Source organism: Pelecanus crispus, chromosome Z (assembly GCF_030463565.1).
Source record: "Pelecanus crispus isolate bPelCri1 chromosome Z, bPelCri1.pri, whole genome shotgun sequence".
In the NCBI taxonomy this organism is placed as follows: Eukaryota; Metazoa; Chordata; class Aves; order Pelecaniformes; family Pelecanidae; genus Pelecanus; species Pelecanus crispus.
The window spans coordinates 79,419,602-79,553,848 of record NC_134676.1 but is presented as its reverse complement, the minus strand read 5'-3'; the positions used below and the strand labels follow the sequence as shown (position 1 = coordinate 79,553,848).

Below are 134,247 nucleotides of genomic sequence, written 5' to 3'. Positions count from 1 at the left end.
GGGATATTGTACCAGGATGTGACTGTTTGCTAAGGAAAAAAGAAATAAAATCAGATGGTCTCTCCAGGCTCTAAAATCACACTGAAGAGCACTTCTTATCTGTACTCAACCCTAACCTTAAAGAAAGGTGAAGGTGCTGTTTCCAAACAGCTCTGAAATTTCTCTTTCTGTATGATAATGAGACAAAAATTACATGTATTTTGAAGTCTTATAATACCTTCAGAGTAACAGTATTATCCCCATTTTACAGATGTGAAAGCAGAACATAGCAAGCTTAGACTTCAAATATTTGGAATTAATTTCCTTTCTTCAGCAGTAATTCAGTTTGTGCATGCCCAGCTTTTAGCTCAATTGTTTTTATACTTACTGATTACTCTAAGCCAGACCACAGTTGTTAAATGCCCACAGAATTACAGTGCCTCTGTTTCTGGACTGTAGACCAAGACACTAAGGTGCATACACATCACTGCGAATACGACAGGTTGGTTCTGGGACGGGTCATTCTCAAACGATACATGGGTCACAGGTGTGGGTACCTCTTCTGCAGACCCTCTGACCTCATCAGCCTTCCCAAAATATACATCAGCTGTGCTCGTGATGGCAAAGAAGACGGCAACGCACATGAGCTGACCCCTCAAACCCTATGACCCACATGCGTTCTCCACACATTGCTCATTAACTGCAGCTTGCATTCCAAGTGTCTACACAGGACTGGGAAAGCTGAAATTGGGATACTTAATGGTGGACCAGGTGCAACGACAGTGCTCTGTAGTGTGCCCATGTGCAGTCTGGCTGCCTTCATGAACGCAGCCATGGATCGGTGACCGGTCTGGAGGGAACTCTGGGGCCCAGGCAGAAATGGGTTCTCGGTACCTGCCTTCAGCATGGGCAGCTCACTCTCCAAAGGAAGCCTGGACCAGCACTTAGCTGACATTTAGTCACACTGCACCCTTCTCCACCTAAATATCAGTCACAAACTGCTCCTGCTGACAGCTGTGTATGCACCTATGTATGTACACACATAACGCCATGTGCTTTCTTGCTCAGCACCTAACATCAGCTACCTGCTGATGTGACCACACAATAAGCCCTACTTCACTGATTAAGAGCTCCTGTCTATTGAATTCCAGACATAAGAGAGGGGGTTTAGCATTGTAACTATTAAAAAGGATTTACCATCTTAATTCATTTCTCTTTCAGTGATACAGAGAGTATTCACTAACCACTCAACAGCTTGTCCTCAGTAGTACTGCTTCTATCCAATTTAAGGAGGAATCCAGATACTTATGTGAGAATCCCAGCCTGAAAAATGAGATAAGGGAGCACAGTGATAAACAAGGACCAGGAAAAAATAATCTCTAAATTTTCTGTGAAGCACCAGCAATGTATGATGCTAAACTTGGAATAATTACACCAGTACAGAGACATGGATCAGCTGAAAATTTTAAGCAGCCCTGGAAGAAGGCAGAAGTGCCACACACCTTACTAAAAACTGTGAAGCCACTAATATCACTGGCCTGTTAAACGTTTCAGTACTCCTGACCCACAGTCCCTCCTAAATAAGCAGGGGAAAAAAGGCACAGAGAGGCTTTCTGATGGTGCCTTCAGATTTCATTCATGTGCTGCTGTCTTTTAAGTGTTCTTCATCAGCATGGGAGCAAAAGCTAAGAAATAAAAATGCTGAAATACAAACCACTATGGCACAAATGAACAAATAATGTGTCCTTTGAGGGCAGAGAAAGTGAGAGAAAGTAGTATAAACAACATGTGGCAGGCCACAGCTAAAGCCAGTACAGGCTGAATCCAAGATAATGTCCTGTAGTCCATTCTGGGACAACAGAATGTGTCTTTAATTGTACTTCCAGCCTGTGTGTTTCCATGGTGCTATCAATTTGCAGACGGAGCGTGCCTTCTTAGACTTCTTTGATTGTTTCACATAGTCAAAGAGGGGGAAAGTACACATCAACTTGCTCAGAAACCAAGGGGTTTTTGCAGACAAACAAGAAAACATGTAAGGCCAAACTGCTAACCTAGATTAAACCAGTATAAATCAGTGAAACTATACTGACTTCCTCACTATGCACTAATAGTATGGGTGCTGATAGTAATTCACTAATCAGCAGTCATCATTTGAAATAATGGTAGAAGTAAAACACATGAAGAAAGTCTTTCTTTACTTCTTGACACTTGCTAATAATAGTTAACAACAACAATAATATTAAACATTTGATACAGTTCTTAAAAATGTTGCTTTTCTTATGAGGTTCAAGCATAAACAGACTCATGTGGTATCTAAAAAGAAATGAGATCCACTGAAAGCAAGGAAGTCATCCTTAGCATTTACTTCATTCTGGTGAAAAATGATGACAAACCCACCATCTCTGCATTACTGAGTTTAAAAAGAAAACTTGAATGGAGCCTTACATGCAGTAGTCCTGACAAGGACACGATCAGATGAGTTCTTGTGATTCAGCTGACGAATTGCTGTCATACATTTGCCTGTTTTACATTGAAATCAACCAAACAAAGCTTGCTCAGCCACATGCTTCAACTACATACATTCACAGTGGATAAAGGGTGAACAGAGGATCACAGGCAAAGCCCACACACCGTTTTATGGAACAGACAAGGTCACATTCAACTCCACAAAGGCATCTGATGAACCTCCTGCAGGACAAAGTCAATGGGAAGTCAACTGTTTTGTTTATATCCTATAAGATGGGCTATGGTGGGCTAAAAGTGGCAAATATTCCAAATAAGATGATTAAACTGCTGTTTATCATCTTTTTTCCCCCTTCTGGCAATCCATTTTTGCTCATGATTACTCTTCATGCAAAACTCATCTTTTGATGATAAAGCAGCTACCACTTAGTTGTTTTTTTCAGAATCACAGAATCATAGAATCATTTAGGTTGGAAAAGACCTTTAAGATCATCCAGTCCAACCATTAACATAACACCACCAAGTCCACCACTACACCAATTAAGGGTAGAGTAATAATTTCATGTTCCCTGGCTTGGTGACTGGATTATTTTTTAATGAAAGTAAAACTAGGAATCATTAAGGTTGGAAAGGACCTTGTCGTGGTTTAGCCCCAGCCAGCAACTAAGCACCACGCAGCCGCTCGCTCACTCCCCCTACCCCGATGGGATGGGGGAGAGAATCGGAGGAGTAAGAGTGAGAAACACTCCTGGGTTGAGATAAGAACAGTTTAATAACTGAAATAAAGTAAAATAGTAATGATAATAGTAACCATATAATAGTAATAATAATATACAAAGCAAGTGATGCACAATGCAATTGCTCACCACCCGCCCACCGATACCCAGACAGTTCCCAAGCAGCGATCGCTGCCCGCCCCCCCCCAGTTTCTATACTGAGCATGACGTCATATGGTATGGAATAGTCCTTTGGGCAGTTTGGGTCAACTATTCTGGCTGTGCCCCCTCCCAGTTTCTTGTGCACCTGGCAGAGCATGGGAAGCTGAAAAAGTCCTTGACTAGCATAAGCAGTACTTAGCAATAACTAAACCATCAGAGCGTTATCAACATTCTTCTCATTCTAAATCCAAACCACAGCACTGTGCCTGCTACTAGGAAGAAAATTAACTCTATCCCAGATGAAACTAGGACAGACCTCTAAGATCATCAGTCCAATCATCAGCCCAACACCACCATGCTCACTAAACCATGTCCCAAAGTGCCATGTCTACCTGTTTTCTGAACACCTTCAGGGACGGGGACTCCACCACCTCTCTGGGCAGCCTGTTCCAATGCTTGACCACTCTTTCCATGAAGAAATTTTTCCTAATTTCCAATCTAAACCTCCCCTGGCGCAGCTTGAGCCCATTTCCTCTTGTCCTATCGCTAGCTACTTGGGACAAGAGCCCAACACCCACCTCCCTACAACCTCCTTTCAGGTAGTTGTAGAGAGCGATAAGGTCTCCCCTCAGCCTCCTCTTCTCCAGGCTAAACAACCCCAGGTCCCTCAGCCGCTCCTCATAAGGCCTGTGCTCCAGACCCTTCAACAGCTTCATTGCCCTTCTCTGGACACGGTCCAGCACCTCAATGTCTTTCTTGTCTTGAGGGGCCCAAAACTGCACACAGTATTCCAGGTGTGGCCTCACCAGCGCCGAGTACAGGGGCACAATCACCTCCCTGCTCCTGCTGGCCACACTATTGCTGACACAAGCCAGGATGCTGTTGGCCTTCTTGGCCACCTGGGCACACTGCTGGCTCATGTTCAGCCATCTGTCTACCAATACCCCCAGGTCCTTTTCGGCCAGGCAACTTTCCAGCCACTCTTCCCCAAGCCTGTAGCATTGCATGGGGTTGTTGTGACCCAAGTGCAGGACCTGGCACTTGGCCTTGTTAAACCTCATACAGTTGGCCTTGGCCCATCGATCCAGCCTGTCCAGGTCCCTCTGCAGGGCCATCCTACCCTCCAGCAGATCAACGCTCCCACCCAGCTTGGTGTCATCTGCAAACTTACTGAGGGTGCACTCAATCCCCTCATCCAGATCATTGATAAAGATATTAAACAAGGCTGGCCCCAGTACTGAGCCCTGGGGAACACCACTTGTGACTGGTCGCCAACTGGATTTAACTCCATTCACCACACCTCTCTGGGCTTGGCCACCCAGCCGGTTTTTTACCCAGTGAAGAGTACACCTGCCCAGGCCATGAGCTCCCAGCTTCCCAAGGAGAATGCTGTGGGAGATGGTGTTACTTAGTATCATGGCAGTTCAGACATTTCCACTGCCAGGGAGGAGGCACAGCAGGAAATCTTACTGTACTTTAAACATTGCTCTTTTTTTGGATCTACCTCACAGAAAAGATAGTTAAGAAAGCACCTGGCAATTATATTCAGCGTAAGGACTCACAGTTTTGTGAGGTTTGTGAAGCAAACAATCAGAGACTGATAGGTTAGACAGTCGATACTGCTGGCATCCCACACATCCCCAAATGTGTCACCACAGTCCAGCAGACCCACTGTCAAACAGGATGATCACATAAGTGTTGATGGAGACCCCAAGATGACAGCTGTTCTGCCTGATGCTGCAATGACTATACACACACTGAGTTTGCATGCAGTGAATGAGACTGCATACATAATTTGAAACATGGATAATTTATCTCTTTGTCTAGCATCTCTGCAGGCAGACAACAGCACAAACTATTTTCAACACAGTTTATAGTTACCTTCAGATGACATATGAGGTCACCATGAACTCAGCAACTTTGTAAAATAACACGTCTCAACCAAAGTATGAGGTATCAGCTACTGTACAAGGTACTAGCACTTCATATATCATTACTTTTTTTTACTTCAAGCCATCCATTGTTCCTCTGATTCAGATATATTCACAATGCACTGACAAAGCAACAGAAGCATGGACAGAAAATTGGCCTTAATATCCAGAAAAACGTTGTCTCCGTTCCAACAAAATCATCTCTCTGACCAACTAATTTGCCCACATGCCTTTCAGCCTTCATCTCCACAGGGATGGGAGACATCACACAGGCTGGGATGATGCAAAAATTAATCCTGCTACAACTCTCTTTCCTGCCTCCCTTCTACTCCTTGCACCCTTCCTAACAGCCCCAAAGGATGCCAACCTCTCCTGAGAAACCTCCATACAGACTCCAGGCCCTACTGCAGCTGGTCTGGATGGAGACTGGATCAAGAATGAAGCCTCCAATTCTTGGTCTACCTTCGGGGTGGGGCACAAAAACCCCCCACAAAAAAGTTCAGTCTGCATTACAGGGTAGATCTACCACCATGGAAGGAGGTCCCAACCCTCATGTATCTCCACTGCCCTGGAGAATGTAACTGTGGCAGCCAGAGGGTCTGGCTTGTTTGTTTTACACCCATCAGTGTTTTGTAAAGTACTTGCCCTTCAAGTGAGAGAAAGCCACAGACTCTGAGGTACAAGGCAAGGTAGCCAAAGCCCTAATCCTCCCTCCATTTTTCCTTCAACCTCTGTTTTGGTGTTCTCCCTGCTGGACGAGGTGCATGAGGAAGCACTGAAGGCATTTCATGCGCTCGCAGGCAGGGCTGTGCTGAGGAAACTGCAGGGGGAGCGGCCGGTGGCAGAGGCAGCAGGGCTAAACGGACCCAAAATGGCAGTGGTGCAAGTGACGACGGGAGCTCTGTTTCCTACCCACCCGGCCGCATGTGGAGCGGGGCTGACGGCGTGACAGGGGAGCGGAGGACGGTGGGGAGACGGGCATGAGGAGCAAGGGACCAGCTGCAGAGAGGCCAGTCCCTGGCCCCCTCCCAGTCGAGGCTTTCGTTTTACAGCTTTGCAGGACAATCAGATTTCACAGGGAACACTGGAGATCAGATTATACCGGGAGTTTTACGATAAATTGTGGGATTTGGGGTGGATTTATCTGCTCGGCCAACCGAAACATTTAATTTTAGAAGCGCTTATGTAACAGTGCTGGCATTCTTCAAAGAAAACCACCTGTTTCCACCCAGCTGCCAACAGTCCTCCCAGGCAGCTGCTTCCAGCAGAGTAACTAAGTGGGATATTTCACTGCAAAAACACCTAGCCAGGGAGAGGGACCCCATGAGAGCAGGGTCTTGTGGCCACCTTTGCAAGCATGCCTCTGCAGAGCCTGGCGGGGCGCCTGCAGCTGGCAGCGTCGGGGCCAGGGCCGCATCCGTGTCTGCCACATTGAGTACTGGGGTGCTGGCAGGGACCGACCTGCAGCTGCCCCATGCAAAGGAACTGCTGCTCAGGGTCGGGTTTGCTCCTCTGTCAAATGGACCTGCGGAAGCAAAGCAGCCCAACTCTGCCATCCAGCAACACGTTAGCACCCAGCTGATCCAGAACGGCAGGAAAACAATGGCCCTTGTTCCCAGCGCTGGTTGCCTGAACTTCACCAAGGTAAATAACGTGCCTCCAAACCCATTGAAGTTAACTGACCCAGTATAACCACTCAGAAATAGTAACGCTGCTCATCCTAAGCTTTGGGGAGTGCAGACCTACCGTGCTCTGCTGGTTAGTAAACACGGACTGTGAAACCATTGAGCCCCAATTTTCCAACTGGAGGCTATTTCAACAGATGCAGGGTGCAGCTACTCCACTGTACATATTCATGTAAATGTACCAAAGCAAGTCTTGGTTGTTAGCCTTACTTGACTTTATTCTTATTTGTTATTTCAGTTAAATTGTACAGTTGTCTGGTTACTGCTAAGTTCTAGGCAAATGCAAAAGATCTGGTTGCTGGTTTTGGTTGGAAGGTTCACCCTGCCGGTGACATTCATGGAGTTCAAGGTTGTCAAAGTAGCCGCTGTCTCTCTGTTGGCCTTGTACAAGGGTGAGAGAGACCAAGATCTTAAGTTCCTTTTGCGCAAGCTAGAGTACCAACATTTTAGTCTGATAGCTTTTTGTATGCCTTTCTGTGCCATAAGAAATGGTTTGTATAGACAAATATATCCTCTGCATGTTATTAAACACTGGGGACATGTCTGAGTGAACATTTTTGCAATGGATGACACTAAGTGAATCTGAGCACTTCTCTTTGGTTTTAGATCAAACAATACTAATTTTGAAGACTATGTTAAAAGAAGAAACTGTCATAACAGAATCGTCCTAAAGTCCCACCAAAGTTTAAAAAGAAACAGCAAAACCTACAGTAGCAGCATCTCAAATCACCTCTTTCCTAGATCTTAACATCTTAGTGAATATTTGTGCACCAAATGCCATAGTTTGTTTCAGCGTATTCATTTATTCATCAATTTCCTTCCCAGTCAGCTTTTAAGTATTCCTAATTTTCTTAAGATTGTAAAGCAAAGCTGTACCATTTCTACAACATAAACTTCCCTGTTCTTCAAATGACCAAAGAGTGACTGCATTCTCCACATTGGAATTGCATCTTCTAAAGAGTTGCTTTTTATAATCGTAATCTGTTTGCTCCTGAAACTGTTGCTGGGTTTTCTGTGTTTTGTTTGTTGGTTTTGATGGTGGGTTTTTTTTAATTATTTATTTAATGTTTTTTATTTATTCTATCCAGATTGAATGTAAAAACAGCCCTGCATAAACAAAGCATATATTTTCTATTCAAGCGGTAAACACAGGTTGTGTTAACAAAGATACATTTAGCTCCAATTACTGTCCCTTCACAGCAATCCCAGAAGAAGTGAATGCTCCTGACTTTTTTCTTTTAGGGAGTGGATTGCTTGAACGAGGCAGCTCTGCCTGTTCAGTTGGCACCTGCACATTGCCAGAGTTTGGCAGTATGGACTAACAGCAGCTTTCAAAGTTAATAAATGCTTGTTTCTGTGACAGGGTTTTACTCTGGTGCAGATCCACTGGAAGGCTTAGGGGCAACGCAGGAATTTAAGCCGAAAGTTGGAAGTAGGGAATCCTGGCTCGGATAGCATCGGAGCTCCTTGGTGTCTTTCCTGCTCACCCTGAACACACCGCCGGTGAGATGTCTGCCTTTGCTGGCGCTGCGAGCAGCCTGGCAGCGGCCCGCTGCACGCCCGCGGCGGGGCCGCAGGGGGCCGAGAGGCGCAGAGGGGCCGAGGGGCGCGGAGCCCCGCACGCTGCGGCAGGAGCCCGCGGCCGCCCACGCTGCGGCCCAGGCCGCCGCACCCACAGGCCGGGCGCTGCCGCCGTGCCCTGCGCGCTGCCCAGGCCGCTCCACGCCTGCTCCAAGCGCCGCAGCCCCCCTCCATTCCTCTCAAGCACGGGAGCGCTCCAAACGCCGTGATACCACGGAGGAGGGCCGCACAAGCGCCGCGTGGTGAAGGCGACCGCAACTTCAGCGTCCTTCGCACGCTGCCGCGCCGCTTCCTCAGAGAAGCTGAAGCTTCCCTTCCCCGCCTCACCTCCGGGAGGCGGCCCACGCGCTGCACTCCGTGCCTGCCCCCTCCCCACCCAGGTGGGTGGCTCCCAGAGAAACCGGATTAAACACGCCAAACCAGGGCGGACGAGGCGCCGCGGCGCCCGCTGCCCGCTGAGGGAACCGAACCCGCGGCCCCCGCGCCGGCCGGCTGCCCCCAGCCGGTGCCGGGCGGGAGTTTCAGTCAGGCGCGGCGCGGGCAGCCGCGCCGGGGTCCTCGCGGCCGCAGCTAGGCGGCGCGCAGCGGGAGGGCCTCCCTCTTTCGCGCTCGGCAGCCGCGGGGGAAGGATGGGTGAGCGCCGCGGCGGGCGGCGGGCCGTGCCGGGCCCGGTGGCCGGGGTCAGCCGGCGGGGGCACCGCGGAGGAGGGAGGCCGTAGCGCTTTCACCTCCCTGCCCCGCCAGCCTGCCGCCGGCTCGGGGCCCTCCCGGGGCCGGCGGGGTGGGCGGGAGTGGCGGAGCCGCCGCCATTACGCAGCACATCGCCGCGACTCGGGAGGGCCGCGGCCGGGCCCCGTCCCCGCACACGCAGCCGCGGGGGGTGGCGGGGTGCGGGAGCGGCCCCATCATCCTTCTCCGTCCTTGTTCCGCAGGGAAGTGCCGAGGGCTCCGCACGGCCCGCAAGCTCCGCAGCCACCGCCGCGACCAGAAGTGGCACGACAAGCAGTACAAGAAGGCCCACCTGGGCACGGCGCTGAAGGCCAACCCCTTCGGCGGCGCCTCCCACGCCAAGGGGATCGTCCTGGAGAAAGTGTGGGTAGAGCTCGGCGGAGCGCTGCGGCCGTGGTGCGGGCGGGCGGCGGGGCGAGCGCCCGCGCTGCGCTGTGCTGCGCTGGGCGGCCCCGGAGCGCGGCCTGGGGCCTCGGGCTGCGGGGAGGGCCCGCGGGAAGCGAGGCCTTTCCCGAGGGACCTCGGCAGACACGCACTGCTAAGCTATTGTGTGTTCGAAAAACCTGAGAGATTTCTACCTGTGGGGTGCCACGCTTCTCTCAGTGTCTGTGTGCTAGATGAAAAACGTGGTTTCTTTCCAAGTAGCTGTGCTGAAAGCCATTTTTTTTTCTCATACACGTGTCACTTTAAAAAGTGCTTATTGAGACGCAAAAGAATAAAAATACCATTTAACTCAGTTTAGGATTTGGGGTGGGGGGGTGGATTTTGTGTGTGTGCCTTGTGTCAGAGATGCCATCTGTTTGTCTTCTGGCCTTTTTCTGGCCTTTCATAATTCATAAGCTTCACTGGGACACTGCCAGGACTTCAAGGTGTTCCTTCCCCCGATTGTTATTTACTGAATAAGTATGTGTCTGTAGGTGCTTAGTTTTCAATTTTTCTGAAGCTCAGGAACTGGGCTTTTACATACTGAGTTGCTCTAAATAGATAACTAACAGTTTTTGGTTTTGAAGTACAGATACAACGTCCACTTAGTACAAAGTAATACAGGAATTTGTGGTGGTGTAATGAGTATCTGCTAGTTCATCAAACTGATCTTTGCTAATTTATTTCCATGTGCTTCCATTTTAGAGGAGTAGAAGCCAAACAGCCCAACTCTGCCATCAGGAAATGTGTTAGAGTCCAGCTGATTAAGAATGGTAAAAAAATAACAGCTTTTGTTCCCAATGATGGCTGCCTGAACTTCATTGAGGTAATGTTCAAGAAGTAATCTGTAGGAAGTTGTATATCAAAGTAAAGACACACATAACTGACTGATTTGGGGGATGGTTAGACAAGGGTTCGTGGCATTCTGCACCACATGTGTCTTAAAGCTGTAGTGACAGAGGCAGACAAAAAATGAGAGATGATTTTGTACTTCCCCTCTCCCTTAGCAAAGCCTGTTCTCAACTGTCTTGCTGCAAGCTAAATGACATCTCTGCTTATGTTTCCTTTCTCCAAAATGCTGAAGGGGATAAGGGTCTTACTAATGTACAATAGCCTTCAGCATTTCTGCACTTTCTTTAAATTTGAGCCACACCCTAGGCTTTCTAATGTCGCCCATTTCAGAAGTATGTATGGGTTTAATGTTTATAGCTTTGTAATTGCGTGGTCTTTCATTGCAGGAAAATGATGAAGTTCTGGTTGCTGGCTTCGGTCGGAAGGGTCACGCTGTTGGTGACATTCCTGGAGTTCGCTTCAAGGTTGTCAAAGTAGCCAATGTTTCTCTGTTGGCCTTGTACAAGGGCAAGAAGGAGAGACCAAGATCATAAATTCAGATTACTTTGTCAAGAATGTCAATAAAAATTTTGATTGGAAAAACTTATGTGCTTGTTATTTAAGGCTTATGATTTTTTTAATGTGTATCTGCAAGTGGCATACCTCAGAGACATTGGGGTGTGCCATCTTTGTTGTTGGCAGCTGGCTCTTCCTTCTGTAAGAAATGTTTTGCTGTTGAATGACAGAAGAGAGCCAGAACATCTTTATAATCAGCAGGTGAGCCTGAAAAGCACTGCATTTCCAAATTTATGTTTGTGTTGTGTGGTGCAGCACAGCTGTCTGCTGGCAAGGTTAAGAGATTTACTTCATAGAATTAAAGGGTGTTTCAGTGCTTTGTGGACCATCCCCAATTGCTAGCACCTTCATGAAGGGTTCTTCAGCTTAATAACTAGACTAGTGACTGTCCTGCTGTCAAGAGGGACCAGTAGATCTCTCTGAGGCCTTTATCCCATCATAACCCTTCTTCCCATGAAACAATTTCTGGACAGTTAACACCAGCAGTTGTGCAGAATTGTAAAGATTTTTAAACTTGGGCCCAAGTATGACATGAACACAGCTAATGGGGGCTCTGACCTAAGTAGGTTGCATGTAGGAGAAGGGAAAGGTCACCAGTGTCTGCTCTGTTGCATATGTGGAGTGCATATGTTGCATACATGGCTGGAGTGCTGTGACAGCACTGTGTTACCCTGGCACACGTGGTCTGGTACAGCTGACATGTGCTATGTGTGCAGAAAGTGAAAGTAGGCTAAATCACTTTGGTGTCACAGCCTTGATGATCCTAAGCGGGCTGTATCATCATGTGTTGGTGTATCATCAGGGATGGCTTCTGCAGTGGAAGGGGGTTGGAGGAGTAACAAGTTCACTGCCGCATCTTACAGTAAAGTTGTGTCTTCCTGTTCTCTGTCAATAAAGCTCTGGAGTGGGTATTTCTTGCTGGATGTTAGTACAGCACTTGCATATGGAATATAACTGTTGGGATGAAAAGATTTGTCAGGCAGCAAGATTAGATCTCTCTGTTAGACCTACTGTGACCTTTTGCAGACCTACTGTGACCTTTTGCTACTCAATTTTATATTTTTTTTCTTTTAAAGAGAATTCCAGTTTTACAAAATACCACTGTCCTGTACAAAGAAAGATCAATTGCTTTTCAGGAGCACAGGATAACTGTACTTTTTCTTTGGACACTAAATCATTCAACTATCGCATAACTATGTAAAGGTGCTTGGTTGGTGGTTTTCTGGGTTTTTTTTCTCCAAAGCCTGAAGTATTATATAATACTTCCTTGGTTTTGCCTATCTGTTCAGTGGCTGAGCATAGATACTGTTTGAGAGATGTTTGTATTAACTGTAATAAATACTACACAATCCAGAACTTAATTATACACTCAGTCTTTTTTAGAAGAAACAGACTGCTGTCTAGTGTAGATGGAATTTTATCTTCAGTCATCATGTCAGTCATAAAACTCTTCCCATAGGAACTGAAATGAAATTTCTTACTGGTAGGTCTGGCCAAAAAAAACCCCCAAAACCCTAATGTTTCTCTGGGACTATTAAATTAATCAGGAATCAAAACATCCCCTCAAGCAAGCTGGGAAGAGAAATTGCATGAATTTTAATGCCTGTTTTGGAAAATGGCCTTCATCAAATGGAAAATGGTCACTGTAAGTGTTGAAAATGGTTATTTATTCATGGTATTCAAATGATGACTGCAGTTCTAGTTTCTCCTGTGAAGACAGGCAATGGCACCTAACGCACAATTCATCAGGTTTAGGTCCTGAAGTGATTATTACACCATTTATCTCATTGCATCTCATCTCATCTCATCTCATCTCATCTCATCTCATCTCATCTCTGTCCCGCTCAGCCCATAGAACTTCACCCAGTTGCTTTCAAGTCAAGTGCAAATCAAGTCTAACTAGTTGGACTTGGGCAAATCTTCCTGATTTGAAGACATACATTTTTTAGTGCATTCCAGCTCTTTTCATTTAACTGCTGTGTTACTGACTTGAATGTGTCTTTGAGTAGGGCTTTTTGGCTTTCTTTGCTAGATTAAAAAAACTTCTAAATAGTTGGATTTTTTTTTTTTTTTTTTTTTAAATCTTCAAAGATGTCTGCTCCATAATTGGGCTATTTGAAAAACTGAAGCATTTCATCAGCTGGTATCTTCAATCATTTTTCTCTCTGTATTGTCCAGTTCTTCAACATCACTTCAAAATGTGGGTGCCAGAACTAATACAGAATTATAGACCAGAACATCAACCAAAGAGCCATCATGTAGCTCTGTATCAGCCTTAAATCATTGCCAGATCTTCTCTTCTGTTGATACTTGCACTCACGTATTTTATCTTGAATTTGGCCCCCTGCAAGTACATTTTGCAGAAAGCTTAGAGCAGAGCACTGTTTCATATAAGAGCTATTTTATGCAATAAAACCTCAAAATATTTATTTGGCTGAAATTAAGAGTGTAAACAATTCCCTCATTATAACAGCCATTCATCTGTGTGTTCATCCAAAAGGCTCTGCCTCCATTAGTATTCATTAACTTACATGAAAATGGAGCAAAATTTAAGAACAGATTGAGAATCTCTACTACTGGGTATTTGGTAGCTTAGTTATCTGGGAATTGGTGAGATTTGGATTCAAATCCTTGTTCAGATGCAGAAGCCATGTTGAACTTGGGTCTCCCTTATCCTTGTAAATGCAGTAGCCCCAGTCACGAAGAAAATGGCTTTTGCTGCAGCCCCTTCCCAGCTTTACGGGGGAACTTTGGAAAAGATGTTGTCTGTGATTCCAGAATTAAGACTCCCTCTGTTGGAACCTGACTTAAAATACCCTTTAAGATTTTCAGAGTGAGGCCTTAACTCCTTGACTAACCTCAGGCACAGTGTAAATGCACAGCACCTGTAGCACACTGCAGTCAACGAGCATGTTGGAGCATAAGAGAAGAGGTTGGGTGGACCATGCCATCAGCTATCCCCACGGCTCCCTGGGGTACCCAGTATCACCTTTTTTTTTTACTATGCTTTCTGTTTTCCTAGCCCTCCTGTTTTCTTGGATAGTAGAGGGTTACGTGCTTGCAAATATTTTTTTTTTTCATGCAACCATATGCGTGTTCTGGATGTGTTCTCTCTTCACCCAAAATGTTATGCGGATGGATTTTGAAGATCTTCTGCATCTGCCCAGTATTTCTTGCAGCTTCACTGAATCAAAGCTACTGTTTATGCGCAGTAACTTCAACCATGGTATTGTATGCCCAGAAATCCCAGGTATGTCCTTATCACGTCTGCTGTGGCTCTGTCTAATGCTTCTGTGAAACATGGAATACATATGCAGTAATCAGAGGTACCACATAGTAGAGATGCATACATACTCTACTACAAAGTCTCTGAAACCCAGCCTTCATTTAGGAGCAGAACAGTGTGAGTAGACAGCCAGATCTGAAAGCATTGGCTGCCATCAGTACGTCTATACTTACTAACAATACGCACCAAACCAACTGCAGGTACACGTGAGAAAAATCAGGTACACAATTACATGCACAGCAGCTAGAACATCACCAAATCTTTTTTCAGGTGATCCTTGATTACAGTAAGACTGGAAGCTACTGGATAAGTGAACCTGGACACTGAACTACGACTCACAGCTTGCAGATCTGACAAGAGCTCCTGGTGGAAGAGATGGATCCCAGTCAGCTTGTTTAATGTAGGAATCATGGTCTTAGGTATGCAAATGTTATCCTACATGACTGTTGGTGTTAGGATTCCAGCTCAATTTCTACAGGAGATACATTACTTCAACTAAGAAAATCAGCAGCTTTGGTTTTGTTATTACAGCAAACTGAGTCTGTTTGGTTTTGTTACTTTGATTTGCTTTTCCTGGGTTGCAAAAATTATTAGTAGGGCTGCCAGTGATACTCCTTTGAATAAAAGGATTTTCATGCAGCCAGCAAAGAGGACTATTGCAGTTCTTGCGGTTCAAATTCTTTTCAAATTCCGAAGTCAATCTGGCACTAGCGGAGATGAAGATTTACCTGGAGGTAAACGGAGCTAGACCAGTTTCCAAAAGTACGGCATTGTCATGAGATAATCTTGCCACTAGATGTTGCTATCAGTACAACGAGGGGAAAAGCTGAAACATAAAAGGTATAAGCCAAGAAGTTGTTTATGTGGACTTTAACAAAGGAAATCTTCAAAATGGAAAATTTAGCTTTTAACTCATTCAGTGAGTTCCTGCTACAAAAATGGGACACGTACTGCCTTGTCGCCTTTGCATACTTAAATGGTGGCTAGATGCTACATAGAAGCACAAGAGTTTATGAAGTAAATTTACCAGAAATCTTGTCAGATCACAAACATGGAAGAGAAGAACACATTTGCTTATTACTCCATCAAGCACATGTACATTTTACAGGTTTGGTTGAATTAGGGGCTTGTTCTGGTTTGGTTTTTTGTTTTCGACTTCTTGCAATAGTAGTTACCAGGAGTAGGAGAACGCACAGAACTAGGAGCAGAACAAGTAAAGCACGACATTGTTAAAGCTAGTTGCACATTTTGAGTTGCATTTTATTATTTGTTTTACAAGCATGTTTAGCATGTAACATCTAGTCAACACTTGGGCACCGGCATTCTTCTAGCAAATCTGTCTGTGGATTCTGTCAGCACCCAGGAATAACTTCTGTGCCCTGTACAGTATAGAAAGAAGTCAAAGGAAGATGAGCCAGGCCAAACCTCATCACCAGGTGATGAGGGTTTTAAGCCTAATAAAGAAGCATTGAAACTACGTGTTATACAACCCAAACCCTCCATAAGGGAAGGGAATCCACATAGATCAGTGAAGAGGTGAACTCGTGCAATAGATACAGCAGCCCATGTTTCTAATTCATTAACAAAGCATGTGCAAATATTAAAAGACTTGGCTAATCATATGAAGCTAACAATACCAAACTGCTGGATGCAGCAGAATGAACTTTACAAACCCTGGAGAAGCAGTCAATGCTTGGTGGAGCAAGGCCTGGCTGGAATCCATCAAAATTCAGTTCAGGATTTTGATTTTGAGCAGGTGCAAAGGAAAGAAGGATTAATTCATTTCCACACTTTCCCAAATCTTTTTCCACCTATGCTCAGCCCGTGTTCTCCCCTGCTGTGTGCTCTACCTGCCCCTGGAAGTGGAGTGGCATCAACTGTGGTGCTTGCTCAGCAGAAACAAAAATCACCAAGACCAGCTTCTGTGTTTTAAGGTGACGTATTCCAAAAGAGACATTGGAGATTGTTCCTCGTGATGCAGATGACTGCTGGTGAAAGTCTCCTTACTGGGATTCTTTTCTGTCTGTAGCCTAATCCTGGGCAGCAACAAAGGTGGGGAAAGGAAGCACCTGAATAGTATCTCACTCCATCTGGCCTCTGCTGTTGAGGATAATAGTGTGTGGCTGCTGAACCCAGCAGTGCACAAAGCACGCAGCCTAATCTCTTTAGACAGGACTACCTCTTCCAGTGTGCTGTACTAGCAACGTTACTGAAAAATAATACTACAGGAAAACATGTTGTTTTCTAACAGGCTTGAGGAAGAAGGTGTTCAAGGCAAGGCTCTGTAAAACCATTCTCTTTTCAAACACACCAGTAAACTCTTCTCTTGCCTTAAGTTGAAATTCATCTTCAGTAGGTGACAGTTACAACAAACTCTCAAATGTTGAAGTGAAAGCTTCCTTGTGGTGCAGTATTTTTTAAGACTCTAATGAAATCTAGGACATAAAGATAACAGGTGTGACACCTTCCTAATTCTTCCCAAGCGCTCAATACATGGTCACTCTCTTTGGAGGAAATAGTTGGAACTTCACAGTTCGGAGGAAAGAGCAGTTGTTTTTCCTTTGTGCTGGAACTGAAATACTATGCAATATAAATATAGATGTCTAAACAAACTCATTAAACCATAATCATAGCAAATGGGGGGGGGGGGAAGTTATTGAAAAAGTTTTGCTGAAATTCATAGAGTTGCAACAAGAATTTATATTGGTTACTTTACTATATTCAGCTTTAATTAACTAGCTCAACATTTACTGTTGTGAAAACAAGCATGCAGTTTGACCAAAGGAATGTTTCTTTTAGTAACCCAAACCAACCAACTATGAACCTTCTGGCAGACCAGATGGGGGTTAAATTCTAACCTGATCATGCTGACACAAATAAGGGATTATGTAGGTAGCAATTGCATTCCAAAGAAAAGCTTATTTTTGGCTTAGTTGAACACATAAAATTCATTCTTCTTGCTGATTCTTGTAACCAAGGGCAGGTATGAGTCAGTTCTCTTAAAAAGAAGTCCCTAGAAGCCCTAGAAGTCCTTAATATGTCTTCCCAGATTAGCAAGGATGAACAACTGAGCAAATTTACAAAACTGTCTAGAACTGGAAATTTTCTTTTTGGTAGGCTGCAAGATTTCAGATAATGTATGTAGCCAAAAACCAAGTTCACATCTAAGAATCTTCAATAGAGTTGCTAAATAAAATTACAAAATAGTGCTGCAATTAACTTGATTTTAAAATAAAATAGGATTTTTGTACATAAACATTCTGTATAAAATATCCTATAAGTCATTAAGGCACAGATGTAAACAGGGAAATTAGATGCCTACCTCCCACTTAAGCCATTAGAAAGTAGATATCTAAACAGGATTATATCTCTCCTTGATCCCCAAAATTTATGTCATCCTGTATTTGTTTCTCAATCTAAGCTTAGTGTATTTGTACTAACTCAGCTGAATTTTTGTCTAGTGGTATTCTGGACAAATTTCAGGGAAATGTTGACACTGACAATGACACTGCCCTATTGCTTCGTTGTTTATGGCATTAAATGGTTACGAATTGTAGCAGGGCAGGGGAACTGTCAGTTTGCTTATCCATTTCATGCTCCTCATTATTATCATCGTCTCTCAGTAACTGTGGGAACAGGGTCAAGGCACTGAAGAGGAATTTGGAGGGGCATTATCAGCAGGAAGGAAGCAAGACAGAGACAGCTTCAGAAACTGAGAACAACTTGACTGTCCAGACAAGTGAATCTATGGTTATAAGATATCTAGGAGGTAGAGCGATTGCTGGGAGAGGATGTCTAGGAGTTAGAGTGTGACCATCAGGACACTGACAAAGCAGTATCCCACTGTGTGCAGCGACCCATCAGACAAGTGCCTAGGGTTGTCTCTGACAGAGGAAATCTTAAGTCTAGTACAATGTGCGATGCCCTGTCCAAGTAATACTCAATTTTGTTTACAAATGGTAAATTAAGGTAGAAAGTAATGGGCGTTGAGAACTCCTCCACATAAAAGAAAAATATTTATTTCTTGCTCAAATACAAATTCCACTTTTCTTGTAATTCTTGAAAAAAAGAAGAGAAGACTAAGGTGCAATGGAAGGCTAATGGAGTGGAGAAACTGACTAGAGTATATTGACTGGTTTATTTCATATTTGTTTTCTTTCGTCTGTAATTACAATCTGTAAGTTACACTGTCTGATGCACAGTGTCACATGGATGAGATGCTGACATGCTGTGTAGAGCAATGACACTTCACAGACCTGCAATAAAAAGTCTTGCCTACAGTGAAGAAACCCAACAGGCCAAATGCTATTATGAATAATACTGTTGTACCGCAGTTTCTGCTTGCAAGACAGAAACAGAAGAGCTGGTCTCCAAGAAATGCCTGTGAAACTATGCTTATAAATTTTGCAGAGCAGCACCTTAGTAGGTGAATCTTCTCCAGATCTAACAACTAGTACTGAAAATACTACTCAAGAGTTGTTCCAGGCTCTTTTCTTCTCCTTTATGAACAGCTCTTGTCTAGTATATGAGAACACTAAAACAAGCATTTCAGCTGTAAGTTATTCGAAAGCCACTCTGTATTCAGGATTGCATTTTATTATTTCTATTGTTTAAAAGTGGAATTTCTTCTATATATTCAACCCCCAGTGCAGTACCAGGTAACATCTGTGATGCTTTGGGAAACTGAGCATAACTGATCCTCAGATATGCTGATGCAGCATTCAATGCTGATGGTTTATAGGGAACAACTCCATCAATCCTTTCCACTTCCCTGATCCTAAGGTCAGCAGGAGCTAATTCAGACCTTGGTTTGAATAAAGCTACCTATGGGCAATTCTAAGTTATACTGGGAATAAAGGTCCCAAGGGCTAGCCAGTGCAGCGCGAGTGTGCCAATACGCTGGACAGAGGCAGGAGAAGCTAACAGAGAACTGCTTAGCAATGCAGGGCAGCTGAGGAGGGCTGATCGCTTTTAATCCTCTGTTCCAGTGTATGACAAATGAAGATCACAGAGCAGGGATGAACATTTAACAGATCTTAAACCTGCTGTTACCTGTTTTTTTTTGTTTTTCCTCCTGTGTAAGTCTCCCTTAAATTTGAAAATGGGCTACGGATGCAATTATCAAGCATATGTTATCAAAAGTGTTAAAAAAACCAATGTAGCTACTGTCAAGGTACAGGAACGGAAAGCTGTATTTTATAAATTTTACATGGAAAAATGGCTTTTCATGTTGTTATGGTCCAAAATGGGATAAATTATGTGCTTTCATTATTAATTCCAAATGGCTGCACCAATTGAATTTTAAAGCCTGCACTGTATTTCAATCCACCAGTAACATATGATGTCAGTTAAAAATATGCAACCAATCAAAACATCTGAAAATCCGGAATCTGAAACCCAATGCATTTCACATTTCCAGCTCTGATGTGGCATACGTTGGGACTCTGGATATAAGTGACATATTGCTGAACATATAAAGTAAAATCTGTAATTCCATCTCAACTGCTCAGGACTTGTGGTCTGGTTTATACTGCAAATAAAATGTGATTGGGAGAGAATCCAAGATGACTTTTATGGAAGTTACTTCTAATCTGGTTTTCACTGATTGCACTACTATAAAATTCCTCCTTGCCCCAAATTCAGCAGCTGTCAGGGGAGGCTTGCATAAAGCCTGCAGGATAGGGACCAAACCTGTGAACAACTACTAGTACAATGAGAAATACTAATTGACTACAACAGTACCTCCCACAGGGTATGGCTAAGCTTCCTTTGGAGGCAGTGAAGCACAGAAAAGCCAGATGTTCTCATACGATAGCATGAGGCACCTTTAACTCTAGAACTGTACATGCTTAGTCAGATGTAGACTGTAAGTACTCTGTTTGTCTACAATCTGGATCCTGTCTGTTCCCTGAAGCATAACGTACACAAAATATTCTCAGCAAAGTGTTATTCAGTCCTTGGATTAGGATATTCTGTGTGTGCTGTGGAACATAAGCATGGTCCATGCATCAGGCTGTGGTGGAGAAGGTGGTCCCTAGCTGAAGTAGTCTCAGCCCATACACTGATTGCCACAAGCTTAAACCACATCCCACAAGTATTTTGGTGTACATATCCTCCCAGATGGTGCAGATTTTCTAGAGGCATGATTTTCAGTAGATAAGTTTCGTAGATCCAAACCCAGCATCTCAACTCTGTATCAAGGAACCATAGGCTTGTGCATTTGTGTGCAGTGTTACTAAGGCCATAGCCACAGTAGAACAGAGGCAGGAAATGAGTGACTTCAAGGGGTCAGTCGCGAGGAATTTCAGGTCTTGGTGCTTGAGAGTTGTTGTCACAACTGCAGCCAACTCCTAGGTCTTCCACTGTAACGAGGCAAGTTCTTGCCAGAGAAAGAGCCATGAACAGTCATCTTTCCACACTGCATTGCCTACCAGTCAGGAAGGATTCCTTTGTTTGATTTCATCCCTAGGAAAGTCTGCAGAAGCTTTACTACAGCTAACCATCATCTGTCCTTCAGCTCAGAGGTCTGAAGTGGAGACATCAAACAGAAAAAAAAAGTAGAGATGAAATTAAAATCATTGTAGCAGAGTTTATGCTAGATCACACCACCAACCATGTGCTGGGGGGACCACCATAAAATGCTTTTATACACCTGAGAAAGACCCCAGGACACCAGAGACCTTCTGACAGTCATGAAGGGTGTCAGCAATGTGCCAAGCACATCTCTCAGCACAAATTTTCATTGCAAAGTAAGGCAATAAGGCAGCCATGTAAGCAAAGTATCAAAAGGTGAGTACTAAACGAACTGAACCAAGAACCCCAAAGGAGAAGACAATGTTTTTGCCAGTTATCCATCTGATCTTTTACATTTCATAGGGGGATGGGAGAGAAGAAAGGTGATTTCATTTTATCTTACCTTTCAACTGAATCAGCATTTGTATTCTGCTCAGGTGCTAGTTTTGCATAACTCAGGGGCAGATTTAGACCCACAACTGGGCCTACAGTACTGAGCCACAATATAATGTAATTTGTGTGTCTAGGGGAAAAAAGAAAACCACAAAAAAGCACCATAAACATATTATCCCAACCTTTTCTGAATTGCAGACATACTTGGCAATCATAAAATAACTTCAGATGGGGTTATTCCTTGACTTTATATCAAATGTATTTTAACTTTCAGCCCTTAGCTGACAATCCAGAATCTTAATTCTATTTGGACCACGGAAGTTCTTTTGACCATTTCCAGTTCCCGGCTGATTTATTTTATCTGCATTGCATAAAGCTTTGCAAGGCACCATACTGTTTCTCACCTGTTCTGTTTCCGTGAACCGGTCAGTACAGAAGACATGAATTCATTAGTCCGGCAGGGGTGCAGAACAAAAAATGGCTGCCCAAGTAAGGGGTGCTCCTAAGAGAGAATATCAGTTGTTTTATTATGCAAGAAGAAAACAGAAAAGACACCATTTGCCTTTAGAAAAGACAAAGCAGGGGCTAATTAATCCTTGATGCAACTTTTCTCATTTCAGAATCTAACCCACATTGCTCTTCTACTGATAGTGATTGACAAATTGGTATCTGAGACCATATTCTCCTATCTTAAAAGGGAAATAAGATCACCAGCCAGGCTATGCCACTGTTTTAGTTAAAATGCAATGGTTTTCAAAAGTAACTCAGGTTACTGTATCAGCATTACCTAAATGCAAGTAGGCAAAGCTACTGTGTAAACAAGTATCTGATCAACTGTAATACATAAAACAAATCCACTCCATAGAAAAGCTCTTTAGGAACCTTGACCCCCTATCCTTTGCCTTCTCAAACTGGTGCTGGGAAGTAAACACAGCTTAATTTGGAGCCTGTGAGGGGGAGCAAGAAGGAAGGAAGAGCCCTCAAGGTGGCTTTAACTTCCACTAGGTAGCGTATCCTCATCTTAGGCTATTCTACAGAAAAGTGTCCTAAAACAGTTCTTCAGGAAGCCCAGTCAAAACTGTCCTGAGGAGAAAAAGAAAATAATTTAGTGACAGTTAAGTTTGCAGTCAGACACACTCTCTACAACATTATACACTCTCTGTTCCTCTACACCTTCACACTGCACAGGGTGCTGCTGAAAACTCTATCCAATGCTCCATAAAGCTTTCATTTTCATCTCCAGCCAGCTACAAACAGAATATGTGTTCTGACTTAATCAAGCTTGCACTCAATGCAAAGCCATAACAATGATCTCATGAGCTCTTACATGGGTGTTACCACGAGATCAGCATATCGGACTGTCTCATACACCATGCCCTAGGGAAGTGATTTTCCTTTAATGCTGCTGAGGTGTGCTGGTTTTGGCTGGGACAGAGTTAATTTTCTCCATAGTAGCTAGTATGGGGCTATGTTTCGGATTTGTGCTGGAAACAGTGTTGATAATACAGGGATGTTTTAGATATTGCTGAGCAGTGCTTACACAGAGTCAAAGCCTTTCCTGCTCCTCGCCCCACCCCACCAGCGAGCAGGCTGGGGGTGCACAAGGAGTTGGGAGGGGGCACAGCCGGGACAGCTGACCCCAACTGACCAAAGGGATATTCCATACCATGTGACATCATGCTCAGCATGTAAGCTGAGGGAAGAAGGAAAGGGGGGGATGTTTGGAGTGATGGCATTTGTCTTCCCAAGTAACTATTACGCATGCTGGAGCCCTGCTTTCCTGGAGATGGCTGAGCACCTGCCTGCCCATGGGAACTAGTGAATGACTTGTTTTGCTTTGCTTTGCTTGTATGCACAGCTTTTGCTTTACCTATTAAACTGTCTTTATCTCAACCCACGCGCTTTTTGCACTTTTACCCTTCTGATTCTCTCCCCCATCCCACCGGGCGGGAGTGAGTGAGTGGCTGGGTGGTGCTCAGCTGCTGGCCGGGGTTAAACCACAACATGAGGTCACTGCTACTATTTCTGCACCAAAATAAACAAATCCTACTTCATCCGCACGTGCAATAAGGGGCATAACAGCACAGCAGAGGATGGCTAGAAAGAGATTCCAGACAAGAAAGATGTCAAACATGAAACACCATGATAGCCTATTTACAGCCCAGCACAGACTGTGTGTGCTTAGATGTTGCTCAGCCCAGGACTCTGCTGGAGCTAAGAAGCACACCACACAAGGCATGAGAAGAAGGCATGGACCACAATGGAGAAAACAGGAGGATCACCACCTCTGCATGATGTTCCCCATTCAGCCGTGTGAGCATGGCCCACTGCACTATGCTACTCACCAGAGCCACGGCAGAGACTACTAGGATTAATGTGATGGGTGTTTTATGCTGGGCAGAGACCCTTTTCCTCAGATACGCTTCTTGTGGTGGCTCTGTTTCTTGATGGCAAAGAAAAAGAAATACTAAATTTATGCTCCAACACAGATTTCCCTTGTCCAAGCTGATACAGTTGTAGCCAGACTCCCCTAGTTCTATGATGGTATTTTATCTTAGCATGTAGTAAACTGCCTTCATTGAAGAGAAGATGTGCACAGAATAAGTCTTCCTGCTACACACTAAACTCTTTCTCCAACCCCTCACCTAGAAACAAAAAGTAAATCCTGACCTGTTGTCCTGGTTTCGGCTGGGATAGAGTTAATTTTCTTCCTAGCAGCAGGCATAGTGCTGTGCTTTGGATTTAGTAGGAGAAGAATGTTGATAACATGCTGATGTTTTTAGTTGTTGCTGAGTACTGCTTATGCCACTCAAGGACTTTTTCAGCTTCCCATGCTCTGCCAGGCGCACAAGAAACTGGGAGGGGGCACAGCCAGAATAGTTGATCCAAACTGACCAAAGGGCTATTCCATACCATAGGACGTCATGGTCAGTATAGAAACTGGGGGGGGGTGTTGGCCAGGGAGCAGCGATCACTGCTTGGGAACTGTCTGGGTATCGGTGGGCGGGTGGTGAGCAATTGCATTGTGCATCACTTGCTTCGTGTATCATTATTATTATTATCATTATTATACTGTTACTATTAGCATTACTATTTTACTTTATTTCAGTTACTAGACTGTTCTTATCTCAACCCAGGAGTGTTTCTCACTCTTACTCCTCCGATTCTCTCCCCCATCCCATCGGGGTAGGAGGAGTGAGCGAGCGGCTGCGTGGTGCTTAGTTGCTGGCTGGGGCTAAACCACGACACCTGTCATGTTCAGCAAACAGGACATGTTCTACAGTATTAAATATTAAACAGTGTCTCTTACAGCTGGTTGGTTCATACAACACACTTGGTTCTTATGCTGAAAATGTACTCACGAGGATCAATCATTTTGTGTCTAAGACAACTTTAAGAAACTTCCAGAATCTTCAGAACATACAAAAAATAATATTCAGAAAGCTTTGTTTTACATTGCAGTGCAAACAGATAACTTGTGCAAGAATGCTACCATCTGCTGTTGGTAAAAGTGAACTGATGCTGCTTTCCATTGAGAAAAAGTGGTAGTTTGAATTAAAAATCCATTCTAATCATTTGCTAGCTTAAATCAGCTTAGGTGTCCAAATAATTCTAGAAAATACGTAGATTGTGTCAATGGTATTCCTCAAAGATAGCAAAAGAAGATAGGTAACAATATTTACAAAACTATTAAGCAAAGAAAAAGAAATAGATTAAGCAGCAATTTCAGCCAACTCCCTTACACAAAGAAAGAGCGCAGAATCATACAATCATAGAATCGCTTAGGTTGGAAAAGACCTTTAAGATCATCCAGTCCAACCATTAACCTACACTACCAAGTCCACACTAAACCAATTAAGGGTAGCCTAGACTAAACCATGTCCCAGAGTGCCACATCTACCCGTTTTTTGAACGCCTCCAGAGATGGTGACTCCACCACCTCTCTGGGCAGCTTGTTCCAATGCCTGACCACCCTTTCTGTGAAGAAATTTTTCATAATAGCCAACCTAAACCTCCCCTGGTGCAGCTTAAAGAAGTAGCAAACACTCCCAAAAAGAACAGAGAAGATAATCTGGTCTTTAAGTGACTTAGCACTCTGAACAAGGCATAAAGATAATCCCCAAAGCTGAATACTCAGCCTGAAGTAATTCCCAACCATCCTGCCCCTGGTATTTGATTCTATCCTGTACTTCTTCCTTCAACAAACCACCAGTGACTGACAAATGGAGGCCAGACTTCATTTTTTAAAATAGCTTATTAACTTTATAGTCTACATCTTTCTTCTTTTAGTCCTTCCTCTTCTTACAACACAACAGAGTGGCACTGAAAAAATTCCCAAACTCTTACAATTAGATGTCCGTATGAAAAAGCATTGATACTTAATATTTCAAAAGGGTAACATCCTCGGTCCCACCATCTTTGGCATCAATCTGTGACTTATGAACATGTGATAGAGGTGAAATCTGTTCACACTCCAAATTCCCTGCAATCTCCCCTCCATTCTTCTTGAACAGGTGGAAAGGCTCTTTCTTCCCCTCCGGACCCAGCAGATGGAAAGGGAGAGGCTTTTGCTACAGGACTCCTATCTGGAATGATATGAAGGCTCTGAGGACACTTAGTCTTCGTTAGTCAAACCTTCTTCCTAGCTTGTCTCCTTGTTCTTTGAATTATCAAGGGTTGCTTCATACACTTCCTGAAGTAATATCTGTGCCAGCATGGTGTAAATCTCACTATAATCCACAGAATTTTGAATGGCAACAATGAAATGACCCAGGGGTTTAGTTAAATTCACTTTCTCCTTGGCCTGGCTCTGAGAAAGGTGTGTGCACTAAAGCTGCATGTCTGCACATTCAGAAAGAGTTGCTTTGGTTTCCATTTAGCAGGGTATTTTTGAAAACTGAGCATTGTCCCTTATTTGTTTACCTCTAATCCAGGAAACTGAAGTTCATTATTACACAGATCCTTCAGCACTGAAAGTCCACAGGCATGATGTCATGCAAAACAGCTGTGTCCAAAGTTGGAATTTTTCAATAAGCTTGCTGTGTATATCCTTCTTATCCTAAACAAATGGTATGAAACTGCAAGAATGCCATGCTTTTTATTCAAAACCTGAAAGATGGGAGTATGTCACACAGTGATAGGAAAAACACAAAATCACAAGAGATTAAAAGAAATCCTGAGCCAAGACCCATTAAGCAGGAGCCTCTAAACAGGGAAAAGGCTGAGGCACGGAAGAAGAGCTGTTGAGAATCAGGGAAAACGCTCTATCAGATCTGATTCAGTCAAATCCTAAATTCCAAATCCTGTATATAATGGCTTCCCCGTGAGGCTTTAATGTATACTCAAGGTTAAATCACTGACACAGCAGCTCTGAGGAGGAAGTACTGGACAGCTGCCAATAAAAATGCAAGAGTTATCAAAGTCCTGCTGATTTCAGCATTGGTAATGGGCTACAAAGCCTTTTCATTGCCAGGTCACCAGTTCAGATTTGGCCCAGGCTGGCAGTAGCTAGAACTCATTACTGTACAACAGCTGTATTTGCAATTGTCAGGTTTAACACAGTCAAAGTGCCATTAATTAGTGCCCTTGCTGGTAGTCACCGCAGAGGAGTCCAGAACTGAAGACAGTGGTTTACCTTGTCACAATAGGGGTAGTCCCTGTAGGTCAGCTCTGAAGTCAGGAAAAGCAGGAAACTCACGCTTCTGCTGCTCATGGCATGCCCCGAGAGAGGACTGTGTGTCCTGTGTCCGCAGTACAATGAATCCCAAGTCCTTCTCAAACACCATCGAAAGTGTGAGAATGAATGAAGGGTTGTGCTGCATCAGCTTCATAAGCATATTTACTACCTGCTGCAGTCATCTGGTGGAATGATGACATTCCACGTGCAGTGAAATGTATCCTGAGCAAAATATTAGGGCAGCAATACTAGCCTTCAGCCAGCCTGATCCATGAGCCAGTTACATGAGAAATAGAAGTCCTACTGGGACTATATGTAAAAAAAAAACCACCACCCCCCCCTTTAAATAGTATAAAAGAGTCTGCCCACTTTCCATTTACAATTAATCTTTTTCCAATCAGTCATGTAGCAATGCATGCTAGAGAGTAATGTGTACGAGTTTCAAGCCAATTCTCACAATTACTCGCTGGCATTGTACAGCAAGAACCCATTTGCGGGTTGCCCACAACTCTTCTGGACAGTAATACACTGACACAAGGTTTATTTGAAATCAACAGCATTATTTTCTTGTAGCTATCTATGACCTTGTATCTATCTATCTATGAGGCTGATTGATAACACTGTCTGTTCAGCACCATACACTCAAGTCCATCATGCATCTGCAAATCCCTCTGAGTCTGACCCGACTTTCATGGGGAATGAAATTTTTACAGGCCACAACTAGCTCCAGTGAATTTGAAAGCTCAAAATGTTGCTTCATCTATTTTCTATAGAAATACTTCTTTACTAGGTGACTTCAAGAAAGATTTGTAAGGATGTTCTGTACCCATTTCTGTAGCTGTTTCCTCAACTCCTCCCACACAAAACCACGCAAGAGAGATGGATGAAAGATGTGGAATATTTCATTGGGTAGTCTGAAAATGAATGTAGTTTTGTTTAGGAATGCTATGCCAGATTGAATGTGACTGAGCGCTGGCAGCACAACGGCTTGCTATTTGTTAGCTGTGCAAATATAACCATCCGTGCACAACTGCTGAGCTGCCTCGGTTGTGAAGTTAAACTGGTGAGCTTAAACCTCCTTCATTGAGGTTCATGCTAGATAGTGTGCCTGAGCCCTCGGCAACAACAACAAAAAATGAATGCTACAGGCTCCCAGAGGACTGGAAAACATTTCAGTTGAGCAGCAGCTTTTTCTATGTGGTGTAAGAAGGCCTCTTCTCATAAAGTCCATCAGGGATGTGAAGGCTTGATCAACCATCTTTCACCTGTCCTGCCATCACTTACAAATGAAACTGGACTGTCCCTCACAGGGTCATCAAGAGTTAAGATGTAAAAAACTAACTTTATCCCCTCTCCTGTGCAGTGCCTATAGCACAGTCAAATGTTAAGACATGAATGTGAACAGTGGCAAAGATTGGATAGTTCTTAAGTACAAGTATAATTAAGTCTCAAACTTCCGTCAGACTGGATTATGTCATTTTATCAAGCAGTGTGTATAGGAAATACTATCCATGTCAGATTTAAATTAAAAATAAACATTACTTCAGGTAACGGTTAATTGCCTGTAGGTATCTGTACTGTGCTCTTCTCTTCCCCAGCCAGCAGGTATTTTGTTGTCAGTACATCTCTTGTAACAGCACCATTTATTTTCTCTGTCATAACTGGAGCTCTTCCAGTAGTAATGGCTTCTGTTTTCTCCAGTGCTACATTAAACTGCCTTCGAGCATCCATCATAACATTTATGGTATCTCTATTTATGATAGTGCAAGGGATTTGTGCCTGAAACGGCCTCTTCCCTGATCCAGTTTGCATGATGTTGCTTTGCAAAAATAAATTCATGGACGGGTGTCAAAACTTTCATGCAGGATACTACCACCAAACACCACAGCCAGGATCAATTCTTTTCAGACATTTTCCCAGCAGTGTTCACAGTCCTAGTCATCGGGTCAGAAAAAGAAGGCAGGATTAATAAAACACGTCCCCCATAATTTCTTCCATTTAGGGAAATGGAAATAGTGATGCAATGAATAAAGAAGTTGCATCCTTTTCCCTTTTCACCAAGTTTTGACCACACTTACTGAAACAAATTACTGTTTTTAAGTAAAAATCCTTCACAGAAGATTATGATACTGTAAGTATTTTATGTTCTGGAATTCACAGTCTATCTTGTTTTTCATTCCTTATTTTTATATACATCAATAATAACTTACTTGTTAATAAAATCTAACTCTACTCATTCAGAAAGAAAGTAATAAAATTTTGCTCTTCAGACTGACTGTGTGTCCCTCAACCAGAACACTAACTGTCCACATGTGGAACATAAACCGTGTTGAACTTGAGGTTAAAGGGATTACTTTAAGCTTAAATTACACATCCTCAGGTTCAGGTGTAAAAGGTGAGTCATACTTTTATGAATGAGGGCTAGGGAGACTTTAAGCCTGAGCACTGAAGCCAGGTGAGTACCTGCATGTTGTTGTTTACAAGGCCCAGTAATGGTGCTTGCAAAGGCAACAGGACAGCAACAGCTGTCACAAGAATAATGTTCCAAACTTCTCTCTGTCCCCTTCTCCTCATAGAAGATTTTCCCCTAATAATGGAATTACTACAACAGAAACTCTATTACTATGGAATCACTATGTTGCAGACGCAACATTAAGGAACTGTAATTACACGGGGAACTTCTATCATCCTGATAGAAGGTATAGGTCATAGTAATAAAGCTGTTGTTAGGATACTAATTGTATAGGCCTTCTCCATCGTACTGACATAGGTCACAACATTTCTATTAATGCAGCCATTTCATAAAAATAATGTCTTAGTAATAGGATTGGTATTGGTTACAGAGAAATTATAATTAAAAAAAATTTCAGAGAGAGCAAAATGGCTGTTGCAAGAAATGTGCTTGCTGTAATAGTCATCAACTCCAAAAAAGCCTAAAAAAAAGTCATCAACTCCAAAAAATCCATTTATCCTAGTGGGCATGGGATACAGTCTATTACCTGGGACAGGTGACATATTTATAGTCACTTTGATTTCAATTTACAAGCAGAAGCCAAGTCATCCTACTGATATAACTGAGGAAAGTTTCTATAACTTTGCCGTAAAACCCAGAGAAGCACTCCCACTGCTAAGCCTGTTGAAGATGAAACAACCTACTTCTGCCTGTAACAGGTGCTGAAAAATGACTATGAAAGTGCAACTACCACTGTTCTCCTGCATTTTCTTAGACAATCAAAATAAATCTGCAATGGTACTGAGCAAGGGAAAACTTGAAGAGACCCTGATGAGACAAAGAAGTGCAAACTAGACCAAAAAAGCAAATTTCTGTCATTACTGAACCTCTTTTTGGAGGAGAAGGCTGCACAGGGATTTTGATTTATGCTCAAGTTCTTCTTTGCAGACAGGCAGTTACAACTGCCCTTATGATTTAATGTATCTGCTCCCTGTGTGTTTCGAAAGACATACCAACTAACTTCAGTGACAAGTTTTTATTAATACTTTTACTATTACTAACCCCACACAGCCAACTAAGCTGGATCCTATCCTTCTTTCATCAAATATGAAGTCCAAGCTGAAGAGGTAATTAATCAAATGGCTAAGTTTTTCTGTGGAAAATGGAGTTGCTTTGGCAGACAACACAACACAAACATATGAGGACACTTAACACAGCCAGAATTTCTGTAAGATGAACCACGCCTACCACTTTGTACCTGATGTTTCAAATCCATCATGGCCACGAAGGTGGAAATGCAGGTTCTGAAGAAACCAACACTTCATGGCACAAACTGCTCTTTTTGCAAAGGATGTCTTAAAACCCTGCTAATGTCATTAAGTGTGACTGATCACAGCCTGAATGACACCTCTTGACTACAGCTTGCAATAAAACTGTCTTTTTCTTCGGACAGAGCTCTGACCACCATGCTCCATGCACACATCACTTCTATATTGCTAACATTGCTACTTATGTTGACAGCTGCGGCTTCTGCTGAATGTGACAGCTGAATATGTCTACAGTTCGATGCCACAAAAACATCAATCTTGCTTTTCCATTTTTAAAGCTATCAGAACTATCAGGGTGCATCCAAAACACGAATAATACCTCTATCCACAGCCTATGAAGACAGCTTTACTTCTCTTGTACATTGCACACTACAAGTTAGAAAGTCACAGACAAAGCCAGTTTGCCAGAAGTAAAGTGTTTTTAAGGGTGGCAGATGGAAATGGGTTTAAATCAGAATTTCTTCTCCAGTTTACATCTTTAGGCCTTTCCTCTTTTATGTGGATTCAAAAGATAAATATATTCTCCATATAGTGATTTCTATAACTAGGACAATGATAACAACAGAGAAGACTGCCATAAGATATTATGTGCATATGCACTTTTTGTGCAGAGCTAACTTATTATTGTAATACTTAACGCTACAGAATACAAAATACAATAACTAGATGACCAAGACCTATTTCATATTTCATCCCCCAAATCAGTTTATCTGCCCGATTCTAGAATATTTACAGTTTTGAGGGTGTGGCCATCCTTTTTTACAATTTAAAATTCTATTATTTTTTAAAAAGTTATTGAATAGCTAACACAATATCCTTGAAAGGCATACCTAAGAGGTAATGCAGGACGAGCACAACATTAATCAAGAATAGCCAACACTGCTGATATTTATATATTTATATATTTGTGTATTTTTATATATAGAATAGGGTTTGAATCATTAATTTTAAGAACAAGAGGAATCAAAGCACTAGGTGACACTCAGACAAAACTATGTTTTTAAAGCTTAAACTTCTCACAGGCATGTAACTAGCATTTAGGATTCTTTAAGAAAACTTTATAGTTAAAATTGGCAGGACCATAGTTACATTGTCAAGAAATGGCATCTCAGCCATTTTCCTAAGAAAATAAACAGATGATTCTTCTTCCATGCTTGCCAAAATAAGATTAATTCAGTTGTCACCATTTCAGTTATGTAGCATATAGTCTTAATTAATTACTATTTAAAATCTGTTCTTAAGTTAAGAGATTCATCTAAGGTGCAAAACTGAAAGATACAACAAGCTGTGGAAGTATGGAAAAGACATTGGAGACAGATTTCCCACCCTGATTAAAAAATGGTAAATTAAGAAAAAAAATCCATACCGGCATTTGACAAATGTGCCCAAAAAGGGTTCATTTTATAATCCCAGGAATTCCTGGACAAAAAAATATTGGGAAGAGAGATTTCGTAAGACTTTTGAGTCTGAAATATGGTAACTGGCAAATGGGACGGCATATATTCCTACCTCCTCTTTACAATTTATCAAGAAGGTAGTATGACTGATAGCTATAACAGTCAGAAGACAGACAATTACCACAAGATAATGAATGCAAAGCAAATTTCTGCTGCAGCAGAGCAGTAGAACGCTAATCTACCTGTATCAAAAATAACGAGGCAATGATGTGTCCATAGAAATGTGCCTCAACCCTCATTTTGAGTGCAGGCCAAGGGAAGACTTTCTTTGTTCCTCATCTCTCCCTATAGTGGCAGATGTCTGTGCTCCCCTCCTCCAGTCAAAGTTGAAATAATGTTTGTTGGACCAAGCGTCGTGGTTTAGCCCCAGCCAGCAGCTAAGCACCACGCAGACGCTCACTCACTCCCTCTGCCCCAGAGGGATGGGGGAGAGAATAGGAAGAGTAAGAGTGAGAAAAACTCCTGGGTTGAAATAAGAACAGTTTAATAATTGAAATAAAGTAAAATAGTAGTTATAACAATATACTACTACTACTACTACTACTACTACTACTACTACTACTACTACTACTAAACTACTACTACTACTACTACTACTACTAATAATAATAATAATAATAATAATAATAGTAATATACAAAGCAAGTGATGCACAATGCGATTGCTCACCACCCGCTGACCAATACTCAGACAGTTCCCGAGCAGCGATCGCTGCTCCCCAGCCAACCCCCCCCAGTTTCTATACTGAGCATGACACCATACGGTATGGAATAGCCCTTTGGGCAGTTTGGGTCAACTATTATGGCTGTGCCCCCTCCCAGTTTCTTGTGCACCTGGCAGAGCATGGGAAGCTGAAAAGTCCTTGACTAGCTTAAGCAGTACTTAGCAACAACTAAACCATCAGCGTGTTACCAGCATTCTTCTTATCCTATATACGAAACAGAGCACTATGCCAGCTACTAGGCAGAAAATTAACTCTATCCCAGCAGAAACCAGGACAGTATCCACCCCTTATTCTATACCATCTACGTCATGCACAGGTCCTACCCTTTCCAATGCATTCTAATTAATCACCAATGTTTTCCCTGTCTTGATATATACACACAGATATCATTCCCTTTATCTATGACCCATCCCTCTAAAATGTCCATTGAGTTCATTTAGTCCATGACTTTGGGTTCCATCTGTCATCACAGTCTTTCAGAGCAGGAGAGGTGGTATGTGGTGTTGGATTGTTGCTTGCTGAAGCCAGTTATCATTTCAACACTGTTTCATCAAAGTTCATTTTCATTAAGCTGGGCAATTTTTACTCTAATACCATTGATGTGGCATATAGCAACCATAAAAGAGATAACATACAGTATTACATAGCAATTAACATCATACAGTTCAGTTCATTGGCTATTTTCACCCAAAATCAAATCCCCTTGAGCTACACATTGGACTTCCCCATCCTTTCACATCACCCACCAAGTGCACCCAGGTCCTTGAGCAAAAGCGATCCCATGAACAAGTTTGCCTTTGTCAGAGGGGGAAGTAACCCAGACTGTCTTCCCCAGCATATTTTTTATGTGCACCACAGGGACTTTTATCTCCTTCTACAGTACGTAAAAGTTTTGATTGGGCACAGTCAGCTCCATTGGCAGATCCCCTAGTGTTGACTAACCAGGTGGCTTTTGCTAAATGTGTATCCCAATGTTTAAACGTCCCACCACCCATTGCTCTCAGGGTGGTCTTCAACAGTCCATTGTATCGTTCGATTTTCCCGGAGGCTGGTGCATGATAGGGGATGTGATACACCCACTCAATGTCGTGCTCTTTGGCCCAGGTGTCTATGATGTTGTTTCGGAAACGAGTCCCGTTGTCTGACTCAATTCTTTCTGGGATGCCATGTCGCCACAGGACTTGCTTTTCAAGGCCCAGGATGGTGTTCCGGGCGGTGGCATGGGGCACGGGATATGTTTCCAGCCAGCCGGTGGTTGCTTCCACCATGGTGAGCACATAGCGCTTGCCTTGGTGGGTTTGTGGGAGTGTGATATAATCAATCTGCCAGGCCTCCCCATATTTATATTTCAGCCATTGCCCTCCATACCAGAGAGGTTTGAACCACTTGGCTTGCTTGATTGCAGCGCATATTGCACATTCATGAATAACCTGTGCAATACTGTCCATAGTTAAGTCCACCCCTCGGGCACGAGCCCATCTATATGTTGCATCCCTTCCTTGATGGCCTGAGGTGTCATGGGCCCACTGAGCTATAAATAATTCACCCTTATGTTGCCAGTCCAGGTCCACCTAAGCCACTTCAATCTTAGCAGCCTGATCCACCTGCTGGTTGTTTTGATGTTCTTCAGTGGCCCAACTCTTGGGTACATGAGCATCTACGTCACAAACTTTTACAACTAGGCTCTCTACCTGGGCAGCAATATCTTGCCATAATGTGGCGGCCCAGATGGGTTTGCCTCTGCGCTGCCAGTTGCTCTGCTTCCATTGCTGCAGCCACCCCCACAGGGCATTTGCCACCATCCATGAGTCAGTATGGAGCTAAAGGACTGGCCACTTTTCTCGTTCAGCAATATCTAAAGCCAGCTGGGTGGCTTTCACCTCTGCAAACTGACTCGACTCCCCTTCTCCTTCAGCAGTTTCTGTGACTTGTCGTATAGGACTCCATACAGCAGCTTTCCACCTCTGATGCTTTCCCACAAGACAACAGGACCCATCAGCGTACACGGCATGTTGCTTTTCATTTTCTGGCAATTTATTATACAGTGGGGCCTCTTCAGCATGTGTCACCTCCTCCTCTGGTGATATTCCAAAATTTTTGCCTTCTGGCCAGTCCACAATCACTTCCAAGATTCCTGGGCGACGGGGGTTTCCTATTCGAGCCCGTTGTGTGATTAGTGCAACCCACTTATTCCACGTAGCATCAGTTGCATGATGTGTAGAGGGGACCCTCCCTTTGAACATCCAGCCCAACACCGGCAGTCGGGGTGCCAGCAGGAGCTGGGCTTCAGTACCAACCACTTCCGAAGCAGCTCAAACCCCTTCATATGCTGCCAGTATCTCTTTCTCAGTTGGACTATAGCAGGCTTCGGATCCTCTGTATCCCCAACTCCAAAACCCTAGGGGTCGACCTCGAGTCTCCCCTGGTGCTTTCTGCCAGAGGCTCCAGGTAGGGCCATTCTCCCCAGCTGCAGTGTAGAGCACGTTTTTAATATCCTGCCCTGCCCGGACTGGCCCAAGGGCTACTGCATGAACTACCTCCCGTTTAATTTGTTCAAAGGCTTGTTGTTGCTCAGGGCCCCATTTGAAATCGTTCTTCTTCCGGGTCACTTGATAGAGAGGGCTTACGATCTGACTGTAATTTGGAATATGCATTCTCCAAAAACCCACAACGCCTAAGAAAGCTTGTGTTTCCTTTTTGCTAGTTGGTGGGGACATAGCTGTTATTTTGTTGATCACATCCAATGGGATCTGACGACGTCCATCTTGCCATTTTATTCCTAGAAACTGGATCTCCTGTGCAGGTCCCTTGACCTTACTTTGGTTTATGACAAAACCGGCCTTCAGAGGATTTGGACTATTTTCTTTCCCTTCTCAAAAACTTCTCCTGCTGTGTTGCCCCACACAATGATGTCATCAATGTACTACAGATGTTCTGGAGCTTCACTCTGCTCCAGTGCCGTCTGGATCAGTCCATGGCGAATGGTGGGGCTGTGCTTCCACCCGTGGGGCAGCCAATTCCAGGTGTACTGAACACCCCTCCAGGTAAAAGCAAACTGGGGCCTGCACTCTGCTGCCAAAGGGATGGAGAAAAATGCCTTAGCGATGTCAATTGTGGCATACCACGTGGCCGCCTTTGACTCCAGTTCATATTGAAGTGCTAGCATGTCTGGCACAGCAGCACTCAGTGGCAGCGTGACTTTGTTCAGGGCACGATAGTCCGCTGTTAGTCTCCACTCCCCATTAGACTTTCGCACTGGCCATGTGGGACTGTTAAAGGGTGAGCGAGTCTTGCTGATCACTCCCTGGCTCTCCAGTTGACAAATCAGGTTATGGATGGGAGTCAGGGAGTTTCAGTGCAATATTGCTGCCGGTGCACTGCTGTGGTAGCGATCGGCACCTGCTGTTCTTCGACCCTCAGCAACCCCACAACCCCCCAACTCTGAGAGACCAGGCAAGGTGGACAGCTGTTTAATTTCCTCCGTCTCCAAGGCAGCTATACCAAAAGCCCACCGGTACCCTTTTGGGTCCTTGAGACACCCTCTCCTGAGGTAGCTATGCCAAGGATGCACGGAACGTCTGGGCCAGTCACAATGGGGTGCTTCTGCCACTCATTCCCAGTTAGGCTCACTTTGGCCTCCAATACAGTGAGCTGTTGGGATCCCCCTGTCACTCCAGAAATACAGATGGGCTCTGCCCCTCTATAGTTTGATGGCATTAGGGTACACTGTGCACCAGTGTCCACTAGAGCCTTCTACTCCTGTGGGTCTGACGTTCCAGGCCATCAAATCCACACAGTCCAGTAAACCTGATTGTCCCTTTCCTCCACCTGGCTCCTCCCTCTAGTCCTGCTCATAGTATTCGTTGTTCACTTCTTGTAAATATGAATCAAAAGTCCCTTGATTAAGATCGGAAGTAAAATTAGCCCTCTTACTCTGTCTCGGGAACTGCTCACTGGAATCTGGAACTGCAATTTTCCTGGGAGAACCGCCTTTTGTAGTAGTTTTTCTTTGCAACTCACACACCCGTGCCTCTAGGGTCGAGGTGGATTTTCCACCCCACTTCGTCATGTCCTCTCTGTGGTCACGCAGGTAAAACCCCAGGGTGCCCTGTGGTGTGTATCCTCTCCATCCTCTCTCTTGAGCGTAAGGACATTGACTCCCAATGGCTGAGATACTGGTCCATACAGGTGGGGAGTAGGACAGATCCTCTCTGAGTTGTTGGAACTCTTGGCAGTTTTTCAGACAGTTTTTCCACAGCTGAGACACAGGCCCGTAGGGAGGAAGAGATACTTTCTTCATATTCCCGGAGTCAGCTAGCCACTTCATCCACCGTTGGTGCCTCGTTATCTTTCCAGGACAGTATTGCCAACGAGTTGGCATACGATGCTGCTGTGCTCTGTACCACCTTCTGCCACATGGGTCATGTGCACCTGTCTTCATCTGGATCTTTGGGTAACTGCTCATCGCTCAGGTCACTATAAATCACCTCCGGCATGCCTAATTCCCTCAGGTACTGGATACCGTTCTCTGCGGTGGTCCATTTGTCTGGGCGACATATAACATCTTCCTTGAAGGGATGCCTTTCCTTCACACTTGAAAGAAGTCGCCTGCAGAGGCTGAGCAGTTTTGCCCCTTTTCCAATTGCTTTGTCAATGCCCCCTTCCCTGGAAAGGGATCCCAGCTGCTTGGCTTCCTTACCCTCTAAATCCAGGCTACTGGCCCCATTATCCCAGCATCGGAGCAGCCAGGTGATGATATGCTCACCTGGATGACGGCTGAAATCTTTTCGCATATCTCACAGCTCACTCAGGGATAGGGATCGGGTGGTTACCATCTCATTTATGGGTTTTTCCTCCTCTGGTTCTTGTGATGGGCTGGTTCATCTTCATCCCTTACTAAACAAGCTGATTTTCTTGTGTATTTTTTCTTTGGTATAGGGCCAACTGATACTGGCATGGGTTGGTTCTCTGGTTTAGCCACGGTGCCTGTCACTGGGGTTGGAGAGGCTGCAGTGCCTGTGGTGGGGATTGGAGTGGCCGCAGTGCTCATGGCTGTGGTTGGAGTAGCTGCAGTGCCTGGGGCGGGGGTTTGAGTAGCCACAGTGCTTGTTGCTTTGTCATCAGATCCAGAGACCTCCTTCTTTTGAGGGTACTGAATAGTGTTGACCACGGCTTGGTAGGCATGGGCCAGTCCCCAGCATGTTGCAACAATTTGTGTCTCTCTGGAGTTGCCAGGGTGACAACATACTTTTTCCAAATACTTTACTAGTTCTTCAGGATTCTGCACTTGTTCAGGGGTGAAGTTCCAAAACACTGGAGGTGCCCACTGCCCTATGTACTTGCCCATATGATCCCACACACCCTGCCACTCATAACTCTCCAGCCTTGGCGTAAATCTCTGGATGATATTTTTAAATTGCTTACTAACCTTTATCAAAACCTAAACAATATTCCCAAGAAGTATCAACAGAAGTATCTTAACTGCCCAGGGATGTTCAAGGTACTGAAAAGTTACTGTAATGAAGGAGGAAACATCACAAAAGAAGGTAGCAAAGGTGCCATTCTGTATTTCCTCCACAACAAGCCTCTCAGAGGAAGAGGTATAATTGCTAACTCTCTCCATGAGGTGGTACCCGAAGTACAGTAATGACTTCTGTATGAAACCCAAATACCAAAGAATGCTCAAGTTCAGGGTTTTGATAAGGAGCCTCCCAAGTAAAATATCATGCTTCACTGCAGAGCATAGCACACTGCACAAACCAACACCAAGCTTTAACATGTACTGCAAAAAAAAGAACACAGCGCAGATCAGATGAACTGATATCGTGATGGGCAACTGTTAACAGAGTCCTTAATACACCCTGGTTAATCCGGTATTATCTCAAACCCTTCAAGTCCCTGTTCGGGTGCCAAAAAAGGACTGTCGTGGTTTAGCCCCAGCCAGCAACTAAACACCACGCAGCTGCTCACTCACTCCCCCTACCTGGGTGGGATGGGGGAGAGAATCGGAGGAGTAAGAGTGAGAAACACTCCTGGGTTGAGGTAAGAACAGTTTAAAAATTGAAATAAACTAAAATAGTAATGATAATAATAATATAATAATGATAATAATATACAAAGCAAGTGATGCACAATACAATTGCTCACCACCTGCCCACCAATACCCAGACAGTTCCTGAGCAGCGATCGCTGCTCCCTGGCCAACCCCCCCAGTTTCTATACTGAGCATGACATCATATGGTATGGAATAGCCCTTTGGGCAGTCTGGGTCAGCTGTCCTGGCTGTGCCCCCTCCCAGCTTCCTGCTGGCAGGGCATGGGAAGCTGAAAAGTCCTTGACTAGCTTAAGCAGTACTTGGCAACAACTAACACATCAGTGTGTTATCAGCATTATTTTCATAGTAAATCCAAAACACAGCACTATGCCCGCTACTAGGAAGAAAATTAACTCTATCCCAGCTGAAACCAAGACACCAAGTACTCTGAATCACTATTGAAACTGAATATCCAATGTTCTTGCACAGACACAGTAGGACTGTCAATATTCATGGTAATTCTCCTAATGATAGGCTCAGTATAATGCTACAAACTTTCTACTACCTAAAAGCCAGTTCTGTCACAACTTTGCCCAAGGTACTTATGGATCTTTACACACAGCATCATAGAGTCAGAGGTTTGAACAGGAATTAGCAATCAGCAGAACAGTGAAAGCTAGCATGACAAAGGTGGGCAACAGAAAGCACCAAAAGGACACTGGAACTGTGTCCTGCAAGGCTAAAGTGTCCGCCTCAGGACTGCAGCTAAATGCTTTGATGCAACTTGTATTCAGAGTTTAGAAAAGACTTTGATCACATCAGTGCCTCGATCAACGCAAGACTGAAACGCTGAGCTCTCTTCTGCGAGCACAGAAGGGCTACAGCTTATGGACGCTTGAACCCACAATTTCTATAGGAGCCATAGCTCCCACTCTGCAGGGGGATTTTGGGCAGTCTCTCTCCTTATTCTTGAATCAGGCTGCTATGCAGTCAGAAATACTATATACAGAAAGAGAAGCCAAAAAGGGACTCTGGTTGACTTTCAACTTCAAGGGCTGTCAGCTGGTTTTGTGAGCCTTGGAGACTGTATACAGCTTCATATACAATTCTGACTATACGGAGTAAATTCATCTCCTTGGATGAGTTCCCTTTCTTTATTGAACCCCCAACTCCCTTAAAAATCTAAGTGCCTAAGTGGATTGGACCAATGGTCCATCTAGCAATGCATTCTGTCTCCAACAGCGGCAGCTGAAACAGCTATTTTGGGAGAACACAAATCTGGCCTCTTTTTGTGGTTCACCCCCCTTCTACTGCTCCAGCATGTTTGCTGTATTAAGGATGATGGAGGACACATTCCTGCCTCATAATTTTGCATCCATTTATGGACAAGTGGTCTCATGAATTTGCCTAAATGCTTTTGAACTGCTGATATCATCTGCTTCCACAACTTGAGAGCACAGGTGCTTAGGCATAAATTGTTTTCTGTTAACATGGATACCTACCTTCCATTTAAATGGCATTTATAATGCTTTTTTTATTTAAAAAAAAAAAAAAAATCTGCCAAAGGGCTTGACCAAAAGCCCTTGCTGCAGAAAACAAAAAGGGAAATTGTTACAAAGTTTTCAACACCTTGTGATCATACCAGTTGCCACTCAAATGAAGCTGAATGTTGTCATATAGGATATCTACTTCTTTCATATTGTGCAATCAATGTTGCTGTGTATTTTAGAATTTTTCACAAAACCATTCAATAAGGGGGAATATTCAGTAACCAGCTTCATTCCAGTAGTGAATTGTTAGAGGTCACAGCAGGGGGAAGACAAAAGAGCAACCCACCTCAGCCTACAAGGAGAAATGCCAGGCCAGGGAGGGTACATACTATTACAACCTGACTTATGCAAAATCTCTGCTTGGGAATCTCTGTGGAAGCAAAGCCACTGCTAGATAAATTATCTGTAAATGCAGTGTGTAGCACTGAAAGAGTTTTTGTACAGAAGCAGAAAAGAATCAAGAGAATCAATACTATTACATTGTAATTCATTCAATTAATTACATATCTGTGTGGAAAAATACTACTGAATCTTCATTTTGGAATAACTGATCCACTCAAGTAACAATAGTACCAGGACTTGAAAGTCTATCCTGAACTATGCCCCAGAAATTGGCAAGGATCTTCCTACTGCTTTTTATCTCTACATGTAAATTATCCATTATGCCTCTATTCTACATCATTTAGTATTAGTCTACTATTTGGTCTTTTCCTACTATGAAATCAGTTGGACTAGGTTTATGTCCATAAAGTCTTACTGAGAAAAGCATGACTAAACTGTAGGGTAGCTATACATTATTAATTAATGTTTAGTTTTACAATAAAATTCACTTGCTAGCTTGTACAGTACTACCACTTGGTTTAAACCAGAGAAGTTCAATACATCACAGAAAATTCTAGTTGGAAATAAATACCCACCCAGCTTTCCCATTCTTGGATTTTTCCCTGTGAAACAGCTTTCCAATCTATACTGGTAAGACTCCCTTTCCTCAGGAAGTTTTACTAATAATTTTCAAAAAATATTAGCAGGGAATCCATAGCAACTGTTGATATGACTCAAAATGATTTAAGAGCAATCTTAGCAACCTTCTGTTAAGATATACTGTATACAGCCTCCCCCACTTAGCAAAATCCCACAATATGGCAAGAAAGATTTGTATGTCTAAGAATAGCTACCTACACACATTTTTCAAGATGACTGAGCCATAATGATTTAAATCCTCCCTACCACAGTTTCAGCAAGATGTGCCTCTACAACACTACATCAGTGTGTTCCGTTCAGAGTTTTGCATCTCTCTCCTTTTTTAAATCACACCATTAACATCCCTGACATTTTAGAAATAATGTTTATTGATTTTTCTGTTAACACTGCTATAAATTAAGTGATGTAACGGACAGAGTTATTGAAGTACAATAAAGAATATGTCTTCCAGATTCTTAACTACATATTGAAAAAGAGCAGAATCCACATTAATATAGGAATAGTGCAGTTCTGTGCTGTTATTTGGGCAGTTTAGGTTTGGTTGACTACTTTTTATATGACAGAATGGACATATAACAGAGATGATATTACAACTTACCTGCTGGGTATCAAATGACAGAAGAAAAACACCTCATTCAGATGAAATTGAGAAATAAATGTTGAGAAAAAAACAGACACAGGAGGATTCCTTATCACTTACTATTCTGAAACTTAAGATCAGTACTTTGTGGGACAGAGTTGTTAACTCATCCCTTTTTGTAGCAGAAGTGCTATTAGTAAATGGAAACAGCTTTATGCGTTTTACCTGAGGACTCAAAAAAGGCTTGAATAGTCTGCATCTGAAGATGCATGAACAATGCATAAGGAAACCAGCAGAATCAACCAGTCCTAACTTGACTAGTATTGGTATCAACAGTCCACAGCTTTTTATTTTAAGGGTATTATAAGGTGAGCCTTTAAGCTAAGACCTGAAGCACTGTGGAGGATCTTTTAATACACCACCACATAGACAACAATGATCTCCCATACTGAAGAATTTATTCAAGGTTATAGAACAGCAGGAACACACCAAAGGATAAATAAACTTTGAAGAAAGGTGTATTTGCAAAGATCGCTATTCATAAGTTAGGCCATCAGGTTTACCTTTTCTGCAGTGCCGTGAAGGAGGGGCTCATGAAAAAGAAGTTTTATGAGAAGACAGAGTGACACAGTAACACAATCAATGCGACCACAGGAAGTTTCTCATTCTTAAGAATCCTGAAGGTTTTTTCACCGTTCTGGAAGCAGAATTTCAGACTGGCAGAAGATCCATGTTAATATAATCCTGAGGCTTAAATTTGCAGTCCTCACAAACTGCCACATTTACAGTTGGTATGAGAATGCTCTGAATGTCTTTTTCTGGAGAAACAGCAAAGCACTAAACAAGCAAAATGCTGATTTATTGTTGGCACATCCAGAACCAAGGTATCACACATGAAATGTGCCCACTCCTGCGGCTGGGGGGACTACCCTGCACACACACCTCTAAGTCACATTTTGGTAATAGAAGTAACTGTGTCTGAAGAGTTTTGGTTAAAAAGGGCAGGAGGGGGAGGGATGTATGGACACATGTGCTCTGTAACTTCCATAATCCATCAGAGTCGTGACTCTCAGATTAGTTTTTTAGACTATTTCTGCAGGACCTTCAAGCCACCAAGCTTTCATTCTTGTTTTATGGGGCAGTTTTTCAACTGTTGAGCCTCCTGTAATAATGCATTTCAATTTCTATCCTTGGATGTTTGATTTTATATTCCATCATTACTAAGCATTGATTAAGCCTTACCAAATATACTTGATTGTGTTTATGGCTTTGTTTTCTCAGGGGAAGGTCAGGCTTTATGACAACCCCACACTGTTAAAAAGAAAATTTTTGGTGATACTTGGTACTGACTGTGATCAGGTTCATTCATCAGCTTTTAAAATTCTCTTGCTAGTTTGCTTCCACAAAGGGAAGAGATAACTAAGACATGGACTTGCACAAGTGACAAGAATGAAAAATGGACTTGGGCATATATGTTCACGGGCTTGTATCTAAAATTCATACAATTATTACTCAGCTTCATCATAGCCTTAGAAAGGCATGTTTCTCAGAGTGTTATCCCTCCCCACAGGAAAAAAACCCACGTTTCTGTCGCTGGGCACATGCATAAACAACTACATCTTGAAAAGGTGATCAGTTTATGGCCTAGGCCTGTACTGGGTTTGCGTGGCAAGGGTTAGGAGTGGGGGGGCTACAGGGGTGGCTTCTGTGCGAAGCTGCCAGAAGCTTCCCCCGTGTCCAGTAGAGCCAATGGCAGCCAGCTCCAAGACAGACCCACCGCTGGCCAAGGCCGAGCCCATCAGCGCAGTGGCAGCGCCTCTGGGATAACGTATTCAAGAACCGGGGAAAAAAACCTGCACAACTGCAGCTGGAGTGAGGAGTGAGAACAAGTGAGAGGCACAGCCCTGCAGACCCCAAGGTCGGTGCAGGAGGAGGGCAGGAGGTGCTCCAGGCACGGAGCAGAGATTCCCCTGCAGCCCCTGGTGCAGCCCCTGCTGAGGCAGCTGTGCCCCTGCACCCATGGAGGCCCACGGGGGAGCAGAGATCCACCTGCACCCGGGGAGGGCCCCACGCCGGAGCAGGGGGACGTGCCCCAAGGAGGCTGTGACCCCGTGGGAAGCCCACGCTGGAGCAGGCTCCTGGCAGGGCCTGTGGGCCCGTGGGGAGAGGAGCCCACGCTGGAGCGGGTTTGCTGGCAGGAGCTGTGGGCCCGTGGGGGACCCACGCTGGAGCAGTCTGCTCCTGAAGGGCTGCACCCCGTGGGAGGGACCCACGCTGGAGCAGTTCGTGAAGAACTGCAGCCCGTGGGAAGGAGCCACGCTGGAGAAGTTCATGGAGGCCTGTCTCCTGTGGGAGGGAATCCAGGCTGGAGCAGGGGAAGAGTGTGAGGAGTCCTCCCCTGAGGAGGAAGGAGCAGCAGAGACAACGTGTGAGGAACTGACCCCAACCCCCATTCCCCGTCCCCCTGCACCGCTCAGGGGGAGGAGGGAGAGAACTGGGGAGTGACGTTGAGCCTGGGAAGAAGGGAGGGGTGGGGGGAAGGTGTTTTAAGATTAAATTTTTATTTCTCATTACCCTACTCTGATTTGATTGGTAATAAATTGAACTGATTTTCCCCGAGTCGAGTCTGTTTTGGCTGTGATGGTAATCTGAGTGATCTCTCCCTGTCCTTATCTTAACCCATGAGCTTTTTGTTATATTTTCTCTCTCCTGTCCAGTTGAGAAGGGGAGTGATAGAGCAACTTTGGTGGGCACCTGGCATCCAGCCAGAGTCAACCCACCACAACGCCCTGATATGACTCCTAGAGTATGTCTGTGACAGCAATGCAGGTAGCCCATAGGCATTCATGCAGCATGCCTACTAAAGCAGGTCTTGCACAAACATATCAAGAAGAAAGATAAGAAGGCAGTTACACCTCCCCTTTACCCTACAAGCAAGTAGAGAACTGACCTGAGACACAAGAGACCTAGATTCAAATTTCTTTTCTGCTTGATTTAGAGTAAATCTCCTGACTTCCTAGGAGAGCAGTTCATCATTGACCTACATGGTATTCTGAGGTGGGAATGCTTCACTTCCCCCTGTTCAGGTTGTTCTACTTTACATACACTTTTATAAATACTCATCAGGGCAAAGAAAGGATGAAAAATTACTAGTGTCTTCACCCATTTTTTTCAATCCAATAAATATTCTATATTCTTCAATGAATTTCAAAAGGTTCCTGGGAAATAAATGGGTCTTAGTTTACATTCTAATAGGTGACTGTATACATCACCAATCCAGTACCACTCTCTGCAGAAAACGATGACTCAACTGGATGTGGAGACTACACTGCTGTCTTGGTTCTTGATGCAGGTACTTCAAGATAGGTTTGGAGCACTCAGCCACACCAGGATGAAAATTCATGTACTGCCGACACCTATCCCATACCCATTCTAACATAAAAGGGCTTCAGTCTTGAAGACTGTAATCTCAGCAACTTTTCATAGACAATCAGTTATCCTACAGCTGGAAAAATGTAAACATGGATCACTAAGACAGCCGAGCACCTCTGTTCAGTTTTTTTTAATATTTTTAAATAGTTCAATTATTATTTGAAATTTTGGCCACTAGACATACATCAACATTTTCAAAGCAGCTTTGCTGCTGTATGCAATAATGCATATACCTTACCTGGAAGTGTGTATATAGCATCTGGTGAAGTTGTTATACTCTTAAATCTTCATGATTACCAGGCCATAATTTTGAAAAGCAGGTTTCTAAAAATTAGAGGGCAAAATCTGATATTCTCAGGTACTTACGGCCTCTGTATTTCCAACTTCTCCAGCAAGTACCTAATATCACATAGGCTGAAGACAGGAGTTCTGGCTATAACCATATAGTCACCTTCTGCTGCTTCACATTTCCCATTCATCTTCAGAGAGATTTCCAAAATGATACAAAGTAAAATGTAGCCTTTAGAGATTAACTAAACTTCAGTTGTCTGTGTTTTTTAAATTCCTGGCTGTTAAATCATGCACTACCATGTGGTAAAATATGTTCACCTTTATAATCAGGAAGATTTCTCCCCCTTTGTTTCATTTCTATTCTCTACTCTCTGTTCTTTGTTTTTGAACCTTTTTCCTATTGTGGTTTTTAACTTTCAAATTGCCTCATCATTTAGCATTTGACCATGGCGCTTTTGATTGGACTGCTGCCAACTTAACTCTGCTTTTAGTGTATAATACCTGGATACTAATGTCGTGGATCTGCTGTTCAATTACACAAAAAAGGACCATTATAGAATCACAGAACCATAGAATGGTTTGGATTGGAAGGGACCTTTAGAGGTCATCTAGCCCAACCCCCCTGCACTGAGCAGAGACAGATTTAACCAGATCAGGTTGCTCACAGCCTCATCCAACCTGACCTGCAATGTTTCCAGGGATGAGGACTCCACTACCTCTCTGGGAAACCTGTTCCAGTGCTTCACCACCCTCAGTGTAAAAAATTTCTTCCTTATATCCACTCTGAATCTCTTCTTCTTTAGTTTAAAACCATTATTCCTTGTGCTGTCACAACAGGCCTTGCTAAAAAGATTCTCCCCATCCTTCCTGTAGGCCCCCTTTAAGTACTGAAAGGCCGCAATAAGGTCTCCTCGCAGCCTTCTCTTCTCTAGGCTGAACAACCCCAACTCTCTCAGCCTGGCCTCATAGGAGAGGTGCTCCAGCCCTTGCATCATTTTTGTGGCCCTCCTCTAGACCCGCTCCAACAGGTCCATGTGCTTCTTGTGCTGAGGGCTCCAGAGCTGGACGCAGCACTCCAGGTGGGGTCTCACCAGAGCAGCTTTTCATCTCACCAGCTTTTCATCCACCAGTACCCCCAAGTCCTTCTCCGCAGGGCTGCTCTCAATCCCTTCATCCCCCAGCCTGTATTGATATTGGGGGTTGCCCCAACCCAGGTGCAGGACCTTGCACTTGGCCTTGTTGAACCTCATGAGGTTCAACTCACCTCACAGGCCCACCTCTCCAGCTTGTCCAGGTCCCTTTGGATGACATCTTGTCCTTCTGGCGTGTCAGCTGCACCACTCAGCTTGATGACATCTGTAAACCTGCTGAGGTTGCACTCGCTCCCACTGTCTATGTCATTGATGAAGATGTTAAACAGCACTGGTCCCAGTACAGACCCCTGAGGGACTCCACTTGTCACCAGTCTCCATTTGGACATCGAGCCACCATTGACCACTACCCTCTGGATGCGACCATCCAACCAATTCTTTATACACCCATCAAATCCATATCCCCAATTTAGAGAGAAGGATGTTGTGGGGGACCACATCAAAGGCTTTACAGAAGTCCAAATAGATGACATCCGTTGCTTTTCCCTTGTCCACTGATGCAGTCACTCCTTCACAGAAAGCCACTAGGTTGGTCAGGCAGGACTTGCCCTCGGTGAAGCCTTGCTGGCTGTCTCGAATCACCTCCCTGTCCTCCATGTGCTTGAGCGTAGCTTCTAGGAGGATCTGCTCCATGATCTTCCCAGGCACAGAGGTGAGCCTGACAGGTCTGTAGTTCCCAGGGTCCTCCTTTCTTCCCTTTTTAAAAACGGGCACAACATTCCCCTTCTTCCAGTCCCCAGGGACTTCACCTGATTGCCATGACTTTTCAAATACTATGGAGAGTGGCTTGGCAACTACATCAGCCAATTCCCTCAGGCTCTGGGGTGCGTCTCATCAGGTCCCATAGACTCGTGTACATTGAGGTTCCTCAGGTGGTCTCGAACCTGATCTTCCCTGACAGTGGGAGGGGCTTTACTCCCCTGGTCCCCATCTTGTGGTCCATCGATTTGGGAGGGGTGAGGAGAGAGGTTGCCAGTGAAGACTGAGGCAAAGAAGTTGTTGAGTACCTCAGCCTTCTCCTCGTCTGTTGATACTAGGTCACGATTGTTGTTCATCGGGGGGGTACACTTTCTTTAACCTTCCTTTTCTTTTTATGTTTGAGCTGTTCTACATAATGCCACTATGTATTTACCTAAAACTGTACTGGACTTCTCTGCTGAGTATCAGAGTACATGTGAGAGAAATACATGTCTCTCTTGCTGCCATCCATCACCATGATGACTTACTTCATCATTCTTTCTCATGTCTAGACTTTTCTTCCCATTTACTGTAACTTTCTTTTAGCTGGATACATTTGCTTGAGTTTTTGGAGAATGTGTCCTGGTTTTGTTTACACTATTAACTGAAATCTCTCCAGGAGCCTTATTTTTACACTCATCCTATGAATGACTCTCAGTCTGACATATATGTCATCTTCTCCCCCTACCCTCTTCTAAACATCTAGATCTCTTATTTGCTCTTATGGCTGATATATAACTGGCTTAATAAGTACTTTTAAAAAGCAATGCAGTCAGGAAAAACAGCAGGGCTGGCAGCCTGACGAGCTCAGAGGGTGGCATGGGGGATGCAGGGCTGGGATTCCATCCTAAGTCAAACTGAACAGGAAAATCCAACTGAGGGACAACTCTGTCTGCAGTTCAGGAAAGGCTACAAAGACTTGGAAGGGAGCTTCTCGTAAAGGCTACATTTCTAGCATTCATTAATTCAAAAAGGTGAAGAGACAGTCTTTTGTATAGAATGTGTAGAGAGAAATAGCTAATACAGGATATCCTCAAAAGCACCCACCAAGTTACACATAAGCTGTTCAGGAGACGGGCATGAATGCCTGCAATTCCATTTCTGACTCTTTGTAAAAAGAAGCTAAAATCACAGTTGGCAATGGTTCTGAAATGCAACAGTAATCCATAAATACTCCTTAATTTTCCTGTCATTGCAGAATTAAGCTACTTCCAGCTCACAGATTTTACCAGGTGTGCTAAATTGATGTCATTATAAGCCATCAGGAAATACCCACAGAGACCTGTAGCAACATTTAGAAGTTTTGTTAAACAGCTGTGTGTTATAATTGATTTGTATTATTTAAAACAGCTAAAGCAAGTTATCACCGGATGTCGAAAAGGGATGACTGAAGACTCCAGGGAGATTTAACTCAGAAAAAAGCCAATCATAGGAACTTCATTTGAGCATTTTAAGATTATTACTAGAGGAAGTGCAATTAAATCATCACCATTTATCAATTATCATTATAAAATACTATGTAACCTTATCATGTTAATTTATGTATGGAAGGTAACTAGTTGACTTCTGCTTTTTGCAATAAAAATAATCTAGTCAGTAAAAATATCTGAAGATGCTTTCTCTGAAAATGAGCGTGACTTTCCACAATAATCAAAAGTAATTAAAAAAGTTCAAATTTTACCTAAAATTTGGTTTTGAAAATGTAATTGCCAAAAAGCTAAATTCTTTGGAGCTTAGGCAATGTCTCAGTTCCTGACCTCAGACATATTTTACCACAGAGAGTGTAAGCCAAAATACAGTTGTATTGAAAATGTGTGCAGGCATGGCACCCACATTTCATAAAATACATGGAATGTAAATCCCAAATGATTAGTGTAAGATCCTGGATCTGGGAGGAAAAAAGGCAGTATGACTTTTGTTTCTTAATCTGCCAACTATTGAATCAAAGTACAAAATCACTCTAGTTAAAAGGTAAGTAACATTATGCGTGGACAGTGGTGAGCTCAATTTTTCTTCCCAGTGGTGGATTACTTGTAGACTTTAAAATTTTTATCTGTTTTGGAACAAAATCCTAAACCGTTTCTCTGCTGTTCATGTGCACTGAGAGTTCAAGCCTGATTTGGTGAGTTTGCCCAGTGACTTGCATTATACGATCTGTGTCCCTGCAGGCAAAGCCTAACCCACATAACAAAATGGGTCAGTAGAAAAGGAGAAAGGGAAGAGAAAACTCTGTATTTCAATTCAGAACCCTGATTCATTTGAGGGGGAAAAATACTCTTTTTCCTGTAGACCTAACTCTTGGTTTGATTTGAGGCTTGCAGGCTAGTGCTTACAGTATGTTCTTATTATCTTTCATAATTCCTTTGAGAATACTCTGATTTTTATTGCTGCTTTATATTTGGACTGGCATACGCATCTCTCAGTTTACAAGGGGAAGTGTTTGTTGCACCAGTGGTTGCTGACACTGAAAATATGGTAAGTGTTCACACTGCTAATTGTACTGGTGCTTTCCTCTGCCATTCAGCTCCAGAGATGCACACTTCCACAAACCATGCATTCCTTTGTCTTCTTATCACTTGACTGAATGACCATAAGCAAATGCACCCCTACTGCCTGGTGCCTTTCTGCTTTCATCTAAAATTAAAACTGTAGACCTCTCAAAGCTGCTTTCCTGGAGGCTCTCTCTTGTAGCCATGTGGGAAAGTATATTTCCAATCCAGGAATGCAGCTGGGGCCTTTGGACCAAGTTCAATACTGATGTAAAGCAGGCTAACCTCACTGAAGTCAGTAGAATCCAAAAGCCTTGAGCCACAGGTACACAGTCTTCAGGGAGAAGGCGTACATACAAATGGTGTAGAAAAAAAAGTTAAGTCATTCCAAATTATGTAGTGGGATTGTTGGAGGATCTTAACTTCTCTGGCTTCTGCTACCTGCCAGCAGTTCCAGTACTGTCTGTCTATACACTGTCAGTACAGTCTATATTACTCTAGTATAAACAGTTTAACATAGTTTGTAATCTCCTTATTTAATGGGAAGTCGCCCTAATATTAAGTTCCAATAGTATTTTGCTGCTATAACTTTGCTAAATTCTCCAAAATGTTTTTCCTTACATCTTTGTTTGTTTGTCACTGGACTCACATTGGCTGAACCTCCTCTGGAGAGCTGTCACAGAGACAACAGGTTCAGCACTCCACACATTTTACCACCCATAAAACCTGTTTCTGCAAGCCTTGGTGTGTGTGTATCTCACACACTCTAGTTACTAGATGCAGGACAGTTTTACTTTACTGTTCCTTAAGAGGCAAAAATAATCTCTGGGTGGGAGTGACCTGGTTTTCCTTTTGGCTTCCACCACTCTGATTTTACCACATTCCAAACATACTGTTTATGCTTTATTCTCAGTAGTATGGCATTATAATTTATTACCTATATGGAGCTGTAGGTTCCTGCAGTGCTTTGCAGACAAATAGAAAAAGACTGTGCTTTCTACAGGGGAGCTTGAATGGACCTTCAGGCCACAGTGTAACGTGAACATAGAGAAGGAACACCACCTCTGGAGAGCACATAGCAGATTCTCCTGTACATTTTTGCAGGTGGGAATATAAACTATCCACAAGCCAGAACAGCTCAGCTGGGAAATACCAGAGATGTCAGCCCTGAAGGATACCTAGCATCTGACCACAGGGTTACGGGTCTCTGTCTACTAGGAATGCAAGAAGGTAGATGCAGTGAAGCCAAAGTTAATTGAATCCCCTGCCTCTCTATGCAGAAACAGTCATGATTTAGCTACAAATCTGAAACTTCAGCTACAAATCATAAAACTTCACTGAAAAATCTGAACTGCAACACTTTCTTGTGCAGAAAATCAGTTATATGCTACCGCATTACAGTATTTTATTAAAATCTAATTTTCTCATCTTTATTGTGCAGTAGACAAGTCAGGTAATTAATACTTTATGTAAAAGCGTGTATTATGAGAATCTGCAAACTCACAACTGGAATTCAGGCATGCACAGCAAATATCAAAAAAACAATGCTTGTTAGGTTCTCGGAGAGCTATTATAATATAAATAATAGCCCGTGGCTGCAAAAACCATGAACACCGCTTATATTCCTCTGATTGAGTACCATCTACAAATAGGCATCCTGTAATTAAATTTTATTAGTTGAATTGAGGAAACATCTGTAGAACTCAGTTGAGGTTACATCCCTGTTGTGCCAGCTGCTGTGGTAAGAGACCTGTGTACCTGGAAACAGCTAAAATCAAAAAGTCAAGGAAGGAAAAAGGAGGAAGAAAGGACACATTAGTGTCTTTGTCTGATGATAAATTCACCCCCAGAGAGTCTCTATTCTTTGTCCAAACTTGCACGGGGGGCCTGGAGCCAAGGGAAGAAACCAGGGCAAGCAACTCAGCTCTGAACCATCTCTCACTCTTCCTTGAACAAGTATGACTTTTCAAGAGAGCCATCATCACAAGTCTGTGAACGGTTGCTGACATGATCTGATGATTTTAAAACCACTTTAAATAAAAGTGATTTGAATGGCTCTAAAAGAAGGCAGTGATACCACAGTTTACTAATCTGCTTCCTCTTGTAAAACATGGCATTCATTAACTACTGATTCTGAAGGACATTAGTTAGCAATAACTTATTATTTGATCGAGAGACCAATTTTCTCTCCTTCAATCCTAAGGATTGCAAGTCTACTTAAAATTGAAAAATACCCACTCTTTTTTGGTAATTTGATTAATAGACAATCTGTGAAATGTTACACTAATATATTGTGCTTACATGAATAAGTCTACTTTTGTGTTTAACCAAATCCATGATTACTCAGGAATTGCCTGAAGTTTTCAGGACTGGCTTTGGAAAAGTATTTTAAATAAGATACTATCACATTAAGTTTTACATGGGGAACAACTATATATCCTTCAAAATCCAGGATTAAAGCTATTGTTGGTAACTGGCTCAGCACAATCTCAGTTAGACTTTTATATATTTTACTTGTGTCCAGGAAGGGAATAAGGCCATTGAGAATTCAGGCATATATTGCATTCATCAATTTTGTAAAGGACCAGTGGTTTCTCACCTGCTGTGTAATAGTGTCCCAGGGCCCCTCCAGCAGACAAGCCTGGTAGCATGCATGAACACTTTTCCATATTTCATCCAGAGTTAAAGGTCTTCCATCTGTAAGGGGGGGAACAACCACCCACAGTCAAAGCTCTTAAGCATGTTATATCTTTAATACAGAATAGCAAAAGTAAATCTGAAAATACTGATTATCTGGAAGCTGACGGAAAAAATAACAGCAAAACGTGACTGAGCCCCTTCTGGCCCCATAACTCCAAAACAGCGTTGCTCAAATCCTGACTGAAGGTGCATATAAAACTACCCTAAATTCCCTGTTCAGCTTTCTTCTCTGTCACCTGAGAGTAACAACTTACTGTTCTTGTTGTAAGGTGTGAAGTTAAACCAATTTTGTAAAACAATGCTCGGATAAGACAATTTTAAAACCACAAAATAATATCATGAAGGGTTATCTCACGTAAATACATGTGATTCATAGTGAAAAAGTGGAAAAAATCTAAGGAACAAAATTCTGCAGATAAAAGTTTACAGCATTTTGGTAACCTACATGCCTATAATTTTTTCTGGAGCTGCATTTGTATAGCATTGTTGCATTAGATTTTTAGTTGTGATGTTAGAATTACGCCAAGATATTAGTGTCAACCACCTAGAAAATAAGCATGTCAGTTTTTCCTGAATATTTGTTTCTGGCAAACAGCAATAGAATATTTTGATACACTTTCACTAAGTAGGTTCATCTTGGCATTTATTAGGTGTCAGAAACCATTATCCTGTGATAAATAGTTTTATTCCACTGACATTTTCGTGTCTGTAAAATGAACAAGATTTATTCATCCAATTAACATTTGAATGCCATGTTTAAATAGAAATTAAAACCAGCTGCTGACAGCCTCTGTTTTACCTTATTTTCTGCACATACTTATAAAAATGCACCAAGTTCTGAACTTACATAAGCACCATATAGCAGAAGCATGTGCCAAATAATTTGCAGGGGTAACAGCATATTAACTAGCTGTACTATGCCATCCTCATGAATGTGAGACTTGTTAGACCATCATGCCCTCTGTCTTATGATGGCAGATACCAAAGCTGTGCTGGAGATGGTCTAACATTTACTAAGAAATTTGATAAAAGAGCGTAAGTTAACTTTAGAAGGATGTATTTAAGCTTAGATCATCTGTGTGCAGGTAATACGAGATGCCATGCATACTTGCAATTTTCTGTTTTCTATTCAACCTGCAAAGACAATGCAGACTAAGTCCAAATGTAAAATCTAGAATGACACACACTATAATGTAAAATTTGATTTGCCACTCCAGATTTTGTTCTGTACACCTTTCTCTGTATCTGTGAATTTTTATACTAACACTTGAGCAAATTCACATCGTACACATGGAATGGATTACTCTGACTCTAACCGTTAATCTCACTTAAAGAAACGATCAAATATTGTTGAAGCATTAATCATATTATAGTTAAAATTGAGTTTTGTCTTTACCTCATGGATTTTATTACTTCATGTATGAGAAGCAGTGTATCTTCCATCATATTTCAGTATAGATTTATTATCATTTCACAGAAAAATACAAATACATCCAAACTGAAAGTTTCATTTCACATTGGAGTGCTATCACAGACAGTAAAATACTTAAATAGTTAATATAAAGGAATTGCAATATTTCACATAGGAACAAACAAAAAATTGATCTGGGCATTTTGATAATGCACTTATATATTAAAACATGCTTGGATTTAAATTTCCCTACATTTTGAATTTTCTGCATTATTTTAACATACTTCACTAAGCTTTAAGTGACTTTGAATTAAGTGTGGTTTTTAAATGGAGTGAGCTTTCATACATACGCCCAAATATTGTGTTCCTGTAAATTCTTATTTAGCTGACTAGCTCAGAAGATAGGAGGCCAGATGCAACAGGAAAGACTCAGTTATCAATACTTAAAATGGATGTGAGGTTCAGCTACATAGCTGGGAACTGCAAGACCCTTGCAAAAGAGGAAAGGGCAGAGGGCAGTTTCCCCATCCTTTTTTGTGGGATGAAGACCTGAAAGTCTATTGAAAGAGTTTTCTCTATATATAAAATAAAATAAAATAAAACAAAACAACGCAACTATACTAAGATCATAAAATGACTGATAGAAGGCCCCATTTCAGGTAATCTGGCTGGAGGTGTGTTCTGTATTTTAAAACTCCTCAGTTTGTGTGGTCATCTGTTTAGGATGATATAACTGAATCCATTTGATTCATGAGCTCCCAGATTTGCAAAAAACACACAGCTGTATTCTTTGGGCACTTTTAGACCCCTTTTTCCAGGGCTGCCAGCATTCACATATTCAGCAACCCTGTTACACATTCTTGCAACCCACTGAGACCTCAAATATCCAGCCGGCCTGACAGAGCAGTCTGTAATTGTTGCTGCTAGCAACAAGGGGCTACTGTGGCACCTGCTGAGCCAAGCAGCCTTTCTGCTTCTTGTCTTTCTTTCCTGTGATGGAGCTGAACTCAAAAAGTTCAGTTAGAAAAAAAAGGCAACAGCAGCATCAAGCCAAGAGAAGTGCCAGGAGAGGGAGGCAGAGGTTTCAGATTCACCCAGCAGTACATTTACTCATCATCCATCCACGATGACACAGCTGCTGAGGTGCTTGCAGCTTGTCCCAAGTTTTGTCCCAAGTCTAGCCGGGAGCAGGTGTGCAGGCAGAAGTGGAAGTTTGTGGTTACATGTGTTTTGTATAATTCAGCTCCTTAAAAAATTACAGACAGTGAAAGTAAATAGCTGCTGGTGGGTCATGCCAGATTTACCGTACCTTTTTCTGAAGCTCCATGCCTGTAATGCCACCAGTCTGGCACATGACATATCATTGGCACGTCAGTACTAACGCAGGCTCTGTGAAATACAGACTCCTATACAACTAACCTTACATCTACCCAGTAAGAAAGGCCAAAACAGCCTGGGAAGTAACCAACTAAGATTTTTGTTGCAAGAAAGGAGATAAAGGATATAAGTCAAGAGCTCCTAAGTATGGACTCTGTCTCTGCCATTAACTAACTAGGGACTCAAATCAACCAGTTCATCTGCCTTAATAGTCAGGCAAGAATAACCAGCAATTCAATTTTATTTATGTCCAAAGCCATGATAAAACCAGTTCATATGGGACATGGTCTTAAGAGGAGCTATTTTCCTGAGAAAGGACATGGTGGTTACATGCTTCTGAGTTCAGGGAGTAAGTCTATATTCTGGAAAGTGCATCAGTCAGGCCCAGTACAGTTATGAATACAGAAAGTCATGCCTTCAGGGTTGGAGGAAGTTACATCACCTTACAAGCTCCCTCTCTCTCACCACTGATTAGGAAGTTTTTTATTGGCAGGGATCTATCTGCATGTCAGAGCATTAGATGTATTTTGAGCAGGTCAACTTGAAAATCCCATTCCTGCTCTGTTTTCTGAAGGAGTTAGGCTGCAGTCTGTATTGCCTCCCATTAGTCCTGCTCTTTCTTTTCAGTGTTTAGCCAGCATTCATGATTCTTCCTCTACCTTTGTAAGGAAAATAAGAGAAGTGTGAGCCAAGCCATTATTTTCTTGACATGCAGGGTGATTCCTGAATGATGCCTGTGTCCACCTGTGATTGTCTTGCTGCTACCTCACTGTTGGTGCAAGAGGTTTTTGGATGTATGACTTCAGACGATGACAGCTCGGGAAAAGACCAAAGTTCCTTGACATCTTAAAGACTAAGAAAAGGGGAAAATACTCTGCTGATTAAAGAAAGCTTACTGGACCTAGCCCAGCCCATCTGGCTGATGCCAGCATTGAAGGGGAAGGCTAATTGCCTATACCATCTGTCTCTAAGAGGGTTAATTGCTGACATCCGATATCAGCAGGGGTTCCCACATTTCTTCAACTACCTATCTGGTAATCTCAGAAGCCAGAGAAAGAAAAAGGGCTCCCATTTCTGAAAGGCATGGCATGTATAAGACTGATTTTGGAGAAATGACACTTAGTTCTCTGATACTCTGAGGTACTGAGGACCACTGCCCTGAACTCCTGACACAGGCTGGGTTCAGTAGGTCTGAATTTAGGAATATATGCCATGAGGGAAGTATCCTGAGGTAGTGAAAAATGTTTATTACATATACATATATGTAGCCTAAAAATATATTCTTGTATCCTATAATTTTCCCAAACATCCTTCCAGACAGAGTCATCACACTTAATCATTACTTTCAGGTAAAGTATTTGTCCTTGCACAGAACAAGATCTTCCCTGTAACTCTATCCCCAGAGACTATCAAAAAGGTTAGATGTCTCTCAAAATGTTTTAGTTCTGTTGCAGTCAAAATTTCAAGCCCTTACCTTGCACTACCTTACATATCAGAATTCTCACCAAAAAAAAAGAGGTCTAAAGATGAATTCCAGAAAATAAATTATTTCATCCAATTTAGACAGCAGCAAGGATAAGGATACAATGCAACTTTTGTCCTTCTGCGGGAAGAACCAATATATAATGTTTGAGCACAATTGCTAGCAGAGAGGAGTGAAAACTGGATGTCCTCACTGACACAAGCTCCTGAAGATGACAACCGCGCTGAATATGACAGGAAAATCTCACCAACAACTCTTTTGGAAGCCTTTTTCCTAGGAGGGACTGCAAGAAACCAAGCGGTCAACAAAACCTGGACTCATATATGATGGGAGAAAGGCAGGATTTAATTGTTCTAGAAAAGTTTTTAAAGAGTCTATTTAGAGGAGCACAGATTTGGACAGGCTGGCACCAGTTTCTATTGTAACATATGAAGTGAGGAAGAGAATATTGCAAAACAAGCAAAACTACTTAGTCAGGTCAAACAGAAGAATTATTATTTCCTAGGCAGGCCTTGAGGTGTAATGGCCGCTTAACATATTGCCAGAGAGGAAGCAGAGTTTTGAATGCAAACTGTGCCCTGCTGCTGGGGAAGGCAAGATGGGGCAGGGCTGTGGAAACACTGGAAGGATTATAGCTCACCTTCACCTCCTGCAACAAGCTCTAATTAACATGAGGATCAGTACAGACAGGATTCAAGGGGAACCATGAACAGCCCACAAGAGACTTGTGAGGAACCGATTCTGTTACTTAATCTACCAATAATGGTAGGAATTTAGACTGGGAAATTGGTGTAGGCCTCAGAAGATTCTTCCCTGATTATTTCAGATGAGGAATGCAGTGAATATTACTAGTTGTCTGAAAAACAAGGTAAGGAGCCTATCACACGAAGACTATTACCTCAAAGGAAAAAAATCTCAGGGCATTACCTGGAGTCTTCCTCATACCAGGTTCAGGACAAGACAAAAGATACTTTGCTCAGATAGCTAAAGTGATTGTGAGTGACTGTCATCTGCACATTCCTGAAAACCCCACACTGGGACCTTCAGACAGCACGGCACAGGTGGGCAAATAACTTGCAGGGATGACAGAATTTTTCATTTTCAAAAGTAAGCTATCCGTAATTAAAATCAGAGAATACTAGCTGAAAAGATTATTGGAAAAGTACTTATTGCCAGCTTTTTGTATCCTTCTCTCTTCAAGAGTCAGAGAATGTTAAATGTTAAAGGAGAATGTTAAATGCTGAAGAGAACCCAGGTGACTTTAGGAATTACCTAAAGAAAGTCCCTGTTTTCCATTGTGAAAGGTTCCCAAAAAGTGTTTTAAAACATAATTGTACTTGTAGGAACAATTACAGTTTTGTACTGCAAGGGGAGCTGTTGGCACATAATACTATGATTGTGCATTAGATCATCCACTAGCTTCTGTAATATCCACTTCCAGCTATAAGGAGTCATGTTTCAACACCTCCGATTCCCTGATGCTGACAAGCTAAACAACTTGTTTTGTCTCTGGGAGCTCTTCTCTGGTGATTAACTGCTTATGGTGAATACTAATTATATGAAAGTACAGTACAGTAGAAATAGTGTCCTATTTCCTCTACCTGCAGCATCTCCATCCTCTTCTGTAGAGACAGCGCACTATTAATTCAGCTAAAACCAAGATGATGACATTTTTCAGGACCACAAATAGGTTAATCTGTCTCTTACAGCAAAACTTTATCTTCCTGTCCGCACAGCAAGTTTAAAGGCAAAACACTGCATAGTTATAAATGCCTGTAATAATTCTAGAAACAGATTTGCAGCAGGATGTGTGCAAATGAGTTCTGTTGGTGGTAAAGGCACAGCAATGTCCCCAATTCCCCATGTCCCAGTTTGAAAATTTACCCCAAATTATCCATTCCTGAAACTGCACCTCAGACTAAAATCTTTCCACCAGGGAGTCTATGAAAATTTGTTCTTCAATTTTAAATCTAAAGTGCCTTTTAAAGCGCTAACACTGCAAAATTAGAAACCATTAAACAATATAAGGCAGAGAGTGATTAAATCTACCAAACACATTCAAAGCAGCTTAAGCTACTTTTTAATTAAAAAGGAAAAGATATCACTGGCAACATTCAGACATCTTTATCTAGATAAAGTTAGGAGGTTATTCAAAACACAAAAGATGCTGATGTTACCATGCAGGAGACTGAATGAAATGACTTGAAGATTTCGGTCCCTCTGCCCTAGGTACACAGTCTTCGGGCAGAGAGGAACAGCACAGCCAGTGCTGCAGTGTGATCACTCTGTGTTTGCTGATTAAATAAATGACACCAACAGCGGCCTTGGAGGGAGGCTGTGTGTTCCTCCTTCCTTCCTGACAGGATGGTGAGTGAAATCACAGTGGCTAGAGCAATCAAGTAATGGGTAACAAGATGTACATATCAGGGAGGAAAGAAGATCAGTTAGTGTTTCAAGATCCAGTTTTCATTGATAGAAAAAGGCAATACCATATTGGTATTATTTTATCTTTTTTAAGCAGCAAATTTAAACAGAAAACAGCATATGCTTTTAAAGGTACATTCAGACCCCAGCCTTGTAGCTCAGATTCGGGCTCCAAAGAAACAGACACAGTTCTGCTGAAGCACTGTAATTCTGTCCGCTTATTTTGTAGCCAAATTCAAACCTGCAGCTTTAAGCTTTTGTATTCATTTAATGAAAAGAACAAGAAAAATGACCAGCAGTTTTAGTCAACCACAGGCAAGATGCCAGGAGCCAAAGATCAGCCTCCTTCAGGCTGAGATGATATCATCTACTCCAAGGTCCTGAAGCTGTGTCAGGAGTATTACAAAATTTACTGGTGAACAGCCTCATCTCTTACTTTCTTATTACATATGATCATTACTCCATTCCTCAATTTAATACAAAATCTGTGGTTTTAACATCTATTGCATCCAACGTATTTTTATTCTTCCCTTTGTCTAACAGCAGATTGGTCTTACCTAAAAAGCATGCCCTAAAATAAAGCACAGGTACTTGGTAGCTGCTGGAGTACAAGACATGATATTCATAGCGAATCACTTCTTCTGTTGCAGAAACTCCAGCTGCTTGAGAATCATCCAAAGACTCCTAAAACAACAAACATGAACACAGTAATACATCAACTTTTGTATTTGTATCAACGGAAAAGTAATTACTACTATTGTAATAAATTCAATAAAAATACAGAACAGAAATAATGGCAATCACCCCTTTCACAGCACTACTCATTTGAATTCCCAAAGGAATTTTTCAATACTAGCAAGAAAATCACAGAAGTCCAAAACTTACAAAGACATCTTACAGACTTACTTCCACAAACTGTGAAATATGTGTAAGCATTTGCAGAACTGAGGTCTTCTTGTAAGCAAAAGACAGAAGCTCTCTAAAATCTTCATGGCAGAGTAACTGGTACAACAAGGTGACTACAGCTGCATATCTCCTCATTACCTTTAGTAGTGGCCATTTGAAAAGTGTATCCTTAAATAATCTGGTTTTGCTTGCCAAAAGACAAATCAAATCTATCTATCAAAAACTCTCTGTTCTACTTTCTTTAAAGGCTTTTTGCCAGAGGTTGTTTTTGCTAATACTACTTCTAAAATGGGGACAGCTTTCTCCTGTTAATGTGTATTTCAGGTGTAAAGTAAGTAAAGTTTATTGAACATTTGAAATAGATCAGAAGAGATGGAACTTATTACATTGAGATATACCCCAGTTGCAGCATAAATTTCCTAACATTTCAAATTAATATTAAAACAGTGCTGAGCACCCAGTTGTTTTGACTTTCCTAAAAACTGTCAACACTCAACATCTCTGAAAATGAAACCTTTAACTTAATAATGCCATTAAGATTAAATGTTAGAACAAACTTTCCAAGAAGACACTATGGGTGTGGACTCCTTTGGTTTTCAACCCCCCAAATTTACATGCATGAACAAAGCAACCATAATGCCCCACAGGTTGGGTGTGCATTTCACAACTTGGCTATTGCCAAGCAACTGTGAATATTGGCTTACTGTCTCTGTCCGAGCAAAAAAGATTGAACTGAGTATAAGAATCAGCATCCTTTGAACACCACGCTGGTTTAACACACAAGAAATTTAAACCTATTTCGCATTTTTATCTCATATCCTTAACTCAACTCAGCCATTAATCAATCTATGGAGAGATATAAGAACTGATAAACTGCAACAGTAATGACCGCTAAAAAAAGTGATATCCCCCAGATTTAGTGTATTAGACAACCAGATGCTGCTGAAACACATGGATAGAAGATCACGAATGGAGAGCCCAGGCCTTGGGAAACCACACTCCAAGGTACTGTAAATACATTTTTGGACATTAGAGAAAATCACAGATGCTCACAGAACAGGTGGTTTCTGGGAAATTCCAGACAGCTGTAGGAATGACTGACTTTAGTTTATCAGCAAACAGATATCTAAGCACTGTAAGGGACGTTAAAGCAAGTGCTCTCTGTGTTAACCTAGTTTTACAAACTGTATGTGAAGGGATACTAAAGACAACATGCCAGAAGGAACAATCATGATTACCGTATCTCACTTCATGGGCCAGGTAAAGTTAAGTATGCTATGCCCACTTCCCATGTAAATGTGTAACAGACTAAGAAGTTCTTCTCCTCCTTACACAGGTCATACCCTCCGATCAGATGTGAAATACAGATTAAAAAAAAAGTCTCGAGGAAAACAGAAATTTCTTCTCTATAGTAAGCTGAGCTTTCTTTAAAATGGATCTGTTTTCAATGCTTTAGTGAGAATAGTAAAAGAAAGAACAGCAGCAGCATGTGGTAAAAGAAAACAAAAACCAACTACAGATTGGCTTTCAAGCTTGTAGGGGTGGTAAAGAGAAAGAGTCCATATTCAGAACTGAACCTACATTAAAATTTACAAAAGCCTTTCGGATCAACCTCCTGGAATCAAAATCATAGTGCTTTAGAGACAGTAATGTTTCATCAGATATTATGGCCTTGCCTATTGCTTAGTCACTAGCTTACCTTGCCCTAAAAAAATACTTCTCCCGGAAATGGAAAGACTACCTGTTCATGTATTAAATACTATTGCTCTAGAAAAAAGCTGTATGTATACACATAATTCTCTCTCCTGCTTTCTGTATATAAGGGTAAAATGACTGTATACCCTCACATAAATACTGATATCTAATTTGTAACGATTTTAGACTTGAGTGATAAAGAAGCCGTATTCTTATTACCTCCAAATACTTAGGAAAAGAAAGAAGTTAATAGTCACTCAAAAATGAAATACTCAAACCTGAATACCCTTGGGAAAAACATGCTTTATAAAAACCCTACTTACTATCTCAGAAAGTCATAAATTAAGCTAGGAACAACTTCATCATTATGAATTCAAGTTACTGGGTTAGCATGGATTTCAGCTGGTAAGCAACTTCTATCTTCATTTTCTGGATCTGGAAAAGGAAAGCAAAGGAGAGACTTTCTAATTTCATTGTTCCTTGAGATGGCCGCTGAGAAATCTTAAGAATTTCTGCCATTACCAGACAGATATTAGATGGTGAGGTACTTCCCAAAACATCCTATTACTTCCAGAGAAAAGTGATTTTATCCAGAAGTGGCCTTCTCAGAAGAGGTACATAGTTTGATGGCAGGAGAGGTAGCAGAGAAGGGAAGACGGCAGCTTTAATGCTTTACTCTTCTGGAGAGCAGAATATTTTTGGACACATTTAGTCTGCATTGTCCTGGATTTTTTTTGACTGATAGTTTAGGCAGTTTGTGAAATCAAGCATTCAGTTGAATGCAAAGCTCAAAGCAGCTTTCAAACGGACATTCTTCTGCTCTGTAACAAGATGGACTTCAGTCTACTACAAAGTTTCTACACTTATTCAAAATAAGTTTCTGACACTCAGATCTCTTTTTCTGCTGTTTCTAGTGACAAGTGGGTGCACTGTATTTGTGATCTGCATACAAAGGCAGATAGCTGAATCCTTCTTAGGGCTATTTCTAATCCCCTCTCCTTTCGGTAAACAGCAGTTTCAGGACTTCTTACATAAACAGATACAGCATTGATGTGTAATCCTTTACTTTACAGTCTCTGTAAGTACAACGCACAGTATTTATGCAGGGAAAGTACACTTTGGAGCCTAAAAGTTTTGATGGTATCTCGCTAGCTGAGGAGATGAACTTTGCTGATGAGATGAATAAAATAAGTACAGTCATTGTAGGTGATCTTTGGAACATCTAAAAATCTATGCATGGCTGAATAAAGCCATGGAACCTCAGAGAGCTTTATATATCAGTCCAAAAGAAGAGATTTATTTTTCACTCTTTAACCAACTACTGATAAAGCCATAAATATAAAACGCAGGTGTAACATAAAAAAAAAAAAAACACACATAATTTTGGTTTTATACATGTCATATGATAGCCTATTTACATTTTTTCTTCAAGTAATTGTTCTACTTTCCTTTTTTTATGTATACTGTTGCTCTATCTCTTTTTGAGCTAATGCTGAATTTTAGTTACTGTAATACACAATATCAAAATCAATTTTAACTTTGGAAGATTTTGCAACTGCTGCAAATCATTCATATTTGTACACACATCACAAAACAAATTCATAATTTTGCTTAGATCTTGTAAAGACAAAACAAACATACCTGTGTTAAAAAAAATTAACACATTAAGAAAAAAGTAGTTTTGACCAAATTGCAACCATTAAAAACGCTATGAACTAATTTGATTTCTCAATTTTTTGTTTCTGCTTTGCAAGTTTGCTTGCATATTTGTGATGCTTCAAGTTAAAGCTGTGAATCCAGGACTCACTGTTTCCTAAACAAATTGGGAAGTTGTCAGCAGGAAGCATCTGCTTCTCTATTGCTCTCACGTAAAATCATTCTTGTGCTGTCATAATGGACTACTGAGTAGATGTTTAAAAGCAATGTATGTATTAGAAAAAAGATAAGCCGCAACTACCTAATTAATTAGTTCCATCATAAATGAATTATCACTAAATTTAATTGATATAAAATTGTTCTGAACCCTAAGTATCCCCTAAACAAATTAAGTTGATTTATTCCTTTTAAAATGCTAAACTATTCAAATCAATAGATAAGAAATGTCATTCTGAAGGCAAAATAACATATCTGTACAAATTTTATTCCTCCTGATGAAGAAGGCAAGTTAAAACCCCCTGGTAACAAGTTAATTTGACAGCCTGAGAGAGTTAATGGCATGTTTTGATACTCTTTAGTAATAACTGTGCTCCGCAGACTGAAGAGCAGTGGGAAGGTATGGGTTAAGGCAGGTCACCTTTGGAGGGGGGCCTCCAAAGGAAAGGGAAGGGCCAGGGAAGTGACAGACAGGGTAAACTGGGAAGGTGACAGAATTACCTGATAAAAAGGGATTTTTCTCTGCTGACACCAAGTATTTCCCTCTCTCCACCTCACCCACAGAGGCTGGCTGAGCCAGCCTTCCTTGCTTAGCCCAAATTCCCTTTGAAATGCAAAAGCAGGCCTTAATGCCCTTTTTTGGGGAAAAGCTCAGAGAAGTGGTTTAAAGAACAGCAGGCACATTTCTCCTGGATCTCAAGTCACTGTTGCCTTTCTCCCAATTCCCATGTTCCTCATTTCTTTTCTTGCTGTCTTGACCTCTATTTCCTCCTGCTGCAGGCCAGCCTCCTGGGAAATTCTCCTGCAGAAGCACGGCAGGATTGGGCTGCAGGCAGGAAAGGGAGGAAGAGGTGACGCAGGCACAGTTACTGGTACTGCTAGTTTCGTTGGGGGGGAAGGAGATGCAATCCAGATTAGTAAGAAAATCTGATTTCATTGGTTGGAATACATTTACACTTAATTTCATTTCAGCCTCTGAAGTTGAAAACAAATATATCACTGTTTCTCCAGCATGGCATTTCTCTTTCTTCAGAGATGACTGTGAGCTACCGTGTGAAACGCAAGAGCTTTCAGGGAGCAGCTCCCCTCCTGGTTCAACACTTTCCCTTTGGCAAATAGGGAGATCTAAACATGAAAACTCAATGCTAGGACAGTGTTCAACAGATAGAATTAAAACAGAGCTTAATGTGGAGGGTGCGGCAGCGTGGTGAGATTGTATCTGCACTCTTTATTCTTCCTCCTGGGTGTTCTCCACATTTATTTGGACCATGTCTCACTTTTTTGCCTGCAGCCCCCACGGGTCTAGTCTCTGCAGGTCATTTCGCTGCCGGTTTTTGTCCCTGCCATGCAGTCTCTCAAGTCATCCCCCACCCTTACACAGACCTCAGAATCTCCAGATCCCATCCTCCCTTTCCCTTCCATACTGAAAAGGCAGTGTGGAGTCACAGTAACCAGCGAGGTAACCGCAGTCAGAGATGAGGAGAGTCGGACCTCCAGGCAGCAGGCCACCCCACGCCCCCAGGACCGGCTCGGATCGTCCCCGTAAGCTGGAGGATGACAGGAGACAGGAGCTTGGCTGACCGAGGGGAAGAAGAACTGCCAGTATGCCCGGTGCCTGCATTCAAGTCTCAAAACGAAGTATTACTTGAAAACTGCAAGGAAGCCTAGAAAATGAAAAAAAATCTTCTTGCAAAACTAAACATGCTGAGGAAAAAAAAAAAACCAACAAACCAATACTTGCAAGAACCTCAAAACCATCCTAGCACCTTTTTTTTTTATTTTAATATAGCAGAATTTCAGTTCACATTAAGTAATTGTCAGTATTTTCTGTTCACTATTAAATAGTCACACTACGCTAAAATTTATAGGCTCTAATCAAACTTACCCCACTGTATCACAGCCTGTAAAAATGCATTAAAATGTGGACATCTTCCTGAATAATTTAAGTGTAAGATGAATGGTGTACAAATGTCTTTGCCACCACTTACAGCATTTTTATATAAATTAATAAATTGCTTTTTTATGTGGAGTACATATGGGGAAACCAACAATCTCCATGTGTTTTCCGGTGCTGCTATCATTAGTGACAGACAAGGCAATATGAGGATAACAAAAAAGCTCTGAAGAATAACAAAGTTACCTTACCGATTTATTTTCTGGATGGAGCCACAAAATCCTCCCCACTATCTTGGATTTCTTCAAATTCATTTAGCCAAGTGAAGAACCTGGTTAAATACTGCCCCTCAATAACAGAGAAAGTGGCCCTTAAATCAGTCGGTGATGTTACTAAATGCCATGTCCAAAGAGCCTTCGTTTGGAAGACACAGCTACCTTGCAAAGCCACTACGCCACCAATGGAAAATCTCAGAGGTGAGTTAATGTAAACAGGCAATGGATTCCTACGGGCACACAGATCCCTGAAGTCCTTCATTTCCCAAAGGAAAATCTTCCAACTGCAAGTCAGCAACCTGACCGTGACACTGTTAAAGCATTCAGCCATTATTAAAATGACTATTTTCCCCAAAAAATACAGGTTACTAACAAAGAAAACCCACAGCCTTTTGTCATTTGAGGCATACCAAAAGACCAAAACAAAGACTTCCACCCCAAAAAAACGCAGCACATAAAATTGCACTAGTCCCTCATGCATTAACAATTGCTTCTAATGGTTGGAAATTAGATTTGTCTTTTGATTGTTTTAAAACTGCTATCACAAATGAAAGCAAAATCTATTCAAGCAAAAGCAGCAATGGACCATGAAAACAGAACAGTTGTGAGGTTTTTCTTCACATAAAGGTGGGGAATTCTTTCAAAATCACTCTTCACTCTTCCCAGGTTGTCACATACAAAATGCAGAATTTGGTGGTTTCTCTCCTCCTCAAGAAGAAATGTTTTCTCCTTTTTTATGTAGGAAGTACAAGACTCCATTTTGAACAGGGCTGAAGCACTGAGACACAGTGCATTAGGAAACCTCTTCTGGTGGAAACTGCAGTTAGCACCCAGCGAAGCTAGGAAACAAGGCAAGATAATCAAAGGAGTGGGAGAGACATGGCCCACCTGCTGAGAGATGATGGACTAACCCAGACTATTCAAAATTCTTAAAACAAGGGTGCACGCAAAGCCACGGACACACACCTTGCAGAAGAACAGAGCAATTTCATCTGTAAGCTGTGAGGATGCATTTACTTCTGCTACCTCCAACCAATATTCTTTCTCAATATTATTCCTTGGAATTAGGCATTTACAGTAGTCCTTCTTTCTAAGTATGGTGAGGTAAGAAACAATTAGAGATGGCAGTACCCGTATCTCCTCTTTTTTGCCTCTAGCCTTCCTGTACGAAAAGTCATGCAGGACAGGTAAGGTATGGAGACCATGCTGCGTATGTCCCTCTGCAGGGACAGAAACTCCAGCCTCTTCCTCCGAGCACTGTAAACATCAGCCCAAAGTCCTTTCCTCTGTCTCATCCAACATATACTTAATTATTCCATATGAAGCAGAACAGCTTCCACAATACCTTAACACCCAATGAGTCAGGCGCTTTCAAAGCAGCTTCCAGCCTCTCTGTCAAAGGCGAGAACCAAAATCAGGATCGCCTGTAGCCTCCCTCAAACTACAGGACAATACAGGACAACCAGCACCTCCTCTGGCCATCTGTTGCAGGGCACATTTTGGCACTTGTGTTCTCAGAGGCCTTGCCAGATCCTGTGCTGAGGGCGAGATGCGCCATGGAAGTGCGACCAACCTGGGATTGGACTCCCAGGGCCCCCAGGCACATCCCAGGTTAAGGAGCAGGTGAGAAAGGTTTCTTCTGGACCAAATTTTGGCCAGAGCTGCCAAGCGCACTCACATCCTTTGGTGGATATAACCTCTACTGATTTAGATGTCAGAATTTTCCTACTTTAGGATTACACCAAGAAAACTACGTTTAACACGAAGTTTAGGAATTCCATTCACAAGCCTTCATAAAGAATACTCGCAAAACACACCAGTCCTCAACAGTGCTAGTGTACGAGAACAAGCTACACACATAACTCAGGGGTGCAAAGAGTTTTCAAGGCTGATGAAAAGCAGATCAATTAGGTATAAATATACATTGATGCAGATAGTTTGCAATAAATAGAGTAAAAAAAATTAAAATTCACACACAAGCAAAGTTTTAGATCATTGAATTTTATCCAGACAAACATAAACCAAATTGCAGTATTTTCCCATTATTTTTGTCATTGTCTTGCATTTGTACAAATTGGGAAAAGTTACTACTTCAAGGTTAAGTACTATTTCACAAGATTATTGCTTTTTTGAACTGAAGTGCCTCCAGGATTGGGCTCTATGCTTCATAACAATATGCTTTGTAATAGGCAAAAAGAAAAAAACCCGCTATACTAGAAGACAAAGGTAGCAGTTCAGCTGTATTTTAGATCAGGTTTTTTTTTTTAGAACAAGGATTATTATTTCTGCATTGAGAATCTCAGCAGCAACCCAGTTTTGGCCACGCTTAAGTCAATGGGGAGACTGACAGCAAATGCCTACAAACCTTTACTTTATAGAAGACAAACTCAAATCCTCATTAATTTCTCAGATGGGAAACTGTATGAAAATGGTGCCAACACTGACAGACAGTGTTTAGCAGTAATTCAAGTGAAAAAGTTACAGACAGAAATGCTCAAATTGTCACAAAATCTGGCACTATAAAAGCAAGAAATTTGAAGTTAAAGGTTACAATTAAAAGCGGCTGAAAGGGAAGCAGGGATGGTGCAGTTCTGGAGTTGTTTGCTGTGCCACAGGCTTGGGTGCCTCAGTGGGGCCAGGCAAGCACTTCAGGGAGGCTTGCCTGCACTGATGCCCACCCAGGGCACCGTGAGAGAAAGGCAGTGTCACTGGGACAGTGACATAATGCAATCAGCATAATAGTTGCATGTTGCCTAGTTGAAAAAGGAAATAGTATCCAATTAAGTTAATATCTGTCGAAACAATGCAACTTAAAAGTTACCTGAGATGCCAATCTGAGCTTGGCCATATTGTATAAGACTATGTTGTATAAGCGCAAAAATTAGAAACAATAACCGTACAATAATGTAGCTTACTTACAACTGGTTTATTTGACTATGAGAGATCCAATGAAATTAACTATATGTTAAGGCTAAAGCGTATGTACTATTCTCTTATTAAGATAGCATGAAAACTAAAATATAATGATCTATTTCAAATTCAAAATAATCATAATTCAAAAATTTTAACTATCACTCAATTATTAATTTCCTTGTAAAGTCTCAAAAAAAAAATTCTGAATTTGTTGCTACACTTATATAAAACTAGCACCATATTAGGATCCAGTGATGTTTTCTTTTTGTAAACATACAGATATAATAAACATATTTTTTATGGAACAGGGCCAGACCCTACTAAGTCAAATATGTTCAGCTTTTGCTTGCTCTGAAAAACTGTTTAGTTTATTAATATACAATGTAATGCAGATGTACTTACTTTCCAGTCTCTAATCACTGCTACATAGGAAATGCAAAGCTCTGAATTGAGATTTGGGTAGGTCTAAAACCCTTTAGTTAATTTTCAAACAAAATACTCTGTAAGATTATGCTAAGTGTTAATAAATATGTTATCAAATGTCATTGATCACAACCAGACCAAATGTATGTTGGAGACATCCACAGTGCCTGGCAAGAAAGTACTGAATGACTTCTTTCATTAATGAAAACTGCCATGCTGTATTACATGATACTATTAATTTCCAGGAATGCAGTGCATAATAGATTTCAATGCAAATTTAACTGCGAGCAAGCTTTACAAAGAAGCAATTGTAGTTCAACAAAACATAGCTAAAATTCACAAAATTCAAATGAGAAGACAGAATGCAATACATTCTTGCAATTAAAAATTGCCTGTCAAGGCATTATCCTACAATAAAGACAGCTATACTATATTCCTATGGCTGAATAATATGGTTAGGAGACTTCTATGTAAAAATAAAGAAGATACAGAAGTAGAAAAGGATCTCAGCTATGGTAATATACCACCAAGAGTTTTGTACAACTCAATACAACTGCACCTTGAAGCCAGCTGTACTCCAAAACTAAGAATCTGGAATTTGCTTTACAATTCTTTAAAGCCAAGTAGAAAATTTGTATTAATTATTTACAATGTTTCTGTCTGGAATCAATCTTCTAACACTCTCCATCTTCATGCAACTCTATTTTACTTGACAAGAAAGCCCAGTAGGGAATTAGGAATACCCAAGTATTTCCACCACAGCATGTGTTGAAAAACACCTGTAATGGTCAACAATGCTACATAAACACAATGACCAGACAACACCACTGTAGCAGAAGGTTTACAAAAATCAAGAAATGGTACACACTATACATAGCTACACTTGACCAAGCTCATGTATAGTGTTACTATAGAAGTTTTACACAGATGCAAAATACACATAATGGGTGAGCTGTTAAATAAATTAATTTATCTCATTTCAGGGAATTCTTCTTGTAGTTGAATTGGTCAGTACTAGGTGTAGGGACCTGAGGAGACTGTTCTGTATACAACAGTTCAACAAGCGTTATATAAATTTTCCTTCAAGCTTTATAAATAAGCTATGTAAAATAATTCAAGCAATTAGCAAATTGTTTCAAAAAATGTTCAGTTTTTTTCAGGGGGAGCAGCAGAAAACTTGAGAAGGAAAAGGAGAGCTGGTATGTTTGCCTCCTCCCTCTCAATGCTGTGTTCACCCATTTTGCACAGTTCCTTCTCCTGTGTGGGGAAACTTGACGGCACATTTCTCCTCACTCAGAAGAGCACTTCAGACACCGAGCCACAAAGCACTTGAGGTGACGCTTCTCCTGTTCCACTTTGTACTAGTCGCCAGACGTTCTCTGGAGCAAGGAACAGAGCTGGGGTACTGCTGGGCCTCAACGAACACCGCCATGCTGTAGTCGCCTCCGCAGGTGGTTTTTGTGTCCAGAGCCCCAACTTCCTTGACCGTATCAGAAAGTGATTTGCTCAATATCCCACAGGATCAGAAACATAGGATACAAGAAGTAAGGAAAGAGCTAGTAATAATATACATGTGCAGAGAAAGAGCCAGAACATCACTTTGACTGTTTGCTACGTTTTATCTGCTCTCATTTTCCTCAAAAGCTACTCTACGGCTACTGGAGTTAATTTATTCCTTCAATTTGATTAAGGCATCTCGGGGACTATATCATATATTTGTCCCTATTTACAACTAACTGAAATCATAGCTAAGACGATGAAGTATTTAATTGGTTAAATTGCTCTTGCTTTTCAAAACTGAGATATTCCAAGTGTCCCGAAGGCATTTAATTCCAAAACAGGAAGCCAAAGAGGAGAGCACTCAGTAATTCTAATCGTGTGCAGATCTCTCGGAAAGTATTTTCCTAAACATTTGCTGAAAGAACCTTTTATTGTACTGCGTGCTGCTGCACGTAGCCCAGCTAGGGTCCCACAGAAATGTCAAGATATTTACTACTTAAATTATTTCTCGTTACGTAAATGAATCAATCTAGAATCAACTAAGAGCATGCTTTCTTAAACATTAAAGTTCAGTCATGTAAAAAACAAAGGATGTAGGGGAAGAAAAAGCAACTAAAAATACATTAAATGTATCTTTATTAAATATATTTTTACCATCCTATACAATAGCTTTATTCATAAGGCAGAGGCTATGAATGGTAGTGCTGCCCCAAAATCAAAGACACAATTTAATTGATTTTTTCCTAACTTCTGTTTATAGGTTTCTGCAACTCAAATGCAATCCCTGAAGAAATAATTTTAGAATAAAGGCCTGGTGTCCACATGATATTTCAAACAGTACTGCTGAGGTCCCTATTCCATTATGTTCCAGGTAAAGGAGAACCTCTGCAGTTTTTACTTTGCTGAGTCTGGAAGTAATATGTGAGCAGATAAAGAATTTACGGCTGTAGGAATCAGTTCCCAAGTAGCAGGATCTTTCATATGTTGAATTCTACAGAACTGTATGCAATTTACAGAAAAAAGGCACATGTTGGCTTTTTATATCAATGCGTATGTTTTCACAAATGCTTGCACACTTATGCACAGCATGAGTGTAGATATGTAGATTTTTTTTTTTTTCTTAATAGCAGACAGTAATTTTTTCCCAAAGGACTCTTCAGCTCGTTCAGCACACAGGACAGAGTCAGCAGCAGTACCATACTTTTTATTCTTGTCACTCAATAAGCAACTTCCAAGCCCCGGATGGAGACCAAGCATGGGAAACTCCACCGCATGTCCCTCATACTGAGACAAACCATAAATCCACATTTCTACAGAAATGACTCACAGGCAACTGCACCAGGCAGAGGAAAATGCTCCCAGAAAGGAAGGTCTCATGGAACTTTTGGTGGAAATCTTGCGAGTCTTCACAATTTGGCTTTTCAAAGCAAGGAAGGTGGAAGCATAATATCACAGTGTTGACTTGCAGACAACTTTCTGATTAGCTCTGGAAGGTTTGGGTATGTTTCATTGTTGGTAGACATTCACACAAAACTGACTTCTCTCAACAAAAAGACATCATTTGAGCATGAGCCTTAAGTCACATCTGTATAGTTAGCAAGTGTTTCAAAACTGGAAACTGGGAGTAAAGTGTTGTGAAAGATTTGTCTGTTATCCAAACACGAGAATAAAACCGTAAGTGAAGAAAAAGTAAAATATAAAAATTAAAAAAAAAAAAAAAAAGTGCTGGAAACATTGTTAGCGGAGAGGAAGTATGATCCTTGAAACTAGTGTTCACAGTTAGTGAAAGGGCTGTATTTGACTTATCAGGAGACAGGGAGAGGTCAAAGGGAAGCATTCACAGTGTCCGTATACCAGTTCACGAACTCTGGCAACATGGGAAGAACCAGAGACTTCTGGTGGATGGCTCATGCAAGACTTGGAGGAAAATATTATACTGCTATACTACCTTTGAGAGAATATGCTTTCAGTGCCTATATTCCAGCTGTGAATGCTGCAGAGAAATAGATGTAACACAGATGAAGATACCTCAGCCTGGGTCAAAAATCACCTGGGGGAAAAATTATAAAAATAGGGTCTCTGAGAGTACAAATAGGAACGACAGGATTTTATTTGGGTAGAAATCTCTCAAATACTGTTAGAGACATTAGTACTGCTGGGAACTGCAGGAGACGATGTTTCTAATATTGGCAAGACTCACTTTACCTTAGATGCAATAGTTGAATTACTTCTTCATCAAAAAGTCACTGAATTAACAAAAAAATACTTTAAAGTAGATTAACAAAGGTTCAAGATAATTACAGGATAGCTGCTTATGTAAAATAAATCTGACTCAAAGATTTCAGTTCCATATAAGTACAAACAAATACAGAAAGATAGGTGCATACATGATCAGAAGCTTCTTTGACTGTTGTGTCATGCTCAAACTCTCAAACACAACCAAGTGCAAGACTGCAAATCAAGTGGGAATCTCTCCACCATCAGACTGGCAGAGATACTGAAATCTTAATGCCTTGGACAGAGGATCAGAGTGAGCTCTGCTTTCTAGGATCAGCTAGGAATTTTACAAATTAAAGAAGTGGCTGTTGCTATTTTACAACAGACCTTCACTTTGTATGATGAACTGAGAAACGTGTTTTGGCCTGCAATATGCAGATGATCACAGAACAGCTATTTTACGGATCCTCCTGTACTGAGTATCTGTTGAGAGAAACTGTCCATCACAAGCCTTTCTAAATCTATGTTAAGATCTTTTAAAATATTTGAGAAATTAAGGGAGATAATGAGTTAAAGCAGCCAAATTAAAAAGGCAAAGGACTTGAATTTGGAAAAGGCTTAAATTTATTTAAATCAGAGATACAAAAACTGCCTAAAATTTACACCCTGAACCACTGAAAAAGACCTCACTGTAGGATAAAGCTGCAGACTTAACTGAGTGAATAATCACCTCAGAAAGGATACCAAGAGTATGCCAAAAAACCCGCTATGGAGAATAGACAAGAGGAATGGCTAGCAAAAAAAGCTACATCTTGAAGTCTAAGTTAGAACGAGAAAGTGAGAACTGCCAAAATTCAAGCTGGATTTACACCTACAAACAGCAAAAGGCTCACCATACATGAGTAGAAGAAAAACAAGGAAAAAAAGTGGTGCAAAAATGTAGTAAGACTAAGGTTGAAAATAAAAATAACAAAGGAACAGCCCCAAGCCTAATTTCAGATTTTGTCTCAGTGCCCAGTATGCACATTCAGAGCACTAAGGTAGAAGATGGGAACACAATATTATGGTTAATGAGGATGAGGGATGACCCCATGATAGAGGACCAAGACATATTTTGGTCACTAGTAGGAGAGCCAAGGAGGGGGATAGGAACAAGGTCAGTCTAAAAGTTTAAAAGAATGGACACATGAAGGTGCAGATCCAGCAGCAAGGTTTTTTTATACCTGAATCATGCTGGAGTGATATACCTGAATGAAAAATAACAAATGAAGCATCTGCATTTAAGAAAGGATGTGGTGGGATGACCATGGCTGGATGCCAAGTGCCCACCAAAGTTGCTCTATCACTCCCCTTCTCAACTGGACAGGAGAGAGAAAATATAACAAAAAGCTCATGGGTTAAGATAAGGACAGGGAGAGATCACTCAGATTACCATCACAGCCAAAACAGACTCGACTCGGGGAAAATCAGTTCAATTTATTACCAATCAAATCAGAGTAGGGTAATGAGAAATAAAAATTTAATCTTAAAACACCTTCCCCCCACCCCTCCCTTCTTCCCAGGCTCAACGTCACTCCCCAGTTCTCTCCCTCCTCCCCCTGAGCGGTGCAGGGGGACGGGGAATGGGGGTTGGGGTCAGTTCCTCACACGTTGTCTCTGCTGCTCCTTCCTCCTCAGGGGAGGACTCCTCACACTCTTCCCCTGCTCCTGCCACAGGAGACAGGCCTCCATGAACTTCTCCAGCGTGGTTCCTTCCCACGGGCTGCAGTTCTTCATGAACCGCTCCAGCGTGGGTCCCTCCCACGGGGTGCAGCCCTTCAGGAGCAGACTGCTCCAGCGTGGGTCCCCCACGGGCCCACAGCTCCTGCCAGCAAACCCGCTCCAGCGTGGGCTCCTCTCCCCACGGGCCCACAGGCCCTGCCAGGAGCCTGCTCCAGCGTGGGCTTCCCACGGGGTCACAGCCTCCTTGGGGCACGTCCCCCTGCTCCGGCGTGGGGCCCTCCCCGGGTGCAGGTGGATCTCTGCTCCCCCGTGGGCCTCCATGGGTGCAGGGGCACAGCTGCCTCAGCAGGGGCTGCACCAGGGGCTGCAGGGGAATCTCTGCTCCGTGCCTGGAGCACCTCCTGCCCTCCTCCTGCACTGGCCTTGGGGTCTGCAGGGCTGTGCCTCTCACTTGTTCTCACTCCTCACTCCAGCTGCAGTTGTGCAGGTTTTTTTCCCCGGTTCCTGAATACGTTATCCCAGAGGCGCTGCCACTGCGCTGATGGGCTCGGCCTTGGCCAGCGGTGGGTCTGTCTTGGAGCTGGCTGCCATTGGCTCTATTGGACACGGGGGAAGCTTCTGGCAGCTTCGCACAGAAGCCACCCCTGCTCCCAAAACCTTGCCATGCAAAAGCAATACAAAGGGGAAAACAGCTACTTAGGTAACCATTGTCTGACCTCAGTGTGTACAGGGTTTAGAACCATTTTTGAAGGAAAGAATAATTAAACATACAGAGCTATATAGAAACTGGGGAAAACATAACACTGGTTTACCAAAGAAGGAGCACACCAAACTAACCTTGATACTGTCCTCTGATGAGATAACTACATTAGTGGACAAGGAAATGGAGGAGATTCAATCTGTCTGGATTCAGTGAAACATTTGATACTGCACCAAATGTGAAATTATTATTTAAGTTGGAGAAGATGGGGATTATTTTTAAAATGTAATACATAAGAAACTGGAAAAAGAGGGAGATAATAATGGAATATGCTAAAAGCCGAGTTATTGACCAGGAGACAGTCAACTAAGCAAGCACCTCTAAAACTGGCCTGTAAAGTAATCTTAGTTAAAATTTTCCTTAACAACCTGAGCACAAAAGCAAGAGATTGTTGAGAAATTTAGCTGATACTACAAAGCTGGGAAGCATGATCAGTAAAGCAGGAGATAGAAACTGTTACAGGAAATAGAGTTTAACACAAACGTTGCCACATCAAGATTACCCACAAGCTGATCTCCGCTCGTCTCCCTCTTGTCACAAAAGTAATGACAGTATCAACAAATCAAAAGACAAATGCCCCTCATTCTCCTACTGCAACTAGGGATTCCCCCCACACTTCACAGATCTCATCTGCTCAGCTACGTTCTACACAAAGAAAAGAGAACTCGAAATGCTGAGGTCTGACCAAATACTGCAATTCCCATTCCATGAGAAATTCCATGAGTATCCTAACATTTTTTATTTTCTTTAATCAACACGGAAGTTAAATATGAACATTTTTCACACAACACACACTTTCTGGTTAGAGATGGTAAATATTAAAAAAGTCAGTATTTCCAAATTAAAGTATGCCACATAAATCTGCTGAACCAATTCACTTAGGATCAGCTGGACATTCGGTTTGATGATCCTAGTAGTGTGCATAACCTAATCCACATCTGATTCTCACCCATACAACAGGGTTTCTAGCCACCCTATCTCTACCTTGAGGCATTCAAAGGCACTTCACTAGTCTAATATAGTCACAGGAAATACTATACCACCAAAAGTTTAATGTCATTTTCCCCAGCAGAGCATTGGTGGGGAAAGATCTAAAAAATACAGTTCTGCTGGGCAATGCAGCATATTGTTGCACTGTTGCTAAAAAAACTTTCAGAAAAGTTTAATACATTGTCACACTTTCAGTAGGATTAAAGTGATCCTAGGTAAACTGCTTCATTTTCATTTGTCTAATTAGAAAAATTAATTCCTGAAGAAAATCTGAGTTTGTAGAAAATGAATTTTCCATTAAAAAAATTCTGTAACGCCTTCACCTCTGCCACAGTATCCATATGGCACTAAGCAAAAGAGAACTGCATGTTTATAGACTTGACTGCATTTATAACTCTGAAGAAAGAAAAATAAAGCTACTTGCTAGTCAAATAAAATCCATTTATTTCATATTGATACCAGGGACATTTCAAATCCTTTTATAAGGCTTTTACCACGTGAACATACTAAGCATAGTGAAAAAGCACTTCAAGAGCCAAAGCATGCATTTACATGACAGAATGTAGAACCAAAATCAACTTACTGTAGCTCACCACATGGAAGGCTACAGTTACATCAGTTCTGTTCTTTGCTTCTGAAAACAACTGACAACACACAAACCTGAATTAAAATAAAATCAAAGGTCGAACTTCAGAACAGACCAGTCCCCAAGGTCTACACCTACCACCTCTACAGATCTGCCTTATATATATATCACCTAAAACATCTAAGCTGCTGAATAATGTGAAGAAGTGAGATAGCAGCAGCCTCTAATCCGGTGCAGGAGGTGCAGTCATACAGTTTTATCGGCCAAATTTGTCTCATTTGGGGCTGGGGATGGTTCTACCTACTACCACAGCAGAAATTGTTAATGGTGGCTCTTGAACTATGCCCACACAAGCAGCACTTTGCTGGTATGGCCTGCCAGTAGACGACGCTTAGTGAAGACTTGCCATATTACTGAGACAATTCCAAATAGTTGCTTACATTTTTCTAAAAGAGCTTTCTAAAATCTCTGTATTTCAATGGAATTAGAAACAATGTTCCTGTTTTTCCCTTGAGTATAAATGTTCACACAAACCTGTTCCACCCTTCCCAGCACTTAGAACACATCCAGTAAGAAAAAAAATTGTATTTTCCTCCCACTCCCGCTAGAGATGCAGAACTCCAGCAGGAAGTTGTATTTCAAACTAAATTTGAGGGTAGAGGGGGTTAAGCTAGCCCTCTAGTCCTCCTCTAATGCCACATCTTTTTCTTCATTTTGAATTGTCCTCCAGTTGCTCAGAGATATGGGTCACGAGAGAAATGCATAACTACTTACAATACAGTATGTTAGTACTCAAATAGAAAACATGGTTGCTACTCAAGCCAAATAAACAACCTGCAGCAGGGGAATCCATAATGGTAAACATGCTCTCATTACTACAGAACATGCAGCAGGAATTCCTCACACCATACACTGTGGTTCATTTGTGCAACATAATGTTTCCCCCTCTCCTCTGCTCAGGGAAAACTGTAAAATTAAAATTGCATGACAATAAAAACAAGAAAAATGAGGTCAAATTTATCCCTTGCTTAATTCTACATGGGTTAATGTGTCACATGGAAGAAGAATGTAGACCACTGCACTAACACTGGTTATATACAGTTTTATTGTGGAATGCAGTTTGTTCTAACTTTGAAGTATAGGTTGATCATCTGTAACATAAATACCAAACAGCTCAGTCCTGAGATTTTTATCCTGACAAACAGTCTTTACTCATATGATTTTTTTTTAAGTTGCCCCATGTTTGCTTATTCTACAGTTCCAGCTTTAAAAAAAATTAGGCAAAATTTTCAGTAATAAGCACAAAAGGACCAAGATAAACAGGGAAAGGCAAGGTCCTAAATATATCTATTCCTTGTTTAAGATGGGAATAGTTGAAAGACAAGTAAACATTACAATGCAATGATGGATTAATTCAAGGTAAAGTTCTTGCCTTAGAAGTTTTATTGAATATTATAAGGAGGTTTTTCAGTACAAAGTGTCATTACAAAGTTCACTGCACATCCTGTATCAAGATTACTCTTTTACAAAGTTATTTTGTTTTGTTAACTTCTACCTCCTACAAACACAAGCTACTCTGTGAAAACTGAGACAGAGAGGTGAACTTCTTTGATCGAGCTTACATGGTAAATTCACAACAGAACTGAGAGCATAATTCAATTATTCTGATTCCTAGTGCCAAAATACTGTGTATTTCCAAACACTCAAAACAATAATTAGCTACCTTAAAACTCACTAGTTTCGCAAAATAACTTCAAAACCAGTTCTGAAGCTTCAGTAGGTAAACCATTTAACATTAGTAACCTTTAAAACAAGGGATGGCAGTAAAATACACAAGACATATTAAAGATTATTTTGTTTTCAAAACTAAACATTCCAAAATGAAGATCAAATATTATCAAGCTGTAATCATTCAGTGGCAAAATATCAACATTTTTAGAAACAACTTTTCGTAGTTGTTTAATTTTAAAATTGAAATCAGTACAAACCGTGCTTAATGGTTTAACAAAGGTCAGCACCACCTTTAATCACAGGACAACATAACCATGTCTCGGACTACCTTAAAACACATCCTGGGATCTTCACAGCTTTAGCCACTGTCAAAATTGTGCTTTGAAACAATCTAATAAATAACTTAAGAGTAATAACTCTGTACTAAATACCGAAGTTTAAGAACAAAAATACTGCCAAATTGTTCTGTGAACTACTAGACAACATGCTTTCGAAAGCTGGATGCCCCTACATCAGCAGAAATAAAATTTAGTGTTCAGCAACTTTGAAGAACAAAATGCAATTGAACCTGGTAACACCAAGATTTGTGAATTTCTTCAGCTGGTGCAAGACTATGACCAGATATAACCAAAGAAAACTGTATGACTGTGCCCGTAAAACTAATACTATCATGCTAGTAAGTAAGTTCCAGTATAAACCCAGGCACAGAACTTGATGCCAGAGAAGCAACAGTAGATACAAGATGTGTTTGTATCTTTTACTTAGAAGTATAATTTAAACACCAAGACTGTTAACTCTTTCACAAATTTGTCTTCTACTCAAATAAGGATTAATCACAGAAGTAGGTGCTGAAAGCATACTTAAAACATAGTTTAACATATTCTGATTAAAAATCCTCTTCCCACGTTTTCCCCTGTTAGCATTTCTGTTAGCTCTACAATCATAGTTTTTCATCACGGTAAAGAATCTTAATTATTTTACATAAAAGAGTAGTAGAAAATCTCAGTTCTTAACATGATCTTTGGAGGAAAGATGAAAATGGGAAAGAAAAAAGAAACATGAATTTTATAACAGCAACTAAACATACATGTATTTCCTTAAAATTATGATGGATGATGTGTGTCTAAAGTAGGGCTGGTACCAACTTTCCAAAACAGACTGACCAGCTACAGTATATCTGCTTTGTTTCATTTTGCCATGGTTCATGGTGGTTGCACATGAGCAACTTCTTGATACATGACATGGTTTTACACAATTCCATTTGATTTGGAATAAAAAGGAAAAAATGTAAAAACAAATGTAGAATACCTGAATCATGTTAGCCTGGCAGATTACATGTTGGCCTTTACTGAGGTCCAGGTTTTCCAAAATGCATAGATGTTAGACAAACTCCTGCCCACACATTAACTGAAATACCTGAAATGTTAGACGATCATGAACAAGGAACAGGATGGAGCACCAAGCCTAGTACCGGTCTTGCACAGCAATCATACACCATATATTCTCTTAGAGATGCTAGCTCCATCTCAAAACTATTAAGTCACCTTGCCCCACTCCTCCTCCTGACAGTCTTGAAATTTCATAGTGGGAAACAATCTAACTTTCAACAGGATTTCTGTAGCTTTCATCTCTTTGATATCAGGTGTGCTCTCAAAGTAACTTTTTCTGACTTATCTCTTAATCACAGTGGTATTGAAGGAACTGTTGATATTGCAGATATTAAGTAACACACATAAAACTGAGCCAAAAGATACATACCATTTGGAATGAGGAAAAAAAAAAAAAAATCAGATGCTAGATAGAAATATATAACTTTGCTAACTAAAAATAGAAAGAAAATAGTGATATTTAATTCTTTGTTACAGAGATAAGACTCAACAGGAAAAATCATATGCCACACCAGAAACTTAAAAATACTAGAGAGCTTATTTTCGTTTTAAGGTTTAAGGTTAGACACTGTTGAGAAATAGCAGTTACATAAGTTATATTACTTGCATAAACTCTAAAATCCTTGTTTCTCTTCCTAAAAGACCATGTATGTATGTACTTAACGCTGTTCTACTCTCATGTTAACAAGCCTCTCTGAGACATCACATAGAAGTGACACTCTGTTTCAAATTTCCAAAGGGTATTTACAAAATACCTGTCATTAGCTACTGCTGCAAATGTTTAGCATGGTTTAGCATGACTTTTTAAATGTCCATTCTGTTTTCTATTTACACTTGCCTATTCTTAGATAAGTCTTTGTCTCCGGTACTTTACACATTAATTTCTTCAGCCCCCATGAACTCATTCTTTAGAAAAAAGCAGAGCAATCATGTCTCTAGCTGTACAGAAAAGCAAACAATTATACTGTCTGCTCTGAGGCTTGTCATTTTGATGAAGAAACATGACTTAGTGCTCATATTATTGCTATTGATTGCCAATCACAATGGGGAACTGAGTCACTCAGACAAAATTAACCTAAAAAGAGCACATTAATATTAGATTTTCTCATATAAAACCGTAAGTCTATGATCAAGGTTAGTGGGGTTTTTTTGCAGTACAAACCTCTGCTAAGACACTGACTATATAGATGGTCTATCCTCTTCCCCATTTGTGACTGCATGGATGCACTTTAACAGCCACACCTGACCAAAGGACAGGCTTCCACAAGCCTGCATGGAACATCTACAAACCTTATATGCACTATAGCTTTGTCTCCTGGGATCCTCCTGAGGCTTCAAGGCACATAGGGGACAACACCAATATGGGCCAAGAGATCAGTGCCTACACAAACCCAGAACTACAGGCCTTAGTCCTAACATGGAGATAAAGGCTGCTGAGCAGTTGGGTATAAAAAAATGAAACAGAAGTGAAGGTAATATTTCTAGAAAAAAGCAGAATGGTCTTCTGGTTTAGGAAAAAGGAAATGAGAATTCAACATATTTGCAGATTTCTACACAGTCTTCATTTTATCATCATCCAAAAAGGATTCACCCCAAACTCTTTACTACGTATTGGCTCATTTTTCTAACATGAAAGTAAAATAACAAACTTGAACCAAGTTCATGAAGATGCGTGGGGTTGAGAGCAAGGGCAAGGGAAGTTAAGAACTATGTTAATATTCAAAATTAATCTATTTCACTAGGGCACGCTTTCAGCACAGATATGTAAAATGGCACTTTCAAAAACATTTGTTCTTTTTCCAAACAACTGCACTTTCAGCCACTAGAAGGTAAGTAATATGGACCATTTAATAGCACGTATGCTTCAAGTCATAGCATGGTTCCCAAATACCAGTCATTTGTAAAGGTTGGGTAAAAAATACTTTTCTGAAGCTGGAAGTGTGCAGAAGCGTGTTAACGATCTGGGGGATTGCCCAGGGCTCTGCTTTACTCCACCTGTATCTTGCCTGCCAGGATGTTTTCCTACCAGTCAGCAGCTGACACCAGGTGCACACGAACCTCTCCAGTTGGCAGGACTCTTGCACAACTCCAGAAAATCCCAGCCTTCTCTCAGGCTGTAGATCCCTGCTGCTTGGCAGCTTTACATGCTACTTTCCTAGGATACATCTTCTCTGGAGAAGCCTGTCCGTCAGTTCTGTTAATTTTTAACACCAGATGACTTACAAATGAAAACAAGTTTCACCTAGGAAAGCAAAAGATTAAGTTCTTGATAACAAAGTTGGAAACAAGATTACCCAATCTAAAGCTATAGATAATCTAAAATCGTGTTTCATTAAAAATAGCATTTTTAAGCACTGGAGTGTTTTTCTGCTTCAAGGCAAAGCTCAGCTACAAAGGTGAAATAAATGACTAACCTTGCAGCATCCTCCCTATTACCTATCAGAGCTCAGCTCTAAAGCTAAGTTGCAAGAGCAGGGACCAAGTTTTCACCCTCTGAGGCTGCTCAGCGCAGTGCTCTGACCACTCTCTTTCTCTGCTTTGTGTTCAGCTGTTCCCCAGCTTAATAATCACTTCCTGATTCTTTTTATCGGAAAAGAATTTAGTTGTTAGACTGATATACTATAAATGGCTACAACAACTCACATTTGCAATCCCAGAGGGGGAAAAAAAAAAAAACCAAACCATGAAAGCAACAATAATAATTAATAATTTCTTGGTCTCATCCCATCACAATTCCTAACTGTCTAATGTTCATTACAAAATGGACACAAGCTACCTGAAACCCACGGGTGCTGCTTAGCATTACTAATAATAATACTTCTGAGTAGCATTATCAGATCTGAACCACAGAAGCACAAAAGTTTCCCCTTCAGCCTCTGGGAAAAAAAAATGCAACATGTACCATCATTAAGCAAGTTTTAGCAGGGAAAACTCTTAGTCCGTATCAATGCCTGTCTGCTTATCCCAGACTTTCTCTACATGTTCCTCTTCACAGTCCAACCATAACAAACACACCTGCCCTCTTTCTCACACATATGAAGGGTGACCACGCACACAGTCTGACCCACAGATGCTCAGCCCACTTCCTCTAACTAAACCAAATTATTTCCTCATTTTCTTTCAAAAGCTTCTCCTAAGACAGGCATCCCCCATGGTACACTGGAGTCTCAATGACAAAGCAGGACTCCAAACAATAAGGGGAAAATGCTAGCTAGCACTGTGAATTGTTAAGTCTAATTCCTGATCAACTTCCTGTATTTTCTTTCCTCTGTTTCCTCTGCTGTAAAGGTAAAGTATCTCTCTGATTTGTTTTGGGCAGGACATAAAAGAAGGAGAAATTCCTAGCTAAACTTCCCATGAAAACAGAACTTGGGAGCCAGATTTTGAAAGAATAAAATCTGAAGGATTTTGAGGATCACTTTTTCTCAAAATCAGATCCCAGTCTTTTAGGACCCTTTATCTAGGGCAAAAGTAAAAAATCTCTCTCACACAGATAATGTAAAGATGAGGGTTCTGTTTCACAAGGGAAAATATGCACTCTTGTGCAATCTCTGCTCTAATTTCCTGACCCTCCAAGCAGCCTTGCAATCTGATATATATATATATATATCTCAACAAAGGCATTAACCCTAAATACTCATCTTTCACCACAGCCATGGATAACACAAAATGAACAATGATGATGTATGAAATAGGAGGGCAAGGGACCTTCTGGGTCATTAAGCTCAGCATCTCATTATCACAGGTATCAAACATCATATAATGCCTTTTACTAAAAAAAAATAACTGGCTTTAGGATACTACTGTTTCTTTTGCACAGCCATTTCAGCATTTCACTTCTCCTCTGGTTCTAGTGCAACTTTATCCAAGTTCAGTTTATAACTTTTCATTCCAGTGCCAACATTTTCATTTAGTTTAAATAGCTCTTTCATTCCCTGGCATTTCAAACCTTTTTTCCCCAATGTATTCACAGAGATAAATCATATTTCCTTTTCTAGGCTAAACAAGATGAATTCTTCTGGTCTTTTCTCATAAGACAGGCTTTTCCCAATGACCATAACAATTTTACTATTTTTTTTAATTGCGCCCCCTTTTTTTTTTTTGAGTAACTGAAATTAAACATACAGCACAACAGATGAGCCTTCAACATCCTTGTTGTATAATACCAATTTCAGCTGAGAGCAACACCCAGACAGAATCTAAAACTATCTTTATTTCATTCATGCCCATTAGCAGCTCACAGTAATCCTACAATCAACTATGACACCTATGTCTTTCTCCTCCTCAGTCATTTCCAACTAGTGAACCATGAGCTTCTGAAAGAGAATTATCTTATCCTTACTCCCCAAGTACATGATCTTACAAATTTCAACCTGTTTCTGTTACGCCAGTCCTCAAGGTCCTCTGGTTCTCTCTGTAGGAATTTGTTATCTTCTGCCATATTGACAACGCCTCCAGATATTTTGCCATCAGCAAATTTACTTAACCCTCTCCTACTTCCTGTACTACAATTACTAGTTAAAATACAAGACTTGTCTGAGGATGTATTTTTGTGGTATTACCACTCAGCTTTGTTTTCCTGTGTGCTACTAATATAAAATGTTTTACTAAACTCCAAGTAGATTAGAAGCACTTAATTTTGTTTCTCCAACAAATCATTTATTTTGTCAAATAATATGTAATGGTTTGATACACCCACTGTCTTCTCTAAACCCATTTTGCATTCCATCCTATTTCCATTTTCAACCGTTACTTATGTCTTCTTTAAGAATTTATTCAAAAACCTTGAATACCACTGATGTTAGGCTCGTAAACCTATAGGGTTTTTTGCCTTTTTAAATAGAAAAAAGTAGATTTCTTCTTTTTGCATTCCAACACTACCACCCAACAAGACAGATACCTGGCAGGAATTCGAGGGTAGAAGTTCTCTCTTACCCTCTACTTCATGATCTCCTCTCAAATTTTGCTTCCCCCTTGATCGAAGTAATTTCTGTCTACATACACCCCCATTCTCACTATCCATCCTGCCTTCTCAGAAATCATCTTTACTGAAAATGGGAATTCATTTCCATTTACCTAGTGGAGAGAGTAAAATATCAGTTTGTCTGCAATCTTTTCCCTGGGCTTGCTTCTCTTCCTTTAATCTTTCTACATGCAGGGTTGAAGAACCCTTTGACATTTGTCCTAGCATCTTTTCAGGCCTATTTTCAAGATATAATGCAGGTTCTCTTTTTGGGTATTCTTATTTTATATCTAAAATGCCTAAGCTATACCTTTGCTCCATTCCTTAAGGTTGCTTTCTTTTCCTAATGATCTTGCTACAATGGTTAGGTTTCAGACTGTTCTGCACTTTCGACTGAAAGGAAGTCAAAGCATGCTTCAGCCAAAATCATTAACTATATCCAAGAAATTGCAATTTGTCCTTCTGAAATTAAGAAACTTAAATACTTAAGTTGTCCATCTATTTATTTTAAAGAAAATCAATTCATGATACATCCATTCAAGCTTGTTTTCTAAGGCCAGCTGTTCTGTAATTCTCACTACATGCTAAAACCAAATATGAAAGAGTTTCAGGTTTTGCTCATTAAGAAACCCAATTGCTGAAAAAAAATCCATCAGCTGTTACACACAGGAGACTCTTTGCATTTTTAGAAATAACACCAGAATAATAATTAAATTTAATAATGCCATAGTTACCAACAAACCACTTGCAATAGACTAGTGGGGAAAAATAATTCTACAAGTTTGCCTTCAAATGCTATTATTGACATGGTAAAAACTTATTGTTTCGACTGTTCTTTTAACCTAAAAAGTTGAAAACCCTCCAGAACTGATTTCTAGTTCCAGAACAAATATTTTTCCTAACCTGTTTTTGGAGAGATTTGTTGAGGAAGCTTTCTGTATTCTTCCAAATACTACAGATACGATCGTTATTTATCTACCATCACTAAAAATACTCAAGAAAAACATTGTAAAGTGCAGTAAAAGGAAGGATGGAAAACAAGGAGAAAGAAAGGATTACACGTATTCCTGTTCGTTTTACAGTAAGATTCAGGGCGTAACACACTATTGAACACAAATACGGAAGGTATGGACAGATGGAAACGATTCAGTGTACGCAGTCATTCTATTACATTGTTTGGTTTCCTGACATTATCAGAATGAAACATCTGTTTCAGCAAAGGCATGTTCATAACTTCTAGAGAGATGTCTCAGGTACCAGAAAGAACATAGCCATATTAGTACGATGCTCTGCCTGGTTAACATAATATCCTACTTCTCTACAAGGTTAATTATGTCTAACAAAGCAATGCATGAGTAATAGCTACTCTGCCTCCAGAAGTAAGCATTTAGAACTCATTCAAAAACATAATAAATAGAAAGTCCCTGAAAAACAGCTTACAACCTAAGTTATTCCTTGTTATAGCCACATTTGAAACATCTGAAAAAGGTTTTCTCTTTTTCTCTCTTCTCTGTTATTTACAACATACAATACATAATTGCAAACTCTGTGAGTATAGTGGGAGAATCCATTTGCAAGAGTTCTCCCCACTCTAATTGGCATCCACTACTGGCTAATTCAATACATCTCATAAAATTTAATCAGTGCTTTGCATTTCTAGCATTTTACTAGATTATTATTTAAGGACAAACATTTTATTTCAGAACCAGCTGAATACAAACTGTATTTACTCTACAGTCAGAGATAAGATATTTTTCAATACCTGTTCTTTGATACTGGCAGAGGAGAATTTAACAGACAGATCAAAAGATGGAAAGAAAAAAGAATAGAAGGGAAAACTCACCATTCTGCTCTCCTGATCCTGAAAATGGAACTATTTATAATCTAACTTCCGGCATTCTCAAACTGCTCTAAAAGTAGCCTCTAACTGACTAGAACGGACTCATCCCCTTCCTTACCAAAGTATTGCATCAGCTTACTTCCCTCCTACTTTTAACACTTGTTTCTATTCAACCATTCACTCCTTGTATGTCTACATATTACTAGTAAGTTCAGTTTAAAGTGTTAACTGTTCAGTTCTTAATAATTATGATTCAAAAATTTTCAAGGCACTTGATTTTGATTTGATTTTCTTAAGCACTTTGTTGTATTACTCATGTACGGTTATTAAATGTTCTTCAATCACTAAAGAAAACCGATTATGCTTTTTAATTACATATTATTTGCATCTTTGAAGGCTGCTGTCCTTTATGTAGGACTTCACACATATAAGGGAACAACTCATCACAGCAAGGTTTCTAGACCTGACTGAAAAAAGAGATACCATTCACTGGAACACCTGCAACATAATCACCTGTCAGTACAGTAGACTTTTATAAAACTGATATTTACACATAGTTAGGAGATCTATGATAAAGGGCTGCTTTTGAAAAACAACAGGTAGAAGTTAATTCTCAGATATAGTTTAAAATACCAATGGACAAAATCTGAAAGTACCAGCTAAATAAAATACTGTGAGGACACCTTCCAGAATAGTAATTGTATCGGATTACAACAGGGATTTCAACTGAAGATAATGAAGTGTATTAACGGAAAGATATCAATAACAACCCCACTCATGTTATTTTTCTATTTCTTCCTTTTTACGAATATTTCCATCACAGCAGTAACCGAGCAGTTTTCAGAAAGATGACTTAAATAAAAGGACATTAAAGTCTAGATGTTTTTAGAGGTATTTCTAGAGATGGGATTGAAATACGATTTTGTAATGAGACTCTAATGTGACACCAGAATGCTCTTTTCATGCAGAGACAAAGAAAATAAGTAATATTAGTAGAAGAGGTAAAAAACCTGGAGAACTACACGGAGCAGTAAATAAAGTATAATACAGCAAATCTGATTAGCAGTGGCAAAAAATACCTTGTCTAGATTACTGATGGCCAGATTATTCCCAAGAAGCTCTATATAAAAGAAGTTCAGACTAGCTCCAGTGTTTGAAAACATGGTTTAGAAATACCTTTACTTCATCAGTAAGGTATGATTCACTTTGATTCAAAAACTTGGATATTAAAGAGCTTTCCGTGTCTGGCTACTAAGACTGTTACCTGTAAAGCAGAATCAGATACAGCTCACAGTACAGTGAGCCCTTATGTTCACTTCTGTGAAATCTGAATACAACTTTAAGATATCCTTGCGCTGAAATCTACTACAGCAACTGATGCCCATGCAGTACTAGTTATAAGATTACAAAATCAACCAGAAAAAAAAAAAAATCTTCAAATATGCAAAAAGACAGGGAAAGCAAGTATTCCTCATATTGAATTAAAAAAGAGTATTTCCATTACACCTTGCTTTCAAAGATGGCCATCGACCATAAGTATGAGAGATGCCTAGCACTATACAGCACCTGCACAGTAATGTTTTCCCTGGAAGTGTTAAGAATTTTCGCATACATGAAGAACTACGTAATAAGGCTTGGTGGAATCACTGGGCTTGCGGTATAGATTATGGATTTACTTTAGTACCACACACACAGAGCAGCTTTAGATAGGACCGTGTATGTCCAAAAATGTAGGACAGACTTAGCCAGTCCTGAATATCTATATAATGCAGGATCAAAAATGCTGCCAGAAAGGTTCAGTTCAATACAGTTTTACACAGACATTTAAATATTCCATTCACAGGGACAAATGTTGCATCAACTAAAGGTATGCTGGGCTTCACCAAAGAATGCAATGTTTTAATATCCATATACCCAGCATATTCTGACAGGGCTACAAGGCTGCCCATCAGGAGACTTTACTCACTGTTAGCAAAACACACTCTCTCTCTTCTCAAAGCACAGGTACTTGAGGAAAGAGGGGGGAAAAAAACAATAGCAAAAACACAGTCTTTTATTTATATAAGCATCGTTCTTTAATCAACTCATGTTTGGTTTTTCATATTGCATCAAATCCACATGACAAAACATTTTGAAACTGCTCACCAAGTTGCTTGTTAAACATTGTACACTCAGAATTACCTTGAATTATTTTGAAATATTTTGTCTGACTGATTTTTCTTTCCTTCAGATTTGCATCTTGTGGTCAACAGAGTTTTAGGCCCAAGGAAGGACAAGGCTTTTCCTTCAGCTGGGACATTTATAAGGTCTTTGTCATGTGGATTCTCTGGCACATAGTAAGTTACCACCACATGCTGCAAGTTTTCCCTCAGGCAGGGAACTTTTACGGTCCCTCTCCTCCGCTCAGCCATTTAATTCCATAAAACTTACAGGAGCTTAATTATCTTTAAAAACCTCTACCTTGCTCAAATGTGGTTACCTTCATTCCACTGACGGAAGAATTTCTGAGCAGAGGCAAGGGCAGAGACAGAAACACACATCACAGAAAATCAGATCAAAACAGTTTTTCTAATACAATCCAAAGGAGAGTATTATACCTTGCTAACTCTTGGTATAGCAGACCTTTTGCATTCTCGTCTTTCCAATGTTTATCATTTTTCTTAGAATACAAATTTGAGCAGTTATGCTTTACACAAAAACTATGTCTTTGATGTTAAATGGCAAGTATGTTTCTACCCTTTCAAAATGTGGGGAAAACAAATGGGAAACATGAAAATGAGCATCTAACAACAGACAGCAGATAAAAATATTTTACAAGTCAGAAACTCATGAGAGCTTCTACCATTTACATTTGTATTTAAATGGCTGCAGTTAGAATATTTATTTTGGAAAGCTAAATAATTCTAGCTAATACCAGACCATGGGATCAAAATTTTGATTGCACACTCCCATTAGTTGCTCTTTAACTGCATTTCTACATCTTAATCACTGGGCTAGCGAAACATACATTAAAACACATGCTGTGACACTGCTGAAGCATAAGGACCCTACAAAGGAGATATTTAAATGTATTCCAGGCATCCTATCTGGGATTTAGGATTCCATATAGCAAGCTTTTTCTTGCTCTTGTGTTCATTCCTGCAAACCTGTATAAGTACTCAAGACAATTAACCTTGCCTTAGCTTCTAAATCTTGGACAAAACACTCAAAATCAGAAACTTCCATTTAGATTAGCAGGTTTGGACCCTTGCACCTCCATTAGGAGTTGGTGCCCATGCAGCACGTACCTGGAACAGATCTCCTAGTTCAGTTTCCTCCAAAAGTAATCTAGTTCTTGCGCACCAAACCAACCAACTCATGGTAAGCGGAGACAGTTGGGGGCTTTGCTCCAAAACTACACTACTGCTTTGAAGCACAGTACTAAGGTAGACACAGGCTAAATAAATCTCAAGATCTGACTATGGCTTCCATCCCTCCCTCCCCTTTTCTTCATCCCTGGGTAGAAATCAGTCATTTGAGTTATTACCATTGAGTTATAACCATTGAGTTATTACTTACTTCTACTTCTCACTGACTGGTATTGCAAAGCTTGTTAGGAACTTGGCATCTTCAGAATATGAATAACCTCTGCCAGATGTGACTGATCTTGGCAAACAACTTCAAAAGTACATTGTGGTGAAGCGGCAAACAGACAGTATGACCTCTTAATATCATTTCTGAAGGAAATCAGTCAAAAAATGGTTACTCACAACCACTGGCTTTCCCACATTACCGCCTATATGAGCTATGCTTTCATCCTAAATGCCCTTGATACTGAAACACTTAAGAGAATACCGTAGCGTAAACTGCACTTTATACAAAGTTTTGTTTATTTATTTGGAAATCTTGTAATACAGTAGCTGATTGTTTGAAATAGAAATGTGCATGTTTCCAGCCTATTATAAAAACGAATTGTAAAACACTGACCAGGATGTAAACATTTTAAAACTGTGTAGGGAGAACACACAGTGCAATTTTAAAGAAACTTTTATAAGCACGTTTACTTGCACAGATTGCAATGCTATATATCCGTACATTGTTTATACCTTCCCAATTTTTTTTTGCAGTACTGCCTTCCTACCAACTACAGCTTATTTCTTCAAATGTTTCTCACTAGCTTAAGACTAAATGGGTTTCACTTAATTGAGACTTTTCCTTTCTGTGAAATATTGATTTTTTTTTTCTCCCACAAGTAGTAAATGTAATGGAAGATGAACATCAGTGATGTTCCAGCTGCTATAAACTGACCCTTCTTCACAAGGGTTCTCCAGTCCAGTAACTGGCGTTAGTATTTCAGTCACTGCACCTGTGGCACATAGGTATGCAACACACAGTGACAAATTCCATAAACAACTATCACAGTTGCATCAATACAAATCCTTCAAGAAAAGGATGAAAAAGACTAAGGTACCTAGTAAAGCACCTAAAAGCTTCCATACACCAAAATAAATGTTTCTCACATAGTCTCAATTCACCCCCTTGTTGCTCACACTTTCTGAGAGCAAGACAAGATTTACATAAATGCATATTATTATATGACTTTTAACTAAAATGGACAGAATGCTAGGAATTCCTAGAATACTTTCAGGAAAGCTATTAATAAGTTAATTTACCTGCTCACTACTGCAGGACTGAAGAGATCAATTTATATTCTGGGAGAACAGAACATAAGATAGGTGGCAGCTAACCCGGCAAGCCTGTCTTGTTATGAACACATCATCAAAGACTGTTGCCATATGAACATGGTTATTTCAGATGTTCAGGAAGGACCAACAGTTGGACATTTTTAACTGGTTTGTGCTCAGAAATTACATAACATGTGCTCAGAAAATACATATACCTCCTTTATCTCCTGGTCTGGCAAGAACTAAGTGTGCTTTCTTGGTCTCCACTTGCTATCCTCCTGACAGAACTCTGAAGCTTGCCCTATGAAAACTGTAAATACTAACCCTGACAGCAGGCTGAGGCCCATGTTTCCTCCAAATACTCCTCATGAAGACCTAAGGTGGTCCTCATCCTGCAGTAAAGTGACAAAACTGGCAACCCCAATATTGCCCCAACTGGCAACCAATATAAGGAAATGAGGAAGTACGTTCCAAAATCAAGTTGTCTCCTTTTGCTACTGGGAGTAAAAAGCACCAGCTCCAACTCTTCCCCATCTTTTAGTTCACAAAACCGTTCTTCCCTCTCAGAGTGACACCTTCCTGCCAGACAGTAGCTATCTCACAGTCCTGAAAATTAACCAGTCCAGATGTAACAAAGAAAATAACTACAGAGATTCTAAGAAAAGAAGGAATTTTAAGGCTGGGATGTTAGCTAACATAAGCCAGGAAATTTAAAACGGAAATTGAAATTTCAGTCTAAGACAGACATTTTGGCACAGATACTGCATGATTTTCCTTTGCGTATTGTCAGTCAAGATCCTCACTCCTGGGACTACACCTTCACAGTACATTCCAAATATATACAACATGAGGAGATGCTTTGAAATTTGGTGATATTTGCATTTGGACTGACATCTTCTTATAATATGTTTGACACTGAGCACTTCTGTAACAAAGAACTGAGCCGATTTCAACCCAAGTCTTTTCCAAAGAATAACGGGCAGCTACACATGAATGAATAAGTGAACAGTTTGCTACAGCAATGAATGCCTCTGAAAACAGCAAGTTTGCAGGCACCAGATGGAAGAAGAACATTATTGCAATTCCTGCATCCCATTGTGTAACAGCCAACAGAGCCGTTAACGCTTTCTGGTGATTTCTAAGCTTTTTAATGTGCTTTCCTTTGAAGGTGGTTTTTTTGTGCCCTGTCAGTCTGCAAGCTAGGTTCAGCTGTCTGTGAAAGAGATTTTATTAGCAAGCTATCACATAAGGAAAAATACAAAATATAGATGGAAATAAATACTAAAAATCATATTACAAAAATCACTAGATGGACACAAAGCTTACATTATAAAGTGTGACCTATTACCTACAGCACAAGTCTTTCGCGTCTTACAAGCCACAGCTTTCTATTTTCCATACCAGAGCCATCTGCCTTTCTGCACCTTAGCATATCACTTATCCCACAGAAATGTCTATTTCATGATCCCAAGGAGTTTTTACACTTCATTGTTTTCTTTCTCAGAAAGCGAACTTAAAACTTATTTGGCATATGACATTACCTCTTCCTCCAGAATTCAGAGCAAAATGGTAAAAGAAGTTTGAGTCAATTCAAATCACTTTTTTCATTGCTACCACCACAGATTATCATGAGAAAGCTACCCATTGGCAAAATACTCTCAGTTACAGGCATTCATTTATGCTAACCAGTAACTTTTCCTGTCCCCAAACATACATGAACATTTAAACAATGTTCCCTTTACTTGGAATGTGCTTTCAGTATCTTGCATATAGTAGTAGTGAGAGTGTCTCATTTAAATTGTCAATAAGCATGCCTAAGCGATGTCTGAACTAGGCCCTGGCAAACCAGGGTAGAAAGATTACACAATATTAACAAGCTGAATTCAAGTAAAAAATACCTCCTATGTATTAAAGATACATTGTCTTGCTCATTCAGGAAAACACCTGCTATCTCATACAAATTCACAGAACCAAATTCATTTCTGCTGCAAACTAAAATAATGATTTTGAAATTGGGGTGTTTATAATCACATTAGTAGCAAATTCTAACACTCTGCTTTGGCAGTATCATGTTGAGTACCAGCCCAGTATGAAAAGAAGTCTTATTTTCATGGCTACATTTTTAAAGGACACATACTAAGACTCGACTCCTAAAAGGTAAGAAAGCAGTGTCCCTGACTGTATGTTTGTCTGTATGAGGAAAGATAAATTACTGTTATTACGGACAACAAAATATTTCATAACTCTAGAACATATTTTCCCGCAGCAGAAGTTCCTAAATCTCAATCAACTTCAATGCTATTTAGTTGTATCTAGGAAGGACTAGACCTCAAAATCACACACTAATTACACAGTATAACTCTACAATGTCCTTGAGGAACACTGCATTCTGACCTCAAGAAGAAAGCTAAATCCGTATCTTTACAATATTAATATAAACCCAGCAGTGACTGCTTTTTAATTAATAAGGCTAACAAGTAAGATTGGCAGTATAGAAAGATTTAGCATGCAGGAAAAGTATGGGAGTGCGTCTTTTTCCACAGTAGGAAAAAACTGTTCTTTGTAACACAGGGGAGAAAAGGATTGTTTCATGTATCTTGAGAGTGACCCATGTGAACAGCCCAGAGACAACAATGGTGAGATGGTGCTGGGGAGAAAACAAAACTCACAGTTAGACCTCACAGCTAAAAAAGACAGTAACAATGATTAGGGAATCTTAAGGTGGGTAAACAAACTGGAAGCTAGGATCACAATTGTGCAGCCTAACTTTGCAATAACAGCAATGACAAGCACGTTTAAAGATGGCATACTCTTAACTGTCAAGATTTCTGTCATATTTGAAGTTTCAGTGGTATAACTGAAGGTGGTCTGACCTCAACAGCCCCAGGGGACGGAGTCAGGCCTGGCATTCCCTGGCTCCCCATCTCCCACAGCACAGTCCTCTCAATTGTCTGCTGCACTGGCGTCCACGCTATACAATCTAACACAGCAAAAGGGGCCATTACTTAATAATCTTTTTAAGAGAAGTAAAATAATTTTCAGAATCAAATAGAACAAGCCATCTATAACCTTTTTAATGTTGGAATTTACAAAGCAGCAACATGTGGAAGTTTGGCCATTTTGCCACTGCTCACTCTAAGGCCCCAAATCTGCACTATTCACTCCAAGCCAACATGACCTGTATGTTGCAGGTGAATAATCCAAACACACTGAAAGATGATTAATGATTCCTAGTTTTACTTTCATTAAAAAATAATCCAGCCACCAAGCCAGAAAACATGAAATTATTACTCTACCCTTAACTGGTTTAGTGTGGACTTGGTAGTGTTAGGTTAATGGCTGGACTGGATGATCTTAAAGGTCTTTTCCAACCTAAACCATTCTATGATTCTATGAGTCTATGAATCATGTAGCGCTGCTACAAAATACAGGCTCTTGGCCAAAATAAGACTATTGCTCCAACGCAGATTATCATTGTCCCTAGAAGATTAGAGCATAATACTGTACCAGTACAACTGAATGCAAAAGAAAACAAAGGCAGGCATGTATGCCAGACTGGCAACATGAAGTATTTTGAGGTTCACCATAAAAAGTAAAATGCTAACAACTGACTGGATTGTGATTTTTGTGGTAAAACAGTATTGACAAATACTATATTGTCATGTTTCTTGTTTGTGAGCTAATGTCATAAACATTTGAAAAATACAGTCTGGACAAAAAGACAATGCTCTGCCCGGAGTTAAGGCACCACATCATCAGACTGCCCCTGGAGCACCCAAATGATGAAATTACAATAGGGTGTTCCAGTCTCCCTCGGGACTCCCTCGCCACTCTGAGAGGGAGCAAACCTATCTGCACCTGGCACAGCGTATACCGCCCAACGTGCTGGTACAGCAATGCCACCCAGAAAGCTGGGAGCAAGGCTCGTTCTTCTTCACTCCGTCCATCCCTACATGCCACCATCACTAACTTATGACGTACGTACGGCCATAGAACAGAAGCAGACTTTAAAACCCAGGCTTCCAAAACGCTACTCATGATACTCTTACATCTCCATACTCTACACTGGCCAAACCAAAACATAATTCTGTATCAATTAATTTCAAAAGTGTTTCTGTTGCTCCAAAATCACTTCCTTTTACCTTCTTAAGGCTTGATTATTCCAAACACACACGAAGAACTGTCTTTAGGAATGTGAGAATTTTAACATTAATATACTTTACATCAGTGTCAGTTTCAATGTACAAGTTTGGAGCATACTCCTCTTGCATTGTGCATATCTCAATGATTAATCAATTCTGAACAACTACCATCAATACATACCATGTGTTCTACTGAATTCTAAAGTGTATAGTCTTAATATGAAAATGACACAATTTAGAGATAAAGCAAACTGTGAGAGTAAAACTCAGAGCAATGCATGTGAGTCTTTCATGCCTTCTAGTGAGCTTTTAACCACATGCCTGTCCCCATTTATGAGTTGTACTGAGTAAAAACACTGTAGCGTACAGCCTTTTTCAACTCCTGAACAGCCTAGTTTGGGAGGTTTAATTGGGGAAGCATTTGGTATCTACTTGGTCATACGTGATGAAGAATCATTGTATCCTACTGATATGCTCCCTGCAAACTCTTCATTGCCATTATGCCCAAGTACAGCACTGCTTAGGAAACGACTGTATTGTGAACATTTTTTTTTTTAAATAGTAACATGGCAAACAAGAAATGCCTATACAGTTTTTCTTATTAAGACTACTACACTAATATTTTTAAATGGAAAACAGAAAAACAGATTTTAATTTCTCACAAGCCCTTCCACTGATAAAACTGAAGCAATCTCTGGATGTTTTACTGTTATCAAGGCACACCAAGTATGTGGCTATCAAAATATTTGACACAAAAGTCACCAAGCCTTGTAAAAAAAGACATCACCCTAGCAAATTGAGAGGGAAAACATATACCCTAGGTAGGTAACTATCTGAATGTGTGGCCTATATATCTCTGATACTTCTGTTGCATATACAACTGCACACAGTTTTAAGATAAATTAGTCATCACAGTTTACAGGCCAAAGACAACTGCCACTGAAGTCCGCTCTGGCACCATTTTTTAAAATTATTTTTTACAATGTCATAAGAATGAATCTATTAAAAAGGCACACATAAGAAAACACTGTGCATTTATGAAATTAAATCACACTTAAAATTATTTAATTAAATTTTAACTTCAAGAGTTAAAGTTTTAAAGACTTCAGTCCGGATTTTTTTTTCCTCTAGATTCACTAAAACCACCCACATAAATTTTTCAAAGCAACTTTCTAGATGTCATGAAAAAATGCACTAAATGTAAACAAAATAACAATACTCCTTTTTAATATCTATAATACAAGATCACTGGGCCACATCAGGGAGCTTATAAATAATTTTGTCAGTGGTATTACTAGTCTCTCAAAGTTCAGAGTCTAGGAAAACCATCTTCACTTACCACATGTGCTCTCAACATGTGCTCCATAGGAAATGGAGGTTTATTTATTGCAGAAGGAAGACATTCTGCTGGGATTACACCGTGCCTTTAACCATGGTAACTAACTGAACTGTCACATTCAGTTACCTAATCTGAATTAGAGCATCTTTTTCTGTGTTTGATGTAGCATTTATCTGCTAATATTAAGCGACAATTCTGAATACTGAAATAGCAGATAAAAAGTTGAAATCACTCTATGCTAACATCTAAATTAAAAAGAAATCACTTTTGGAGGTCATACAGTGTGCTGCTTCAGCTCTCCCAAAAGCTTCATAATTAGTTTACATATTTGCTTTGATATAATTTCTAAGGTTTGTGAAAACTTATTAACCATATCCTACTGCATAAAAACAGAACAGCAATCAAAGAATGTGTAAGATGGAGAATTAAGATCAGAGTCCCACCACCCACCAGTGATAGTCAATCGAACAGCATGTCATCAAAGCTGTCCAAAACTAAATGCAACTACTGTTAACAAAATTTGCCAGGATACCAAAGTGACACACAGAAACTGATCTACAAAGGTCTGTGCAAGGGAGATGAAAACTTCCCATGCCTCCGGAACTTTACAGGAGCAGAAGCATTTAGCCTCTTCCATGAAGATGAGAGATCCCATCAATGAAGGAGTACAGAAGCAGGACATATCTGGGATTCAAATGATTTCTGTCGCCACAGCATTCTTCCTTTATTGAGGTTTCTCTAGCTCAAGGAAGGGATGCAAAGTCTAGACTGAAGTTTTTTCCAGCCTTGATATTTCCAAACAATGTCATTCTTTTGCCAAGCCTTTTCAAATAGAACACAGTTAATAAAATCCACACCAGAATATTTTCTTGTGGTTTAATAAAGGCTAATTCCATTTTCAGATTAATACATTTTTAAGCAAAATCACAAGCATCTTCACTGCATTTTGCAACACACTTTTAGATCTCCTTAGAATAAGTGGTTTCTTGATTTATTTTTCACAGGTTTCCATCAACAATTTGGGTTTCCTTTGTGTGACCTGGCATTTGAAAAGGTTATGGTACATATGCTAGACCATGAAGCATTAAGGCAATTTGCAAGATGAGGCCAAACACTGGCCTGGCTAACACAGAATTATGGGGCACAAACATGTACTGCAGCCCAGTTAAGGCTGACTAGCGACATTTTGGTCAGCAGCACCAAAGAAAGAGCTCGCTTCCAGGAGACCTAATGGAATCGGGATACGAAGCCAAGAGTGATGAAAAAGGTCTGAGCAGATCCGAGACAAACTGAAATTAGAATACTTCCTTCCTATCAAAGCTACCAAAGCTTCCCACATCAGTTTTTCAAGGGAACATATTTCGGGTTGAATACAGATGCAGCGCAATTTACTTCCCTTCTCAGAGCAACAGGGAAACTATGGAAAAGCCTATGGGTAAACTCACCTGTTTCTGAGCAACTGCAACTGCTCGTAAGCACAGACATTAATTACAAACTGATGTTTTAGGTGAGTACAGAATACTTGATTTTCTCGCTCTTTACTAAGGACCTTTCATTATTTTCTGCAGTGAGTGCTGGATTCCATTAAATGTATTTACATTTTTCTCCTTAAGTACTGTTTGCTGGGTTTTCAGTTCACATTTTTTAACCATCCAACAAATACTGTGGTTATGCAAATGTTTACACTGAGTTCATCTTATTTACTTTTGCACCAAAAAAGTTGTTCTTAATTCTAAAAATACTGGATTTGTTTAGAGAAAAAAATTATTAACAATTACTGAGAATTGTAATTTTCTAGTTGTTATAAACTGAACAGCACAGCTGAACAGCAAATCACATGGCATTATGAAGTTTAAGATGTCAGACTCATTCCCACATCCTCTATCAGGCAGATCTTCACGAACACTAATGAACATCTGCCAGCACAGGTGAAGTCCATGTAAAAGTAAATACATAACATATTGGTGAAGCTCAGTGCTCATTTTCCAAAGGCCACATCAGGTATTAACAGACCTTCAACATTCCCAACCTGCCCACTCCTTCATAAAGTAGCAATGGCTGTAGCTTCAGAAATGGTTCCATGCTGACTCACTTCTTCTGCAATACCCAGAAGAGCTGAGACAAACCACACACAGAGAATTATTACTCCAAGTTATTGCTTCCCCTGAGCTATTTGAGTAACAAACAAAAAGAATGCACAAAGTGAACCCAGATTTTCCTACTTCACTCTTTTAGAATATAAGCTCTTTGAGGCAGGAAGACTCATTCGACTTCGACTTCATTTCAAATTTTGTACAGTATTTTTCACCTTATCAACAGTTCACATAATAATACACACAATTGTTCTGTCCTTGCTTAAAATGTGTCTACACAGCACTTAACAAAAGCTGGAGTTGGATACAGCTGATGGTAAATACTAAAGGCTAGAATGAAAGGCATCATTTCAGTGCAGCTGGCTACCTGGGCTCATAATAAAGCAAGTGAAATATGACTTCATAGGATTTGAATAGTTTCAATCACAGGGAGGAAAAACCATTCTGTTCACTGTGATTTACTCAGACTGGAAAAAAGAAGGATGACTGAAAAGGGGAAAAAACCCACAAATATAGAAGGGTAAGATTCCAGTTTCAGTGGAAGCAGAAGCTACTGCCTCTCACAGTCAAGATACCAGTGCCACAGTATCCCTCAAAACCAAGCCCAGGTTAAGTTCATCAAACCTATTACCTCCCACAGCTGGTCATCATTGCATCTAGTCTCAGTGAAGAGCTTGTGATGAACAACTTACATGAACCTCTTTCATAAATTTGGGTAATGTAAGGTTGTCAGTACAGAAATATTTGAAACATGTTTCCACATATAAAATAAGTTATACATAAGAAGACATAATTCCATGTTCATTGACACAGACCCTGACAGATCTCTTGGCAGGACAGATTTGATTTGGATCAAGGAAGAATATACACTGAAGACTGTTGTTGAATTAGCAGAACACAGTATGGTGGTTGCAGAAGATTTATGCTGTCTGTGGAAAAGTATAGATGACACTCATCTGGCATAAAGTCAGGGCAGCACAGAAAGACAATAACTGATTTAATAAAAATTTAACCAGAAGAAAATTGCAAATTAAAAATTTTCAAATGGCACTGTGTGTTTGTATCAGTTCCTTGCTTTGCATCTCATGCTATTTTTATTCTATTGGAAGATACTCTAAAAGATTTATGATCTCTTCAGCTCATATCCTAGGGACTGACTCCAGTCCCACTGGTTAGAAGGGTGTTCTCCACAAACTCGGTCAAAAGTTTGTTTACGGTTAGTCACAATGTCATCAGTAGTTTCTGTTTACCGATCTGGGCGTTAAAACATCTTCATTAAACTAAATCCACAGAAATCAGAAAATGGCATTCCAGAGGAACATGCTTGACCCTTTTCTAGTAAGATGGCAAATGGAAAGATAGGGTCTGCATAAAACAGGAGTCCCAGGCACCTGGTTAGATAAATGGCTTGACAACTCAGTTACTACCAAGTACAAAGAGAGAAACTTTCTTAAGCTGCTCTAAGTAGATATTAGCATCTAAGCATACCTGTCTCCAGATATAGGGTCAGTGCATCTATGTGGGCAGAAATCCTTTTTTATGCTTACCTTCATCTAAGCTTGTGTTAAGGGTCATTTCAATATAAAGAATAAAATCCAACTCACAATGCTGATACTGTACCCACTTAAAGCTGTGAGCCTTCTCACAGCTCCCAACGCCCTACGCAGTCCTCATATGAGTTCATAAGATAATTCCCCTGCTGCCTAGGACAGCTCAGGGATTAGCAAGAGTGTGTCTGGAAAATAGCAGATATCAAAGGTTCACTGACATGCAAAAGGATAACAGGGAGATGGTCTGTAATCTGCAGGCTTGCCATGAGCTGAAGAAACCATCAATTAACTGTTATGTGCACGGCAGAAGCCTTCAAGTTCCAGAAAATGGAAAACCTGCTTCATACTAGGTAACATGCCAACACGCTTCAGTACAGGACAGTGGTTCCCAAACCTGTTCTTAGCCTCTCCTGTATTCCTGCTGGTCCTACAGGGCAGGCTGCCTGCCCTTACAGCAACTTACTGCCAATCACCTGATACTTAGTATCTCACAACACCTGCAACACAGGAACTTCCGTGCAAGTCAGAAGTTCCAACAAGAGCTGGAATACAACAACTTGCACCACCATCGCCCCCAAAAAAGGGTGGTACTTTGGCAAACTAGCATGTGCAGATCCAATACATGCACTGACTGTGACTGCCAGTTCTGACTCCCAGTATCACAAAGGCCACAGCGTTCCACTGCACAAGCACGGCAGTCTCAAGTAAGGATTTCAATCAAAGCTTAAGCCAATGTCAGTTGCTGTTTATCCTTAAATCCTTTTTTTTTTTTTTAACAAAATACAGTCCTCAACTAAGTATAAGCTTTACCATCAAAGTGAAACCTCGGCCTCAATGAAGTCACCAACAAAAATTACTACTGCTTTTAACAAGCTCAGATCCATACTTTGTTGAATGAGATTCACATGACAAAATGCAGACATCTACATCCAGGTTAACCATCTAGCTTCCCTTGATCATCAGTGAAGAAAACCAGACACTTTTAGACTCATCTTCTCCTAGGAAGACACCTAAAATAGGTTTACTGATTTATACCCAAAAATGCTTTTTTTACCTCTTCAGGTTGAAACAAAGATTTAAGTGACAAGCTCTATATTGCAGATATCTAAAATAAGCAAAAAGAAACCCACATAGAATTTTATTCTTGGTTTTCAGATGAAAACACAACTTGTGCAAATGGAACCAAGCATACCACATAGAAAAGACCACTATACATAGTTATTCATCACTCCTTCACCAGGAAGGGTCCAAATATTTAGATACCAGACAATGAGATGGAAAGTTGGAAACGTTAACTGTCCATATGACCAATGAGCTGAAATAAACTTTTCAAATAATTTCATCAGGTTCCCGGAAGATCTCGTAAGATTACCACATTTTTGATACTGGGGTAACTTATAATTGATTTTCTATTTGAATAAAGTTATTTCAGCTATTCAGTTTATTTTCTGCACTGTACCATTATACTTCAGTATCTCTTCACAGATTAAAAATGAACAGAACAGTAATAATTTTGCTTCTCTGTAGTTTCAGTGTCCTAATTGTACTCTTTGCTACAACAGGATATACTTACTGATTTATTCAACATCATCTCTTCCCTGATGTGTCTTTGCGGGTCAATTACTTTAAAAGGAGTTACATCCTCACTATGGATAACTTTCCTGTATTTCCCTCCAGCTTCAAAAAATTGTCTTCTAATTTTCCTCCTAATTTTCACCTTGTCTGCCAAAATTAACGTACTGTTTGTAATCTCTGAACTGGATTCCCAGGAACAGGAGAGGACAATCTTGTGGCCTCTTATACCCTGTCATATACAGCACAATTTTTTCCTTGTCTTTTTGTCAACACTGGTTGTTCCTAACAATGGATATTGGTTACTTGGACCTAATTTCCTAATTTTTCCTTCCTTGCAGTTCCTAGTTAATTATCTCACACACAACTATGTGTCATTATCTCCTACCACACCTTGAAGGAGAAGATCAGACTACTGACAGATGGAAATATCTCAATAAGACACAAATCATAGAGATACAATACAGAAAAATCTAGATCACAACAGTAATTCTGAAACTGAAAATTGTGAAATATGCAACTATCAGACAATGGCCACAATTTTTCCAAAATAAATTAAAATTCTTAGCTAGAGCTCCTTTAGACTTCAAATATATAAAAATAAAATTTACAAATTTGCAATGGAAAGAAATGCTGATTAAAGGCATATAACCATGGAAACTTTCCCAAGTTCTATCAAGACCACAACTTTTCCTGAACTCTATCCATCGGAATGTATTTCTAACTTATTGAAAGAGATTGTAACAACTCCATAACACCTTGTGATTTATGGATGCAATATGTATTTTTACAAAAACAAAACCTACTTAAATAACAGACTGTTAGAACAGTGCAACAGGACTCTCACATTCAACATCTGTGGAAAAGAACATGCATCTTATACATGCACTGCTGTGCTTGAGCAAATTTATGCCCTCTACAGTCACCATTAACATTTTTCCCTTAGTGTTAAATATGTAGTTTTACTTTACGTATCCATAGCAAAATTCATCTTCCAACTTATTGGTGTGCTTCTCCCATTTTCTAGATTAAATAACTTTACCTGCCTGGTTACCCTCAAGTTCAATGAAGAATATAAATTTGACATAATCTCTATTAGGCAGTGAACAATTTGGAGCAGAAACTCAATTTTTTTTCTAATGCATAACCTCATGTCTTATAACCGACATAATTTTCTAAGACTTTTCTTCCTTCACTCTTCATCTTCACTGCCACTATGTAACATGAACAAAGGCTCCTTCTCAAAGAGGACCAGCTAATGTTCAAGGTCTCTTTCAACGTAGACATTTCTATGATTCAAGATATAGAAATCTTGCACAACATTTCAAGTAGTAGTTATTGATATTAGTATCTTGATAAACCATAGAGTTTGGCCTGGAATCATACTTCAGTATATTAAAGACTGTTTATTATTTTATTTCAGTACATTAAAAGCTGTTTCAGTATGTTACAGGCTCTGAAGCCTTTTTTGTGTTGTGACACTTACTATAACTGTTATTCTTTCCAGAAGAAGGACTCAACGGTTTTTTACAAGATGTTCTTTTAAAATACACTCTGTAATGAAGACTCAATTCATTATAAAAAAAAAGTCATAATCATCAAAAGCAATTTTGAATATAAACAGTATCTGTTCTTACGAGTCAGGACTGAAGTATACAAACACTGCTGTAGTGACAATTAAGTAACAACCTCTGAAGCACTGATACTAGTCTTTATTTTAAGAAATACTAGAATTTAAATTAAAGGAAAACTTAAAATGCTTCAGCTACCCTTCAGATGACTTACATACTATGCTTATAATTGGTACTTACCGAACAAATGCAAGGTAATGATTCTATAGATTATATGGATTCCAATTCATATCAAAGCTGGTGTATCAGCAATGGGGTAGTAAAATTTTCTTTTTTTTCTTTTTTTTTTTTTAGTGGATTGAATGAGTTGTCTTACTGGTAACAGAACCACATCTTGTTTCCAGCTTACTTGTGTCATTTGAACCCCAGCTGTTCCTCCTGGCACTCTAAGGGACCAAGGTGCTGCTTTAGTCCAGTCCTGTACTTGCACTGACGAGCCAAACAGAACATAAACGTCAGACTTCTACCTGCCAGTAAAAGTCATATTCATCTAGCCAGCCATCTGCTTTCACAAAATTTTTAAGAACCAAACACTTTCGATATCTACCCCTCTTTAAAATACGGCTGAAGCCTGTGAGTGAACTCTAAAAATAAGTAGAAATTACTATATCACAAACTAACAGACAGCATGATTGTTTTAAGTGCCATTTCCTTCAGAAACCAGGCCAAAAGAATACTCATTTCAGACCCTACACCAGAGTCTCGGGGGGGGGGGGGGGCGGGGAGGGCGGGGAAATCAGTGTGCTGGTGAAAAAAAGAACTGTTGCAGAAAAAGGCAACTGGAAAATATAACATGTCCATCTATTCAACAGCTTCCAGTCAGTCAATTATAATCCAAGATTTCTTTCCATATTTCTGGTAACAACATAACAAGGGAGTGAATTTCTACTGTTTATATCTTGATTAGTCAATAATCTGGAGATCTAATACAGAATCAGACCAGCAAATAATTATTCAGATGAGTTCACCCTGAGTTTAATCAACGGTTTTCTTTTTCTGGAAGGAAAAAATTTATTCTCCTTCAAGATCACCAAACCTATTTTATTTCACACCACTAGTTTCAAAAAATTGCTCAGTATTTTAAGTTAGTTCCACAGTAGAAAAGTATACACCGAGTATAAAATTCTTATACAAAACTTATTTATTCAGTAAATATCACTTCAAATGAATATTAACTTCAAAGGTTTTTTTTAATTAATATTTACCTCTAAGATAACTAAATCTTGATGCTTAACCTTTTTCCACCAAAAAAAAAATTTTCCTCAATATCACTGAATCAATGTGCAGAGATATTATCCTTCCATGAGGAAGATATACACATAGAAGACACTAGAGCCTTTCCGTTTCCTCCCGATTTTCATCACCAATATAGCTGTACACCTGAATTAGAACAACTGTAGGAAGAATAATTAAAAGCCAAAGAGGTGAAATCTTTCTGGAGGGACTTAATAGCACAGTAGTCTGAAAAATCCTGTTCATGATTTATTTTATAAACACAAAAGTCTAAAATCTGTACTTACTTCAACATGTGTGAATAATGTTTGTTCAATGTTATCATTGCTTTTCTCCTTGAGATCTGGTGGGATGTTTCTATTTCTTACTTGGAAGTATGTTTTACTAAGATAACCATCACCAAGGTCCTGTGTTCAGAAAACAAGAAAGGAAAAAAATTTCTGTAACCAAAATACTAAATGCTATCACTGTTCTAGAAAATAAACAGAGCATGGTATTTAGGCATAAGCTCTAAGTCTTTTTATAGGCACCGATGACTGCATTGCTCTTCAGCATCTTCTCACAGGTAGTTTACACTAGTTCTTGGTGTTAAAGGAAGTCATAGGCCTGAACAGTAAAAATAAAATTTAATATCACTATTAACTGAGACAACTGCTACCTGGGGATCAGGATGAGTGCCAAAGAACTGGAAGACAGTGCACTAAGGTCATGAAGAGATAAACATCTATTAATAATTTTGACCTATCTACTTCAAGCAATGCATTCACACCAGTATAAAGTTCCCAATTCTTAGTAGACTAGTTTATTTTTGCTCTGTTCTCCCTCTTAAAGTCCTGGGGGAAAAAAAAACCCCACACTTCAGAACTTACGTGTGCAAAGTCACAATTTGTTCATCTTGATCACCTCTGAGGGTCAAAAGTAAGAGAAAACAGACAAAGCTGTACCTTCTCCCAGTTGCCTTTTTATCATTCTGGTTCCTGGGCCACATGGTCTACTGTTGTAAAAGGCCCTTGTGCAATTTCAGAGTGGCAGGAGAAGGTTTTAGGAGCTTTCCCCCCTTGCTAACCTTACTATCTCCACACATACATAAACCTGTTGTTCTTTTTTTTTTTAATTAGAAGAGGAGAGAAAGAGTTTAGTAACAGGTCATTGGAAAAACGTATACTCTGAAAGGGAGGAAAAGTATGCAGAAGATGAACAGTAGCTGCATGTTAAGAACTTACTTCTCAAATGAAACAAATAAAAAAAAAAGAATCATAGAATCGTTTAGGTTGGAAAACACCTTTAAAATCATCCAGTCCAACCATTAACCTAACATTAACAAGTCCACCACTAAACCAGTTAAGGGTAGACTAGACTAAACCATGTCCCAGAGTGCCACGTCTACCCGTTTTCTGAACACTTCCAGGGATGGGGACTCCACCACCTCTCTGGGCAGCCCGTTCCAATGCTTGACTACTCTTTCTGTGAAGAAATTTCTCCTAATATCCAACCTAAACCTCCCCTGGTGCAGCTTGAGCCCATTTCCTCTCATCCTATCGCTAACTACTTGGGGAGAAGAGACCAACACCCACCTCACTACAACCTCCTTTCAGGTACTTGTAGAGAGTGATAAGGTCTCCCCTCAGCCTCCTCTTCTACAGGCCAAACAACCCCAGTTCCCTCAGCTGCTCCTCATCAGACCTGTGCTGCAGACCCTTCACCAGCTTCTTTGTCCTTCTCTGAACATGCTCCAGCACCTCAATGTCTTTCTTGTAGTGAGGGGCCCAAAACTGGACACAGTATTCCAGGTGTGGCCTCACCAGCGCCGAGTACAGGGGCACAATCACCTCCCTGCTCCTGCTGGCCACACTGTTCCTGATACAAGCCAGGATGCTGTTGGCCTTCTTGGCCACCTGGGCACACTGCTGGCTCATGTTCAGCCATCTGTCAACCAACACCCCCAGGTCCTTTTCGGCCAGGCAACTTTCCAGCCACTCTTCCCCAAGCCTGTAGCGTTGCATGGGGTTGCTGTGACCGAAATGCAGGACCTGGCACTTGGCCTTGTTAAACCTCATGCAGTTGGCCTCAGCCCATCCATCCAGCCTGTCCAGGTCCCTCTGCAGGGCCATCCTACCCTCCAGCAGATCGACACTCCCACCCAACTTGGTGTCATCTGCAAACTTACTGAGGGCGCACTCAATCCCCTCATCCAGATCATTGATAAAGATATTAAACAAGGCTGGCCCCAAAACAGAGCCCTGGGGAACACCGCTTGTGACCGGCCACCAACTGGACTTAACTCCATTCACCACTACTCTCTGGGCTTGGCCACCCAGCCATTTTTTTACCCAGTGAAGAGTACACCTGCCTAGGCCATGAGCTCCCAGCTTCCCAAGGAGAATGCTGTGGGAGATGGTGTCAAAGGCTTTGCTGAAGTCCAGGTAGATGACATCCACAGCCTTTCCTTCATCCACCAGGAGGGTCACCACGTCATAAAAGGAGATCAGGTTGGTCAAGCCTTTCATAAACCTATGCTGGCTGAGCCTGATCCCCTGGTTGATCTGCACTTGCCTGTTGAGTTCCCTCAATATGAACTGCTCCATAATCTTTCCCAGCACTGAGGTCAGGCTGACAGGCCTGTAGTTCCCCGGGTCCTCCTTCCGGCCCTTCTTGCAGATGGCCATCAAGTTGGCAAGCCTCCAGTCATCAGGGACCTCCCCTGTTAACCAGTACTGCTGATAGATGATGGAAGGTGGCTTGGCAAGCTCCTCTGCCAGCTCCCTCAGTACTCTCAGGTGGATCCCATCTGGCCCCATAGACGTGAACATCCAGGTGGTGTAGCAGGTCATCAACTGCTTCCTCCTGGACTATGAGGGCTCCGTTCTGCTCCCCGTCCCTGTCTTGCTGCTCAGGGGGCTGAGTACCCTGGGGATGACTGGTCTGGCTATTAAAGACTGAGGAAAAGAAGGCGTTAAGTACCTCAGCCTTTTCCTCATCCTTGGTGACAATGTTCCCCCCAACATCCAGCAAAGAATGGAGATCCTCCTTGGCTCTCCTTTTATTGTTGATGTACTTATAAAAGCATTTTTTATTATCTTTTACAACAGTGGCCAGATTAACTTCTTGCTGGGCTTTTGCTTTTCTAATTTCCTCCCTGCATGACCTAACAACATCCCTGTACTCTTCCTGAGTTTCCCGCCCCTTCTTCCAAAGGCGGTAGACTCTCCTTTTTTCCCTGAGTCCCTGCAAAAGCTCCCTATTCAGCCAGGCCGGTCGTTTTCCCTGCCGGTTGGTCTTACGGCACACAGGGACAGCCCACTCCTGCGCCCTTAAGACTTCCTTCTTGAAGAAGGCCCAGCCTTCCTGGACCCCTTTGCCTTTCAGAACTGCCTCCCAAGGGACTTTCCCAACCAGCATCCTGAACAGGCCAAAGTCTGCCCTCCGGAGGTCCATGGTAAAATGATAAATTGGGGTTTTATTAGCTGTTTCATTATGTTTTATTTTAGACAAACACAGAAATCATATGCACAACATCTGATGAAAAAAGATTCTATTCAAAACAGTCTCTCTATAAAATTCATTAATGTAGCATCAAATTGCTTGACAAGGCTGCAAATTTAACTATAATTTAACTCTTCAGTTAACCTGTCATTGCTGACACAGTTTATTTCATGTATTCTGACCTTCACATCAACACAGGTTTTATGCTGACACACCAGTTCTCTCTTTTCAAGGACACTGTAGAATGTATGTACCTCCAAAATCTGCTATAGGCTATTTGTTTGCTTTGCTCTCTTCAAGTTTCACACCTGACAAAAAATGATAATGCTCTCTACACGTATTTTTGTCCAAGAATTTTTAAGCATGAATCACGCTATGAGCAGTTACCTTGCTCGTAATTTCCCCTACTGCATACCCTATTTTCTCACTAAATCCCATCAAGAGCATGAATCCGCCAAACTTTGCTGGATGTCGTCCTGGCTGCAGAACCAACTGCATCCTGTGCAATGAAGAATCAAGCATGCAGAGGACAACAGTCACAGAAAAATTAAGCCTAACTTGGGGATACAAAAGCCACTTCACTCCCTCTCAACACTCTCTGTCAAGTCTCTCCTTGTGGAGCTTCGTGCAAGTGTCAGCAGGAGTAAAGCTACCTGCACTGGTATTTATCCCCCCGAGAGCAGCAAAGAAAGTACTACAGCCACCCACTGAGGTAAAATGCCCCAAGGCACAATGAGCTTTGCCAGAGAAGGGTTGGATATATAGCATTCACTTCCCTGAACCAGTTGTTCCTCTCAGCAGAAAGGAGCCAAGCTCCATAGCCTTTGCATTCTGTAGTATTTGAGCACCATGAAAAAATACCTATGGATAGCTGGAAACACGGAGTTAGCAGTCACTGTATTTGACAGCTGTATGTCAGAGGCTAGAGGAGAGGTGGCAGGAAAGAGAAGCAACCCTCCGGTTGCACTCTCTGTAGCGTTATGTATTTTGTACACTTCTGCCCCTACAAATAAATCAATACTTTAGCAAGGACTTTGATCCCATTAATGTGGAAAGGGAGACCATTTCTGTTCCAGCTGTCTTGTGAGTATCATAAGCAAAAGTGAACTGATATAGCCTTTGATGTGATTACCTAGATTAACCTAACTAAATATGAAACAAACATAAAGCAGAAAGCAAACAGGGGGCAGCCTCCACAGCCAGGATTTAATTATCCACCCCTAACAACAGCACCCAAGTTTAGCTCCATCAGGTCCTACAGTAGAGGTGCTCTTGGCTTTTTTACAGCTTTCTTCCGGAGGAGAGGGGGGAAAAAGCACATTATAACAATAATATAGTTTAGAAATTTCACTCACGGCTATAAATTCAGGGTTCTGTATTTGGGCCATGTGAGCTTATGCCACAAGAACCAGTTCCACAAAAACAATGAGTATTTCATCATCTAAATCTAATCTCTACAGAAAACATAGGATACAAGAACACAGTTCTACAAGCCTGGTTTACTTGTGTGGTCTTACTGCTATCAATGGGTCTATTCACGTGAGTATGGAATGAGGAATGGGATCCAAGTGCATTACATCAGCAAAATTAAGAGTGTCCCAAACTACCCACAACACATGTTAGTAAAAAAAGCAAAAAGACACTGAGACATCTTGTTAATGGAAAGCTTCCTTCCCAGACTACATACTGTAAACGGATGGTCTCAGTGGCCAGGTTTTTATCACACACTGAAATCACAGAGTCTCCAACTTGGCCCATTAAAAAAAAAACTCTTACAATTTTTTGTATGTGAGAACAAAATAAATCTATCTCATTCTGCTATTTCCAGCAAAGCTTCTTATTTCACAGAAAGTTCAAACTTTGACCCATGTATTAAATTCCCAGTAGAGGCTCAGAGCATCTTTCTTTGTTGAATAAATCTTCACAAATATAGCCTTGGACTGAAATCTGAAGTTTCAAATGGTTGCCTGTAAGAAAGGGTGCATTGTAACACTTGGCTAATATTTGCACTCTTTGAAAAACTTCTAAACAGAATGCATCTAAGGCCAAGATCCTGCTTCCTACTGAAATTCTGTTTCATCTGTGATGAAAGGGTTACAAATGCTAATGTATAATTACTTATGTAGAAATGATGGCATACATTTATTCCAGGACTTCTTGCATTTCAAAATGGTATAAGCATGATTTTTCTCCCCAAAATTCATGAAAGCATGGGAAACCACTAAGGCCATTAAAGTTAAGAAAAATAATAATAAAAAAAAAAGCTGGAGAAGTAAATTTTCTAGCATAGAAAGAAGAAATACACAGATAATAACAAGTATCCCAAACCATCCATTATTGAAAACTGGTCAGAGAAGCAAAAGAACATATGAAAACCTACACTGCCCACCCATCGAAAAGCGTGGCAAAAAGATATCCTAGAACAGTGTGGATTTATTATTATACGGAAAATAATAGAAGCATTCAAAGTAGAAAAAGCAAGTATTCAAAATATTTCTGTTGTTATTATAGAACAAATGCAAATTATGTAGCCATAAGCCATAACTATTACAAAGTTTTGATTTCAGCAGTGGTTCAGCAGGACATTAGCATGAAGTGGCTATCATTAGGTAGTTTTAAATCAGTACATAGGAATTGCCGATTCCCTGTAACTCTTCGAGCACTGTGGAAGTTTCAGAGAACTTTGGAGAAAGCCAGCATATATCAATATATCTTTATACACTGGCTAATTTGTATAACTATACACATATTAGCTTGACATCATCCTAAGCAAAATAGCAGAAGACACCATATAGAATTCAGTAAATAAATATATACAGTAAATATAGGTATTTTTTAAGAAAAATAGATTTTGTCAGGGTAACTTACAAAGACATGTTTGGTTGATAAACATAAGAGTCATAACAATATATGCTCAGACTTCCATAAGATAATTGTTAATTCCACAAGTGGAAATTAAAAAATTAAAATAATCCCACACTAATCTGACACACACTAAAGGATGAAAAAATGATTAATTCACAGACCTCAAATGTAACTTAAAAATGGGGAAGCACCATAAAAGAAGTGATTCTAATGGGGTCCTGCGAGACCAGTCTTGGCCCCATGCTACTTAAAATTTTGATTAATGACCTGGAAACAATGTATAATTATTACTGGTGAGGTCTGAAAGTTATGGGGAAGCAGGAAATAATGAGGAATGATCATTAATACACACAGTTTCTTCCGGTTCCTGTACACAACTAACATGTATTTTAATACAAAATACTAAGTCACACATCTAGAACAAAGACTACGTGCTATTTCAGCTTCAAGGGTTAAAGTGATCCTTGGATATATAACCACAAGCACTTGCCTGGAGTAGGAAGGTTTGAATTTCACAGTGATACATTCATAGTCTAGTTTTGCCCATGGTTGAAAAAAGGATTTTTATATACTGGAAAGGATTCAGAGGAGCTCCACAAGAATGATTAAAATATTGGAAATCAAGTCAAATAGTCAGGGAGCTCAACACATTTTGCTTTTACACTGACAAGGTTATGGGCTGAATTGATCTGAATCTAAAGTATCAAAACAGGGAGAGTTCTCATAAAAAAGGGTCCTCTTGGTAGACATGGTACAGCTACCAATGGCTAGGATGAAGCTGGGTAGTTAAGATTAAAAGTAACAGGTTTGGTGTTTTTTTTTTAAAAATCAACTTTAAGCATAGCCAACCATTCGAAAGGCTTGTTGAGAGCTGTGACTGTTTCCTCATCAATGGGAATTCTGAAAATGAAGACTGCATAATGCCTTAAAAGACATTTTTCTGATCAAAACAGAAATCATCTGAGGTAATCCTATCCCTTTGTTACAAAACAAGTTGCACTAGACCATCCCAGCAGTTGCTTCTGGATTCATGAACCATATTCAACAAATGTACTGGCCTAAATCCTCGTGTAAACCACATATGCACTATTTTGTTCTTGGACCAGCTGCATAAAATGCCATTTGTTTCACGTGATGTAACCCCCCCTTAAAGGACATTCCAGCTAGTGGTGGCTGTCAATAGCTCAAAAAGGCCAGCAAGGGTATCTAAAAATTAACACTATGATTAATTTTACCTTGCTAGTTCTCCACTCCCAACCATCTCCTATCTGCTGTGAATGTTTAACAAATTCTTCACAGTACTGCTTGAATCTTTTTTCTTCCAAAAAGAAGTCCTCTTCACATGCCATGCTACAGGATATCTGCAGAGCAAACAATGTTAATAATGACAGATAAAATGAACACTAAAAACTTTCACTGATTTATAGCAATTGAATAGTAAAATAACAAAGCTCCGGGAAAAAAACCTGTTTCTTTAAGTAAAACAAAGACACGTTTTTTCAAGTACATTAGAGAATCACAGATAGACAGAATGGCTGAGGTTGGAAGAGACCTCTGGAGACTGTTTAGTCCAATCCCCCTGCTCACAGTAGGGTCAACTAAAGCAGGTTGCTCTGGATCATTTCCAGCTGGGTTTTGATTATCTCCAAGGACAGAGATGCCACAACCTCTCTAAGGAACCTGTTCCAGTGTTCAGTTACCATAGCAGTAAATAATCTTTCTTCTGTTCAAATGAAAAAAATTATGTATCAGTTTGTGCTCATTGCCTCTCGTGCTTTCACTGCACAGTACTGAAAAAAGTCTGGCTCCATCTTCTTCCTTCCCTCTCACCAGGTATTTATACACATTTATAAGATCCCACTGACATTTCTCTTCTCCAGGCTGAAGAGTCCCATCTCCCTCAGCCTTGCTTCGTATATCAGACACTCCTAACCATCTTTGCGTGCCTTCATCAGCCTTGTTCCAGTATGGCTTTGTCTTTCTTGTACTGGGAAGCCCAGAGCTGGACACCGTACTGCAGTTTTAACATACGTTTCCTTAGCAATAGAGTCTAACTGGCGACCACAAAGCTGAATCCACTTGTGGATGACTTCCATGAGCCTACCACTTTTTCCTTGGGGAACTGAGTGGCTCCACAAAAGCTTAACAACTCTAGTGTTTGTGGACACAGAGCCTACACAATGGCCACCATAGTCCAGCTGAAGCAACTGTTCCTGATCATGCCGGCAGTACAGCTCTCGATGGCCCAACAATGTGGCTTCACAGGGTTACACCATGCTTCAAATGAGCACCTTCCCTACTCCCTGAATGCTCCCCTCTCGGGGTCTTAAAGATAACAGAAAAACTCTCTCAGAGAATCTGGCCAGTTTTACTCCCCCCTCCCCCTTTCCAAGAGGATGTATCATAAATACGGCTGTTTCAATGTATTTATAGACATCAGGCACCACTGCAGCACCACATACAAATACTCAGTAACTGTTAGAACTAGACCACACCTTTTCCTAACAAGCAATACAAAGGACACAGCACCTCATGCAATGATTGTTATTTGTCAGGATCTGGCCCTCAACCACAATATCATCCTATCTGCCCATAACCTAAATTATTTATCTAGCACTTGAAAATGTATTATTCTCAATGGCAGTAAACCCAAGCCCCCGTTAATCTGTCCATGCTACCTGGATGTCAAGAAATAGGAAATATGGAAAACAGACGTTGTCAATGTTTCTATGACTCCCAAATTTCCCAGCCCAGATGACAGACTGCAAAACTGCCATAAGCACATGTAACGAGAGTGCAGCTCTCACATACGATTTAAACAGCTATGTGCTTTAAGAAAGGAGCAGCCGTAAAGAGATACCAGACTGCTGGCAGCTGTGCAGCACGCCTCCCTTCCTCACTTAAACCACCCCGGGGAGCACATCCGAACGAATCGGTCCCGCTCGGCCACGGGCCCCGCAGGCACCCGAAGGCCATGCAAGCCCCCGGACAGGCCGGCTCCTCCTTGCCCGCCCCGCGCGGCGGAACCCCTCCCGCCCCGCCGGGACGGCTCCCCCGGCGCGGCCCTCGCCCCCTCAGGCCGCCCGCCGGGGTGGGGGTGCCGGCCGGGACAGCTGGGCCGCGTCCGCCGGGGCAGGCGGGCGCCCTGTGCGGGGGGTAAGGCAGCGGCGGGGCACGGGGCACGGGCCGCGTCCCGCCTGAGGCGAAGCGAGGCCCGGCGCAGACCGCGGTGGCCGCGCAGAGAGGAAACGGGGGCGCAGCCCCGAGGACGGCCCCAGAGCGGGGCGCAGGCCAGGGAGAGCGGGAGGGGGCAGCCCCGCCGCACCGCCCCCCACATACCGTGCCGCCCTCCGCCTCCTCCCGCCAGCTCCAGGGCGCCCGCCCGCCGCGCATGCGCGCCCCGCAGCAGACGGCGGCCCGGCAGCGGCTGCGCATGCGCGGCGGGAGGCGCCGGGGGGTGGGGGGTGGGGGGTTGCGGCCCTGGTGCCGGCCCTGCGGTCGGCCCCGCTGCCGGCCCCGCTGCCCGCCCCGCTGCCCGCCCCGCTGCTGGCCCTACCCTTCGCGTTGGCGGTGCGGGGCCGTCAGGCGTCAGCGTTTTCGGCAAGCCGCTGGAAGGGCCCTCCGCTTGCCCAGCTCTCCTGCCAGCCCCCTCCTCCCGCCCCCAAAAACGGTTCGCCCCGGATAAATTGCCTTGGGGCCGGCCTTCCTCCAGAAGCTCGACAATGCCAGTTTTGTCTGAATGTTTCTAATTGATTTTGCAGACTTAATTGCCCTTCTCTCTCAACGGTACAAATATGTCATGTCATTACTTTTCCCTAACGAAGATGACGAGGGGGGAACGTGAAATTAAAACGGCCAGGTCACCTGAGCGCTGTCTTGTAACATAACATGGGGGGTAAGTAGAAGAGTAATCCAAAATGGTTGTACAGTTGTCTGGGTGAAAATAAGAAGAAATTCAGGGTCTCACCAAAACGGTAATCCTGAGCCATTTCCAGGAGACGGCCAGTGTGGATTTCGGTGATCCTTTTGTTATCCAGCTGTGTTGTCTTTATCATTGCTTTTAGATCTGAGAATTTGGTAGGTGCAGAGAAGCTGCTGTGCTACGCAAATGTTGGAAGAATTATTTTTACAAGTCTATTAAACCATACATTTTTCAGTCATAAGGTCTTGCCTAGCATGACTAAGCTATCCAAACTGTAGTATGGGCAGAATGCACTATATTCGGATAGGCTTAAGTGGAACGTAAAATGTTGGCTTTACCTGTTTAGCTGTAAACTGCCATTTTAAAGAGGTTTATGCATTAAGAGTAAAGAAGAGCTGTCCCATCAGCTTTGGAGACCATGCTGCTCAGTGGAGAGCCTCCATATGCAAATGGTGCTTTGCTCTAGCTGGTTGTAACGCGATGTTCTCCGACTTGTGCAGTTCATAATTTGCTTGTAAATTGCTGGGTGTGGAGAGCTCACAAGGGCCAAAGCTTTTTGCTGGAATATTCTTCAGGTAAACCATTTCTCTTTGTTCTCAAAATTCCATTTCCTAGATTTGGGCTGTTGGCAGCCTAGGTCTTCCAACAGGTACCATGACTCATGTGTGAAGATATTTTTCACCACTCTTTGTGAACAATGAAATATTCCATCTAAGTCTGTAGTTTTCAACATTAGGTATATATAAGGAAAGTTTTGTTTCATAAAGGTATTCTGGTGGATGATCAATTGTGTGATGTGCTTTGAACAGATTATGGTATTGCCATAGATTTCTATTTTGACTGCATATATTATTTCTGGAAACAGTTGCATAGCTTGGGTGATGCCATTATAATTACAAGTTGTGATGCTATAGTCATTATTTAATCATCAGAATTAATTATTTATATTGTTCTTCACTGTTTCTTTTAAATGTTGGGGTTTTGAAATTTGGTAAGTAAACACCATGTTGTCATCCAACCCTGAGTTTTGAGGGAAGACTTTTGCATTGTGGAATATATTCTGTAAGCCATTTTTGCTAACAGAAAACACCTGTGGTATTGAAAAAATCTAACGTAGTGTGCCTTGCCTTGGAAGCTACAGCTCCTGATTTCTAATTTTAGCTTTGTTACTGTCTCTCTGGATTTTCTTAGGGAAGAATCATTGGGTTTAAGACATAGCTCATTTAAAAAGTAGCTGATGGGACCCTGATTTTGCATTAAAGTTAGCAAGGGAGTTGCCAGGATTGGCAGTTTCCAGAAAACTAAGCCATAGTTCCCATATATTCAGATCCTTTTCCTTTATTTAAAACTGTGTGTACGCAGCTCCTGTAAAAATCAAGGACATCCAGTAACTAGGATCTCAACACTAGTGGTCATTTTTAAAAAGTATAAGCTTTAGCCATACTGGTGGGCTATCACAAACAGGCAATATTATCTATGGACCTTAAACTGGACATATACGATGTTAAGTAATTATGTATTGTTAAAAATAATAAACAGTTGACCTGCATATCCCCTTTCAGGACTTGCTGGCTTCCTCATGACAAGCATAACTTAACTCTTCGTGTTACGGAGGTTAAGGTCTAAAATGCTTAACTTTGAAAAACTGTTATTATCCATCCATTATTGCTAACCAAAATACTATGTATCTCTATGTAGACTGGATACTGTACCTACTAGAGGTGGATTCTAATCCTGGCTCTGCTATTGGCAAATCTGGGCTAATAGTTTCTGTTTTCCCTAATAGTTTCTGTTTCCGTTTCCCTTTTTGTCTGTCTTCAGAATGGATCAGACTCATGGTGTATTCTTACAGCATCTGGTATCAGCTTGGTCATCTCTAGTATTGCTGCCAGGGCATTTCGGTAAGTTGCTGTGAGTGCCTCTTTATCAAGGGAAATACATTTGCTGTAGTCCTAAAATTACTTGACAAGAAGTCCCAACGTGGGGGTTTCTCTCCTTTCTCTTCTTTCTCTTGCCTGTACTCTGAATAAATGCCTCAGGTTTCCATCTCATCTCTGCCATACAAAAGCTTTAATAGTCCTGTTCCTTGTGTCACTCCTTAGATGTTTATATACTTAAAACAAATAGACATAATGGGTCATCAGACCAGTTTGGTTTATTTTAAATATATTAATATATGCATATTAATATATATTATCACATATTGATGATTTTTAAGAGTAAAATACAGTTGTAGGAAGTGTGTTGGTCGGAACTTTTAGAACTAAACTGAACAGAGATCATGGAGAATAATCCTTCATCAGCCAGGCAGTGAACTGAATGATCTCTAAAAGGTCTTTTTCATCTCTTCATCCTGTTTTTTGGTCCCAAGAAACACAGCTGCATTCAAAATCCATTGATCAGTTGAGCAGTTCAGGCAGCACTCTACTCTCCAAAGAACGGTAACATTACAGCTCTCGGACTGATAGAATTAACACAATGTACATTCAGTTTCACAGATCCTCCTTAGTATGGGTTGGATCCTGAGCAATTCACAGTAATTCTGATGCTATTTCTTCCACCTTGGTTTTTGATTACTCTTAATTTCCAATGCTGAGCAATGTTGCTAAACAAAAAGAGATAATAATCTATTATTGCCAGTGCCTGGCAGTACCTGGGTTGCAAAGTTTTATAACAAAGGAACAGTGCCAGGTGAGCCAAATAAGAAATAATGGTACAGCCAAAGCAAAATGCTCGTGAAAATGTCTCATGAGGCTATTGGACAGCACGTTCAAACCCAACATACCATTTGTGCTGTAACAAACCGTTTCTTCATTTGCTTTACTAATATGGTCACTGGAGCAAATGTACCCTATCTACAATTTAAGAAGGATTGCTTATACAGGCAACAGCTGCAAAAATGAAATGCTGGACTTCATTCCGGTTGAAACTGATACTAGCAAACATTCACCACAGCTGACTGCTTAATTTAAATCTCCTTGTTGTCCATCATTAAATTAATAGTGCTTATGGACATTCTGCACCAATAAAACATAGTAAGAATTAAAAGTCAGATATTCTGCATTCTTCTGCTTTGTTTGTTTAGGAGACTTAATAGTTGAAATTTCCCTCATAGAACTGGGTAGGTGGAGAGTTACTATTTAAAAATTATTAATGGAGATACAAACCTTATTTTCCAATAATCACTGTAATATTACAGTGCTCTTATGAAGTAGACAAGTAGTGTTATTTTCCTTTTGTTGGCAGAAAAAGAGGAATGAAGTAACTTGTTGAAGGCTTTGGTGACTGTTAAGCTGGGAAGTGGAGCTGAATTTTGTAGATACATGGTCTGTGCTGTGAACACACTTGCTCTTAGGCCCTGTGATTGTTCTGAAAGAAAGTTCAAAAGGAAGCAAACTGAGAGGTATGCAAACAGCATACATTTTTCATGAGTATTTTTATTCCACTCCAGCAGCTACCAACCAGCACTGAAAAAAGTGCTAGCATAATGCAGCAATTATTGCCACCTTCTGTTTTTGGCAATTTTTCCTACTTCTTTCTACTTACTTTATTTTATCTAAAAGTTTACGAATTCTTTCAGGCTTCAGATTTTTTTTTTCATTTGTTCTGTGTTCTCTTTCTGTTAATGTTATTCACATGCCATTCTTGTTTTATTTAATTTTTTTTCCTATTAGACCAATACATATTGAATTCAACTTGAGACAGACTACATATGAAATACTGAGGTCATTCGTATAAAAGATAGTGGCAGTTGAAGGCCTTGAAAATGTTGCTCCTAAGCATGGAAATTGCATTTGGGGGATGTTGAGAATAGTGAGGAGGACTAATTGATACAGAAAGATAAATTTTTAAATCAGCTTGCAAGTTCATGTTCCAAACAGCATTAAAATATCTACAGACAGTAGAGCAAAGGTCGTTATAACACAGGATTATATGGAAGTGCAATAAAAGAACACCACTAGAACCTATAGTAAATATATATAATTGTAATAAATGAGCAAGTTACTGTCTGTCTCCTTTTATTAAACCAGCAAGCCTATGCTACCACTGTCCAGTTTGCTAAAATCAGCAAATCAGAAACCAGGTCAAAGTTCAATGTGTGAAATATTTTTGTTCAGAATGCTAGCTAGATCAGAACGAGAATTCATTTCATACCTATAAGGTAAATAAGGCCTAGTGCTAAGCTCCAGAGTAAATTATTCCAATTATTTATCTGGCATAGGTCTGCAGGCCCACATATAAAATTAGTAGCTCATAATTAACACTGAACTGCATCGAGACGGACACATGTTGATACTAGGAAAACAGGATTTTATTCTCTATTCCTACAGAATGTTATGAACCCAAAATGATAATGATGTAACATGCAAAGCTGTGTTTTGAGAATATTTTCCTCAGATGATAGATAAAATGGTCAAGAGGGAAGCTGCCTGGATGAGAAATGACGGGCAAGAGCAGACCAATTATCATCTGCCTCATGCAGAGGAAAGACTCAGAGCTTACCTTGAAGGTTTACTGTAAAAGTTAAGAACTCTGTTATTTAAGGAGACTGACCAAGTTTAAGAATGAGAGGGACTTTCTTCATGAATGAAGAATGACAGATTGTACATTATTCTGTAAAGTAATTCAACAACAGAAACTATCCAAAACTGAAAAAAACATAAAAGAAGCTTGCACCCTCCACTATCATTTTTGCAGAGAAAAATGCATGAAGAAATTGTCCATTTAGAAGCCAAGCAAGAAGTAATACAAGTAGTAGTGGACATCACATAACGTTACTGATCATTGGTCAAAAATTGCAGATGAATTGCTATCATTACAAGGCAGATACTTTTGAACAAATTAATAGTGGCAAGAATTCAAATTCCACCAAAATGCATAAAACATTACTTTAAACAAATGCTGCTCTTTAATTAATCTGCTAGAAGCCATAACACAAGAGTAACGCCCCGTCATATTTACTAAGATACTCTGTCTGAGGACCTCTTTCTGACCAATCTGTCCAACGTGCAGCTACTAAAGAACTGTCGTACAGGAAGGGGCATCCAGAGGTGGTCTTGCTTGTCACAGCAAACTCCTGACTGCAGGCGTGCACCCTCTTCCAGGGAGGCAGGTAGCAGTAACTCTTTTGCACGTCGTTCTTAAGTTCTGTTGAGGTGCAAGCCAAAATATACTCCGAACCCTGCCTGCGACACAAATTGCACAATGAATCAGGACATTAGCCTTGCCTGTACTGACGCTGCAGCTAAGTGAAAGAAAGCCAAGGAGGCACGAAGTCACCTTTCCTCATTTCAGGCTGTCTAGGAGACAGACGTTCCGTTATGGTCGCTCTAATTTACGCTGGCTGAAATAAGCCCTTCAAGGCTGTTTTCCCATCCATACCAAAGCCTTTCCGTGTCTTGGAACCCCCTCTGAGCATTCAGTACACAGCCAACACCACACGAGAGGTATGCCTGTTATAAAGTATTTATGTACAGTTCAGTGCATCTTGTATCCCAGCAAGTTTGACTTAACGTATGTTATGCATGTCACAGCATTGTGTGCATATAGCATCCTGCACACTAGGGATGTATATGATCTGTATGTCTGATTTCAGGATTCCTGGGGATCATCATACTTGTCTTTCTAGGAACTAGGTTGTTTCTTGGGTTTCATTTTGCTTGGCAAACCCCTGTTTTTCCCCTTACGGTCCTAAAGAGGGAAATAAATGTCTTTAAGAGACTAATGCTTCTGTAGCTGAGCAAGGTCCTGGATAGCTCAGGAGATACTAAGGGACTACAGATGCCCGGAGTTTGTCCTTAAAGAGTTACGCTAGCCAAAAGAGCGATGTGCTCTAGCTCAGTAAAGGCTTGATAGATGATAAGGACAGTGTTTTGAGCAGCAATGCAGGAAATACAGCAAGGCCTGTGACACCAAAGCAATGAAGCCTAGTGCTTAAGCTCACAGGTCCTTCCCAGTAATGTTGTTAACCCATGGAGTATTACTGCTCCCTGTTACTTTAGTGACAACTAATTTCTCTTATTAAAGATCATGAAATCCTTCTCTAACTGCATGGGTCCCAAGAGATAAATGAGTTACATACCTAGCACTGGAACAGCAGCGCTGGAGCGTGCATTTGGCTGACGGGAGACACGCTGCTACTGTCTCTACACTAGACTTCACAAAATTCTCTGTTAACTAACATAAGTTAATATATGACACTCATGCTTTTGTTTATCCTTATTTGGACAAGCGCAAAGGGTTTTTTTCACTCCCTTGAATTATTATATGCCAGAAATCCACCAAACCTTCAAAATTCAAATCAGCTGTTAAATTACTGAGATATTATCAAATCCAGTTTGTAATTTTTTTTTCCCCAGAAAAATTGTACATTTATTCAGACAGAGTTTAACTTGCAGCATGGCTCTGTAAAATTGTTGCATATCTCAAGTAAGATGATCCATAGAATGGTGGTGGAATACTTTCCTGACCCTGAAACTGCTGATGATTGCCACTGAAGAAGTGAGTGCAAAAAAAGGATTTGTAGGCATCCAGTCCTCCAAACCACTGCCACTAGAATTTCAAAAGAAGTTTTTTGCAGTCTCAGTACTGTTTTTTTCCCCCCTAATACCTTGTAATTTCTTACTCCTTGTCCACAATTCCCAAGTGCACTGACACAGTTGACCAAATTTACCCTGGCATAAGATGCTGTAACTCCTCTTCGTTCACTGAAGTTATATTTATTTAGTGATAACATGGTTACACTGCACTGGAATATTTCATGCAGGGAAGGTGTAGAGGTTATCGAAACCACTTCCAGTCCTGAGCTGCAGTCATACTTCCGCCACGTGCAGCATTTTTACAAGGTAAATAATACAGTAAGAGTCAAAGAAAGCCAGGAACACAAGAGGACAAAGAGCAGACTGTCACTGAAATTGGAATGATTTATTTAATAACACTGTGAAACAGCACACTTTGGATTCACCAGCTCACCAGTGTCAGCTCCCCTAATCTGCACATGGCACCAACAGCTCCTTAACATAACAACAAAATCCACGGGACAAATTCACCTCCAGTGTAACTCTGCTGACATCAGTGAAGGTGTGTGAGAATTAGTTTAGTCCAGCAATTTCTATTATCCGGAATAATGGTGGGGCTGCAACACCTGACTAATGACAAACACGGATGATACAGGTATTGTGGGGCATGGCTGAAAGCATCAACGTGGCCACGCTTGGAAATAGCCGAGATCCAGCACAGGCCTAGAACTGGAAGTGAAGCAACTTCTGCCGAGTTCCTCCGGTGTCTTTGGATGGTGCTCCAAAATCCTATGGGCTAAGTACATGCTGCAGAGCTAGCACCTCCTCCCCCCAGTGCAAAGGTGCAGGAATCGGGTTCCCTCTGGCCGGATTTACTAGCTCCATTTCAGTGGCGGCCATATAGATCCAGGGGGAATCAGAAAAGCAACTGCACCCCCGTGCTCCTTGTAGCTGGAGGACAACGCTGAGACACTGTGGCTGGGTCTGCCATTTGTAGGGGGGCTTAGCTGATGCATAGCTAAAATACAGCGTGTAAGTGCTTAGCTTACATATAGCTCTATACCAAAACGGGCCACATCTGGCATATATTGTCCACAGATAATTGAGAGTTAACTGGATATGATTCAAACTAAATCATGTTTAAGAGATGGGTTTCTTTTCCTAGAAATTTTCACGAAAACAGCCAAATTCAAGAAGCAAAGCCAAAATAACATGTAAATTTAAATTGCAGATCCCTAATGTACAAAGTATACATATTGTACGTGATTTGTAATTTAGAGGCCAGAGAGGTAGTAATTTCATATGTAACAATAGTGGAATGTGCCCCCAAGCACCAATGCAAATGAGACCCACCCAGCAGAAGTGAACTGGAGCGCTGTGTTTTCCCAGCCCTGTTTCTTTTGTCTGCCATCCAGAAGGCTAACACAAATCCAGGTCACTGCCTATTTAATCCCCTTTATCCCCATGCTTTGTACCTTCTCCTGTCCCCTTACCCACTCACAGTCTAACAACGTGGTTTTATGGGTGGATGTGTTTTGCTCACATAAAAACCATTTTCATGTGTGTTTTCAATAGCAGGTGAACATTGTCTGTCTGGTAAATGCCTTCCCTTTTTTAGGAAAATGGTTAGACACAGAGGCAGCTAAAAGCAGTGGTTAGCACCCGGGGAGATGACAGCTCTTTGTAGGTACCCAGATGTTGAGAAACAGCTGCTGTATCCCGTTTTATCAACTGGAGGATTACTGGGGGCCAGTGGTGAGGGTGGTCATCCATTTTCAGCTCACATCTGCTTCCATCTCTGCCACCACCTCTCTGTCTTACCTTTGGCAGGTTACTTGCTTCTTGCTGTTATTTTCATCTAACTACAGAATGAGGATGAGGATGATAATGTAATAGGTGTTTTGAAGACTAACTCAATAATACTTAAGGTCCTTTCAGACACTTGAGTGAAAACATGGGTGTACAGAAAATCAAAGTGTAATTATTACGAAAATGTACATTATTGTTTAGAGTAAAAGGGAATCGAAGGCAGGATGATGAGATAATCAGACCACTGGAACTGAAGGATTTTGAGACATGATATTAAATAAGTAAAAAGTAGAACCCTTAACTGAGCTTAGGGAGGGTTTTCCTAGCAAGCAATGTTCATTTCCTTCATGATTTGCTTTTTTATTGGTATCTGAAACAAGATGTAAGATGTTGCAGTATGATTGGAAATAGGAAGTTGTAAAATAGTATTTTAAGGGCCCAATCCTGTAACCATATTCACAGCCCCAGTGTATTCAACATTAAACATTAACAAGGTTAAGTCCAGATTTAGGTCCCTACTGTTTTATTATTACTGGTTTTATCATCAGATAAAGGTCTACTAGAGGCAATATGAGTTTATAAAAATTGTGACACTTTTAAAGACTTACGTAATCAAGAAGTACCTGAAGATTCACCATATTTGGATTTCTTAGAGATGAAAGGTCTGAACTAACCCACATTGCCCTCAGGTCCCCTGGCTGCTCCTAAGAAGTCAATGTAACTAATGCTCTTTTTCAGAGAACATTTAGTACTTCATGAAATGGAGTATCTACAACTCGATCCAGAAAAGGCTGAAGGGATGATATTTACAAAGCTCAGGTTGCCACAAATCAGATTTAACTATAACTGTACTGCACATGATGTAGTGTCGGACATAAATGAGACATAACACTAAGATAGTGGAAGATATATTACCCTACATTTCATTTATTGAACTTTCTTTAATTTATCTGCTTGTTTGCATTACACAGTATCATGAACAATCCAGTGGCAGCCCTCTAGTTGGGATTTCTATTTATAACATGCTCTCTTTTCATGGGATGCCCCTCCACATTAGTTTCAATGAAGCAGTAATTAGGTCCTTAAAGCAGAATTAAGATACCCTTAGTAATTGAATTTAGATACGAAATTTACCCAGTATTCTTTCAAAAGGCAATAATTCTTTATAATTCTTTGGAGCTGTGAAAGAGGATACATTTCTAAATGTTCCTCTTTTACATTTTTTCCTCTTTTTCTTTTACGTATTTTGAGGCTAAACAGCCACCATCTCCACAAATTTCAGGTTTCATACATGCACATATTTAGCCCTAAGGCAATTCTGAACTTTCAAAATTAAGCATACAGCAATTCCCTATAGGACAGAAAATTTCCTTTGCATTCTAAATAATTTCTGTCTTGATAACCAGGTGTCCTGCTTTCGGCTGGGATATAGTTAATTTTCTTCCTAGTAGCAGGCACAGTGCTGTGGTTTGGATTTAGGATGCAAATAATGCTGATAATACACTGATGGTTTAGTTGTTGTTAAGTACTGCTTAAGCTAGTCAAGGACTTTTCAGCTTCCCATGCTCTGCCAGGTGCACAAGAAACTGGGAGGGGGCACAGCCAGAATAGTTGACCTAAACTGCCCAAAGGGCTATTCCATACCATATGACATCATGCTCAGTATAGATACTGGGGGGGGGTTGGCCGGGGAGCAGCGATGGCTGCTCGGGGAGGGGCTGGGTATCAGTCAGCGGGTGGTGAGCAATTGCATTGTGCATCACTTGCTTTGGATAGTAGTAGTAGTAGTATCATTATTCTATTGTTATTATTATCATTACTATTTTACTTTATTTCAATTACTAGACTGTTCTTATGTCAACCCAGGAGTTTTCTTACTCTTACTCCTCCGATTCTCTCCCCCATCCCATCGGGGCAGGGGGACTGAGCGAGCAGCTGCGTGGTGCTTAGTTGCTGGCTGGGGCTAAACCTACTTAGTTCTGCGTGATGCTTAACTAGACATAGATTTTGCTGCTAAATCAGAGAGATGAGTTTGACGGATGGATTGTTAGATGTATAAGGAACTGGCTGGATGGCTGTGTCCGAAGAGTTACAGTCAATGACTCAGCATCCAAGTGGAAACCAGTAAGGAGTGGAGTCCCTCAGGGGTCCGTACTGGGACAGGTGCTATTTAACATCTTCATCAATGACATAGACAGTGGGAGTGAGTGCACCCTCAGCAAGTTTGCAGACAACACCAAGCTGAGTGGTGCAGTTGACATGCCAGAAGGACGAGATGTCGTCCAAAGGGACCTGGACAAGCTGGAGAGGTGGACCTGTGTGAACCTCATGAGGTTCAACAAGGCCAAGTGCAAGGTCCTGCACCTGGGACAGGGCAACCCCCAATATCAGTACAGGCTGGGGGATGAAGGGATCAAGAGCAGCCCTGCGGAGAAGGACTTGGGGGTACTGGTGGGTGAGAAGCTGGACATGAGCCATCAATGTGCACTTGCAGCCCAGAAAGCCAACCGAATCCTGGGCTGCATCCAAAGAAGCGTGGCCAGCAGGCCGAGGGAGGGGATTCTGCCCCTCTACTCTGCTCTGCTGAGACCTCACCTGGAGTACTGCGTCCAGCTCTGGGGCCCTCAGCACAAGAAGCACATGGACCTGCTGGAGTGGGTCCAGAGGAGGGCCACAAAAATGATCCAAGGGCTGAAGCACCTCTCCTACGAGGCCAGGCTGAGAGAGTTGGGACTGTTCAGCCTGGAGAAGAGAAGGCTGCGAGGAGACCTTATTGTGGCCTTTCAGTACTTAAAGGGGGCCCATAGGAAATATGGGGGTAATCTTTTTAGCAAGGCCTGTTGTGACAGGACAAGGAATAATGGTTTTAAACTAAAGAAGCATAGATTTAGAGTGGATGTAAGGAAGAAATTTTTTACACTGAGGGTGGTGAAGCACTGGCACAGGTTGCCCAGAGAGGTGGTAGAGGCCCCATCCCTGGCAACATTGCAGGTCAGGCTGGACGGGGCTCTGCGCAACCTGGTCTGGTTAAAGCTGTCCCTGCTCACTGCAGGGGGGCTGGGCTAGATGACCTCTAAAGGTCCCTTCCAACCCAAAGCATTCTATGGTTCTGTGATTCTACAGTTTTGAAGGAAAAAACAAAACCAAGAAATATTCAACAACCTTAATCCTGAGTACACTTACCAGTGCAGCCCTTAGTGCAGCACTTGGTATTGTGGCTGATGCTATTAGAAATATTAAGAGTGGCATTATGAGTCAGTATTTCTTCATCACCATCTCTTGTCTGACATTAACCTGAACACCAGTTAGGAAAACCACACACAGTAGTTTTCACTATGTAAGGCGTGCAATCTACACCAACTGTTCTCATCATCAAAACCTGGTTGTACATGCTGTGGTGTGCCTGCTCAAGGTAGGGGGGTCAGTACATCAGCTGCAGATGGTGGGGACAGCATGGCAGAGGTCTAGAAAGGAAACCTGTGAGCTTGTAGGGGGTTGAATGACATAGCTGCATATTTCTTTCCTCTGACTGTTTGGGATGTTTTTTTCATTGTGGAAACTTTACTCCAAAATTACCTTTTTAGTGTGTGGGAATCAAACAGATAGCAATTTTGAGAATGTCTTGAGGGGGCAAGGTGATTTGAGTGATGAGACTCATAAGCCTTGTAATTACAGTAATTATGAGACCATACCTCTACAGGTAGGAACTCATAAGTAAAAACATTAGCATGACCATTTAAGAAGCTCAATAATTCATTCCAGGGCATGTGGTTACAGTGCAATGCTTAACATAAACTTCATGACTCCATTGGCACTTGGTCTTGCCTCTGAAGCCTGTATCCACCTTGTAAGTATAGATACCTTTCTGCTGTACAGTTCGTATGTAGTCTTTTTAAGACAAGCCTATAGCACCTATAGCAGCTGGTTACAGATGGTCGAATCTTACTATGTGTTTTAGACAATATTCTCCCTGCAGCTTTATAAAGAAATAGCCTGAAACACTGGCACGTTCTGGGTCACCCAGATTTTACTCAGGGAAATGCATATTGGAAAAAGCATATATATACTCCACAGAGGGAGCTTTTCTGTCCTACGTGTCCTCTGTGTGCTTTACTCTAGCCCTGACCTGCTGCCCAACAGGATGGATGAGTAAGGGAAGTTTGGCAGCATGAGGGAACAACTCCTTCCTCACCATTCTGCGCTCTTTTTTTGATTTATTTACTCAGCACTTCAGTGCCAGGTATGTCTTCTGTCGCTGTGCACTAGTAACGTCACAAACCTTTTGAATGGCACTGGGACAAGCTTGCTAGAAAGAAGCAAGCCTCTCACTGAGGAGATGTGCTGAGACAGAGAATATAAAACAGACAGGGTCATTAGATGGGATATTGTTAATACTCTTCAAACTGTGTATCCATGAGCTCTAACACAAAATGCCAGTCATAAAATTATAGTATCATATGAAAACTGCAGATGATCTTTTTGATTGCAGCAGTATATAGTATTTCTTGAAGGTGTGTGCAGGACAAGTTTGTACAAATCTGAGCTTGTTTAGTTTTTTATTTAGATTCACTTTGCTGAGTTTTACTCTCATTGGGGAATACCTGCATTGTTTGTCATTTACATTTATGATGCTAGCGAACATATTTTATTGTCCAGTGATTTTTCTATTTTAGTGTTACCATTTTGTTTGGAATCTGGAGTGTTCTGATCATACAAAGTTACTACTCCATACTAAAATCACTTTTAGTATCATTCAGTTTCCACTACAGATGAAATTTTGTATTTATTTAAAATGTTATCAATGAGGAGTCAGATACAATATTTGCAATCCAATTAAAACATGCTTTTTAAAAATACAGTGGGTGTAGGCTGAAACAAGAGAAGTTCTGGCTTAGATACTGCGAAAAATTTTCCATCATGAGGACAGTCAAGGTTGCCTGGAGAGGTTTTCCAGTCTCTGGTCTCTAGCCTTGGAGGTTTTCAAGACCCAACTGAGAAAAGACCTGAGCAGCCTCGTCTGATCTTGTAACTCGCCCTGCCTTGGGCAGAAGGTAGGACTAGAGATCCCTGAGGTCCTATCTGGCATGAATTATCCTACAAGCCCATGAGTTGTTTCGGTTACCTGGAGTGGTAGCTGGCAGCGTGTATGTCAGCACTCAGGGCAATAGGTAGGTATTACGCTCCCGAACAACTACCACTACATGCGGACATCTTAAGACTTCTGTCACAGAGCTCAGTTTTAGTGTAGAGTTGTTTATTATGCAATTAAAGCATAATTTCTCATAAGAGCTGCAATCTTCAATCAAATACGAAATGACTGCATCTGTCTTTCCAAAACCTGCCATATGAAACAAAACCAGCCTTGTAACCTTTGCATTATCTCTGTCTTAGTGTTTGTACTGATCTTGCATTAAAAGGTTGCAGTAGCTACTTTCCAGATAAGGTAAGAATTTGCTTTTTGATATAAACATGTTTTTAAGCATTTTCTCCCCTCTGGCCTTTTTAGCTTCTGCGTACTAAAACAACTCCCCCTAAAATTTTGCATCCTTTCTCACTTCCAGATATGTTTTTAAAGGAGATTTTGGTAAAATATATAAAATAAGATCCCAAATTACACTATTTGGAACACAAGCTGCAAATTCTTTTTGGTTTTATTTTGGCTGAACTCTTCTCTGGAATCTTTGCTTTGATTTTCGTTGTGTTGGCCTCATTAAGGACAAGTGCCCTTTAGTACTTTAGGAAGACTGCTGAGGGATTAAAATAGATATACAGCTTATTTCTTTGTGTACTTTTATGGTTTTTATTTCTTTGGTTTTATAAAATGGGGATTTGTCCAGGACTTTAAGTGACCCTCCCAGTAGTAAAGTGGCCCTCTGAAGAGCAACATTCATATTAGCAATACTATCAGCATTTACACATATTGTACACAAAAGAATATGTTAAAAAATACTACTACATTTGCAAAGTCAAGTACTCAAAAGGCAAAAAATACAGAATTAAGCTTTAATTTGTCCGCCTTACACATCAGCATTCCTGCATAGTAATTAGTTACTGAATTGTATAGTACTTGCCCACATTTTTGAGGCACAGAATAGACTGTTCTTTTAATGAGCAGCTATACTTTTTTTATGCTTTTCCTCATTCTCCAGTATGTTGTTGCAGGTCTTATTTACTGTTACTGAATTTAATCCCTGTTTGGAAGACTGAATTATTAATTGCTTTTTGGGGCGTCTCATAAAGAAAGCATGCCACTTCATCAGAGGAACTGTCACAGTTCCTGTGTGAGATGGGGCAGTAGTCCCTATGACCATACGCTGTTTCACAGGAGAGAACTGCGGTGCACAGAAGAAAACCAGAGATAACTGTTAATTTGGTATGCCTAAGACTTTATTTTTTTTCAGAGAACTTACGTATGCCAAGGACAGTCCCCTCTGGTTTTTTTTGCAACTGTGAGCACTCATAACTTCCACAAATTAGGTCGCAGAGTCTCCAGTCAGGAAGCTAGAAAAAGAGGAGGGCACAGACAATGACACCCTGTGATAAATTCTGTTAAATGACTTGCTTCATGTCACATATGAAACCAATGACAAGGACAGAGTCCCATCATCAGATTTACCAGAGTAGCATTCAACAGTTTTAATCATTAAAGCATCCTTTCTGTGTTCGCAATATCCTGACTCACCAACCAAATACCTTCTACCCTCCAGACCACATGCGTTAGAGGTCCTACAGAAAGCATCCTCCCTTTTTACAAGCCACGGTTCACCTACAAGCAGGTCCTGGGCACTGACAAGGGGACAGCGCCTGTGAAAAACACCGCATGATCACCAAACTCCGATGTATAAGCATGCTCATGTGTCTAAGTCAGATGTGGACAGCTGGCCTGGAAAACTTCAGCCAGAAGACGGGTGAAGCTATTACCAACTGAACACACTCCAGTCAGCCCGAAGAGTGAGTCATAGTCACAGGAAGTTACTATCCATACCATACCACTTACAACAAACTTTTAGTAACACAAATATTGATGAAATAAGTGGTCTAATACTCAGGATTACCAGAACACATGAACTGACTGTATTAGGCCTGGACTGGGGGGAAATACAGAAGGGACAGAATACATCAGAACACAAAGCTGAGAGAGCAGAGGCACACAGCAGGTGGTTCTCACAGATGAGGAGTTTTGTAGTCAATGTTAGGGGCTGGCTTGAAACCTTCTCCACAGAAGCAAAGATGAAGATGTTGGGTAAATGACAGCAAGAACCATTCTGTGACTGAATTGCAGCAGCTTCTTTGCAGTTCAAGCCCCAGAGCTTTGCAATGAGACCAGGAGAAGAGTGGTGGTATGACCTGAGCTGGTGGGTAACCTGAACCCCTGAGCTGGAGGGAGCAATGCTGTTGTCACTCTGGGAGCTGTTTTGTCACCCCCAACCTCTCTGAATCACTCACTGATTATCTCATCATGACTCCTGTTGCCCACAAACACATGAAGACTTTAGTAGCGGGGTCTAAGATCAGGAACTGCTTTTCGGGTACTGTCATCATTCTTGCACAAACCCACAAGAGAAGTCAGGGCTAGCTGGGTCTGGGGGATCCTGTGTCCCTCAGGAATCCCCCTCTTATTGCTGTCCTCCTCAATGTACAAGAAACAACTTCCTAACATATCAAGACGACCTCTCCTTCTAAGACAAGGAGCATAAGTTCTAAGTATTCCCTTTTTAAAAAAATCTTAAAGGAACTGATTTACTGTGTCTCCTCTCTCTTTCTTCAGGCAAAAAAAAAAGTTGCCCAATCATTCTCTTCCTCCAAATTCCTCACACACCCTTATTTAAAAGCAAGCAGCACTAGCTGCGCTTTGGTTTCACTTCCTCCTCAACTCCCAGAAACCAGTTTGTGATTATTGCACTCTGCTCAGCTAATTTTTTTTAGAGGGAATACAACTTACTCTGTACAACTGAGTAATCTGCTTCTTTAACACTGTCTACAGTCTTCCATGCTTGTATTATTCCCACCCAGTTTACAACATGTACATTTTTAGAATACTTACACAGATCTATGCAAGTCTGATGATCTTACAGCCATTTATTCTCCCCAGCCACAAACACAAGTGTCTAGATTTAACAGCGTAACAGTAACCATTTTAACCCACAAAAGAGAAAACATGAAGGATGCATGAAACAGTCCACACGTTATAGTGGTAACAAAGAATAGTTAAAAATACAAGCATGCTAGTCTGACACAGGTGTATAATCACATAATCGACACATTTACTAGTACAAAGCAGATCAATCAGTTTAATTTTCTGTTCATAAAAAGAATTCCTTTACTACACTAGCTGATCCCAGCAGGAGTGCACCTACAAACTAAGCTGATGCGCGTTAATATACTTTGCAGAGGTACTACTTTTTACATCGTTACTATGTCTAATGACTGATACAGGAAACGGACAGGATACATCTTTTTACTACCACAGAACAGTAAATTAAAGTTAAGGTTGAGCAGGGTGGCAGCCAATGATGAATGCTTGCAAGGCCATGGGGAACAGGTTAGCTCTGGTGGGACTTTTGTAAACAGTATCTGGACATTGTTAACTGTTGGTACATTTTTGTAACAAAAACATAGTATTAAATTTGCCTGTTAGCTGAGCTCCCTGTCCTTTTATTACCACACTGAGCTCTTAGATGACAGATTTAATCTTTGTCATCATCAGTCAAAAGGCTTATAATTTTGGGACACATGTAATACACAATCTGAGAGCATCACAGCACCCCTTCAAAAAACGTACAGGCAAAAAATTGAGAGCATTTTTCAAGTGGCATGCCATTTATCCCTGGTGTATTACAGTGTAACTCTGGCTGAAGTTTGTGGGAGCTACAGTAGCACACACAGGTAAGATGAAAACAGTCATTTTGCACTACTCTACAGTAACCTTTTCCCGACTGCTCCGGGGAGACCCACATTCACTCCTCCTTAGCTGAAGAATGGTTCCTGCTATGCAACCTTGCTGTCGATTAGCACGGGCTGGCACTGCCACAGGAGACTGTATTGCTCTTGGCAATACATTCCTTGTCCATACTGCGTCACGCCAATCCCTTTCTCCTGCAAAGTGCAATTCTGCACCCCCTGAAGACCACAGAGGTCATCCACATCAGACCTCCGACTAATGTGTTCTCCTTCTCCTGATCAGCTATGTGTACACCGTGACCCTTTTCTTCCACAGGGAAGAAACTCTCTCAAGACCAGTTTGATCGTTCTCAGTCATACCGTGTACCTGAGCAACAGAGGTGCACCACGGCTCTGAAATCACTCAATGCTTGGATCAAGATTTGGCCCCTAATGACTGATCAGAGGAACCGAGTACTCCCAAAGCATCACCCCAACTCACCAGTAGTCAAGCCAGGATTCAAAATAAAATTTCCTGACAGATGTTACATATTGAAATGTTTTAAGTACTCGGGAAACTTAGTTGACAGAAGCTGCACATTGGTAGTTCCAGTATTTACCGCCTCTCTATCTTCTGTTAGATTTATTGCAAACAGAAATTAAGATTAATACAACTGTTAACTTGTGGAGATAAAAGAAACGCAAGCAGATAAAGCATGTGAAGAAAGGACAAGATGGATGTTTGTTAGTTTTACGCATCGTCATGAATATACTAGTAAGACCCTGCCCAGACAATAATATTAAATGAGGTAGTGAGCAAAAAGGTTTACCTACGTACGGACTGTCAGACAGGGGATCATGCAGTCACTATTGGCATCCTTTACTCTGTAGTTCAGACCTGTATCACTAGTGGGACATAAATACAGATTTCAGTTTTCCACTGAGTTCATTTGCTGACTGTATGCACATTTCAGAGAGCCCCTGAAATGTTAAATCCACGCTTCAGATGTTTATGTTTTCTTATTGTATACATTAATGAATCAAGCCACATGCTAAATTGGGATTTGGTGCATTATTTAAGTAATTTCCTAAGACACAGTAAGCAAAAACGTATCGTAAGTTCTGCCATAAGGAGGACAGATTTAGGATTTTGTCCACAGGAGTAACTTAAATACTCTGCCATGATTCATGACTAGGAGGTTGGTAGCCACTGTACCAATATATAAACTGCTGCCCAAATCTAAGGTACTTCAAGACATAATAACTATAAGTTATCAAATGTTTTTTTCAGCATTTGTTCCTTCTAGGCTAAGAAGTTTCTCTA

The 134,247-nt window shown here is 41.0% G+C and overlaps 2 protein-coding genes across 2 annotated transcripts; one reads left to right on the top strand and one right to left on the bottom strand.

Annotated features, from left to right (window-relative positions):
- Positions 1-9,121: 9,121 nt before the first annotated feature.
- On the top strand, positions 9,122-11,106 carry RPS23 (ribosomal protein S23). Its single transcript, XM_075726608.1, has 4 exons — positions 9,122-9,150; positions 9,450-9,609; positions 10,375-10,495; positions 10,908-11,106. Exons 1-4 carry the CDS (start codon positions 9,147-9,149, stop codon positions 11,052-11,054), a joined length of 432 nt encoding a protein of 143 aa, XP_075582723.1. The 5' UTR covers positions 9,122-9,146; the 3' UTR covers positions 11,055-11,106.
- A 9,745-nt stretch (positions 11,107-20,851) lies between these two features.
- ATG10 (autophagy related 10) lies at positions 20,852-113,149 on the bottom strand. Its single transcript, XM_075726914.1, has 7 exons — positions 113,030-113,149; positions 105,734-105,853; positions 60,105-60,231; positions 52,752-52,849; positions 21,673-21,770; positions 21,279-21,398; positions 20,852-20,888 (listed from the first exon to the last, which is right to left on the bottom strand). The coding sequence occupies exons 1-7, from the start codon at positions 113,141-113,143 to the stop codon at positions 20,876-20,878; spliced, it is 690 nt and encodes a 229-aa protein (XP_075583029.1). The 5' UTR covers positions 113,144-113,149; the 3' UTR covers positions 20,852-20,875.
- Positions 113,150-134,247: the final 21,098 nt, after the last annotated feature.

Bases quoted from the DNA above. Each gene is read 5' to 3' on its own strand.
- ATG10 (XM_075726914.1), bottom strand. From the start codon at position 113,143: ATGGCATGTGAAGAGGACTTCTTTTTGGAAGAAAAAAGATTCAAGCAG. The intron at 21,771-52,751 runs GTGAGAAACCAC...ATTCTCTCTTAG, and splicing joins GGGACACTATTACACAGCAG to GAGCACCCCTTACTTGGGCA. The intron at 21,399-21,672 runs GTGAGAAACAGT...TTTTTCCCCTAG, and splicing joins GGTTCACGGAAACAGAACAG to ACACACAAATTACATTATAT.
- RPS23 (XM_075726608.1), top strand. The intron at 9,610-10,374 runs GTGGGTAGAGCT...CTTCCATTTTAG, and splicing joins GGGATCGTCCTGGAGAAAGT to AGGAGTAGAAGCCAAACAGC. The intron at 10,496-10,907 runs GTAATGTTCAAG...CTTTCATTGCAG, and splicing joins GCTGCCTGAACTTCATTGAG to GAAAATGATGAAGTTCTGGT.